At 42.2% G+C, this 144,179-nt stretch overlaps 5 protein-coding genes across 11 annotated transcripts; 2 read left to right on the top strand and 3 right to left on the bottom strand.

Moving 5' to 3' along the window:
- Positions 1–30,224: 30,224 nt before the first annotated feature.
- znfx1 (zinc finger, NFX1-type containing 1) lies at positions 30,225–46,745 on the bottom strand. Of its 2 annotated transcripts, none has more exons than XM_068712438.1 (19): positions 46,602–46,745; positions 45,305–45,365; positions 44,172–45,172; positions 43,628–43,850; positions 43,158–43,522; positions 42,864–43,043; positions 42,641–42,747; positions 41,509–41,747; positions 41,263–41,394; positions 40,899–41,047; positions 39,756–39,902; positions 39,549–39,666; positions 39,007–39,239; positions 38,380–38,519; positions 37,775–37,907; positions 37,043–37,210; positions 35,271–35,381; positions 33,345–33,440; positions 30,225–33,136 (listed from the first exon to the last, which is right to left on the bottom strand). In XM_068712438.1, exons 2-19 carry the CDS (start codon positions 45,327–45,329, stop codon positions 30,680–30,682), a joined length of 6,024 nt encoding a protein of 2,007 aa, XP_068568539.1. In that variant the 5' UTR covers positions 45,330–45,365; positions 46,602–46,745; the 3' UTR covers positions 30,225–30,679. The 2 variants fall into 2 exon arrangements, with proteins under 2 accessions (XP_068568539.1, XP_068568540.1); XM_068712439.1 differs by lacking the exon at positions 46,602–46,745 and adding an exon at positions 45,548–45,616.
- A 1,022-nt stretch (positions 46,746–47,767) lies between these two features.
- Positions 47,768–54,013, top strand: tbc1d20 (TBC1 domain family, member 20). 4 transcript variants are annotated; one of them, XM_068712435.1, is made up of 8 exons: positions 47,768–48,204; positions 48,496–48,681; positions 48,870–48,950; positions 49,683–49,869; positions 49,977–50,078; positions 50,697–50,838; positions 51,352–51,530; positions 51,669–54,013. In XM_068712435.1, exons 1-8 carry the CDS (start codon positions 48,153–48,155, stop codon positions 51,931–51,933), a joined length of 1,194 nt encoding a protein of 397 aa, XP_068568536.1. In that variant the 5' UTR covers positions 47,768–48,152; the 3' UTR covers positions 51,934–54,013. The 4 variants fall into 4 exon arrangements, with proteins under 4 accessions (XP_068568536.1, XP_068568534.1, XP_068568538.1 ...); XM_068712433.1 differs by having other exon boundaries at positions 47,768–48,210; XM_068712437.1 differs by having other exon boundaries at positions 47,768–48,210; positions 51,718–51,869.
- A 512-nt stretch (positions 54,014–54,525) lies between these two features.
- On the bottom strand, positions 54,526–62,750 carry rbck1 (RanBP-type and C3HC4-type zinc finger containing 1). Its single transcript, XM_068712432.1, has 13 exons — positions 62,604–62,750; positions 62,468–62,515; positions 61,344–61,488; positions 60,875–60,971; positions 60,536–60,734; positions 60,004–60,155; positions 59,225–59,398; positions 58,280–58,440; positions 58,023–58,119; positions 57,031–57,210; positions 56,818–56,916; positions 55,974–56,117; positions 54,526–55,866 (listed from the first exon to the last, which is right to left on the bottom strand). Exons 2-13 carry the CDS (start codon positions 62,508–62,510, stop codon positions 55,786–55,788), a joined length of 1,572 nt encoding a protein of 523 aa, XP_068568533.1. The 5' UTR covers positions 62,511–62,515; positions 62,604–62,750; the 3' UTR covers positions 54,526–55,785.
- Positions 62,751–63,608: 858 nt separating this feature from the next.
- On the top strand, positions 63,609–98,248 carry necab3 (N-terminal EF-hand calcium binding protein 3). Its single transcript, XM_068712431.1, has 13 exons — positions 63,609–63,907; positions 69,291–69,315; positions 77,675–77,783; positions 79,453–79,478; positions 80,905–81,002; positions 82,569–82,705; positions 85,921–86,042; positions 87,665–87,744; positions 89,774–89,827; positions 93,601–93,713; positions 94,614–94,691; positions 95,465–95,556; positions 98,087–98,248. Exons 1-13 carry the CDS (start codon positions 63,761–63,763, stop codon positions 98,113–98,115), a joined length of 1,110 nt encoding a protein of 369 aa, XP_068568532.1. The 5' UTR covers positions 63,609–63,760; the 3' UTR covers positions 98,116–98,248.
- A 9,982-nt stretch (positions 98,249–108,230) lies between these two features.
- On the bottom strand, positions 108,231–143,950 carry cbfa2t2 (CBFA2/RUNX1 partner transcriptional co-repressor 2). 3 transcript variants are annotated; one of them, XM_068712428.1, is made up of 11 exons: positions 143,612–143,950; positions 118,458–118,610; positions 118,020–118,261; positions 117,823–117,912; positions 115,486–115,670; positions 115,129–115,388; positions 113,063–113,148; positions 112,569–112,761; positions 110,972–111,040; positions 110,600–110,790; positions 108,231–110,051 (listed from the first exon to the last, which is right to left on the bottom strand). In XM_068712428.1, exons 1-11 carry the CDS (start codon positions 143,637–143,639, stop codon positions 109,686–109,688), a joined length of 1,863 nt encoding a protein of 620 aa, XP_068568529.1. In that variant the 5' UTR covers positions 143,640–143,950; the 3' UTR covers positions 108,231–109,685. The 3 variants fall into 3 exon arrangements, with proteins under 3 accessions (XP_068568529.1, XP_068568531.1, XP_068568530.1); XM_068712430.1 differs by lacking the exon at positions 143,612–143,950 and adding an exon at positions 139,103–139,179; XM_068712429.1 differs by lacking the exon at positions 143,612–143,950 and adding an exon at positions 129,861–130,285.
- Positions 143,951–144,179: the final 229 nt, after the last annotated feature.

Below are 144,179 nucleotides of genomic sequence, written 5' to 3'. Positions count from 1 at the left end.
TCCATGTCACTTCTTTTTTCTTTCCTTTCTCTCTTTTTTTCCCACACTTTCCCTCACCTCTTTCTAAAATGTCTGCCCTCAGACCTACATCTATTTAAGGACTTAGTAAACAAGCATACGTGATTTGGCATCTCTCACTGCAATATGTTACCTTCCCACTCCTCCCCCTCGTCTCTCTTTCTCTCTCTCTCTCTCTCTAATGCTGCTTGTCTAATTAAAAGGCATACAAAACATTACATCATGACTCAGGGACTTCAAGCTCATCTTCTCGCAGATCTACAGTTAAAGGGTCAATTATATGCAGCAGAGTGCCGAGAAAAATTAAACCCACCATTAGCTGCTCCGCACCATCTGCGTTATTGCAGAGTGCACATGCAGAGTAATGTCATAAATTTCAGCCTGTTTTTTCTTAGGAGGGCACGCATTGCTGAGTTTGCTCCTGTCATAGTAAAGCATAATTATTGTCAAGGAGGTCTGTCACAGTTAATCTAATTCACTGGCAAGATGGTAGACTTGCTAACAACTTGGGGACGTCGTGTTATCACAAGATAGCTGTTGGGACTATCAGATGTGTGTTTGTTTTTTGTTCTATGGGCCCAGCTTTTGAAATGACATGCAATGAACCAAAGCCTCCTCTGCCATCTCGAAAACCAGGCCATTACTCTGCTTATTGATATTCCATAAGAGTTCACATTCTAAGTCCTCTCCTCTCTTGCATCCCAGTTCTTTGCACGGATGTGGCAATCTTTACCTGCACAACGAGCAAAAAAAAAAAAAAAACACAACATAGCACAACACAACTCAACCCAGCGCAACAGTCCCACAAAGTAGCAGTCAAAGGGAAGGAGGTCGATCAGCCATTCCACATTTGCGTTTGTTCTCTACGCGGCAGACTTTCCTGTGGAGTCTGTGGCGGCTGAATACTAAAAAGAGAGCAAGGCTGTGATGTAGAGAAGGCGCACAGGCCTCAATCACCTCCCCAGAGACACCGGGTGCCTCAGCGAACGAGGGAAGAAACGGAGACTTGGACTTTATTCATTGACACCGCCCACCGAGGTAAAGAGTTTCAAATGGGTGGAATTACAGGATCAATAGTGTGATTAGCAGAGGCCTTGTAGCTATTGTGTGTTGTTGGCAATCCATTGCATCAAGCTAAACCCAGGGGACAGGGGGGCTGTTGCTCTTTCCAAGCATGGAGGCCTAAAGAGGAGGTGTGCATTAGAAAAAAAGGCTGAAACAAGTCTAACCCCAGACGTGTAGTAAGCCGCTAACATGGATAATAGATGTTTGACAAAGTTATGCCAAAAATAAATGTCACATATTTTCATCTCTGAGAGGGATTTTAAGCACTTGAAAATAGTGTATTGTTTTGTACAGTAATAAATCACAATAAATGCTGATATGCGTTTTTCTATTAAAAGTAAACGGCACCGGTGGAGCCTGAGATGTGCAAAGCTATTATAGTCAAATGAAAAATATCAGTACTGTACTGTAAAGACAGAAAGAAGAGCAAATCTGGAGGCAGAAATAGAAAATTGGGAGCTATTTGAATATCTATTTGTTCTCTTAGGGACCTGTCAGTTTTGTTCTACTTACAAATGCAGAAACAGCAATTCTCCAAATCAAATAAAGCACAGTGAGATGCACCTCTCATATGATATTAGGTACATCAAGAGGTTGTAAAGCGTCACTGTTTATTCAAGTATCACTGATAAATCACAACTGCACCGTCCTACAACCAAGACTGATCAAGTTAGTCTGAGTTCTGTATAAAATTGGTTTAGAAAATTGCCGATTAGTGCATATCATGACTACGTCATGCAAAAAATACTTAAAACTGCAAAAGCAACATGTTTTAGATTTAGAGATTACTACTCCAGTTGATACTGTCATTTATCCATTTGTGTATATTCATTGTTCCCGGAAATGTTCTCAGCTGTTGAGAAAAGCACCTGTCCTGATTGACAGTGTCAGAAAAGTCCTTCAAAACGGGGCCAGCACACATAAGAAATGCATTTCACGTCATTTTAGTATTTTATGAATGGAAAAAAAATAGATTGGGAGCAAAAACATGGTGGCCAATTAGGTGCCAATAATGCATGCTTATTAGTGACTTTTTCTGTGTACTAAAAGAATATCTTGATATGACCATTGATTAAAGTACTTGTTCGTTGGGGTTTTTCTCAGCTACTGCATACATATCTGGTCTGTCGTATGTTTTGGTTTACTCCCCCTGTTTTTGCATTAAACAGATTCCGGACGTTGTTTGTTCTCCTGCTATGTGCAGAGCTACACAGACAGATAGTTTCATTTTGAACTGTATTTGCATAAAGCAGTAATGTCACCGTTCTATCATAAGCAGGTGGTACACTAGCAGCCAGACAGCAGCTTGCCACACAAGAGACCCATAGACTTTAAACAACAACCCACATCATCTTTCAAGCTAATGCTTCCTTCTAACCTAACAAACAAGGACAAATGTCTTTTACTGCACTTTGTCTTGCTGAATGAGCAACCACACAAACACCCACCACTAATGTCAGGTTGCAGGCTAAGTAGCTAATTAGTTACTCAGCTATAGCACATTAGTTGAAATCGTACCTGCAGATTCCCAATTGGTCGCTTTAGATATTGGTGTGGTTCTAAAGCTGTCAGTAGGCTTCAGATCAGAAAAACGCTTCTACGTGTCTTTCTAGAGGACATCGACAATTATATATTTTTTTGTTTTATTCTCAGGACTTGTTGCTGCCTTCAGATGTGGCCCTTTGGAACAGCTTTTGATTCCCAACATGGATAAACAACACATCGTACATAGTAGCTCCTTTCTAGCTTAAACCAGCCCTTAGTCTCAGCTGAGAAAATACCGTCAATGCCAATGGCTTGTACGCAACACTTACCAATGCAATTTTGCTTATTTTGTCTCTCCATGCCCCTACCAAGCTGGCTCCTCTTTAAATAAATAAATCACCGGCAATAATGAATAACAATAACTTCTAAAATGTATTTTACAGTTTTGACTGCAATGCTGTCATGGTCTGGGCTGTGCTCCTCCCCCTAATTAACCGGTGCAGCTGAAAGTACTTCCCTAATCAAGCTCCAGGCTTCATATTCTCCAGTCCTGCACTCAGTCTTTGCCAGACCGTTCAGTTCGCAACCAGGAACTAATGTTACAGCTGGAACGCTTGTTAAGCCCTTTGTCTGCCTCAGCCTCAGGTTCGCTGCTCCTCCAGCCTGCCGACCGTTCCCCCAGCCTGCCGACCGTTCCTCCAGCCTGCCGACCGTTCCCCCAGCCTGCCGACCATTCCTCCAGCCTGCCGACCGTTCCCCCAGCCTGCCGACCATTCCCCCAGCCTGCCGACCATTCCTCCAGTCTGCCGACCGTTCCTCCAGCCTGCCGACCGTTCCTCCAGCCTGCTCCCAGCCTGACGACCGTTCCCCCAGCTTGCCGACCATTCCTCCAGTCTGCTGACTGTTCCTCCAGCCTGCCGACCATTCCTCCAGCCTGCTCCCAGCCTGCCGACCGTTCCTCCAGCCTGCCGACCGTTCCCCCAGCCTGCCGACCATTCCTCCAGCTTGCTCCCAGCCTGCCGACCGTTCCTCCAGCCTGCCGACCGTTCCCCCAGCCTGCCGACCATTCCTCCAGCTTGCTCCCAGCCTGCCGACCGTTCCTCCAGCTTGCTCCCAGCCTGCCGACCGTTCCTCCAGTCTGCTCCCAGCCTGCCGACCATTCCTCCAGTCTGCTCCCAGCCTGCCGACCGTTCCTCCAGCCTGCTCCCAGCCTGCCGACCATTCCTCCAGCCGGTTCACAACACTCCAGCACCTTGTGCTTTCAAATAAAAGACTGTTTAACCATTTCTGCTCTGCCTCTATTCTGCTCTTGGGTCCAGCATCACAATCAACATGACACTGGGAGGTCCAGATGAATTTGCTATTCTTCGGGGGGTCAAATGCAAAACAAAAAGCTACTGGATGGTTGCAGAGCAGCTAAATTGTTGTGCTTTTGTCAAGACTTAGTTTACATTCAGATTTGCGAGTATCTGTTGAAAAGTGTTATAACCATTGACTTTACATCCCACCACCATTTTGCACACATCATAACATTATGTGCAAAGACATGAGTGCTTTCATTCAGATGCTATTGGAAACACTGCAACTTTTTACACTGCACAAAATTGATGCCAGTGCATTCTCTGAGTTATTATGTCATATAGCCAGAGCTGTTGTTTCCAGTGTCACTGTAATTTTTGTCATTAGTAGTAATTCCAACATAGAATTCATCCAATTTCATTTTACACATATAGCATTTTGTAGCTGCAAAATAATTGTACTCAATCAAGATCTTTTTTAAATGAAGCATAGCTGCCAACATGTCGTTTCCATTGCAGCAATACAATTGAGTAGAAATCTGTACCATCGATCTTTATTTTAGTATCAGAGTATCAGTTTAATTTGTGTATCATGCTGATCCTATTTTTAAGTTACCACCTAAATGAGCCATAGACACTTCCAACATTTATCTAATTCCAAAAATGAAAAAAAAAAAAAAAAAATTGGCACCTATATATTTGAGCTAAGCACAAAGATTTGGCCTTGTAACCTCTTGTAATGGACTGCAAAGTGAATGGTCCAGCTGTTTTTTGTTTTTTTGGCTCCCAAATCATGCCTAAATGTGAAAGCCAAACAAAAATCCCTAACAAACGGCTCACTAAAACACAAGTTCATGACACTACATTAAAAAAAATATCACCCTTGGGTCCAAACACAGGGTGGTTTTTCCTCTCAGCGAATTTGGGCCATGGTGGGCCAGCATATATTTAGTGAGGTGAAGTGGTGATGCTGACCTCCACTAAATATGGTACACCAGCAGGCTCTATTTCCCCTGCCCTCACTGTGTGACTCTACAGTATTTACCTCAGTTCAGTCCAGTCTTTATGCATTTAGAGCCGCTGGCTCTGACAGACTGGCTGAATTTCATTACATTGTGCTATTACACGAGCAAGTTGCTGGGCTAGCCTCGGGATGAGAAGGCCAATCAATACAGTCAGTATCTGCCCCCTCTAATCTCTGTCGCCTGTGTCAACGCTGCTATCTGTAATAGATCTTAAGGATTAGGGGGGCCCTTCTTAAGATACTTCTTTTTGCTGAGGACTGGCCGGCCAGAAGGACCCATGAGGGTCAGGCCCAGTCATGCTGATCTAGTGTGAGCCCCTTCGGGAGTGCCAGCGGTATGGAGAGAGCGACACGCTCACGAAAAGAGAGAAGAAGCAGTGGCATGGTTAAAAACGAAGATATGGGCCGGAAAAATGGAAAAAAAGGGGGTATGTCACAGAGGAGCGAGGTGAAAAGGCAACAGAGTATAGCTATGACATCCAGAGATTGATAGAGACAGGCAAAGGAGAGGGAAAAGGACATTGGAGTGGGAAAGATGGTGGGTAAACAGAAAGAGCAAGGCGAAGAAGGTAGAGGAGCAACGGATGAAAAAAAAGACAGAGGGAGAGAGATGAGCAGAGAGGAGGATAAGCACCAGGCCAGGGAAGGCGAGAGCCCATGTAATTTCTCTAATCCTCCTGGCATTTATACTTGCACCAGACAGATAATGAAAATGAAAAATAAAATGGAAAACTTCCCCTCTCGGACTGGGCATTGGATTTTTTTTTTTTTTAATCTGTTGCACTGCTCAACTTTTTCTTTTTTTCTTTTTTTTCAATGCCTCAGTGGGTGTGTGCTGAGTCAGTAGAAATGTCTGTGTTAATACTTGGAATCGTGGTGGATGTGACTCAGTAGGGCCTTGTTTCCTCAACAGCAAGAGTGACAGACAGATAACTGCACTACGTTTATAACACTTAGTAGTAGCTTTAGAAGACTTTACATGCAACATCTATGATGTATATTTACAGATTAAACTGCCCAGCAGTGTAGAAAGAAGTCACATTTAGCTTCATTGTGATGAGCTATACCATGATCACTGCTCATCCCTTCATTTATCAGTAATTGTGTTATGCAGCAGCTTCACATGGACCCATTCTGCTGAGTACTTTTTCATCGGAATTCTAATATTTCTGGACTTAAAAGGGCAATATGTGACATTTAGAACAAACAACTATTTGCTCTGTAAAGATAAAGTGGAGTAATGTCTACCTGAGGAGAGAATGAACTCACTCTCCCTCTGTATGTTTTAATCTGAGCTTTACTGTATTTTGTTTACATGGCCGGTCCGACTGGCTAGCTAATGGCTGCTGCTCTTCTCTGTACTCATACGGCGTTTACAGCTGATTACGCTGTCCCAACTAATGGCGTCGCCACAGGCGTAGCGCCCTCCTCTGGTTCCCCTTCAAGCAAACCCAGTAAGCTCTGCCAGCACTGTTGCCGTTGTTAGCGCTGCTCACAACGTTAGCTGCAAGCTGCTGGCTCAGCCGTCATTTTGCTTTGCTTTGTTTTCAGAGCCGGGCCGGCGTGCTTTTAGTGCATGTTAGCGTGGCCCACTGGCTGTTGGCCAGGACATCGCTCTGCACTGCTTTCGATTCAATTCAATTCATTTCAATTTATTTTGTATAGCCCAAAATCCCAAATTTGCCTTAGAGGGCTTTAGAATCTGTACATATACGACATCCTCTGTCCTGGGACCCTCGCATCGGTACAGGAAAAACTCCCCCCAAAAAAACTTTAACGGGTAGAAAAAAGGAAGAATCCTTAGGGAGAGCAACAGAGGAGGGATTCCTCTCCCAGGATAGACAGAAGTGCAACACATTCAGAGCATATGATATGAATGATTCATGTAATGGGAGTAGTAAGCAGAATAATGATGGAAAAATTACGATGACTAATAATAACAGCAACAGTGGATATAATAAAGTAATAATGATAATAAAAGCAGTAATGGTATCGGTAATGCGAATAATATTTATTTTTAAAATAGTAGCAGTGAATGTCAGGCAGGACTACAGCAGAAGCCAGGACCACGGCCCAGATATAAACACAATCCATGGAACAATTATGAGGAGAGAATGCACAAAGACTCCGGAGAAGAAGCAATGTTAGTAATGTGCATTAATGGGACATTAATTCATACCGAAGGAGATGGAGAAAGGAGCTCAGTGTATCCTAGAAAGTCCCCCGGCAGTTTAAACCTATAGCAGCATATCTAGGGGCTGGTCCAAGGCAATCCTGCGCCAGCCCTACCTATAAGCGTTATCAAAGAGGAAAGTCTTAAGCCTACTAAATGTGGTGGGTGTGTCTGAAACTGGAAGCTGGTTCCACAGAAGAGCTTGAAAACTGAAGGCTCTGGCTCCTATCCTACTGAGTAGGACTCTAGAACCCTGAATTTTGGGAGCGCAGCTCTATAGAGGGGTAATATGGTACAATAAGCTCTTTAAGATATGATGGTGCCTGATCAATTGAGGCTTTGTAGGTGAGGAGAAGGATTTTAATGTAATGTTAAGTCCCCTTTTTTGTTACTCTTAGCCAGTGGCAGGCTGTGCATATTATACCTGGGCCTTCTGTGCTGTCCTACTTGAGCCATCTCCTAATAAGCTCATTATGACGCCACAGCTACGGTTATTTGTTTCTAGGAGTGTAATAATACACATATTCGTATTAAACCGTTCGGTACGAGGCTTAAGAACTGAACAATACGTTTGAATAATACTAGTGCATTTGGAAAATGCAGAAGCTTAAATTGTGGGAAATATAATGTTTTCGGTTTGTGACCTTTGAACCCGGAACAAAAAAAAAAAAAAAAACAGCTGAGGCACCGCACGTGTCTTCAGGGGGGCTAAGCTAACTAGCGTAGCAGCGAAATAACAGCCCGAATGGATTCTATTGACCAGACAATAACCCCGCGCATGACGGGATGCTTCGTAATTAACGGACAATGCATATAGTCCAAATCAATGTAATTAACTCAATGACAAGAAAAACTCACAAGAACCAGTCACATATATTTATACGACAACAAAGCAACAAATACATCCAGCAACACTGCAGCACTAGAGCACGAGCCATTCATATTATTCATAAAAACAACACGATAGACAAATGAACACTGTAGAAACGCTACTGCAGATGTAAAGACTCAAAATCAGTTAACTTACCACAGCTGCTCTTCACTTAAAAAGTTCACTCAGGTCTCTCCAAAAGTTTTCAAAAGCACGTGACTTGTACGTGTCCTGTTGTGTAGCTCCCTTGGTTAGCGTAGCGTAGCTCCAAACACCAAGAGCTCAGTTGCAAATGAAACACATTCTTAGCCATAAAATGTGCAACGCTTCTCCACCGCTGTCAGCCAGAAATACCGTTCGTACAAATCCTTTTCCATGCTGGGTCTGGGCTGCTAGCTGTGGGCTTGACCGACCCTTTGATATGATGTCCAGCTTTTCTGGAAATGTCCTTCTCCAGAAATCCATTTAAAAATGCTAAAAATGTCATGTCAATGTCATAACTTCTTACATATGTTTCAACTTGAACTCTTACTAAACACTAAGATCTGCTAGCTAGTTTTCTGTTTGACAAAAGTCACGCTGGCCCACTGACCAATCACGGCATACGTTAATGCTGACGTACTTAGCAGGCTACCAAGACAGTTCTGACACGTCAAAGAATACGCCCAACATGTCAAACTAAAGATCTGATTGGTTGAAGACGATGACAATCAACAATATCGTCCCCATATACTATAATTTGCAAGGTCTACCTAGCCGACCTTGGGCCTCTCTCCTTACATAGAGACATAGAGGCTGAATCTGATTGGATAAAAGTTCTTCTTAAAACAAGCTGCACTGGAAGCAGAGCAACTGAGGAAGACAGGAGCTGTGCGATGAGAAAATAAGCTAATGGGAAAAAAAATTATAATAATTGTAATGTATTTGTGAAAAAATATTAAATTATAAAATAGCTATAACTTTGTAATTCTGTTTAGGCCAGCAGAGAAGGCTTAGCTGGCCCTGACGTCCCACCACTGGTGTAAACTATTGATTTCATATTAAGAAACAGCTTTACATAGCACTCATATACTTTATTAAAGATGATGACATGGATGTGTTTTACCTGAATCCATATGAGACTCATTATGGACCATTCAGATGACGTACAGTAAGTAGTCTCGTTCAGAGATTATCAAATCCGTAGGTTCTTTTGAAGGTCTGTTCAACTTCTAGATGTTTCTGTCACTTCCTGACCGTAGCCAAGTTTTATAGGTCTAGCTTTTGTTTCATTGATAAACTGATTTTTTTCCTCAATGTATTTTGTAAAAGTATGCATATGTCACATTGTTTAGATAGCTTGTTCAAGCACAGACTTGTCATTAGCATGGTGCCAGTCCTTGACCATACTCACCAAAAGGTACGTCTTAAAATGTAATCTATGAATTAAAAAAGTACTCATTGCATTCACATCATGTTTATGACAACATATCTAGTTATTTGTGTCCCGTTTCATCGCATCTATAATTATGGCCAAAGTAGTATTCGTAACATCTTCAACTCCAAAAACCTACATCCAAATACTAATACCAGTTTGAATGGTTTTACAAATGCGCAGATCATAACATGATTAATATTAATATTTAATGTGCATATTTTTAACTTCAACTTCTCGGGTGTGAATAGAATACAGTCTAATCATTTTTTTTGTTTTAAGATTTGTATTACTTTTCAAATGAAATGGCCCAGCTACATTTAGGTGATAAGTAAACTAAACTTATCAGTGGACACTCATTAAGCAACAAGCTTAAGAAAAGGATTTTTCGAGATCTGCTTTTGAGGGATACAATATAAACCAATTCAGACTTTTTGGGGGGTATAGAGTGGTGTAGGGGTGACATACGTTTGTAGACCAACCAGGAATCTCTCCTGTTCCCTCAACAGAAAGCCAATGGGATTTATTGCATTGAAATTCAATTTATTGCAGAAAATAAGATATGTGGCAAACACAAAGTTTATGATACACATTTTATTCAGCAAGGTAATCTTCACAAATGAGCACCGCTTTAATGATTTTGAAGCATAAATACAGTAGCCAAAAGTAAAAAGCTGTCTCCACACTATCCCCGAAGCACACAAACAGCTGTTCAGTGTGTCTGATGGGGGCGTGCATTCAACGTAATATACCAACGCACAAACTGGGCAAAACAGGTGAAACTCTTCCTCCCTGTTCTCTCCATAATGTGAAATACAAAAAGCATCCAGCTGAATAAACCCTCATGAAAGAACTCCTTAAGTTCTTGGGAACACTTGGGCGATTTGGTCTGAGGGTAGCCCTGCTGTGGTCGCCACCGAGTAGCAAGCAATTTGAGTACGCTCGAAGGGACCCTTAACCAAAGGTTGAGGTGTTGCCTCCTGACCCATGGCAACAATTGCTTCACAAGACCCAACTGCCCATGACAGGGGATCTAGCCTCCTTTTCTCGCACCAGCGTGGGAACCTTGACCGCTTTGCCTCGAAACCGGCTATGGAGGATCCCGCTTTTGCCTCTTGGATGGTCTGCACAATCTGTAGAGACTGTCTAGCCCTCTTCAGCTTGTCCGTCTCAGGAGCTAACCCTGCAGAGGATGGTCCAGAGTGGGTAGCACGCCTATCGCACCCGCCTTGGAGTCCTTTCTGTATACAACGACCGCGACCGGGAGGTACTAAAATGACGAGGCAGAATGGCGTACAGCAGCTTTCCTGGTCATGGCAAAGGAGTGCAATCCCAGGAATGGATTGACCTGCTATGCTAGGGAGAAACAGAGGACAGTGGGTGTTGCATCGGTTGGCAAACAAACAAATCCCGCTTTCCCAAAATAGTTCTAAATCTGCTTGACCATCTCGGGGTGAAGCCTGTGCTCGTTAATAGTCGTCCAAGTCTCAACAGAATATCTCTGCTTGCGCGAGCAAGGGTCTTACCTGCTGCAGGTGGGTGCAGCTGGGTCGTTGTTTTTAACCCGCTTTCTCTCATGATGGTCATCGGAGTCGTCCCTATCAGCAGTCTTCCTCTTTAGACTTGGAGAACTGTAGCTGCTAGAGGTGGCCAGAGCAGCATCGCTTCTCCGGATCCTCTTTCTATCATCACTACGTTGATGACCCACATATTCGACATCAGGTGATTTCCTCTTCTTTCCTGACGGAGCCCGGCTCTCAGTCTGGGTTCTGCTTGAAGTGTGGTGGCGGTGATGCTCAGCAGGGACGCTCCTCTGATCCGGTCACACACGCCGATCGTCGGTATGATCTTGGCTGCTGCATGTGAGTGGAGCTGGGTCATTGTTTTTAACCCGCTTTCTTCCATGACGGTCGACAGAGTCATCCCTATCAGCAGTCTTCCTCTTTAGACTTGGAGAACTGTAGCTGCTAGAGGTGGCCGGAGCAGCATCGCTTCTCCAGATCCTCTTTCTATCATTACCACGATGATGACCCACAACAGCTTTCCTCTTTGTCACTGGCCTGATGCAACATTGCCTCTGCGTGTTGGATTGATGTGCCTGTGCCAGAGGGGTGCTCACAGCTGTGCTAGCCGGCCTAGAAGCAGAAGGAAGGTTCTGCTGGATGGGATGGGTGGTCCCAGAGGATGGCTGCTGCAGAGATCCACACACAGCTTTCCTACAGTCAGTAGTGAGGTTCATTAACTCACAACAGGACCGTACACTGCAAAAAATTAAGCATTACATGAATGAATTTCCTTTACCAAGTGTATGAACAAACACATTCAGATAAAGTAAGAAACAAAAAGTGTTCTCTTCTACACACATCAATGAAATCTTAACATTAACTTACTAGGAGCTGAGTTGGTACATCCAGACCATGTTCTGCATGCTGGTGAACTGATGCTTGAGCACCTGACGAGGTGTAATTCTCTTGACAGCATCAAGCTGAAGCGTCCCTGTGAGGAGGTCCACAAAGTCTAGCACGTCACTCGATTCTGCAGCTCTTATCAGCCATCGTTTCACTGTCGATGGCCCGGATCTGTAAAATGAAGAAAAACGATAACAACAGCGGTGAGGGATATCTTAAGTCACCTACAGAAGTGAATGCTTGAGAAATATTTGTTTTAAGTCAATAACAAACAAACAAACACCTACAAGCACGAGATCATACAGCGAGCTGAGCTTCATGACCCTAGTCTCCTTCGACTGAATTCCACTCTCCCTACAGAACTGTTCTGGTGTCTGAACAGACAGAGTTATTGTTAGTGTGACAATCTGAGTACAGTAAACTTGGACAAATAGGCAGACAGACCCTAATATTCTACAGTATGTTAGAAATGCAACATGGACAGAATTAAGCAGACACAAATTCTAGGTCAAAGAGCAACTCAGTTAGGTCAGAGTAGTGGGGAAGTGGTGGGTACCTTGAGTTTCCAGGAACTGTTCGTGGAGTTGTGGTCCTCCTGGAAATAACGGCCAGTTTTGTGTCCGAGGGTGAGCATGGTGTCCGGTGGCTGACCCTGAGTCGCCACTATGTACCTCATCTTAAAATACAACACAACGTCAAGTCAAAACGGGATAGAGGACTGTCATTAAGTTTTAACCGAGTCATTTCTATATACGCCAGAGCAATTGTTCCAATTAAAAAAAACTAACATTTAGCAACAAGAACAGGGGGGGAAATGAATAACTATGTCATAAAGAGGTTTAAGAGTGAAGAGAAAAACCCCTGACTGATCAAATGTGATTTCTGTCATTCACCTGTAGGGATGGGTCTGAAGGCAGAAGCCCAGTCTGGCGGCTGACACATCACAGGCCAGGCCAAAGCCGATGACTTTAACTCTGTAAGGCTCCTGTGCATGGTTCACCAACATTATATTTTCCAACTTGAGGTCTGCATGTATTATTCCAGCAACCCTCAAGTGGTCAAGTGCGTTGGCGAGCTGAAAGGTTATTAAAGTCAGTCATTTCATAATATGGGCAATGATATTTTATCAGTATGCTTTAGTGTGTTTACTAATGCAGGAAGAACTGCAGTAGAACGTACCTGCTGAACAATGGGTCTGATTTCCTTTGGATGGAGAGGTTTGCCACCTCTGTCCTCCATGAAGTCATGAAGACTTTTGTCCAGGTGCTCGAACTCTAGACAAATGTGTTCATTGCTGATGAAAGACTGGTACCATCGAACCAGGTTGCATTTATCAGAGTCCAGCAATTGAAGTTTTAACAGGACAGCCACCTGGGGATAGATAACAGGTCACAGATTTCATATTAGCTTGACCCGCAGTAACAAACCAATATATTGTATTTTGTATTGTAGATATTTCTTCAAATACAGCTGTACAAAAGCATTGTCACACAAATTTTACAAATCAAACTTTGAGGAGCATGTCCAGTTTCCTCTCCTACCTCAGCTTTTGCCTGCTGGTCCTGATTTTTCATCATTTTGATGGCTACAGTCTTCCTGTCGGCGATCCTCCTGCACTTAGCAACTGTGCCGAAGGTGCCCTGCCCCAGGACAGACTCCACCAGGTACTCAGAGAAACTAGAACAGAACAAGGCCCCAACAACTACCGAGTTACAATGGGATGTGACACCTGCTGCCAGGAACGCAAAGCTGAGAGGATTGCAGATGTGGAAACACTATAACAATAGCATTTTGATAAAAGAAATTTAAGTTATGATGTGAGAACAATTACTAAAGTAAAGATACTTACCAAGTGTGGCAGCTGATGTCCCTGGGATTTGTTTGGGATTTTCTCCGCAAAACGTTGGAAATAAGTTTGTAAATGACAAGTTCGGACAGATATGAGTCTGTGCACGAGTAGTTTAAAATTCAAAAGTAAAAGTTTCAAGGTTGGGATAACTCTTGTCTTGATGCTTCTCTCTCTGAATCTCTGAAGGTACTAATCACTGATACTGGTTGACCTTAGCATGAGCATTCTGCATGGGCATTCTAAGTTCTTCAACTTGACGAGTCTTTGACGGGTTGTGTTCTATGACACGTTTGTGTTCCGTTTCAGAGCATCACAATTGCATGCTCTGAATGAACCATAATGGTTAAATAAAGATTATTATGATATTATAAGCCAGACTGATGCAGTCAGTAAAGGGTCGTTGGTGGATGCAACTCTTTACTCGTACAGAACACGTAACAGCCGATTCAAACACATACTATAAATATCTTTAAATTTGATTGATTTTACAGGGAGCCAGTGCAGAGAAGCTAATACAGGAGTAATATGATCTCTTTTCTCAGTTTTTGTTAGTACACGTGCTGCAGCATTCTGGATCAACTGGAGAGATTTAAGAGACTTATTAGAGCTGCCTGATAATAAGGAATTGCAGTAATCGAGAAGTAACAAATGCATTAACAAATTTCCCTGCATCGCTTTGAGACAGGATGTGCGTGATTTTGGAAATGCTACGCATGTGAAAAAAAGGCAGTCCTTGAAGTTTGTTTTACCTGGGAGTTAAAGGACCTATCCTGATCAAAGTTAATTCTTTACGGTTCTTCTGGATGCCAGGGCAATGCCATCTCGAGAAGCTATATCATTAGATAATTGATGTCAGAGGTGTTCTGGGCCTAATAAAATAACTTCAGCTTTGTCTGAGTTTAACGTCAGGAAGTTGCAGGTCATCCAGGTTAAGACATGTTTGAAGTTTAGCAAACTGGTTGGTTTCGTCTGGCTTGATCGATAGCTATAATTGAATATCATCTGCAAACAATAAAAGTTGATGGAGTGTTTTCTGATAATATTGCCTAATGGAAGCATATATAAGGTACAAACTTTCGTGTGAATGGAGGATTCATCGTGGGATCGATCTGATGAACATGACTTAAACCAGCTTAGTGTGGTTCTTTTAATGCTTTAATCCTTTCATAAGGCGGTAGAGCTGATAAGGCCCTCCCGACCTTCATTGTCGCCATGGAAGTGTAGCACCCACCCTCTAGTTCCCCCTCAGGTTAACACTGTTAGCTCTACCAGGACTTTTGCCAGAGTTTGCAATTTTCGCACTGTTAGCACGGTAAGCTACGATCCGCCGGCTCAGGCGTCGCCATGTTAAAAGCCGTTGCAAGGCAATCAAATCTTGTATGAATCACCTTAAATACAATTATTAATACATGACTTTTATTCAGGGTATTTTAAAATCAATGTATTGTTAATTCTTCATGTTAAATATATCAATATTAATCCAACAACTAGATAGATGTGACACTATTTCTTTTTGTGCAACAGTGTGTGTCGAAATCCTCCGTCTCTCTCCCTCCCTCACACACATGCACACACTTGCAGATGACAGTCATTGACACCATCCATTCCTTACCCAAACCGTAACAATCACAACAAAATACTTGACCCCAACATTTACCCTAACCTTATTCTAACCTGAACCTTGAAACCGAGTCTGGACAATTAAATAGGCCGTTGTAAGGACGGGTCAAAACACTTTCCCAAAATGTCCACTGAAGGTTTAGAACTCAAGTTGGTTCTCACAAAGATAGCTGTACAAGTGTACACACACACACACACACACACACACACACACACACACACACACAAACTCACAGAGGCACACAGACAGGAGATTGAACTGAAGTAATTGTGAGCAAGCTGGAGGGCAAGAGCCATGTCCAATTGTTTATAATGTGCATGGCGTGAGAAAGGAGCTTCGATACACTTGTAAATCAGGACAGACAGCGGCGAGCCAATTAGAGAGACGTCACTGTTCATATTCTAAATACATGTTAGTATTGCTTATGCTTGTCAGGATGACAAGACTGCATGACAGGAACCAGTGGCCCAGTCATTCCGAGTCATTCGCTTAACATTGTTTTCTGCAGATGAAATCTGTTCTTTACATTTACAAGTACATTTTTTCCACATGAAAAAAATATTTTGACCCTTAAATGTCACGAATAATACTCCTAGTTATTGTCCTAGTAATAATGTGGTACTGTAGTTTACTTTTAACAGGCACTACTTTTTACAGGAGAGATTTATATTTAAAATTCTTGTGAGGATTTATATGCAGTTGTGTGCTGCACCAAATGATACAAAGGGGTTCCTCCCCCTTGAGTGAAAAATAAAGATGAAAGAAAATTGCAGTGCTTTCCAGGTACCCAAAGTACTTTACTCTCATCTGCAGCTCCTTCTGGACTCAAACAAACCTGTTCCTCATTTCTGAGCACATCACAATTAACCTCAAGTAAAACCAGGTCAGAACAAAGTCATTTCAGTCATTTCTACAACTCTGATGATGCCACTGCCCCTATTCTTCCTGAAAACCTACTCCATGATTGGTTCAGCCAAAAGCTAGATTAATGTGTGTTTATAGCCGTAGGCGAGCAAATGTAATTGCAAAAATAAATGTACAAAAGCAAATCACCACTACAGCCCAGTATAATGTCCCTCGCAAGGATGTGTGTGTTCAAGATGAAAAGGTGAAAACTAAGATTTTGTTCATCAGTGGTGTTTGCTTTGCACAAAAGTTCTTGACGCAGCACGTTTCTACAGCCTGTGTTAATTTTCAAGGCAGTTTAATTGAATTTCCCACACAGAATTATCTAAATGAACTACGCATGAGACAGCAAACGCATTTGGAGGATATATTATGCTTTACTGCATATTACGGTGGCCCTGTGAGCTCAACATACTGTAAGTTAAGAAAACAGATGCAGACAGACACAACAGAAGCAAATGAAGAAACATCCTCACCAACTTGACGACACAAGTGCAGCATTCAGAAAAAAGCGTTGCAAAACAGAGACACTTACAACACAACGGAAACTGTTTCCAGGGGAGAATAGAAAGTGATGATCTAAATGTGTCATCAAATTGATGAACAGGTAAAGATGTTTCTTCATTTGCTTGTGGGCCACATAATATGCAGTACGTTTCTAGGTGACTTCTTTGCATTCACCGCCAACATAACACTTTGACAAGAATCATTCCCTGTTACTTTGTGACTGTGCATGTTAGCTACATTGTGTCGTTATTTAAATCACAAACTTATAAGACATTCTGTATAACGTAGTTCAGCATACTCAGTGCCAGCTGGACAATAAATATCATACCAAGTAATGGTGGTACTCTCACTCTGCTGCATGAGAACTTAGCATTCAAAAGAAGTAAAACATTCTCAGGAAGTGAGAAAAAGAACAATTTCCTGACATCATATGCATACCATCAGTTGAGAAATGTTTTCCTGAGCTCTCTGGCTACAAAACGTACTCAGCACAAACAGGACAGAACATCTGTCACTGAAAGGTCTGACAGAGGGCTTTTCAATGGCCTCTCTCCTGGATCCAGTTTTGCTGTTGCCGCACAATGTGAGAATCTGTGCCTTTTTACAGCTGTCCAAATTCATTCTCACTGCTCACACAGTGCTCAAAGCGCAGAACATTTCCACTCAGTTTATCCAGGAAACAGAAAGAAAGAGACCATGGCAAGGCCTTCAAATAAAGGTCCATGGTTCAACTACTAGAAGTACATGGTACTAGAACCATGGACTTCAAATGGTTTACTGCTGTAGGCCTCTAAAGTAATAGCCACACCATTCTGCCACGGTATGAAATTAAAGAGAGACTTGAACAAATTTCAGGCACCATTTGAGGCTTTCCTCCTAATGTATTCAAATTGAATCAACCATTTACAAGTATTTCACTCCACTCAGTGTCTTCCCTATTAGATGCTTGCAGAATTAATTTTAGTTCACCTTGCATCACCTCCAAATTCTAAAGCTGATCTGAGGTGCAGCCATGTTACTCATGCTGCCCGATATTTGTCTAAAAATGTCAAAATGTGCAAAATGATCAAATAGTATAGACTCTAGCCTAGTATGGAGCCTCTTACACAACATACGATTTACAGATTAAATTAAAGACAAAAAAGGAATTAAGGAGAAGTCAATTAACCCTCCTGTTATGTTGCGGGTCAAATTGACCCGTTTCAAAGTTTGAAAATCTAGAAAAAATATTTTAAAGTACTTTTTCTGTATGAAACTTCTTCTGCTTGCCTTAATTAGTGTAATCAACATTTAAAAAAAAATGGTTGATATCATGTATTTGCAACAACCCCCTGCAGGTTTATATTACAGAGATGATGTTCGGGTCAATATGACCCAGCAATGAAAATGTAGGCTATAAGGGGTCAGAAGTGTCAAGTTTAGACTATTTCTTTCTTTGAAAATGTGAGACAAAGTATTTCTTACTCCCTTCCACCATGTTTCACCCCATTTCACACACACACACACACACACACACACACACACACACACACACACACACACTCTCTTTCTCACTACCCCACCTGTGCGAGAAATACAGATACTATTTTGACTTTGACGGGAACCTTTCATTTTCCTGCGGGAAAACTCCGCCCACACTTAGCAGGGGAGGGTTGCTTGAGAGGCCTACCAACATTACACTCTGCGGATGCATACAACACAGCAGAGTACACAGATACACAGACAAACGCATAAACAAACAAACACACACACACACACACACACACACACACACACCTCGTTCATTGAGCTCATCTCCTGTTAATTTTTGTAAAATGTTTCTTAACACTATAAATAAACATAAATCAAGTTTACTTTCAATGCAAATCCTTATGACTCATTTGGCTTGGTTTTTAGTGAGCGGGTTAATATGACCCTGAACAGCAGAGGTGTCTCATCTCTATTTATCTACATCACCCCATGAAAAAAAGAAAGTTTCAAAATGTACAAAAAATATTAGAAATAAATACATGTTATGGTAGAGTAATGCAATTTATATCTAGGTTTTTCCAAAGTACCAAAAAAATTGTTTGAACATGTATTTTTCATGAAAATGAGTGGGTTATCCTAATTGAACTATGATCTATGAAGGGGTGAATAACTCCATTCCACTAAATACTGATGGAATTGTTAGTAATGGAGTTGGTGATGAGGTACAAACTATATGTATTAGGATTTTTTTGGTTTCTGACCACTTTTGGATGATTAATCATCCAAAAATGTTCAAACATCATTGCTGTCTGTACCTAAGAAACAAACATAACAGGAGGGTTGATTAAAAAAACAAGGACAAGTGTACAATTGGACCAATGTAAAAGCCATTAAGAGTACAAAGTTATGAAATTGATTAAATGACATCCCCCAGTCAGAGCTGGCTGATGTGGCTCGGGAAAGGGAAGTTTGGGGTCTCCTGCTGGAGCTGTTGCCCCCGCGACCCGATCCCGGATAAGCGCTTGAAGATGAGATGAGATGAGATAAATGTCAAAGAAAACAAGAGCATTTTTAAGATGCCTTTAAAAAATGTTCGCTGATCTGCTTCTCTCAGCCTTTTCAGGAGGCTGTTCCAATGTCGAGGGTATGTTTCCTCAAACCCCACTGCCTGGCATGAATCCTAATGAACATGGCTCCCCACACAGAAAACAAATATTGCCTTTACAAGAAAAACACGTTAGTTGATGGTTTTCAGCATGGCATGTTCTTAAATCATCAGCACACCAGTACATTAACGTTTCTTGGTTTAAATTGTTCACACAAAGGGTTCTGGTTCTCATAAGTGACTAAAAAGACATTTAACTGCAGGCATTCTTTGTTTTTCCCACCTCGGTAGCTGGAACCCACACAGGGTGGGAATGACGCTTTTGCCAGTTTAAATTACCAACAAATGCAGCATTAACTTTTGTGCTGCAATTTTACCCGTAAATATCTTGTTTAATTAGGGAAACGCAACCTATAATTTGCATTGCGTTTGACATAATAAGCCAAAGGAATGAGGATGACCCAACAGTACAAACATTTCAACGTACCCAGCGGAGCATAAAAGTGTGAACAAGACAACGGTGTTTCCTCCCTGCTGGGAAAGGAGCAGTCAGGCAAGGTAAGGCTTACTGAACACTGACAGAAGTAATCATATCTGGATCTCTTGTCTCTCTAAGTGGTTCTACTTCACAGAAACTTCACTGAAGACTGCTCTCAAATAATTTTTTTCAAGCATGTCTTACATGCTTGGTAGTACCATGGAGAAAGTATGGACATAGTGTCCGGCCATCACCATCCTGGCAGTGACGACAGAGGAGCAGTGAGCACCCTGAGAGGAAGCCCACCTGTCACTTAAGAGACCCTAAATCAGGCAATCCATCAGAATAACAGCTACAATCTGCATTGGATGCCCCATTCTGTATAGGCTACTTGTTTCATCAGAGAGGAGAGTGGCTGAAACTCAACTGTGCCACCTCTTGATGTCGGTTGTAGAGTGGTGCAGCGATAACTTAATTGTGTAGGCCACCCTGGATGTTAGCATTGCCCTGGTTCCCTCTACAAAAAAAATGTTCAGAGGATTATTGCACAAAATAAACACGGTGGCAAAACACAAGTTTATGATACGTACTGTACATGTTTTGTTGAGAAAGATAATCTTCAAAAAAAATTATGATTTTTGAAGTGGGAATACAATCACCAGTAGTAAAAAGACAAACTACACCACGGTTGCATGAGCGTGAGTATGCACAACGAGGCAGTGAGGGCAGACGAGTCAAAGTGATCATTTAGCCACTTGTTAACAACCCCTTTCAAAGCTTTTAAGACACTTAAAAGCTTTGAAATTCATGAGAGCAGTATCTACTGATGTATTTTATATAGAACATATCTGAAGCTTGTGTTAACCATAGACTTTATTTCAGACAGCTAACCAAAAACCTATGAAAAAAAACCAAAACATTGACCTTGAGATGAGGGATCCGGAAGTGCAAAAAAAATACTAACTCTTTTGGGTTGCGACAGCCATAATACCGTGTTTCTGAACTGGAGTGGATCAATGAGTGTGCTGGTGCACAAATCATAGAGCCGCACAGGCTTACAAAAAGCTTGCCGAGGACAGAGTGTGTGCTGCTCTGAGCTAACACAAATACCCATTCAACTTCTCTGGCAGATTCAGCTGGTGCTGGGCGGGCGCCAGTGGGTGTGCATCTTTGCCTAATGCCGTTCCTCCATGGAGCACGTGCATAGTTTGTTTTGGGCCTGGCATGGCCTGTTGGTGCTTTGCTCGATGGTGAGATGTCCTAATATATATTGATAATCATACACTGATGGTAATGATAATAAACCACCTTTGTCACAGCACTCAGGCGTAGGATAGTAGGATGGATTAGCCCGGGTATTTTTTCCCCTTTCTTAGCCATATTTCACTGCTGCTCTAAAACACCAAGCCAAGTTCATTGCATATTTTTGCAAAGCACATATGGTGTTGTATTAACATTTGGAGGTAAATCCAGAGTTATGAAGCGGCAGGAGCAGCACTTGGAGGCCCAATGCGGCAAAACAACTTAATGTCAGTCACTAATCTAGTTGCAGGTGTTCAGAAGAGCAGAGCGCAATTAAATCAAATTGGCTTTCACACAGTTATTCAAATTAGTTTAGAATCAAACGCTCAAAAACTAAATATGCTTACCTGGGCAGAATCGCCCGCTTCCCTTCAACTCCCTCATTGCTCCCATACCAAGACGCTGTCAAGAGATGGGAGGAGCTGAAACAAAACTGAATTTACATTTAAATCAGCTTGGAAGCTGAACAAAAATGTGATCAGGGTCCGCGCTTTTCCCACTGCCTTAATCAAAGTTTTGATGCGATGACACACAACCCGTGAGAAGTTGCCTAGCTACTATCTCAAGAGAGGGCCATGGTAATAAGTTATTAAAGTACTGCCCACGCTGCAATTAAGCACCAATTAAAACCACAGGTTGCGTGTCTGACATACTACTAGAGTCTGTTAAACTTCCTCCTGGATTCCAGCGCAATACAACCTGAGTCTCATAAAGTACATGTCATGTCCTGGTTCAAAACGAGTGAAGGGTGCACGTGTGTTTAGGACTCCAAAAAAAACAATTAAAGGACACACAAAGTTTAGCTTTTTCTTCAATTATTTTGCTTCTAATATAGAGATGTCTGACTAAAATAAACCATACTTATTTAAAACATTTCATTTCAACAAGTCATTGCTTCTGTACAATCTAGCATCGGTACAATGGTGTTGCTATCCAGGACCATGTTTGTATCTGCTGTGTGTGTTGATCTAGATTGCAGGCTGCCTGACAGCGTTAAATAAATAGTTGTATTAGATTTAATGACCGTGTGGGGGCACGAGTTGTTTTGATTTGGGGCTATCGGTAAATTATCGTTATTATTGTTGTAAATTAGCTGTCACTTTTCCTGAATGGAATAATATAAAATTGGTAGAAAAGTCTTCATTACTGGTATGATTATTTATTCCCAGAGAAGAACTCATCAGTCTTCTCCTGTGGTTGACTATGCAAAATGCTGAGCAAGCCTCTGCATCGCAAACAACAGCAGCTGCTTTGTAAATCGTAATTGCAAGATTCATATATTTCTCTCGAACTGAAGAAAAATGTAACATGATTAAGTGGATGGGTTGGATTAATAACATCAGTTCAAAATAGTTGAGTCCAGATTTGTTGGCTGTTGTTCAAATCTCAATTAGAATGCGTTATTATCACTCACTTTCATTCAAAACACCACCGATCAGTAAGATACAGTAGTTTCTTTCAATAGATTCATGTGTAAGCCATCAAAGTATACAGCAAAAGTGTGTTACCATAGATGTTAAGAAGAATGATTTCCACTGTAAAGATGTTCTTGCTCAGGGGTGAGGATGACACAATAGGACGTTTGATAGCTGAGTCTGACAACCTGAATCTGAAATGTCAGCCTCCCTTTTACTGTTTTTTAGTTCCTCCTCAATTTTTAAACTCCCTTTAAATGTTCTCTCCCTTTCGCCATATGCCTTTGTTTTTATCTTTCTTTTTTTCTTCCTGTCTGTCTGTGTATCTCACTGGTCCAGTGGAGTGGAGGATCAGTCAAACTCCTCAATTCCCTTCATATGAATCCGGGTCTATTCTCCCTCCATATCATCTCTCTGTGTGTTGTCTTCCCTATATCAGCAGAGTCTCTGGTGGACTGAAAGCAGGTCAGTCAATCAGACGATTACATCTCATTCCCCATCCAATCTGACTATTTTTCTGACTGATGTTTTCTTTAACTCCGTCTTGTTTTGTCCATGTGATTGTGTGTGTATGTGTGTGTGTGTGTGTGTGTGTGTGTGTGTGTGTGTAAGTCTTTCTATCCTTCTCTTTGTGTGGCTTTCTCCGTTTCTCCGGTCCAGTAGATGGGGATCAGTCAAATCCAGTGGGAAGTGAACAGCATGTTAACAGAGCTCAAAGCATCCGTGGGAATCGCGGCCAGGGATGGAAGGCCAGTTGAGGCTAAGTGAGAGTGCCACTGAGGACTTGGGGGAGAAAAGGGCCGGTCATCCGCTCAGTCAGGAACTCACACCCGAGGGTCCTGACGAAATGTGAAAGGAAATAAGGGCCAGTGGGGCGGTTGAGACAAAAGAGATGTAACGTGCGTTAATAAGTAGTTCCTGAATAACTCCAAATCGATGACTATATAGCGAAAGGTGATTAAGATGGGCCCAGTGTAGACTATTATGACAGGGCCTAGTACACGTTATACCAGGCGATCATCATTCCATATATATGACAAAAATACTAAAGACACTTATTCATTTAATATAATTGTTTTTATATGTTTTCAGTGTTTATAGTTAGTGTAGAATAAGCACATCATGTTGTTATCTCTACTGACTATTAAAGCAAAACAACAACAAAAAACATGATGAGATAGGTTTTCCTTTTTTGCGGGCATATTTAACAAATGGCACCATTTTAAATTGAAGTTCTTTTTACAGGCCTATTTCTTGGGTAGCAATTTTGATTACCATAAGTGATGATCCATATGATCCAGCCCACGGGGCCCAAGTGCAACCGCACTGTCTACTACGCCCCTGACTATATATTAGATAATGATGAGTGAGGACAAACTGCAAGATACTATATTACTGTAATGAATCATTAGGTAATGATTAGTCCATAAAAATATGTAAATCGACTTTCTTCATGAGTCATTCCTGATTAACTATGAATGAGCCACTGAGCGGCACAAAACTATTAACAACTCATTAATTACTTATTACTTAAAGGTGCAAGATTCCAAATTCAAAGCATTTATACAGCAGCAAACAACTATTTGCCATATAAAGTAGTGGAGTAATGAGCAGAGTGTGTTCATGTTCAATCATCAATCTTCAATCATTAGTTACTTTTTTTGTGCCCCCTCAAGTAAAGTGATACATCATACTGACTAGTTACTAAATACACACTAAATGGATTCCACCAGTTCCTCCTTATTCTGATTGATGTTTTTTTTGGCGGTTGGCAAACAGGGAAAGGGTTCATTAGCGCCACCAACTGGTATTGTGGATCTGAACCCTAAGTGTGAGGCGCAAACACTAATAATGAATCAAATAAAAATAAAGTAAAAATAACCAACATTACAATATTATTGAATCCTGTCAATCACATTTATTCTCCTCAGATAATAAAACGAAATAGAAAATATTCATCTCCTGAAAATATCACGTAAATCAAAGTTTCATTCGATCTCCATATCTTTGATAATTAAATCATTACATATTCTTAAGTTTTTTTTTCTTACAGGAAGTCACATCTTCCTGTATTGTGTTAAAGAATGTGCTGTTTACCATATATTAATCAGGATATCATTGTCTCCTCTCCTGCTTCTTCCTGTGCTTCTCATTCCTCAGACAGAATTCTATAAACCATCCCTCCGTTCTCTCTTCCTCCCACCGCTTCTGGCACCTTATCTTCAATCTGGGCTTGATTATACTCTTCATTCATATAGTACTAAAGTCAACTATCACATTTTTTTTTCATTTGTGTTTTTTTATATTTATACTGCACTGCATAATGGCAGTGGCTGCTTTTAAAAATGTACCTGCTAATGCATGACCTTCTATTCCAGTATGTGCTGGTATCCATAGAAATAGCACAATAATTTCAATTCTGTATATCTGTTATCTAGAGATGAACATGAATTTGAACAAACAACTTCTCTCAGTGGTCTGAATGCAATTCTATCTGCACCCCGTTCTCTTCCATCCAGACATCTCAGTGCCTTAAGATGTGCAAAACTGACCAGAGAAAAAAAGCTTTGCATATTGAGAGAATTTGCAAGAAAGCAAAGGATTCTGGGTGAAAATTGACTGTCCCTGGAAGTGATTACAGGATAGCAGGATATGGAAAGACTAACATGGAGTATTCAAGTAGGAGAGGTAAGGAGGATATTGTTAAAAACAATAAATTGAGTACAAAGTCTGTCGCTGTTTCTGGAATCAACGAGCTTTTCAGTCAGGCCTTTTAATCCACCTCCTCTTCACTGTTATGGCACAAAATAATGTAGCAAGTGTGGAGGAGATCACAAATGTGAAGGTTATGAAGATGATGTGAAGGCTAAATTTTGTAACTGTGGAGGTCAGCACAATGTGACTATGAAGTCAGGAAAATCCAAGTGGAGGTTCAAGTGTGAGAACAGTAAGTAACAAAAGCAATGCAGAGGCAGTGAAGATTTTGCATCGACACAGAGAGTCATAGGACAGAGATCAACTGATGTAGTGTGGATAAATGGATTCATTGCTCGTGTATGTCATTCTACAGATCAAGTCAAACTCAAAACAGAGGAAACTGAAATAATTGTAAAAGGAGAACATTTTGAGATCGAATTTATTCTCTCCTAGGAGAAAAATCAGCAAAAGGCTTTAATCAGATAGGACACCTGGAGTCATGGGTGAAAGGAGCTACAGTAATGATTATTCTTCAGTGGAATCCAGGAGGTTTAAAAAGGGAAAAAAAAAAACTTTCATTCAAGAAATTGTACTTGAGCCCACATTAGAGTTTGTGATAAAAGGTTATTATAATAAATGATACACTTAGTAATTAAGAGAATGGGACAGGAGTTTCTCTTTTTGACTTTATTGTAAAGAAATTACAGGAAGCTGTTGAAAAAGTTGAGGGGTGTTCATTTAAGCGGGGGAACAATGTAAACGTTTTCGGGTTGTGGTTGAACAAAAGAATAGCATGGGCTGTTCACATCCAGAAAGTTAATGACAAATGTAAGAAAGTGATAAACCTGTTATCTGGTTGGGAGTAAATGGGAAAACATTGTATTGAGGGCCATCTATATCATATTCATCAATTCTGTACAACATTGTGGATGTGTGGTGTTGCTGCAAGTACGTCAAACCTTAACCCTCACTCCAACATTAGCATTACATTAGTTAAAATGGAAGAAATGCTGCTAGAAATAAGAAGCATTCACAAAGCTTCCACTCAATTGCACACTAAGCTGGGAAAAGGAGAGAGAAACAAAAAGATTTGGATGTGCAGAACGCAACAGAACTAGAATTATCTCAAATAAACATAAATCCAATTCCATTACCAGCAGTACAACCTGATCCTACTGTAGATTTGACAAATAATCAAAAAGAAGATAAGGAGTTTGTTTTGAATTCACAAACAGTAAAGACCAACACAGAAAGTCACTATAGTTATATTCAAATGCAAATGCTTCAAAGACTTCAGTCAATAGAATTGGAATTGCATTCTCTGTTCCAGAGTTTAACCTTAAGGTGGAGGAAAAAAGAAGCCGTGGTGGTTCATCAAGCGAAGAAACGCTTGCATTCTTGTTAGCGTTACAATGGTTTGAAGAGGCCATTGAGAGCAGTTGTTTGTTCAGATTCAAGTCAGGTTGGGATACAGACATTCAACAAGCAAACCAGACATTTTGAGAGAATTACATCTGACGTTGCACAGAATTCAAATGATGGCACTGAGCGTGCTATCTCTATGGAAGCCGGCACATGTTGGAATCAAAGGAAATGAATTAGCGGATACATTTGAAAAAGAAGCCACTGCAATTATGCAATGCAGTAAAAAAGTTTTTCAAAAAAAAAAAAAAAACTTCTTTGGAGCACAACTATGTAAACAACCTCTCATTTATAATTTAGCCCGGAGACATGGTTCATCACACATTTGGAGGCTTGGAGGTAACACACGATAGTGAAAGCTAATCTTTAAGTAACTTTGCTTCAGATCTTTTGCTAAAAGAGCAAGGCTGCTCTGTATTCCATACATGACACAAACAGTTTCTGTCTGGTAGCGCATCCCGTATTATGAAGAAACCTTGGACTTCAAGCAGCTTTGCTTATTAGTGTTCCCATGGTGGCTTTTCGTCAGCAATTTTCTATTAATACATCCCCGTTACCCTTACAGCCAACATAATACCAGTTTGTTCTGTGATTATAGACCTTGTTGCATTTTCTAAGGGACAAAGTATTACTGTCCTTTTTTTTCTTTGACTACATTTTAACTGCAAAGAGGTGGAAGTGATATCTGAACCAGATAACAAATAAAGGCATTTTAAAATTCAGATTGTATTGCTTCAAGACCATGTTTGCATGGTATAAACAAAATATACAATGTTAAAATGATCAGAAAACGGCATCTTCAATCACATATTGAATCTGTTTTAGTTTCAACCACCTGATGCCGTGTGAGCCAGAGATGAGACAAACCAGTGACGTGCGGTGAGGTTCGTGTCTGGTGAGGCTCTGACACTACATAAGTCAGGTTTACAAACGTATGAACCCAATAGAGAAGCTTAAATCACCATTCAACTGGCAGCTTGCACATTGACTACTGGTTGTTTTTCATATCAGCATTATTTACACACACATACACACATATATTTGATTCCACCGGGAGCGTGTGCGCCGCGATCTGCCCCACCGGGAGCGTTTCAGAAGCGGAGCGCTCGCGGACACGATGTTCGCACCCCCCGCGAACATCGTGAGATTCCGCGATAATCTGCGTAACAACCACGGATGTATAAAGAGAACAGCAAACACATAAAAAGTTACTTTACCTGTTCGACGTTGAACTGCTGTTGATTTGGTCATGTTTTCTTGTTTTTGAGACATTTTTAAGTTTGGATATATAATCTTACATTCTTGTGGTCAAAGCGAAATAGAAGAAGAGAAGTGTAGAAGAAGAGCAATGACAGAACAAGCATAAACCCGACCCGTGGGCTCTCTCACGCCCTCTTCTTTGAGGCAGAGTAGTGTTTGCCTCTCTGTGCTTTTTCACTGCGGTTTACAGTCAGATCAGCAACACTAAATATGTTCTACACAGACGTGAAATACATTACCTATTCTATGTAAAGAAAGGACATATAATAAAAGTGTCTACAGATATTACAGTGGTGACAAACAATGAGAAAGCAAAAGGCACGTGCTCAACCCAGTTAGTGAGGGATTCACAATCTGAGGTGAGGAACAGCTCGTCACTGCCTCACCTCACGTGCCTCCTCTGTTTGAACAGGACATGCGCTAATTCAGCGATTTTGATTATAAAAATGCTTGAAATGATTGGAATCATACATAAATTACATTCATATCACAGATCAGTAGAGACATATTAATATTTATTTTATTTTATCATTATTTGTTTTTTACTTGTCATGATGACAGGTGAGACTCTGCCTCCCCTGACCGCACGTCTCTGCAGTCAACACCCACCTTTCCTGAGTGCTTAAGACTGTGGAAGTTTGGTTAGTGAACCTCTAAGACTTACATTTGAGTGCCCTTACTCTACGAGTCAAAATGACAACCTGTAAGGTTTATGGGGAGCTGTGAAAATACCCAATATGTGATGCAGCCAAAAAGCTTTTGTGCAAGGATGCTGGAAAGTGAAGAACCTAAACTCAGTCGCATAACGTTTGACTATGTATGTATATCTCTGGGGTATATGTTTCATTACAGATCGTGCAGATTAAGATCCAAAAACTTCCGAACGTTTGCATATGAAGTAAGTTATTCTTTCGTTTTCATTTGATAGGATGAATATGTGCATTTCTCAGTCTACTCATGGTGAAATGGTTTTAAACGTCAACATTTCTTTCCCGTGCAGCAGCTTGTTTGGAACATGCCGTTCACTTCCACAATATGACGTTGAGCTTGTTAACAGTGGCTACCAACAGTTGAAAGACGATCATGGTACTGGTGTCAGTCAGGTTCCATTTAAACTTTGACCCTCTGGTCCAGTGTCTGAACTCACCGGTAGATATTATACTTTCTGACTGGAATAGCCAATGTTCTTTATTTACTAGGGAGCGAAGATAGCAGTGTTGAATTGTATCTTTTTTTTCTATAATTGGGACACCGTTTATACTCCGCTGTCAAGAAATGTTGATTGGTTTTGTCTTGCTGTGCCTGTCTGTTTGACAGTTCCACTGCCAGTGTCAGACCTCATCACTTCGTCTGTTAAGGACATGTTTACTGGCTACTGCCTTGAACGGCTTCACAGATACGGCTGCTCTGTCGGTCTTTGTTGTAGTTTTAAAACATGTGGCTGGCTTTGCTGCAAGCACGTTATCCTTCACATTCCCTGCAGTTATTTGTCCTCGCTGATCACTGCTGCGTGTGTCAGATCCTTCTCGTTTCAATGGTGTCTTTTCCATCCACAGTCTCATCAGTTCTGCTAGAGACAGTAAAGAAACCACATAATGTACAATGTGCGTGATTTAGGGGGGGGGGGCAACTTGGTAGTTCTATTGCAGGGTCTACACCAGCTGAAACTCTGACAGTAACACAAAGCCTCCTGACATGATAGATGAGACAGTCCACTCTGTAGGATATTACCATTTTTCTGCAATGCCTCCTTTTGTCCAGCTCTCTCTCAGCCGGGTGCTTGAATCCTATAAATACTGAGAGTGGCACCCTTTTAAAGTTTGCTCAATTTTAACACTTCGTCTTGACAGTGCATTTTTGGTGGTTATTTATTTTTTCTCCCTGCAGACAGCGCAGTTTGCATTGGAGCTGGTTTTATGACAGGGACACATTCATCATGTAATAAAGTGATGCAAGCGGTTACAAAATGCAAAAAAATGAAACTCAGCGACTGTACAGTAGTGAAGAGGAATTGTAGCTATTTCAGGGTTGTTTCTTTGGCTTCAATGCCAATGATGTCCTATTAGACTCTGACAAACTCATGTTGTCTGTGAGAAAGAGAGCGAGCAGGGTAGGAAAGACGCTATTTGTTGTAATAATGGTGAACTGGATTTCTTGTATAAAAAATTCCTACGGAACAGCAGCTCTAAAAATGGTATGTTCATTATTCCCATGAGCCTAATGCCAACATTAGCTTTTCTACAAATACGTCTTGTAGCAGCATTACAAGTTTACATGTTAATCATTTCTGCTAAGCTTAATGCGGTCAGCCTATGAAAGCCCACATGAAAAAATACAAACATACATTTTAACTCCGTGAATATTTGCAGAAACCTTTTATTGGAAGGATTTCTTACAATATGGTGTGTGTGTAAAATGAAGACAAGAATGGGCAAATACATTCAAACAAGTTTTATTCCGTTTAAACAAGCTGCAAAAATGATAAATATCATGTCATTTCTCTGTAAGTTCTTTAACAGTGTTTTACTGCCACCTATTGTTGAACAACAGGACAACTGTTACTTACACAAGGAATTTTGAACAAATCCAGCAAAGCAAGTTTTAAAACAAAACCACTACCCACTATGTCTGAAGCAGGAAATGTTGCAACTTCCATGAACAAAAAGTCAACACAAAGTGGCATCAAAATCAAATCTGGGATGTATATATAAAATGCAAAAGAACTAAAAAGTATTCATAAAACTCAAAGTAAAATAGACAACTGCATTATCTCAGTAACTTTTGCAGAGACCCTTCCCAGCCAAGCGTGAATTAAAAGTGATAACAGTTTAGGTACTGCAACCAACAGACCAGGACTGTGAAGGCAACAATGCACTTCTCTATGATGGCTTTCAGAAGTCACGATGACCAAAGTTTAGAAGGTTGTTGGTCTCGGACCAAGCAGGGTGCTGCGCCCCATCCATCTCTGAGGCGACTTGGTTGCCACCTGCCAGTCTGTGATTGGCCCCACCGATAGTAGCTTCACAATCGGTGCAGCGTCGGCTCACCGTAGCCCCCCCACACTCCGTTATAACGTAGACATGGCCGTTGGGACATTTGTACCAATGTCCAGGCTGCATTTTCAGAGCAGATACGATCATCTTCCTCTCCTCGTCACTGATCCCCAAGCCTGTGGGCGGAAACTTCTCGTCGAGTTCCTTCATGGCTTCGCTCACTCGGTGTTGATCTTGCTCTGTGAATTGGCCGCACTTTTCCAAAACCTCGGTTATCGCTTGTACCTCGGATTGTATTTTGTCACTTTGTCCTCTCATGTCTGCCTGATGGCAACGGGCGTTGATTTCAGTCAGGAGGGTGATTCTCTGCAGCTCTCTCTGCAAATCAAAGACCTGCTGGTCTGTGAATTTTTGGCACCGGTTATTGAGCCAGCGCACAAACTCCTCGACATTATCTCCCAATGTCAAGCTTTGAACTTCCGACAGTTTTTCCGTTTGGATCTTCTTCAGCTTTGCAACTCTTATTAGGAAATCCATCTTGTTTTCCAGGATCCACAGGTCCTTTGCTGTGAGCTGCTTTTTCCCCAGTTGGTTATTGATTTGGACATAGTCCCTTTCGCAATGAATTTCAAAGAGGAGAAGGTTGTCCACCCACTGTTTTTGAAGGGTCTCCCTATGCTCTTCAATATCTGCCTGACATCCATTCATCTTTACCTTTACCATCTCAATCTCAGCAAGACAGCGGTTGATGTGAGATCCGTAGCGCAGATTCTTGCGGATTGGAACCGTACACCTGGGACATTCCTTCAGTTTAATGGCCTCATCCTCGCCTTCATTTGCCTGCTGGTTGGCATCCATCCCCATGTAGTGGTCCATGGCTGTGTATTCAAAGATGTGTTCACAGTCCTCTAGCTGAATGAAGTAAGCCTCAGGCTCATCCTCGGTGCCAAAGAAGATCTCTGTGACCTCGTCGTGATTACAAACGCGACATTTGCTCGGACATTTGTCTCCACACAGACCTATGCATTGGTGGCCGCAATCCAGGGTCTTGGCACAGGGTCGGTTGCATGGCAGACGATCGCATGGCTCATGGCAGAGCTTGCTGCACCTTTGGTGAGGGCACTGCCAAGCGCAGGGCTCAATGCACAGAGCACAGGGCTGTCCGCAAGGCTTCGTACACTTGCTGTGCACGCAGCAATTCTCACACGGTCTCCGACAGGGGGGGCAATCACGAGTGCAGGGCTCCGAGCATATGTGAGAGCAAATCAGGAGACGCTTACATTGGTGAAAACATGGGGAATGGAACCGGCCCTGAGAACACCGGCCACAGGTACCACGACAGGCGTGGCCACATTTAAGCTGCTCCTCACAAGGGGTCCTACATTCAGGCTCCTGTGTGTGTGTTTTGTAAAAGCACGCATCTTGTTGGATGTGGCCACACTTCAGTTCTATGGGGACCTTCACATTGCACTGCCTGATGGTGCATGGTTCTCCACACCATGATTTACATGGGTGTCCGCAGTCAAGCAGCTTCTTGCATGGCACCTGGCATGTGAAGGTCTGCGGGTCCTGGTGGCAAGGAACCAACTGTGTGTGTCCACACTGGGGTATGACCTTCTCAAACATCACTGAACATTCCTCTGGGCATTCTTTGTAGCACACAAGTGGGCACCTGTGTCCCAGATCGCATAAGCTCTTCTGGCACTTCTTGAGACACTGGTACTCTTTGTGCTCAGGGTCGTAGGGGTGGCAGACACGAGAGCAAACGTGGCCACAATCCAAACGGAACTCGCAGGGCTTGGTGCAGCCTCCCTCGGGGGCTTGCTTGAAATCGTCGGCGCGAGCCGCTTTCACCCGACGATCTGGATGATTCTGACAGCACAGCGTCAGAGCATTTCCAATCTGGTCCTTCTCCCTCAAGGTGTGGAAGATGTTGCTCCACAGTTTGACTTTTCCCAGCATTGCACTATTGCCAATGCAGTAGAGACCTTTCTTGGCACGAGACAACGCTACACAGACGCGATTGGGAATGTTCAAAAAGCCAACTTTACCCTGCAGGTTGCTGCGGACCAGGGACAACAAAACAATGTCATTCTCTTCTCCCTGGTATTTGTCCACTACGTGCACTTTGACCCCTGTGAACTCTTTGGCAGGCATAAGGTTGCGCAGGCAGTAGAGCTGCCCGGTATAGGTTGTGAGGATGGTAATTTGCTCTGGTTTGTACCCCTGAAGGATAAGATAGCGGCAAAGAGAGACTACAAACATCGCCTCATGTTGGTTCTGATGGCTTTTCCCATCTTTGATCTGTTCTTCTAGGTTGTTGTGCTCCACGAAGAATAAATTGGTATCAAGGCCCTGTAAAACAGCATTTAATAAATTATATTCCATGTTATTCTTTGATATTTACAACATACTTTCATCATATTTTTCTAAATCTTGCCCAACAGTGACTCAAAATATCTATATGTATTCAACTAACGATGCAGATGCTTTTTATCCATGCAAGCGAGTAAACGGATATCCACTGCTGGCTACGCAGCAGGAGAGAAAATAAAATATGCACCTTGATGCTGTCGTAGTCCAACACAGACGGATGGTTTTCCAGCTCTGCGTAGATGTGTGGGGTCAGAAGACAGGCAATCTCTGGCCTCATACGATGCTGAAGAACAAACCAACACATAAACCCGTCATATACAGTTGTGGTCAAAAGTTTACATACACTTGTAAAGAACATAATGTCATGGCTCTCTTGAGTTTCCCCGTTATTTCTACAACTCTGATTTTTCTCTGATAGAGTGATTGGAACAGATACTTCTTTGTCACAAAAAACATTTATGAAGTTTGGTTCTTTCATGACTTTATTATGGGTTAACAGAAAAAGTGATCAAATCTGCTGGGTCAAAAATATACATACAGCAGTGCTAATATTTGGTTACATGTCCCTTGGCCATTTTCACTTCAATTAGGCGCTTTTGGTAGCCATCCACAAGCTTCTGGCAAGCTTCTCGTTGAATCTTTGACCACTCTTGACAGAATTGGTGCAGTTCAGTTAAATTTGATGGCTTTCTGACATGGACTTGTTTCTTCAGCATTGTCCACATGTTCTCAATGGGATTTTAAGTCAGGACTTTGGGAAGGCCATTCTAAAACCCTAATTTTAGCCTGATTTAGCCATTCCATTACCATTTTTGATGTGCGTTTGGGGTCATTGTCCTGTTGGAACACCCAACTGCGCCCAAGACCCAACCTTCGGGCTGATGATTTTAGGTTATCTTGAAGAATTTGAAGGTAATCCTCCTTCTTCATTATCCCATTTACTCTCTGTAAAGCACCAGTTCCATTGGCAGCAAACAGCCCCGCAGCATAATACTACCACCACCGTGCTTGACGGTAGGCATGGTGTTCTTGGGGTTAAAGGCCTCACCTTTTCTCTTCCAAACATATTGCTGGGCATTGTGGCCAAACAGCTCGATTTTTGTTTCGTCTGACCACAGAACTTTCCTCCAGAAGGTCTTATCTTTGTCCATGTGATCAGCAGCAAACTTCAGTCGAGCCTTAAGGTGCCGCTTTTGGAGCGAGGGCTTCCTTCTTGCACGGCAGCCTCTCAGTCCATGGAGATGCAAAACACGCTTGACTGTGGACACTGACACCTGTGTTCCAGCAGCTTCTAATTCTTGGCAGATCTGCTTTTTGGTGGTTCTCGGTTGACTCTTCACCCTCCTGACCAATTTTCTCTCAGCAGCAGGTGATAGCTTGCGTTTTCTTCCTGATCGTGGCAGTGACAAAACAGTGCCATGCACTTTATACTTACAAACAATTGTTTGCACTGTTGCTCTTGGGACCTGCAGCTGCTTTGAAATGGCTCCAAGTGACTTTCCTGACTTGTTCAAGTCAATGATTCGCTTTTTCAGATCCATGCTGAGCTCCTTTGACTTTCCCATTGTAGCGTTTGTGGGCGTTTGTATCCAATGAGCCCTATTTAAATGGCCTCAGAGAAGTCACCAGCTGTAGTCACTCATAATCACTCACAAGAAGTTAAGAGGCCATGCTATGAAGCTCATTTCATTGACACAACTTTCTAAGTCACCAAAATTGCTAATTCATGTTGCTGTATGTATATTTTTGACCCAGCAGATTTTGTCACTTTTTCTGTTAACCCATAATAAAGTCATGAAAGAACCAAACTTCATGAATGTTTTTTGTGACAAAGAAGTATCTGTTCCAATCACTCTATCAGAGAAAAATCAGAGTTGTAGAAATAACTGGAAACTCAAGAGAGCCATGACATTATGTTCTTTACAAGTGTATGTAAACTTTTGACCACAACTGTAGATACAGAGGCATAGACGAAACATACACTCAAACATACTAATTCAATTGGAATGATTTCAATTTGCTCTTTCACTGAATAATCTCAACATGTCTATCTTATTAAAGGATCTATCGATGAATAAAATGTAAACAAATGAATGGATGCAGAAACACTGACCTGGTAGTCGAGTCTGACGTAAGGAAGTTCCATCTTCACCAGCCGCTCAAACATGGACATCTCCAGGTTGAAGTTCTTAGCGAGGTCATACACGGTGGCACTGGGGCGCAGCTAAAGGAAAAATAAAATATCACATGTTTACCATATGCTTTAAACTTGAATTATTACGGAAAAGTTTAAAATAATGGCTTAGTTTTTTTTTGTACGAACTGAGAACATGTGGTCTTCTTGTAGCCTAATGAATAAATCTTGTTCCATCCAGTGGTGATTACGTTAATTTGGCAGGTTTATTGTCTTATATTAGCATATTTAAAGAGCTCTAGATCATAACCATAGAAGTGAGGGATGACTTTCATGGACACATGCCTATGGTGATCAGACCATTTACAGTTATGTAAATGCTAGTGAACACTTATTACACAGTTCCTAGACACAGGTGGAAGCAACCCATCTACACAGTGGTAAGCCTGGAAGGGATTAACAATATTCTGCTATGAGTTTCTGTTTCAGGGTGGCTGGATGGGAATATAGGATGTATGCAAATGCACTCCAACTTTCTTTTCCTCTCCTGTCGAGTTTTTTTATTTTTATTTTTTACGGTTTTGACTGTGCAGAAAATGTGAGTGTGTGTGTGCAAGTGTCCGTGTGTGTGTGCAAACCTAATTTAGCTAGAGGACAGAGTGTGATTGTGCATGTATGTGGGAGAGGTGTGGGGGAGGCAAGACAAATTCTAGCATAAATGTGATGCATTGTGTTCTGCTCGATGCAACACCAAACCTGTGATTAATGAACAGCACAACAATGCCAAAGCTTATTTTACTCAGAAAGTGTGATGCATCCACCTCCGTTACGTGCACGGATTCAAGTTTGGGTTCCGCAAAAACAAAGCGCTGAACACTTGGTCATAGAATCAAAACTAAATATTATCAAACGGCTTTCAACCCATGAAACAAACTAGTCATAATTGTGCCGTCAGAATACTTGGTTGCTTTGCTTACATTTGTTTAACCACACCTGTACTAATTTAACTGTTCTGTAGTTTAAATTGATAAATCAGATATACTTTAATATTAATTTATTCATTTTACACATTAAATTGCACTTTGTGTAGAACAGTGAAGGGAGCCTCAGGCACAGTGGTAAATTACTTTTATAATAATCTTATATACCTAAAAATGACTACGGATTTCCAAGCCTGGGTTACAATAAAAGCAATTTTCAAGTCAACCTCTATTTTGAATTCCATTCTTGTCCTTGCTAAACTTTCAGTGCAACTGTAAAGAAGTCAGGTTTGTTTGTATAGTCAAATGCCTTCATAAATTCATGCATAAACATAGCACAACAAGCAAATATTGGGGAAAGAGCAGACAGAAGTTACACAGCAAGAAGAGACCAGGACAGAATATTGAGATGTGCGATAGAATTGTGTGTAGCGCAGATTGCTAGACAGGCTGTCCGGCCATATGTCCTTGGCAGGCCTCGACAAGTTGTCGTAATAGTCTACTGATGTCCAGCATATCACTCCTCACTCTTCTCTATCTTTCGTAATGGCCGGCATGGCATGTTTTTTGTTCGCCATTTCCCTCAAGGCAACATGCACAAACATACTGACAACGACACAAAATCCCTCTGAACAGGTTGTCCTTTAAAATTTCAGTCAGAAGAAGATGGCTTAATAAAACACACCAGTGCACAAATTGTCCTGCAGAGCTTAATGAGATGACACCGAGAGCTTAGGAATAGTTGCCCTATTTGTCTGTGTGGGTTCATACCTGCTGGTGGTCTCCGATGAGGATGAGGTGCTGGCACGCTTTGCTCAGCGTCGTGATGGTGTGAGCCTCGAGAACCTCGGCAGCTTCTTCCACAATCACCACACGTGGACACACACTCTGCAGAACTCTACGGAACTTGGCTGCCCCTGTTGTAGTCATGCCAATAACCTGATGGGACGTACATTAAAAATGAAGCTGCAGCCAATAAATTTATCTTAGCACAAACACTGGGAACAGGAGGAAACGACTAATTTGGCTTCTCCAAAGGTAACAAAATCTGCCTAAAGCTTGTTAATTGCACACATTATATGTTTGTTTAATCAGCACAAAAACTCAAGTGCAGAAGTGACAGGTTGCAGTTTTATGGGGGAGGGGGTTCTGCGTCGGAGTATTTATTGGACGGGCGCAGTAGTCTCCCCTGACTGGCTGGCAACCTCACCTTAGTGTCATTAATATCATCGTCCATAGTGATCCACAGAGGCCTACTGAAATGTTTTTGCTACCGTCTACTAGTTTGCGCATTGCGTGCAGTAAACCCGAGTCCAGACTTATAAATAGTAAGTGGAAGTAAAGCACTATGCTTCATTATCCTCTCCGCATATTAAGCTGAAGACTACATAAAGCTGATAACCTGTAAATTCAAGAAGCGTTTTACTTAACAAAGTGTTGTCTAAACAAGGATCCACAAAAAGAAATACATTCATACTATATATTACTGCACTTATACCGTACCGTGGCTTTCTTGAGGAGACAGAGGTTCTGATGACATTTTACATCAGCCAATCGGTCCACTGCGTTCTGATAGTCCTCTTCAGACTGTTGGATTATGGTGCAAAGTTCTACTCTGTAGCGTGCCACCCACAACCTGCAGGCACAAATTATTAATAGCAAAACATTGTGAGAACTGACAATCTGGAGAGCATTGACTCATTAGTTGCTCAGCATCTTAAAAAAACAATGCTGTGGTACTTGTTACTAGTAGGTAAGCAATTACAGTAAGGCATATCATATCAGTCTTGGAAGGAAATTGCCCTATTAGTCAGTTTAAATAATAATTACGACTATATAAACAAGAGTCCTGATAGCCCTGCTAGGTTGTTATGTCTTGGCTCTCTGAGGTGAGAAGATCCTCTGGGAGACATTTTCCTGGTGATTAGTTGACTTAATTATACACACTGGGAATAGTCTACTTCTACCAGGCTGAGGTTGCTTGGGGGATGAGAGGAAGCAGGCAAGAGAAAGGAAGAGAAAGGATGGAAATGTAAGGAAAAAGGTACCAAGAGAAGTGATGGAGAAAAAGAAGGCACATCGTTAGTGAAACAAAGATGCAGACATACCGATAGAGTCTCCATCGGTCTGGCTGACTAAGGGTCCAAACATCCAAGACAGCATCTTCCTCCGCTTCAGTCATGGCCGAGCTCTTCCCCAGCTCTGCCCTGATTCGGTTCTTCAACTTTCTCTTCTGGGACCGTTGTATCTGCACAGATCAGAACCAAGTCAGCTTTGAACTTCAGAACCTCAATTTATTAGCGGTTTTCAATCCTCGCTAATCTGGTAACATTTTGTTGCTCTTTAATTGACTTAATTCAAATCAAAATGACCATTTAAGGGTAAGCTGTAGTTTAATGGACAGCATGACACAGAAGAAGTGTATTTAGCTATGTTGTAAAGAAACCGTTTGGCACTTAGTAAAGATATAGATCTGTGGTGGAGAAATGCACTCAGCGCAGTTGTTAGACCCCAAGGACACCCACACAGTGCATTTTTCTAAGAAATAGTGAATGTAAAACCACAGAGTAAGTATAGTGCAGCACCTGATACGGTTCCATTGGACAGCTCTTATACTGCATGTACTCCTCTTAAACCAGCTATAAATAATTGCATTCATAATCAAGTTGATTGAACAGGGATAGCAAAAATACTCTTGAAATGTTAAATCCATGAAAAATCTCCTTAATTTTTACCTCCCACTCTTCCTCGCTCTGCTCAGTCTGTATTTCGTCTGTCTCCAGGTTCATAGCCAGCATCAGCTCCCCTACTGCTCTGACAGCCTCATCCATGTTTTCGTTCTTTTTGCCTTCTCTGGGACCAACGCTGTCTTCAATAAACCGCTCTGCCAGGATCAGATCTGCTTCCTCTGCGATGGCAATGAGGTCGTCCCCGTCATCCGGCTCCCACGATTCCTCTGCTGCCGCATCTGGCACATTGGAGGAAGAATCATTCACCAGTACAATAAATATGCTGCATTTTAGCTTTCAAGTCTAAAATAAAAAAGAACAATATCATTTATCTGTGTAAATGTGATCAGTGCTATACTGGTTTTCACTTGTTTGAAGGGAAAATGTGACGGCCTCTGTAGAGGGAATCTTGTAATGTTAAAAGTATCAATTCACACCAACAAAGTTTTAGATCTGAGGAGCGGTTTACAAACTCAGTGAAAAGGAAGCAACTATCAGATCCTCTTGAATCGGTTTCAGTGGAGTGCTCATTACATTGAAAGCCTTACCGTCATTTCCATTTGCATTCTCTGTCGCCCTCTGCAGGAAGACGGTGGAACCCAAACCCAACCAATCCATTATCAGACTGGACTTCTTCTCACCCGAGGTCCAAAAATCTCCCCATGTCTACAAATGATTTCACAAACAGAAACTGATGAGTTTGCACAGTCTTCATCTACACATGTACATGAAATGCTTCTGTTTTATTTCCTCACAGGTGGTCGCTGGTGCAGACTGTCCCAGTGTCGGTCTATGATGACATTCTGTAAGAAGCTTTCCTGCAGGACGCCTTTCAGACAGCACTCCAGCTTCATGCTCTGGCTCTGGATGGCCCTCTCCTCCTCACACAGCTGCCTGTAAACCTGATTAACAGGTTATGGAGATATGTGATTAGGTGGCAACATCACAAAAGAAAGTGCGCCGTACTGTACAGTTTGTGAGTTTGTTTTTGTTCTCTCTCTCTCTCTCTCTCTCTCTCTCTCTCTCTCTAGTGGCATTCTTCTGTAGGAGTGGAGCACCTGAAATCAATGACTCATCAAAAAAAAAAAAAAAAAAAAAAAAAAAAAAAAAGGAGAAGGACCGGAGGAGCAAAGTGTGGCAGAGACACACAGGTCGGCGACAACGTTTTTGGAGACTTGTTTCTCCCTGAATGTTTTGCCCCAGCTTGACTTGGAGCGTCTCTAATTTGGGAGAATACAGGAAGTTCAGTTATTGGCTTTTGTTTGGTTGAGTGTTACTCTTTAGGTAGTTTGGGATATCTCTCCTTAAATCATTCCATAATTCAGAAAATAGTCAAACAGTTTGGTGTACGTTAGTGCTACTGAAGTGCAGATTTCTGGCTCAGAAAGAGACAAAAAACTGCCTTTAAAGATTGTAAAATTCCAAACATGTTTGCACAAGTTTTCTGAAATGTTGTTTAAATATGCAAATAAGGCATGCAAATAAGGATGTTTTCTTTCCACTATTCTAAAAGTGGACATGTTATGGAAACAAAATAGCCCAAATTGACCAGTGCATGAAAAAACAATGTTTTTGCCTCCCCTTAAACTTGGGATTATGGTTACTTTTCTTAACAATAAAGCTTGTTGTTTTTCTCCAAGTAACTTCCTTACGTTTTGGTCTCCATTAGAGCCTTTGTCAAACAAAGATGTAAAAAAATAAAAATAAAAACGAATGTGCATAACACAACAACATGATACACTCAAGACTTTTTACAGAATTTTAAAAAGGCAAAATGATTAGGAATTATTTAACACATATCCTTTCATATAGTCTCATATACCTGTTGCTATGCATGAGTGAAAGAAGTGTGGAGCGACTTGAAACATCAAGTTCACACTGCAGGTGAGGCGGCTCACCTGATTATATGCACGCTGCAGGTGAGGCGGCAGCGTTCGTTTGAAGTCAGGTGAGTGGGTCAGCTCCCTTAGATTGAAACGCTTCAGGATCTCACTGTTGCTGCGCCCTCCTACCCTCACTATTCCCTCTGGCAGAAATGTATGAATACCTTAGACGCAGAGGCAAAACAAGAGCTTATTAGTCTTACATTGCCCAGTCAAGGTCAGTTTGTAAAGATAATCAAATAAAACTTGAAACGGGTGGCGCATTAGGCGCAAAGGTTTCACCATTTTTTTTTTTTTACAAAAACAATCTTTGTTTTAAATCCAAAACCACTCAAACAACATGAAAACTAGATCTGATTATATTGGCACCACTGCTTACCCTCAAGGAACTGATCCAGGGCATGGTTAGTGTAACACACTACCAGCATTGGAGCAGTGTCCCGTCCAGCTCTCCAAAGATCCTGATTGGTCAACAGAGCCTGAGCAATCTTAAGGCCAACGTAGGTTTTTCCTGAGAAAATGGAAGATGCCCGATTTTTGGGCGTTAATGGATTATTGAAAATACATTTCACACTTTTTTTTCCATTTACACATCAGTGAAGTCATCCTTCCAACAATGTCTCACCAGTGCCAGGAGGTCCCTGTATGATGGTCAGCTCCTTTGTGAGGGCCAGCTGGAAGGCTCTCATCTGAGACTCATCCAGCCCCAGCTTCTCCTTCATCGGCCAGGCCTGTGCCACCAGGCTGTGAAAGGGCTGTACGTTGTGCTTATGGTCGGAGTGAGCAACAGATGACAGGTCATAGTCATCTCTTCTTCGCAGATAAGCTGGGGGTTCCACATCTGTGCTGCACTCCACGATGTACCTGGACACAGTATGGATAGGAGGGTTACTTTTTGCATCTACTATCTGTGTGAAAGAAGGATGTAGAGACTTCTGGGTAATAGACACCGGAACCACAACAAATAGAACCCCTGGCCCTCAGAGGCTTATCCGTCGTCAGACTGATAGCCGATGTGTTCTGAGATTGATTAATATTAGTTACACATCATAAGCTACCAGTCATACCAGACCAAGAAAGGCCGAATTCAACAAAAAGTGCATTTTGTTGGCTATGAATTCAACTTCTCATTTGTAAGAGGAAGAATATGCCATTCTACATAGTCTTTAAATACAAGCGCAAAAGCAGCATGTGTTTAGTTTCGACGGGTGAAGGAAAACAGTGGGAGAGCTGCAGAAGTGATGCCTCCAGCTGAAGTAGGGGGTGTTTGAGGATTCACCAGGAAAAGCTGGAGATGGCACCGCTTACACCACAACACCGACACAAATTAGCATCCAACATTAGGCAAAAAAAAGAAGAGGAAAATGTTAGAAAGAAGAGCTGGTTTTAATATATATACCTATGTTACTGATAACTCCCATGGTGCACCTCTGAAGGAAAAACAGCTGTTTCAGATGGTCACAAAAGAGAGTCTAGGGCACAGACAGTCAACAATGTCTCATATCGTACATTACTTTGTGGTAACTGTGGAGGGAGTGGAGACAAAAAACGAACTTTTGAACTTATTTATGCATGATCGCTTTTTGGAAAACCGTGGCAATATAATTAACTCATAATTACCCCCCCCCAGCTTCTATTTGAAAAAACAACTTTGAACTTGTTTTTTGAAGTGCTGTGGGATTACATCATAACTATGACCTTGGCGGTAGAATGTAAAACTTCAACACAAACAAAACACACACACACGCTCCTAGTACCTCTGAAAGGGCAGGTTGTCCTCCTTCTGCTCCTTTAGACCCTCTAGAACATACCGATAAGCCTCAAAGTAGGCAGTGGTCTCAATCATCAGGAAAGATTGATCCTTCTGTGAGAAAAAATAAGTTTAGTTTCTTGTATATATCCATTTCATAAAATAGGCATAAATCTGATATTAGACCGTAACTACATGCATTCTGCTCACACACACACTTCACTGCCCACCTCAATTCTGGCCAACTGGTATCTGCTCTCTTCAGTAAAGGCAATCTGGACCAGTCCCTGCGCTAAGGTTTTGGGGTCCCGATCTGACACTGTGGCAAACAGGAAGTTCTCAAAATTATCACACGACAAGCACACCAGGGAACCGTAGATCAGCCTCTTGGAGTTCTGCCAGCGCACAAACTGTACGACAGATGGAGGAAAGATTTATATACGTGTTAATATATGCATTTTTCATTTGCCATAAATAAGCAAAATAGCACTGTATCTCTTAAAATATGTGCGAGAGAGACAAACCTTGAGTGGCTTAGCGTCAAACTGCACTACGTAGGCAATGCCAGTCGACGTGCACCTGGGCACCACCAGTTTTGTGTCACAATATACTCTGATGTCATCAAATTGCTTTGTCTTCAGATGATTTTGGCTCCCATCATCACCCCCTCCCTTTTCCTTTTGGCTCCGAAGCAGTTGCTGGATCCCCTCACGGAGTGGCCGCACAAAGTCCTCTCTCAGCAGCCGGAAGTGCGTGTCGAGATAGAGGTGGGTGTTCGTGTAGCGCTGAGAGGTGAGGTTGGCTCTGAGGAAGGGCCTCTGCTCCTGCTGGAGCTCCTCGGGCGTTGGGTAGATGGGTATGGTCCTGAAATCCGGTTGCATTTCTTCACCTGGGTTACATAAATCACATGAATATGACATTGAGCGGCAATCGTTAAACTAACATATTTTCCGCAGTGTTCTGATCTATAGGAGGCCCTTATCTGGCTTATCACCTGCTGTGGGTAGAAGGGCATAAGTGTCCTTGTCCGAGCGCAGGGTTCTCTCCCTGGATCTCTCCTGGAGGTGCTTGATCAGGGCCTCAATGTTCTCCACGCTCTCCTCTGTTTGAGGCTGGATGTCCACCCCTAAGGCCCTCAGTTTGGCGATGGAGTCTTTAAGCATCGTCAGTATCAGGCTCCCAGCCTGGGCCGAGCTGGCAGGGAAGGTGCTGAGGACCTAGTGAGCATAACATTGAGGATGAATAGTTTAAGTATATTCAACTACAAGTGTTTAATTTACTAATTCAACAATTGTTAATAGAATGAAAAAAAAGCATAATCAGGCAAAAACAAGGACCACAACATATTTTGTGAAAATGAAAAACATTGTTTGCTGGACTTTGTTTGCGTCCCACATTGAAGGCAGTTCTTCTAGGTCTATTTAATTAGTTTAATACAAACTCAAACTCACTGAATGTTTTTCATGCATTACTTAATTTATCCTTTAGCTGAATTAACTAACCGATTGGTTCGTCCATTAATTCTTTCCACTATTTACCTGTGACAGAATAGTCAAGATGTTTTCCATGTGCCGAGGGTAGTCCGCCCTGCGGGTGGGGTTGAACTCTGACACCATGCCCCCCAGATAGTAGGGCAGGACGGTGCGGAAGAACCCCGAGTCTTTTATGATGCCGGCCAGGTGCTGCAGGGTGGACCTGTCTGCCTGAGATTTGAAGGCTTTACTCAGCACCAGGCAGAGGATTTCGATAAGCTCCTGCCTCATAACGGTCTCATGCAGGACCTCTTTCAGGGCAGGGTGAGCGGACAGGGTGATGGCCACTACAGATGGGTCTTTTCCAGAGAGTTCTTTCAGTGTTTTATAGCCCAGCCAGCCACCCTGTGGTGCCCCGACTCTGCCTGTAGAATTTGATCTGCCTTCATTCCTCTCCTGTCTGTCTCCAACACCAACTCTTTTCTCACCCCAATGTCCTCCTCTTCCATCCAAACTATGTCCTCCTCTCCATACACTTTCAGTCATGCCCCTGACTGTTCCTCTGCCTGCTGCTCCTCCTCCTCCTCCTCTTCCTCTGCCTGCTGCTGCTCCTCCTCCTCTTCCTCCTCTGCCTGCCGCTCCTCTTCCTCTGCCTGCTGTTGCTCCTCTTCCTCTGCCTGCTGTTGCTCCTCCTCCTCTGCCTGCTGCACCTGCTCCTCCTCCCCTGCCTGCTGCTCCCTCTGCTTCTCTTCCTCGCACCCCTTCACCTCCCCCACCTGTCTTCTTCTTTCCTCCTTTCCTCGCACCACTTTCACTCCCTTTTCCTTGGTCTCCACCTCCTCCTCTGCCTGCTGCTGCTGCTGCTGCTGCTGCTCCTCCCCTACCCGTCTTCTCCTTTCCTTCTGTCCTCGCACCTTTTTCACCCCCTTTTCTTGGGTCTGCTGCTCCTCCTCGTCCTCCTCCTTTCCCACACATCCCTGTATCTCCTCCACCTGTGTCCTGCCTTTCAGCTTGGCTACTTCCAGGTTTTTTTTTACCACTACTTTTTCCTTTCTCTCCACTAGCACCTGGGGGGGTGGATAAGAAGACAGTAAGATACTTACACCTTGAAAATAAACAGCATGGCTGAATTTGTACTCAAGAGTTTTGCTTGATTGCCTCTACTGTAGCCTATATTTACCAGTTAGGTCTTCACCTACCAGTTATTAAAGTTGGCCTTTCCATGGTTGCTGGAATTTAGGTTGGCAACACTGATGTTTTCTGTGTGGCAAGAACGTAAATACATCACATTTGAGCATGAACATGCAAACAAATTAGGATGCGTAATATATACAAGCAGTAACGTTAGGTACTAGTGGAAGAAGTCATAATACAAGAGCTCGCGGCTAACGATGCTAACAGCGCTAACTGGGAGAAGTGCTGGGAGGGCAAACTGTGTTTACCTGGTGGGTGCTACCACGACACGACGAGGCCGCCGGTCTGGGCGGCCTTATCAACTGTCACCGCCGTTTGAGAGCAGTGCAGAAGGGCCCTCGTGAGCTCGCTAGTGGGGCACGCTCACGTGCACGCACAAGCACCAATAGCACGCGTGTCCGACTCGACTGTCCGGGGGGGGGGGGGACGACAATATTACACCTTTATATAGCAAATAGTTGTTTGCTGCTATATTTATGCTCTGGATGTCGAATAAGAGTAGTAATGCCAAAGGCTTGCATTTTAGTCGTACTTATTCAACATGTCACCATGTACTAATCTATATTTTGTGTTAATGATCTGAATCTAAATTAACTAGTAAAGCTGTGAAATAAATATGGTTAAGTAAAATGTAAAGGAGTAGAAGTATAATGGAAATGGAAATAGAGTACAAGTACCTCAGAAGTGTACTTAAGTAGCCTACAGTACTTGTATGTACTTAGTCACTTCCCACCACAGCATAAACATCCACTAGTATGCACTCTGTTCTATCCATTTTTACAGCCTTTATCAATAGGATTTGCCAGGTCAGATAAGAAGGGTTGATTTCAATATAGCTTCTGAGGAGATCGAAGCAACAAGTCCGTGTGTGCTTGCCTGTCTCTTCATTATCATGAAAAACAGGATATTTTGTGTGGTATTGACTTTAATTGTTATTTGTGACATTTTTAATTCGAAAGCATATTGTACACCAATGCTTTTTGAAAGTGCACTTTGCTTACAAGTGCAATGACTTAAAGTAAAAGTGTGCCCTCTGCTGGATCTTATAAGATAGGTTTCTTTTCTCCAGAAATCTGATGAGAGGTTTGAAAACCACATCACAGGTCTTTCTTTCACGGGTCGGCGTAACAAGTATTTACCTTCTCTACACCTTCTGTTGACTGAGTTTTTTTAAATTTCACCCCGGATCTCCATTTATTCTCAGTCCTATAATATATTCACATTTCCTAATACTTTGGCCAGCTGTATCTACCTTCCGCCCCTCGTAACAAACGCAACATAACGAATAAAAAGAGAACTCACCTAGACTATCCACTTGACATGAATACTTCCACATACATCAAGGTTTACAAGGTAATCAAGCCCATTTGCTAGCATCACAGAACCTAGCCTTGTCAGTCGAAAGTCTCCTCTGTCTCAGCTGCGTCTGCTGCTCACACTGCTCAGTTTAGGAAGCTGCTATTTAAATGCCCTGTCATTTTCGTTTTCGTTTCATCGGAACAAACACACCCCACCTAGAAGTCAATATGTAACACACACATACGAGCAAGAGGCACGTGTTTTACATAAACACATACACAAAATTATGCCCAACAGATTATTTTGCAATTTAGCATGTAACTGCAGGATAGACTCAGGTGTAATTAATCAAATGAATTATGGCCCTGTTCCGTTTAGGTCTGCCAGGGATCTGGTATTGAGAATGCATGCTCACTGAAAGGGGTGCGACACGTTAAATAGAATGAGGCCATAATTAATTGTATCACTACCAGTGTTTGCTCTGCAATGGCATGTCAACATGGCTGTTGTGAAAAGTCCCTATTGGAATATTTTTGTTGTATAGCTATTCACTAGCAGTCTACAATGCCATGTGGCTGACTGAGTTTAGTAAGGCATTGCTAGTGGAGTAAGTAGCCCATGGAAGTATTACCTATAACGTAGGCCTATTGGCTCCTTACTGTTATCATCAATACTGATGCATTAACGTGTAAGCAGCATTGTGATGGTGTAGCTGGTTTATAAAGTGTTGTCTGTAAAACATGAATCTGCAAATTACTGTTAAATACACCAAATGTAGTACAAAGTGCAATGTTTACCTCTGGAATGTAGAAGAGTGGAAGTAGTCCAATTAAGTAGGGAGAAAATGTAAATGCTAAATTAAGGTAAATTAATCAGTCAATCAATCAATCAACAACTAACAAGCAAACTATATATTTAACCCTTTCATGCATGAATTATGAAATATGTCTTTGATTCAACAATCAAAGACATGGTTGAATAATACAAAATATGAATATAAATTATTATAACATTAGCACTATAATTACATTTGTATTATTGTCTTTTTTTTAATCGTCATCATTATTTGATAAACTCAGCCGGTGGACTCCTCCTCCTCGTCGCCTCCACTGATGTTTGGTCACATCACGTCATCTTGTCCCTACGTCATCATTCAGTGTGAGCGCGGAGGCTAGCTCAAGCTATCCCATTGGTCGCTTCCGTCAATGTAAACATGTAGCCGGTTCACCAGTCTAAGGTGTAACCGCACTGCTGTTAAGCCGCGTTTCCTAATGCTCAACACGTTTGTCAGTAACAGGGATAATGATGGATGTGTCGCTGAAAATAGCAGTTTCGGAACCGGGGCAATGTAGTGTTAGCTCGATAACTAGCTAACACTGAATAGCTAGCGTTAGTTAGCTAACTATCGGGCCGTGTTTGAATTGGCTGGCCTTGCTAATTAGACAGCTAGCTCCCAGTTGGCAGCCATGAAGGGCTAAATTGAGGGTAGCCAAGCAAAGGAGGATGGCAAGTAATGTAATCTAACAAGGACACATCAAGAAGCGGAGACAAAAAATGAGTAAATCCAGAGGTGCTGGAGCCTCGTCACCGATGAACGGAAAACAAGGTAACGGTAAGTTTGACATGTCGCTAAGGTTGTTAACCGCTAGCGTTAGCTGTCTTCGTGTTGGGGCAATCATATGTTTTAGGGCATTTCAGAAGCAAAACCAGTCCCCAAATACGCTTGAATGTCATAAACGTGCTCACGTCGCTGAAGTTGGCTCACCATTCCCTCTACAACCTCCGCAAATGCGTTGAGTTAACGTACGTTAACCGTTAGCTGCACGTACACGTAACGTAAACTTTCCCAAGATAAAAGTTAGCACTTGCTTGAACACTGTGTTTATCTGTGTCTCAGACTGGGACACCAGACGGAAGAGGAAAATTGCGGACATCGCACATGCCCTCAGTGTGAGTCCAGTGGACGTGGCTGCTTTGAGGAGGATGGCCATCAGTGAAGGTGGTCTGCTTACTGATGAAATACGCTGTCAAGTGTGGCCTCGGCTCCTCAACGTCCCTCCTCACGTCTTGGAACAAGAGCCAGGTATCACGTGGGAATAGCTGCATAAGCTCAAGCCAAGCAATATAGGCTACATATCTATACGCCATCACACATACCTTTCCCACTACATGCATGACAAATGTGAACAGAGTTCACGCAGGTGCAAAATGTCCCACAGCCAGTATTTGATTAGCGTGTGGTAATGCTGACTTTTGACATGTCTTGTCCAGAAACGGTAGAACGGGAGTTTAACAAGGACTACAACCAGGTGCTACTGGATGTCCAGCGCTCGCTGCGGAGGTTCCCGCCTGGTGAGCAGAACTCCTACCAGTTTAGAGAGCGGATTCATGACGCCCTGCTGTGTGTATTTGTACAGAACAACTGACCCACCTATAGATAAACACACTGCCAGGCTGTGCACTAATCCTGAGCATTAAATCTCGAGATTTAGACTCATGAGTTCATGTTAGAAATGCACTGTAATGCAACTTACATTTTGTAAATCATAGGGTTTCGAACCAGACGGAAAGCAACATATTTGCTCAGGGGTTTGTTTTCCTTTGGAACTTGTTGATAATCAATGTTTACATTTACATGTAAATAAAGTAATTTCAGCTCTTTCATGAAGCCAGTTCATCAACAAAAATCTACATGTGTTATCCTACTGACCAATGCAATGTCAAAGCTTTGTCGTTACTGCTTTTCTACTAGACACATGTCTGATCTAACTGTGATGTCTGTCAGTGATCAGGTGGAAGTCAAGGGGTTCTGCCTTCAAAACAAAACTGTAAAATGTATTATTGTTACTTTTGGAGGGGACAAAAAAAAAACTTGATGTTCTGTAGTTTTCAATCAGTACCCTTTAAAAAAATTTGAATGTTCAATTTTATTCAGATCACAGCAGAATTTGTACTTTTAGGCTTCATCCCGGGATTACAGAAATGTATTATTTGTTTGTTGCTCATCTTTCTGCTGGGTTTGACTGGTAGGTGAAAGCCTAAATAAACTAACAGCTGCATGTTACTCTGGGTGGTCTTGTACAGGTATGCCAGATGAGCAGAGGGAGGGTCTCCAGGAAGAACTAATTGACATCATCCTTCTAGTTCTGAAACGCAATCCCCAGCTGCACTACTACCAAGGATACCATGACATTGTTGTCACCTTCTTATTGGTCCTGGGAGAGCGCCTTGCAACTGCTCTTGTGGAAAAGCTCTCCACGCACCACCTCAGGTACTTACCACATATGTAATCCTCAACACCACCACCACCACTTCTTCCCCTCTTCATCAATGGTCTGTTGTGCGCTCTAAAACGGCTCTCTGTTTTGTCTTTTTCAGGGACTTCATGGATCCTACCATGGATAACACGAAACACATTCTTAACTATTTGATGCCCATCATTGAGAGGGTCAACCCTGAAGTGCATGACTTCATGCAACAGTAAGACTCTCTGTTTTAGTGAGAACACGACAAACCAAATCATTTTCTGTCTCATTAGAGGTTACTTGAGAAATCCATCCTCGCTCTATATGCAGTTTTAATATTTCTTTCCGTTCTGCCTTAATTATAGCTAAATTATCTTCAAAGGCCTCATACTCTACATGACATTCCTTATGGCTATGAAATGTAATACCATTCATATCTACTCTATAAATAGTATAAGCAGTTTTGTTCTATATGAATCTTGCCATCACTGTCAATATCTTGTCCCAGGTGTTTTTAAAACGGTAAAGGTTAATGTTAAACATCAGCGCGCTCAAATATAAAGATGACGTTATTGTTGTAAGTGAAGGAGAGGTGTGACTGCACTTTCAGCGTACTTGATCCTATTATGACAACTCGTGTTAAGTCTGTAAAGATTTAACACGACAGGTTATTAAGTCTTCTGCACAGAGGGCTAACATCACGGCTGCCCTCTCTGTCTTTCAGTTCCAGATAACTCTCATTTTTCATAACGAATGCTTAGTATACAGGGTCCCTGAAGTGCAGCGTCGGCACACGTCACAGTTTTGTGCGCTAATGTAAGCTGATCTCTGCCATTCATTGATCGATCCTCAGGGCTGAGGTGGGGACAGTCTTCGCTCTCAGTTGGCTGATCACCTGGTTTGGTCACGTCCTGTCAGACTTCCGTCATGTGGTCCGGTTGTATGACTTTTTCCTGGCCTGCCATCCGTTGATGCCCATCTACTTTGCTGCTGTGGTAAGTTTATGACCTATAATCAGCTCTCCTAGTTTGCCATTTAAAGTTACTGATTTAGAAACCCAGCTTTCATTTTATGGTGCATGAACCGAGTCTGCTGAGTCAGCTATATGCAAGAACATTTGTGTGAACTACATTTATTGATGTGGGATTCAGAGGCCAAAAGCTACATTTTAGGGAGGTGGTGTTCTTTGCATCCCTCACTAGGTAACATTAGAGGCCTCAGTGTCCTTCACACAAAACACACTTTGTGTGAGGAGGCTCTGGGTGTCCCTGAAGATGTCCCAGCTCCAGTGATAAGCAAGCATGGGAACCGGTCACATGACTTTTTTGGTATGACTGTGTCCATGCATACAAGCTGTACCAAGATCTTCTCTGACATCAGATTATCAGTTTATTCTGGTATTCATCAAAGTGAAGATTGACCTAAAGCACAGGTTTCTTTCTCTCCATGGGTAAATGACCTGTTCAGTTATCAGTGTGTCAATAACTAACGTAGTTGTTGTGTTGCAGATTGTGCTGTACAGAGAAGAGGAGGTGTTGGAGTGTGAGTGCGATATGGCCATGGTTCATCACCTGCTGTCTCAGATCCCCCAGGATCTGCCGTATGAGACGCTCATCAGCCGAGCGGGAGACCTCTTTGTCCAGTTCCCTCCCTCTGAAATGGCCAGAGAGGCTGCCGCACATGACAGGTACTGAACTCCCTCTGGTTTCCACCTTGCCTTTACAGACGCTTACCACTTTCTTCTACTTCTCAACTCAAGTTGCTCACTGTTCTTGCATTAACACTTTCCTTTTCTGTCTGTCTCGATCTCTCTTTTCCTCCTAAGCATGGCCGCCTCTACCTTTAAGGACTTTGACCTTGCGTCCACTCAACAGCGACCAGACTCTGTTCTCCGTCGTCGACGCAGACAGAGACAGGCTGCACTGGAGAGCTCGGCGGCCAACGCGGTAGTGGCGGTGGCCCAGCCTTCGACGGCGCGCCGATTGGTCCGACTGGCCGTCATGGGTCTCACGGTGGCTTTAGGGGCAGCAGCTCTCGCTGTGGTCAACTCGGCCCTGGAGTGGGCCCCCAAACTGGACTTGTTTCCTTGAACTGCTCCTCTTTTACTCCCACGCTCCAGCAGATCTGTCCTTGAATGCTGGTGGGTCTGCTTCCAAGAACCCTTTTTAAGGTGTGGTGAAACCACAAACCATGCAGTCTAACACTGTCTGGAGTGCTCTCTCTATAGTGAACCAGTTAACGCTCCTCTTCTCATCTTCTAGGATGTGTGTTAACGTCCTATGTGTGGCCTCTAAGGCTCCACCTGGAGGTCCTTCCTCCTGAAGAGCGGGCACCACAAAAACAGCTGCAACGGCTGGTGTTGTGAAATGAAGGGCCCATCCTGTTATAATGAAGAGCCTGTTTTTATAAGAACTATTACCGATGCTGTCATTATTAAAGTTTATTTATATTTGGATATAATCTGATATTGAGTTATGCTCGCAGACATTTATGCTGAAAGCTTGGTGGACTCATTACACTTGAAACTGCTGCCAATTGTGTGTGTGTGTGTGTGTGTGTGTGTGTGTGTGTGTGTGTGTGTGTGTGTGTGTGTGTGTGTGTGTGTGTGTGTGTGTGTGTGTGTGTGTGGTCGCAACCCATTTGATACCTGGACTAAGACCAAATAGAGGATTGTTGTAAGGAGTCCTTTGTATTATCTACTGTTTCTTAATTTATAGGTATATAAGCAGATGTAAAGAGAGATGTTCATGACACAGGCACCTTGTTAAGGTCACCATTTTATTTTGTTATAGGTCATTTTGTCCATTTTAATGTCTTCAAAAAGTTTTTTTGTTCAAGAAAGTAGCTTCCTTTCTGGGACGGAGTATCTTTAAAACATGTCAATGGTTGCATTTTAATTCTGGCTCATGGTTGGGGTCAGCTTAACATATCTGTGAGAAGTTAAAAACAAATTCTTATTGGTATTATCCAAGTAGATGCGTTGTAGCCTGCTTCAAATGTACTGTTGTATCTCAAAACTTCTAAAGGATTAGGCCCCAGATTGGAGTACAGCTTTCACGGTACAAGAAGTAAAAAGATAATCAACCACGTTGAACTAGTTTCACTTGAGGTTTCCTGTTTAGTCACGCACTTAACTGTTCGGTTGCACGACCTTAAAAGTGTGTCTGTGTTTCATGGCCTCTAATAAATAGGGGTTGCTTTCTGCATCACTTTCTCTGGAGTAGATGATTCAATCTCTCCTTCTAGTTTAGTAACACGCTCACTCACTGGGTAACAGAACATATCAGTGCTGAGATTAAAATGAAGTGGATATTCTGTAGTCTTTGGGCTGACACAGTGGGGGACCCTCTTCACACTGACTGCGAGTTTTGTAAAATCACTTTAATATTGGTTTGATGGGTGCTTTTCTCACTCCTCGAAGGGTGGTCCTCTCAGAAGCAAAAAAAGCACACAAGCCTTCATATTAATGCGATCCAGGTTTTTGTTTGAATTTAGCTTTAACACATAACATCAACTAAGTTAGATTGCTTTGAGTGTAGCATTTGCATTTCAGAGGCAGTCGAGCTCATTCCAATGTTCCAGTCATTCAGTCACATATTTAGGTTCAGAGGGTGTCGCTTAGGTTTTAAGTGGTGTGGCACTTGCCTGTATTGCTGAGTCTCATCAGAAAATACATTGCAAATAGTTTGTCAGAGCACTTCATTCTAAGATGGTGAGTTTGGCTTGTCTGTAATCGTTTGCTTAACAGAAAAATGTCTGAATTATTAACTTCAGGTCACCTACAACATCCAGTCAACTGAAGGTATAGTTGAAGGTATTGAAGTGACATGAAGAGAGAAGTTGTTTTTGCTGTATTAGGAACTGAATACTTCCCCATCTCCATCCCTGTATTATGGTTGAGTGGTGCACTGCCTTTGTAGCGACCCACTGATTCAGCTGTAACAGGATCTACAGACTGAAGGTGACCTGGAACATGTCCCAGGATGCACGGAGGTGCCTGAGAGCTCAGCTGTGTTGTAACACACCATGTATCTGCACTCGGTGGCTGTCGTTAATTATCATTGCACTAAATAATGGATCTGCCTTTTGTTTATTTTGTTGTAATGAAACTGTCATACTAATGTAAAGTTGTTCAACAGAATGCTAATAAACTAGAGTGAAAATGTTCAATGTTGTGTCAATTTATGTTAATGCAGCATGTGGGAGAAATGCTTTTGATAAATGTTTTTCTCTATGAGCACTCAGAGATCATTTTTCCGGAGGCCTTTTGCATGTCCACAGTCTAACAGGATTTGTTTTTTTCTTCACCTCGCCTTCAACTCTCATATCAGACACCTGCTAGTCCTCCTCCTGACTTTGTTCCTGAGAAGAAAGCATCCCTACTCCCTTTCCTTACTGTCTTCACACCAACAGACATGCTGCAGAGAAGGGGGGGGGGGCACCTATGGTCCTACCTAGTAACCATTTGTATTTTCTCTCTGAAACTTCTTTGATTCTGCATACACAATCAGCAATTTTAGGACATCTCAGACTTAGAACTTGTACTTTGAGGCTCATCGCTACGTTGGCAAATCTTTTCAGGCTCATCTCAACAGCTTCAGCTGTCAGCTTTGTTTTTGTCCTTCCTTTAGGGTTAACGTTAACACATTTCATTGTGTTACAAGAATGCGTACACACTACTGTATGCTTGCAGTTCCAGTTTATTAGAGTCGAGGCCTGTCACTTTACAAAACTTGGAGGTGGAGCCAAACAAACTTCATGGATACAAGACATAAACAAAACATTTAAGTACTCCAGTTAAAGTCCCAAATGCCTGACAAAAATACAGCATCATTATTTGTCCACAGCACCGTGTTTCAAACTGATACTTCAATGTCAACGGCGGCTGTAGCTCATTCGGTACAGCGGGTATTGATTTAACCACAAGGTTGACAGTTTGATCTCTGGCCCCTGTCTGTGTGTCCAAGTGTCCTTGAGCGAGACACTGAACCCCGAGTTGATCCTCGAGCGCTTTACAGCAGCCTATTGCTGCTCAATACTTAGGATGGGATAAATGCACAGGATTAAATTTCTTATCAAGTGCGTCAGAGTAGCTTGGACACATCCGTTTAATGTAAACAACATCCTTCTCAATAGTCGGCAAAGTAAATCTATTGCTCTTATAGTGCAGATAACACATTCATATGATAGTCACTTTTGGAAGAAAAAACAGCAAATATACCCGGGTTACAACTTAAAAAAACCCCCCATTTTTGGTCAGTTTACTTCGGAAGGTACTTTGGTATCCAGCAATCATAACACTCTGGTCTGTAGATCTGGTATAGACTAAACGATGAGTGGCAAATAATAGTCAAATTATTCATGAGTTGTAGTTAATTAGTTGTAACCATACTTCACACAGGAAAAAATGACGTGAATTAATTATTTATGGATTTTTAAGTTGTTGGATGACATTTTTTCTTTTTTTATGAAGTATGAGTATTAGCCTTTTTGTTTTACATATTTCTCTAAAGAGATACAAAAAATAATGTCACTTTCAGAGCTTTATCCTATCAAAGTTTAGAATTAAACTGGTAGCAATAGGATTGCTGGCTCATCAAACGTTTTCCTATGAAAGCAGTAGCCAGAGGTCAACATGTCCATTAAGCATTCATAAATCACAACAACAAAGTATTATTATATCAGAAGATCCCACTAATCTCACACTGACAATTAGAATCCTCAGCGGCGGAGATGTAGAAGATATAGCTTAAAGTTTGCATAGCTTGTATGAAGCATTTACATTGCATATGTTTTACAGCGCAACAAAGAAAGTTGTGCCTCAATGACAAGACAACTCCGGTACAGCGTCTTGAACACATTCACGTAGCCAGCATTAAGTTAACAGCCGAAGCATCAGCTGAAATCTGCTTTTCCTCTGCGTCTTCATTAGTGTGCTTCCCTCAGTGGCAATTTTGGCAGTTGGGATGGCAAGGCTGATTATTGACTCGGCATCTACAGCCCCCAGATTTGTCGCCATTACCCTGTAAGAGACAACAAAAAGAAAAGTCATATTTTCTTGAATACTAAACCAACACTGAAAAAGTGGTGTTCTACTTTGCGTGTGAGTGAATATTTTTTTTTTTTTTACATTTGGTCCCCAGCGAGCTTGTTTGGTGACCCAGCAGATTTCTGTCTTGCACATCAAACAGCAGATCCAATCACAGCCATCTTTCTTCTGGATGACGATGTCACACCGTGGACATTTCATGGCCTCCCCATTCTGTAGCAGGCTCTATATTGAAATACGGTGGAATAAAATCAATCAAAATGCAGGGTAGCCATAGGGTGAGAAATGCACAATAAAACGCTGAATTATACAAGTATCCAATTCAAGATGGTGATTAAAAAAAAAAAAAGAATACACAAAACAGCGCCAATTAACAGCCACAGAATACACCCAACAATCAAAAAAACATGTTGATGTTAGATTACGAGGACAACCCCTTGGCGCTGGGAAAGCATGGACCAAACTGAAGGAATCAGTCAGAGTTCAGAACAAGGAGCCTGAGGTGTTGCTCGAGCCACACAAATATAAAATTGCATATTACAATATAAAGTGTACAGTTAACTAAGTCAGGGTCAGTGCAGAACTTGTAAAACAAATGAGTTGGGCATTTGAAGTCGAGTGCAGACAGAAAGCCTTTTCTTTATCCATGATTCATCATAGAATCATTTCATACCATTAGATTTGATTAAATCATTTAACGTTCTATGTGATGGGTTTTAGTAGGCTCCTGCAGGATATAATGAAGCTACATTTAAGACCCCTCAGAGCTTCCAGTACTGGTTTATGGCTGACTGAGTAGTACACTGGTGTAAAACCACAGGAGGGGATGTGTTTCTCGATCCAAACTGATCTACATGCGCCAAGGAGCATACAAGTGTGAACTGCCAAACGGTGCAACAGACTGCAGCTTTAAGGTTGACCCTACCTCCAGCATCTTCTTAGTTTGCTGAGCCGCCAGGTCGTTCTCTGCTCGGCTGCGCAAGTCATCCTGGTAGTCCTTGCAGTTCATGTCATTATGGATGGCCTGCAAAAACACACACACACACACAAAACTTCATTTATGTCTGGTGCTTCTGCTGTTACTACACAGCGAGAAAATCCCGGGTCAGTTAACATAGTGAATGTCCAAAAAACCTACCCTGCAGAGAATGCAGTTGGTCTCATCGCAGAGTTCACAGTGGAACTCATTGACTTCATCCTCGTAGATGCACCACCCTCGACAGTTGGGAGTCTGACAGTGGAAGCTGTGCTCCGAGCGGCTTTCTGCGATGCTCAGACGCAACTCCAGAAAGCGCTGGTGCTCCTCTTCTGTGAGCAGCTGTATCCAGGATCATACAGTGGTGACAGGGAGAGAGAGAGAGAGAGGGTAAGAGTGTGCATACTGTAGGGTTGTCATCATAGAGAACTTGAGTTTTCTTCTCCCAGGAAGAATTTTGAATAATGGATTTACTACCACTATAACCAACCAGTGCAGACCCACATAAACAGTGAAATATTACATTAGGTTTACAAAGCTAATGGGCTCATTTTAATTACATACATTGATTTTCTTCATCATTGACCAGATTGTCATTTCACTTGTTTAAGGAGACAGACACAGTCACGAAACCGTTTGAATTATTATTGTTTTTCACATGTTAGTGTTTGCCATCAACTTTGAGATGGGACTGGTGTTTTAGATTTTGTGCACACGGATTTAAGGCAACTAACCTTATTAGAGGACTAACTTTTCAACGCCTTCATCAGAGTCTAACAGCACAGAAGTTCTCATTCTCGAACCTCCTCTAATCAGGAGCCGATTCAGCACAGGCTAGAAAAATGGGGAATCAACCTGTGCTGAATCAGTTCCTAATTACGGGAGGTTATTTAAGAGAATGAACATCTCTGTACTGTTTCACTCTGATGAAGGTGCACTTGGCATTGAAACGTTAGTCCTCTGATAAAGTTTGTTGCCTCATGTCTGTGCGCTACAGCTCTGGCCATGCACTTTGAACCAAACCTTTGAAGCATCACTCGATACAACATTGCCCTCCCCTGAGAGCACTAGAGAGGCGTGCTGTTCCTAGTGAGGCAGTTCTACCTCCTCCAGAAACCTTCAGAAAGTTTCTCGTTCTCCAGTCTGACACTCACCGCTTTGATCTCTCGGTCCAGCAGCTTGCTGTCACATTCCTCTGGACAGGGCACCTCAGCATCATGACTGTTCACTATTGTCTGTTTTAGACAATCCCTAAACAAGGAAAAAATAAATACGAATGAATAAACGCTTAAAATACTAACATTTGCCCATTTTTTGCAGATAATGGCATGTGTGTGGCATGAAACTGGAGAAATCAGCTTTTTTTTTTAGGACATATGACTAAGCGACAAAATCATTCAGTGTGTCAGACCTGCAGAAGGTGTGTAGACACTCTCTGAGCACGACGCCCTCCTCTGCTGCCAGGGGAGAGAAGCAGATCGGACAGTCTGCCTCTGTGGCGTTGGGCATAAGGTTCTTGTCTTCTGTTGCCAACAAATACTGGAAGTTCCTCTGTCGCTCCTCCTGCTGAGCCTTCGTCACCCAGAAAAGGGAGGGAAGCGATAACAACAGAGAGATTCAGTACAAATTACAAAACCCCATTATCCTCTGTTTCCAGGAAAGGGAAAGTGAAACCGCTGAAGACTTGTTGAAACAACAAGCTCTTGGCATCAGCTTTAAAAGTTTCAATGAGCATCACCAACGTTTTTCTGGACTTCCCCTTTTATCTATTTGGCTCTGTAAGTGCACAAGGGCCATCTATTGGTTCTGCATTTATCATACATATAAAGAATGTTGGTTCAAAATTCGATAAAAATGTGTCACAGAACAAAATATATAAATCTTTTAAGTTGGCTGACCATGTGATCAAAGCTGAAAAAAAACGAAAACACTTACTACACACTCAGAGGCTACTTTTTCTGTGTACATCAGTACAATCTAGAGCACACCAATACGACTGTTCAGCCATTAAATTGACTTGGGCGGTGCCTATAATGTTCAGTTTTGTTCGACACTGTCACAGTTATTAATTCAATTGTATGTTCTAGCATTGAGGCCATAGTGACGGTGCTGTTCTAGACTGCATTATATGGAGAGGTGTTTCTGATATTTGTCTAAGTTTTACAACTACAAAGGCAACTCCTGCTAAAACGCCAGCTGCACTGTGCTGCAGGTCTATTGCCGACTGGTCCCCACACAACACCCTTATCTTGTGAAGAGTCTCGGTGTTTCCCAGTTTCGTCAAATTTAGATAAGATAGGCTGAACAGATTTCAGAAAATACCAGTTGCCTGATTTTTCATAAACAGCGCGGTTACCTGTTCGTACTGCAACATGGCCAGGCTTTCCTGCTGAATTCGAAGAACCTCCTGCTGGTCCGGCTGGTAGATGTCAGGCACCTGGTAACCCTCCGGCCGATCTTCTCCACATATCTCACAGCCGGGACGCGTTGGTTTGTTCAAGAACGTACATGAAGGGCAGGGCCAGCCAAACTACATACAAACACAGATATACTTAACTATGGTGGAAATTAAAGTATTTCCCTGTGAGAGATCTAAAAAGTATCTCAAGCCTTCTGTCTTTTAAGGATTTATTACAGGATAAGATATAGAAAAATTCTAAAAGAATAGTGAACAGATTAATTAACAGATTAATCTAACAGAGTCATAGATTACAATACAGCTGTATAGCAGAGAGCGTTCCTTCACCCATGGTAGAACAAAGGAAGACTCTGCCTTCTCCGTAAAGAAGGCCCTTCTTAAATGTTTGTCTGAGCGGAGTATCATCCTCCTCAGCAGAAACTACGTATCAATCAAAGTCCAGCTGTCCAGTTCCATGTGGCCTAGGGATGTTTACATAAATCAGGTAACCATCTGTTCTCTATAAGGCCCTATCAAATGGAAGTTGCCCCCCTTTGTTCCCATGAGCCTGTTTATCCAAAGGCCAAAGTTCAAACTAGATAGAAAACACATGATCAACGAATCTAAGTAAGAAATAATCATTAGAAGTTACATGAAACCAATTTCCCCCCGATATTAACTACAGTTATGGAGTCACAATGCAGACATGATGTCTAATGCACAGGTTGTATTCTGACCTGAGGTTTAGCCGCCACCGCTGGTTTAGGTTTAGGTTTAGGTTTAGGAGGAGGAGGAATCTCAGTCTTGGGAGGAGCAGCTGTCTTCTCACCACCACCACCACCACCTCTGCCCAGCCCTCTGGGTAAAAGTTGCATGGACTCCATGATGCCTAAGAATAAATAATAATGTCATTGAACTTAAATATAACCTGTAAGTTCCCTTGTAAATTCCAACTGTAATCAAGGCGTGTATTGAACCTATTTCAATGTGTCTGCATCAAATCAAAAACACATTGTTTGGATCATTAATTAATTAGGCATTGTTTGATCAATTAAAGTCAAAGGGTATTAAATTGGCCACTGTTCATAGGAAAGACGGTAATTAATTAGTGCATTCCTCATTTTGCACTCCGGTTGGTAAGAGTCAGGATTCAATAGTCAATATTTTTGACTGACTAATTGATAAAAAGTTAATTGAACCGATTAACTGACAAAGAAAAGAACTGTTATAAGCAGCTTTTATCTCTTTGCGCGCGTGTTTGTTACTGACCCTCTATGCGTTGTTGCTCCTGGTCCTGCTTGTGCTGATGCAGTGTGAGTTGAGCAGTATTGGCAGACAGGATGAACAGGAAGACCTGGTCTCCGTCCTGACGGACACCGTGGTTGTACAACGTCTCCCGGTCTTGAGCCAACCGCTTCCCGATCACCCAGCGCTGCAGCGAGGGGTGGAACCCAAAGTCATTGCTTATCTGTGAACACAAAACGAGGGACAGACAGGTCATTCACTGACATTTGGATTTGAAAATTTGTTACAGAAAGCGTGTGCGCAATGTGCAGTATTTGCGCGCATCGAAAATAAAGCTGGAAGCGTTTGCTGTCACGTTAGTACCTTTTCTTTAAGTTGTGCAATTGTCATGTCGGTAGAAACCACAGCAGTCACTGGGATGAAGGTATCTGACTGAGCATCCTCCACTCCAACCCGCAACCTATGGAATAGAAAATAATGGAACCAGCTTTTCCTTGATTTTTCTATTAAATATGCATCCAGACCCCACTTAGTTTCACATTTCTAACAAGCCTTAACCACACACAGACACATACGGTACATGCGCTCACACACTTTGGTTGTTAAGTTGCTGTCGCCACTCTTTACCTTCTTTCTCGTATACTTAGCAATTATGTAATCCCAATTCAAAACAGAATCCACTCTAACAAATAAACACTGCCATTGGAAATATGCAAATTATTTCCCATGGGCAACAAGGTTCATGTTTTCCTTTTTTTAGTTTTGGAAACTATGGGCAAAATAAGGAAGTCACGCACACAGACACATGCACATACACACAGTTGTGTCCCACCTTATGGAGTCCTGAGGGTAGGCTTCACTTTTGACGCTGACGGACACTGGGACAGAGAGTTGGGACAGTTTCTGGCAAAGTTGGACCGCTTCCTGTCCGTCTCCACTGTTGAGGGCTTCACTCAGAGAGAGGGCCAGTTCTTCCGCTGCACAGGGAGCAAGCGAAGAGTTCTTATCTTCAAGTGGCTTATTGTCAACACACTACATTTCTCCTCAGTGACGGATGTTACTATTGGATTGCACTGGCTGGTGCACTGTGTGGTGCATTGTCTATAGTTTCCTCTCTGTCACATATTATAGCCTTTATACATGTTGAGTGTTTCAGCTGTAAAAACATTACATTGTTACATTTGATTGTAGGGGAGGCTTGGGGCCATTGTACCACACTCAATTCCTCCAATCAGAAACAATCAGAAAACCTTGGCAAAAGTATATATATAAAAATAAATAAATACATGATTTTGAGGTATTAAAGTTACTCTTTGGATGTACAGTATTTTTCTTCTGCAAACTAATTAAATTAATTGTATCTCTGATTTTGGTTACAAATTTAACACCCACAACCGATGAAGATAAAGGTGTTGCTAGCATAGAGATGGTATCATGGCTGCAAGATGTATGGCCTAATGTAAGCACCTGTGCCCATAAGCACCATTTGCATGTGTTGTCATATTTTTCTGTAAAAAAAAATAAATATATATATATATATATATTTCCCTTATTCTAAATGTATTACAAATTTTAAAAAGGTGTATCAAAATGAATGTGTTATTTACTTGTGATAATATATAAGTCATATTATTAATTAGTGCACATATATGTTTCTTATATCAAAAGATGACTGGTGTATGTTATGAAGGAAAATTTGGACAAATGTTACATTCGCTCCCTGTCTCCCCTACTTTTATGTATTCGTACTTATATAATTAGACTAAAGAATGTAAGTTCATGACTAATCAGAACAATTTCACACTTTCACTTCCGTCTACAACACGTAGCATAGTTATGAAACATGTATTTCACTGGGACATGAGTTATAAATACATGCCATATATTGGGAATAGGATGTTGTGACATTAGGTCAGAAACCTCAGAACACAATCGAAACCAAGTTGAGCCGCTCACCCTCTTTCAAATCGACTGTCGGTGTAACTTCAGAGGCCATCATTACACCTGAAACGAGGAGTGGAACAACATGTATGGCGTAAACATCGCAGTTATGACAAACAGAGCTATCGTTACAGACAAGTTTATGTCCAACCTTATCTGGTCGTGTCGCCGCTGCACTGTCCGCATCAGACACTCACTTCCTCAGGTGGACTTACAGGTGACACGCGTAGTTTGGAGCTCCAGCCAGATGAAGACTAAACTGCTTGCTGACGGTGACCAGCTCTGACTTCTCAGAAGGGACAAAGTGAAACTTACTGAAGATCAGGAAGAGGAAATGACAACGGGTTGCTCTGGAATCGCTGTGCTCCGCCCCCTGACTCTTGCTCCTGTAACTTTTAAAGTTTATGATGATGATGATGATATTTAACTCTGTAAAAAAAAAAGAAAACCAATGAAATAGTCCCTATGTGTAGGCCATCTGGATGTTCACACTATAGCGTTTTATTATCGCCCCACGGCAGACCACTACACCAACTAGGCATTCAGCTCTTCAGTTTAAAGGCGACGACTACAATTACATTAATAATAACATTCTTAAAAAGGAATAAACCTGAATGCAATAACACATCAAATGTAATGGAGTATAATCATAATGGGTTATGGGTTAGAAAAAAGTTCAAAACACTGACTCCCAGCCTCCAGCAGATGGCAGTGTCTGATAGAAGTGAGTCTAGTGGAATTTTACAGCTCAAAGTTGTTTTGACATGAATGTATCAAACATTTCACAACGCTAAACTTACATTGTTATTATACGTACACATTCCTGCACTATAAAGCGTACGTCATAATATAATAAACTACATCTTCATTGGTGTTAATAGCTCTAAAATTGCAAAATGGCCCCTCCGTCACATTACTCTTTACATAGTGGGTTATAGATATACAGTTTGTGTAGCATTGAAAGAAGTGTTTGCAACAGAAAACATCAGATGCTACGGATAATTTGGTCCTGATGAAGTTAACGCTCTGATCCAGATGCCCGGCGCAGATAAACGAGCCAATCACAGCGGCTCCAGCAGGAGGGGTGGGCTGTGATTGGCTGGCAGCTCCGCTCGGGCAGCGCAGCACAAAGTTGCAGAGCATCTCCGAGTCCCCGCCCGCTCTTTGCCTTCACTTGGTATCTGTCTCACCTGCAGCCTGCCTGACTCTCCTCTAGACTACCGCCGCTACTTTACGTCCGCCTTCCCCCCGTCAACAGTTTAGAGCGATCCGCCCGATCGAGGTGTGTGTCTCTAACGCGTTTCCAAGATGCTGGCTTGTACGGAGATGATCACTATGTGCCTGCAGTCGGCCAAACAGAAGCATCTCCTGGCTCAGCAGCAGCAGCAGCAGCAGCAGCAACAGCAACAGCAGCCGCAGCACAGCGCCGGACAAGGGCTAACTATCTTTCATGATGTGAGTGCATCTCCTCTCTTACTCTGTTGCCTGCATCACCGCACAAAGTGGTGTTTGTCCATCCAATTATTACATCTGTCAGCTATTTACTGTTATCAATGTTGTTGTCATGACTTTTTTTTCTTTCTTTTTTTTTTATTCCATGAAAGTGAAAAATTTAATGTTTTATCAATCGTTTTTTTCGTGTGTGTGTGTGTGTGTGTGTGTGCGTGCGTGCGTGCGTGCGTGCGTGTGTGTGTGCGTGCGTGCGTGCCAGAGGAAGAGCTGCAGCTGCTCCCTCTGCATGATAAATTAAGCTCTCACAGTCGGACAGGTTTAGGGACTGCTGGGGGTTCTCCTCTCTTTGTTGCACACAGACATGCTGCACAAACACTTCTCAAATGTGTTATGCAACAACAGAAAGCACACTCACACACACACACTCACACACACACACACATACATACACGCACACAGACAGAAACAATCTTTTTTTGTTTCATCAAAAGAAAAACATTAATATTTCTCACAAGGCAGGGCTTGGCAGTATATCAATATGATATATATCGTGATATGAATATCGTCTTAGATTTGGGATATCGTAACATCACACGTGTTGTATTTTCCTGGTTTTCCAGGCTGCAGCATCATTGGCCATTTGAGGAGCCGCAGTTTTTGTCACTTCCTCGTTAGCATCACCTTTCAGCAACTTAAGGTTGTCGCTTGGCTGCATTCCAGTAAAGTGATGTAATTCTCTGAACTTACCAGACTGCTCTAGCTACTCTATCAGTTGCCTTTTCCCACTTCGTCATTATATCCACATTACTGATGCTTTTTAAAAAAAAATCTAAAACCTCCTTGTGGAAATATTTAGCAAAAGCACCAACTCCATATAATATCGATATCAAGAATTTCTGTCATAAATATTGTGATATTTAATGTTTCCCATATTGCCCAGCCCTATCCCGAGGTACACACTCACACAGACGCACCTATCCTAATTGGAGTTTAAAAGAACAACACCCACTGCCTGATTCACCTGCAGCACTGCAGCAGAAACTTTCCATCACCACAGTAATTATCCATCCATCACATACTGTCATGTTCTGGGTTAGTAGGCCAAATGATGTGTCCAAATCAGAGCTCTTACTAACTGACATCTCTCTGTCACTAACGCTGCAGTACGCAGACAGCCTAAGCGACGACACATCGCGTTTGGCAGAATTGTCCGTGAAAACTGTCATTTAGTCTTCAACCTTGAGCTGTTTTTGTTGTTGTTGATTTTAGCTTGAGAATATGGCATTTGTATGGTATTTCCAGTCCCCCACAGTGTGAGGTAAACTCAATGAATCAGCTGACAGCTGATACACCTAAAATGAATATGTTGTGTGCCTGGAGCAAAAGGTGTGAAGCAGATCAATGGTGATTGATTTTCACAGATAATGCCACTGGATGAACTTCATTATTGCAGTGCACACATTGATTTTCAATAGTCTATTGGAGATTACCTTTTAAAAAACGACACGCAATTACTGAGTAGATGGGGATAGCAGTTCATGTAAAAAATATTGTAATTGTTAGAAATCATCAGACCAACTAATTATACTATAAAACATGCATGCAAGAGAGAGAGAGAGAGAGAGAGAGAGAGAGAGAGATCAATACATCGACAGGGGGTTGATATTGAGTGCTTTACACATGATAATGAGCCAGTCAGTAATGTTAGAGATGCAGAGATTCACAGTGTTTGACTAACATCTCCCAGAGTGTCAAAGCAATGCCTTAAAAAAATATCCTGTTCAAAGCAGGACAGGGACCATTAATGATGCCGGTCGTTGGAGGTGGTTTCATCATCCGCATTGTTGCTGCTTTTTTCTTCTTCTAATGTGTCTGCTTTGTGCATCCAGTGGCTCTGCATTTCTGAGGCTTGCTCCATCACCAGCACTCTCTCAGATTTTCTCTCACTCACTCACTCATTCACTCTTGCGTCGCTGTCCTCCCGCTCATTTTGTCCCTCTGCTCTTGCTTTGAAAAAAAACATGGCATGTGAGGAAACAGAAGGAACGATTCATCTCAGTAAATCACTTAGAATCTTTAGAGAAAAATGGCGCGTAGAACATACTCTAAATAAATATGATCATCGAGCTCCTGTTTCAAACGCTCTGCACAAAACAGTGTGTCAGCAGAGCCAGAGAGAACCCACTGTCTTAACACCTGCCACCACCACATCAGAACAGCAGCACTCTGGGAAGCGCGGTGTGACCTTTTTTCGGGGCTCACTGTAAATGATGATGTATCGTAAAGTCTCCACTGAATCAAGCAGGAGAGGGGGGAAATGCAGCTTAGATGTGTTACAGTGCCGAGGAGGAGAAAGAAAAAGACTGCTGCTAGATTCATGCAGGGAACATGGTGGGTCAGAATGTTCTGCCCTCATGCTTTTAAAAGCAGCATTTCACTTTATTACAAAACACCGACAGTAATTTGCAGCTTTAAAGTCACCTTGGAGTCTAGACAGACGATTCAAAAACAGAGCAATGAGTGTGTTGTGAAGTGGTTTTCCAAATGACCTGGCTCTGGTTGTTAGTCAGGACTGAAGCTGTGGAGAGACAGACATTGACAGACAGAGGGCAGAAGTGCCCACCGTGAGCTTGTTGACCTATGAGAAATGAAAGTGAGGGGCAGGTTCTGCTGTTATTAATAACCCGTAGGTCAAAGCTGACAAGCATGTCAGTCCTGACCGCTACCTAACACTGGAAATAGAATCGATAGGATGGAACAGATCACACTTCTTCATTTTAATGGCAAAGCTTCCTTGCAAAAAGCTATGATGAAGTTAGCTTTATTTATGCAGGAATTGTATTTTGTGCCGCTGATTGATAAGTGTTTGCTGAACTAATAAAAAATAAGTATAAATGAATAGGTTGAAACTAAACATAGTGGTTTGAAATTCTAGTTTTAGATTCTTTCTTTTTTTCGCATGTTAACTTTGTTTTTGTAATTGAAATGTTAACCTTTTAAAAAGACATCTCTGCACACTGTGGACTTTGGAAAATTTAAGTTTTTTTCTCCTTCTCTTTATTTTTCATAATTTTAGCCATCAACAACAATGGAGTCACCAGCTGCATTGTTGCCACATTGGGTCACAGGGACTCCAGTTGACAGTGATTCATAATGGAGCAGGTTTCCTCGGTTTAGTCCAATTATCTAACCCACTTATTGAGCATGAAAACAAAGCTGGCTGTTAAAACTGTCCCCCAAACTGTCAACCGTAAACATCTATTTGGTTTTCAAGAGCTACTCCAACTTTGATCCACCGTACTTTAGTTGCCTGTGTGTGCAGTTTAACAATCCAGTGGATGATTATAATAGGCCTTTCAGGTGCACTGACTGTTTTTATTATCCGTCTAAATAAATGGTTTAGTGATTATGGTTACACTGGGTGTCACATTTTCTGGAATTGGAAACTGGAACTTTCTGCTGTTGACCAGGAGGCGGCCCGTTTTAAAAGGCTGGCTAACACCCCCTCATAGGGTCAGCAATAAGCCCTATTGTACGGCTTTGTGTCTTTTTCACGTCAGCCAACAAATTGCTCTACCTGTGTTAGTCACTCGCCCATACTGAAGTCATTCTGTTGTTGATCTCAGCCAATCTGTGTCAAAGTTTATTTTCATCTGCCTTGAAGCAAGGCCGTGTTGTTCATTTGCTGTCATTTGTGGTTGTGAATGTTTAAACCATTTTTTAAAAAATAGGCTTTTTATCATCCGACACATCGTAAATCTCCATGGAAATTCATACAATAATCCCTGCCGACTCCAGACCAGTCATAAAATCAGAGTAGCAATGATTACACTGTCAGTTTGTCATCAGCGACCGATCCTCCAAAGAGTGTTTTGGCTTTGCTCAAAAGTCAACCAGTCCTTGTCATAGTCCTCTTTCTTCAGGCGTCCAGGTCATGCACCTTTTACATTAAGCGTAACACACAACCTGACTTTAAAGTATTACAGTATATGTATGTGTGCTGTATCAAAGGAGCTTTGTGAAGCATATAACAGATGTTTTCCTTTCATTGCAATTTAATCTTGTTTTTGAGGTGGTAGTAGTATGTCTAAGCGTCCATTTATCATTCAGAAACATCCTCATCATAGTTGTTATTATCACAAATGTCAACCGTCTTCAGTGTTGCAGCCTCCCCTGCTAATCATCTCAGAAACCCCGGTGAGAATAGAAGGACAGGAGCCGGACCTAATAGTGATTATACATATGTCAATAAATTGAACAGCACACAAACAACACATTGATGTCATTACAAGTTTAGCTAACAGTTCATGTATCGGCGTATATCAAACAACAGCAGGTTGCCGCAGCAGTAGTTTGAATAGGCCTTTTTAACTGCACATTTTCAGAGTTGTCAAAGCAGGAAATGCACACGTGTAAATAATTGCACTCACGATGCCTCTGTTTAATTTAAGTGTGCCACTAAATGAGCCAGCATGCATGGTAGCACCGCACGTAACTGTAATTCCCCCATCGTTAATGTTATCACGTGCACCTGTGCGATGTCATGTGAACATGTCTTGGTCTGTTGAGTCCCATGTGGGTGAAGCCTGGAGAGGTGGGGTTTCAGCTTGCAGTTGTAGCCGCTGGCCAGCGAATACAGTTAGCTGTAACAGGAGCCCAAAGGAGCAGCTCTAGCAGGGACTGATGCTTGGAGTCAAGCTTTTAAATAGACTGCTCTGCTGGGAGGTGGTTAGCGCTCGGAGAGACCAGCTGGCCTCGTGTTCCTGCCTGAATCCATACTCTGGGCATTATCGATGACTCAGCTGGTGGCCATTGCTCCTCTGTTAATTGTTTATTTTGATCCCCATCCCAATTACTGCTCTTCCATATTCAAATACACACCATAATTGACAAATGTTTACACCTACAGTATGTTCAGTAAATTAAACTTAATACGACACAATACAAACAATATCACCATGACGCCCAGCTCAATAGAATGAAATCAAACCAAACATCTTAATTCCAAATATCTCAGTTTGTTTTGCTTTTTCTCTTTCATGACTGAGGCCCCTGCAAGATACTGACCATGAAGCCTCTTTGCTATTCGACAGCAAATTGCTGTTCACTCCAGAGGTGATCATTAAACCTGTTTTACAGCTGACACGTACTATAAACTGGCATTCAGCCTTGCGTGACATCCAGAGTATTTGTGAATGCCCTTGTTCACATGTTTCTGTTTGGTGCAGCAGAATAATTTACCTTCATCAGCAGACGTCAAACATCCGTAATGTTTTTGTTTATTTCATCAGCTTAATAACCCGTACCAAGTTATTGCAAGAAGCTCTTTAGTGATGCTTGGCTAGAGGTAATAACCATCTCCGCCCTCCTCTTTTTTTTTTTTCAGATTTTCCGCCGAGCAGACAAAAACGGTGAGTAAACACATTATTTTTGTTGATGAATAATTTCGGTGACAAAACATGCTTGTTGTTTCCCCACATTCTTCTGCTTGTTATTATGCCTCAGATAATCTGGGCGGAGAAATAAAGGATTTGCATGAATGACTCATCAAGTGAAGCTCCTTTCCAACTCACGCACCAAAGAGTTTCTCCGCCCAATTAAAAATGATGCTAAGATGCTGGATTGTAGCCATGACTGGAAGAATGTGTCACACAAATAAAGCACCTCTCTGTCAGCGTCAACACAGATGACTGGCTGCTGTTCACAAATGAATATGAGTCACGTTAAAGCAGGATGAGCCAAGTTATCTTTTTAGCTGTGAATCACTAATAATATCGCTTTATTAGCGAGTGCAAATAAGGTAGACATTTATAAACATGCATCTTGCTGGAAAGTATGTACTTTGAGTAATTCTAACACATTTCTCTTAAATCCATGCTTATCTTTAGTACCTTAAAGCAGGTTAAGTGGGAGGATTGGTATTTATGGACCTTGCAATTTTTGGTTGTCGGATCAAAACAGGGTCATTATTGAAAACAAAAATTAAACTGAAATGATATTGCTTAGTTACGAATCTAATAAAAACAACAAACATACTGTAAAACTAATCATTAATATATGAAAACTAAAACAAATGCGCTCTGAAAACTAAATATAACTAAACGTAAATGACACTGAAAATAAAAACTAAGAGAAAATTCTAAACAAGTATACCCTATTCCTTTTCACATGCCCATTCCCTACATGTCCAGCAATCACTGTCGTCTGGTGAGTCAGGCCACCTGCGTCTAGTGAGGCAGCGGGTGGAGCCGTCAATTATTTGATTTATTTCTAAAGTTAATCACAAAGACATACAATGAGATAAGCTTTCCCTCACCAGGTTTATGTGTTGGTGCAGTGTGTGTTAACCTCTGTGATGTTTGCTGTTAGGATCAGGTTTCAGTGGGATTTTGTTTTAACTCCTCACATTGCAGTGTTTCAGTCACAGGGTGGGGCCAGGAGGGGGATATAAAGCCACTTAGGCATAAACTGTGGGAGAGTTGTTTTAGTTGGCAGCTTGCTGCTTTATTTCAGTTTTATTTTCACTCTGTTTGCTGTTTGTTCATTTCCCTGGGACTGTGGTTCTTCTCCTCTGTTTCATTGTGATGTTTGGTTTCTAAAACTATCACCTTCTTTGGAGGACTGCTGCCTTCTGAGCCTTTCTTCAATCCAACATCTTTTTTTTCTCCTCACCTCCAGTGCCACAGCCACTCTTAAATCCCTTTTGTATGTAGACTTACCAGTAATGCTACAATTGCTACAGTTTTGAATACCAAAACAGTAAAGAAGTATTTCGACTTTTCACTTAACTAAAATAATCAATACCACGATGTAGAAATACTCTTCTACAATTGAAAGTCCTGCATTCAAAATCTTATTTAGTAAAAGTATTAGCATCAAAATATAATTAAAGTTAAGTAAGTAAATGGCTTGATAAATGTAGTGCAGTAAAAAGTACATTTCTAGAAGTATAGAGTAGCATACAATGAAAATACTCATGTAATTTCAAGTATTTTAAAATTGTACTTATGGACAGTATTTGAGTAAATGTAGCTGCATTCCACCACCGCCTATATGCACTAAAAGCCACGTCCAATTTAGAGTTTTTTGCAAACAAAGACTAAATTCTAACCATGTGCTGTTATGATTGTGTCTACAAACCAATCAATCAGAATATGGCATGAAATGACACACAATACACTGGCAAACTCCAACATTATAAGCATCCACATGCTTGTACTGTAGATATCACAGTGGCACTGTATACATATATAATATATACATTTATTTGTGATACAATGTCCAGGCAATACAGGCATAAATTGAAATGTCTTTACTCCAAGTTTATAGCAACCAGGATTTCATCAGTCTTGTAAAATGACTTTTATTGCACAGCTTCAAGGGGCCTTAAGGGTACTGCAGGTTTGTTAGTTATGGCGATCAAACCGTAGAAGCATCACAGGGGATCAAAGGGAGTGTGCTGTAGTTACAATTTGTCTCAATACTACCTGGATCCTCTTACACTGCGATGTATTATCAGTCTACAGTGTAAAAAACATTCTGGGAATGTGATTTAATTGGGGTTTTTTTGTACCCACCTTTCCTCAAGCTGTCTCATTTTATTTTACTTGGCTCATTGTCTTGCCTTTGCAGATTTAAACAAGTCCCAGGAAATGTGACTAAACTTGATTATGCAGTGTGGGCTGTTCTGATCTCAAAAAAGGTTTTCTTCAATTGAAGAGCCAGTACTCTTTGAGTGTGTGTTTGTTGGTCATTGACTCCTTTTTTTTCTGTTGAGACTATCCTGCTGTGATGATGGCACAAAATGATCCCATGTTGGACTCATGCTAGACTGTGCTGCTGACTTTTTCATTGAATTTAGAATCATACCAAGGCGGCACACACACCTAAACCCCTCCCTTAGCTGCCAGTAGCTCCTTACAGGATGCTGATTGGTCCGGACCACTGTGGTACGGACACAATCGAATCCACTGTCAGATTTTTATTATAATGAGCTCAGTTCAGACGTCATCACTGCACCAGTCGTGGAGAAAGGATGGTGGGGAGAGGAGGAGGAGCGTTGATATGAAAGAAAAACACAAAGAAGATATATGCTGCGCTACATTCACTGCTCTTCATCTTTTATCAATGAACACCACTGAGATTATAGACTGAGTAATGTAATACCAAGGTCCATAGCACTACAATGTGTCATCAGGATTTTATAAGATGTACTTTTACAAAGCCATTTTCCATTGATTTTTTTTGTCACAATTTGTCAGTGTTGAGTTAAGTTTAACCTCAATTGACCAAATCAAATGAATTATTACCTGCATAAAACTTCATTCTTGACCAACCAATCGAGATTGATTTTTGTTCTAATCTGGTCAGTAAACCCCTGAACTACTTCACATTCACCAGCCTTTTGAGATGTGCGATTTGGGCAGCATAAGTCAAATTGACTTAACTTACGGAGCTTGCATGTCTACAAAACCATCTCCATATCAACTGAGCAAACTCCATCCACTGACAAAGACAGATAGAGTTGAAAGCTGTGGAAGAAGCTCGTGAGGAGACATTGACTTTCTCTAAGATAAGAGCCGATTGTAAAGAACTGTGAAGAATTCAATTCAACACAGTTCATGTTCATCTGCGTTTTGTGGTCCAAGCGTATGCTTTTAATGGTTTAAGACCGAATATTACCCATATGCTTGAAATCTTGAGGATAATCAGCCACCCTACATAACCGTCACAATCTAATTGGCAAAATGGTCACAGATCAGCAATCCTGTTTGAAATTGTTATGCAGATTCAAAGTTTAGTTTTAAAAAGCAGGTCAATACAAAAATAAACTTCAAATTTAGTGGGGGGTTGATATTCTTTATTGTGATATTCATATTTCTCATAAATATAGAACACACTTTCCAGTGTGATAGCTGAAGAGATCATGTCCTCTTTTTCTCCTCAGCTTTTAATGAACCTCGCTTCTCGCCTGACAGCAGCTCCAACGTGGAGGAAAAGACCAGCGAGCTTCAGACCATTAGTGAGGTGGAGAATCGAGAAGCAGTATGATATGCAATCTAAAAGCAGCGTCGAGGCTTACATCAGGATATGGATATGCAAAGGCAGCTTATATCACAGATTTCCTCACAGATGGCCTGCTGGAACACATCTTAAGTAGAGCATCAGTAATAAGAATACCAGAATCTGCAACGGTCTGGGTGTACAGTAGTAGAAAGAAACAAGATCCAACTGTCTTAGCAATGCTAGTTGCTTTTGAAGCTGTGATGCCTTTATGGGATTTTATAAACCACTTAGGAGAGGCAGCAATGGGACTAACCTTTGGAGAGATAAGAGCGCAGCCTACTTTGTGCCCTACTTTACAGGACTTCCTCACTTACTCATTTGGTTTGTGTTTACTCTGGTCTTGTGAGCACTTTGTTTAGAGTATTCTTCAATTTTTTTTTAAGGAGAAAAGGCCACATAAGAGCTGTCTCTGTCCTGCTGTGTTGTAGAATAAGCACATTTCACCAGCCTAAGTCTGTCTATGGAAACATATTTCTCACCTTGACATTCTTCAGTAATTTTTTTCTGCCTGAGCATAAAAAAGCAATTTATGGACATTGCTTTTGGCTCAAGTATGATTTTAGAGCCTTTATTTTGCTGTATTAATATAATTGCCTGTGAAGCAATTTGTTGTATGAAGCTTTGACTACTTAGATTTTGGTTCCATTTAAAGGAGGATATCACACAGTTAGAAGATGCCTTTCTTTCTCACATATTCTCTTCCACATCTGTGCTCTATGTACTGGCGGTTTGTTGTTTTTTAGATAAAACAACTGCTCAGACAAACTGCTTCAGTGATAAATGGTTGTGGTTGGGTTTTAAGTCAAATTTTTCCTTAATGCTTTGGATTCTACCCCGTCGTCAAGGTGTGATGTTTGAAATATTTCTTTATCCTATAAATCACTAAACATGCAAAATGATTTATTGTTAGCCTTTGAGCTTTTCTGTTGTTGTTTTTTTAGCATTTTCCATCAGAAACATTACATTTAAAAAAAAAAAAAACATGCTAGATAACATGAACAATTAACAGTAGATAAAATTAATAGTTTTAGGTCTAATTTTCAATGAACAAGACATAGAACAAAGGCATTTTGTTTGTTCAAGTAGCTCCTGTTTCCTTTCAAACCAGGTCAATGTCAATGATATGATTCATTTGCGGACTATGATTGAGTTATTTACAAGGAAACTTGTTTTTTTCCCTGAAAATGTTCCAGGAATAGCTTCACATTAACTGGGAACACGACGGGAGCAATGTGTCAAAGGTTATGTTCATAATATACATAATGTGTATATTAGGAGTGTTATTGGAAACTGTGATCTACTTAGAGAACCCATGTGTGTTCCTTTTTGTTGGGCCATGCATGAATGATTTATCAATCTCGAGGCATCAGCTGGCATTTGGGTTGGGATTCTGTTTAGTAACTGATTACTGTGGCTGCTCTGATAGGACTGTCGCAGGATGAATACATGTAGTGATACGTTTGAGACAAATACAGTTTCAAATGCAACGCTTACATGACATTTTCTGAGTGTATGCAAGCTGTGAGGGAGAGAGAGAGAGAGCCTATGAACTGTTTAATTTTGGCAGGTTTTGCTTCAAGAAATGTTGAAGTATATCAAAATATCAATTCTAGAGATCTCCCTTGACTCTTTCTGCTTATCAAGTGACCTCATATGGGGTCCTGACCCCAAAACATGAGAAATGATTCTGTGAAAGACAACAAATCTGTGCAGAACAGTACACCCAATACAGGCCTGGTGATACATAATACAGCTGCTTAAGGTGTCATAAATGATAAACATCACTTCAAAATGATGCTTGACTGAACAACGATGTCCCATTTGGCAAATAAGCACTGCATCAATTCCTTCATCCTCCCATCCTCCCTTTTGTCATCAAAAGAGATGCGTGTGATTGAAGCGAGGATGCATACACTGGGATTGAGAGGAGGCCAACAGGTATGAGTCTTGATGTAGCAAACACATAATCCCCTCATCTGACTGTGGATCTTTTTGTTTCTGATGCTTTTAATGCCGTCCACCCGACACCATCATCCCTGGAGGATCTGGGTGAGATTAAAAGCAGGATTGCTGTTTGACATTTAAAGGACCAGCGTGTCGGATTTAGTGGCGTCTTGCTGTGAGGTTGCAGATTGCAACCGACTGAATACCCCTTTGATGGAAGGGACAAACAAACCCGGGACTTTTACTCAGGGGACCTGCGTTGGTGTCCAGTGTGAAACCAAAAAATTGAGTGACTTTTACTGACGCCGTTAAGTCAGAAGTTTAGGTTACGTTACAAACGCACTTATTTTAAGCCAAACCATGATGGGTTTTTTTATACTCAAGTGGTTTTGTTGCCTAAACCCAACCGCCATCATTTCACAACGTTAACCACGTGCAAATCCGGAGCGTTGAATACTGCGCAAAAAGGCTTCCCCTGGTGACAAGGCCCCCTTAGAGTGACAAGTAGGGATCATAGAACTTTCTAATAATAGAAGAAGTAAGACACATAGATGCCCAGGGCAGGCTTGTGTATTTGTTGCGGCCATCCCCTGTCATGAGGAAGACATTTGACCCAGAACTGTCAAAGTGAATATCGAAGAGACTGCTGGTAGTCATCAGTCATCCATCAAACTGATTATCAAGACTGTCACTTCTGAGCATAACTGCTGCCTTGGCACCCCAAATATAGGAATACTTCCAAATACAACACTCTGAGAAAGAACAAATATGCGGAGGAGCTTTTAGTCTCAGATCCACAAACTAACTACAGATGGCATCCAAATTAAACTGCATTAACTAAGTATAAAAGGCATAAAAAAGTATGAATATAGCTTTCCCAAAAAATCTTGTTATAAAATATACTGATAGGATGCGTTAGAGCCATTTATATGATAGAGAAATATTTGTTAATAATGTATAGTTTGCTAAGGATGCTTATAGGTTCATTGCAGTATGCTGAATTAGGACGACTAATGACTGCGGTCAGCTTCGATCTTCTGACTGGTTAAAATGTAAAGCAAGTTGCCTGATCTTGTAAGTTAATTATAGTTTTATTTGCTCACCGTGCTTATAGTGCCTAATATTGCTTATTGGGTTTTGCTACCATTTCAGTAAACGATTGAAGCAAAGAACATGGACTAAAGAGTTTCAACACGTGTTAACCATTGTACTCTCTGGCTTAAGTGGGCATTTTCAAGAAAAAGAACATAATGTTCTCCTTGTGCCCCAGGACAGTTCAGTCTGCGTCCAGCATGCGCAATAGAAATGACCCTTCATGGCTCTAAAATATAAATCATTCACTGTGAACTTTGCAGTCTGTGAACATGTTTTTATATTTGTTATTTTAAAGGACGGGCATTGGAAATTAGCAGTAACTATTAAATGCTACACTTTATTGGACAATTGTTGTGCAATTATCTATGTTTATTGCATTCGTCCCTTTCAAATAAACAATAAATTAAATTAGAAAAGACGATCTGAAAAAGAGAGAACATAAGCCAAAGTGCCGGCACTTTACACATTCAGAGGTCAGAGGTGATGCTGAGCGGCGTCACAGAGGCTCCAGCTGAACAGATGGTCTTCAAGCTTGCCCTTGAATTTTCAGCTCTGCTGAGTCAGCCAAATGGCACTCCATGGCATGTTAAACTGCTCTCATTTTACCTCGTCTTTGTGTAGACAGGGTCATTATTTGGGTAGATTGCTCAAGCCAACAGTGAAGTGTGAAGCCTGCACTCAGAGGGCAGAACACGAGCGGTGATAGTTCCTTAATGGGTGCAGCAATGACAAGGCTGGAGGACTTTTCCTGTCTTAGAGACAGCTACTGAGACCCTCTGTGTTTGTCTGATTCAGTACAGTCCTACTCATTTTGTCTGTGTGTCATCTTGACTCCACTTTATCACTCTGAGCATTCACACATTGACTGACTGAGTGTCCAACTCCCTACTTCTGATTGCTTGAGTGTCTGTCGTGGCTCAGGAAATATCCACAGACTCCAATCTATCGGTTGGTGTGGACTCTCTTATGAGGACTGAAACATCTAGCAGTTTCTCTCTGCCAGACTAACTGCTGACTGATCTATAATCTTTGCCAGTAGACAGACTTCTTCACAGATGACAACCGAGCTATTCATCTTCTGCTGCTGATTTTTCTGTGCTATGTCTGTCACAACAAGCTGTGCTCACAGCTAACTAGTTTGAATAGAGGGAGAAAAAACCCAATCTGCTGACAATATGTGGCCCCTTCCATTTTAAAGTTATAGTTTGTGGAATGTTTCTGCACAGTTGTTGTAGTAATACAATTTCAGTGATACGATATGTGATTATTTTATTCATCCAGCATAACATTGAGATAACGTTTGACTTTTAAATTAAAGGGCATGCCACTAATTAGTGCTGTAGAAATTAATGATAAAATAACAATGAATTTTGTACTTTGTACTTTGAATGTTGATGGGTTAATTGTTATAACCAAGACATAAATGTCAAACTTGTTCTGGTTCCAGTGCCTCAATATGGGATAATTTACTGGTTTTGTGTCTTTTTATGTGATTGTAAATTGAAAACATGATTCCCATGAGAATGTTTTTTAAAGATCAAGGGCCGATTATTAGGACTTTACGATCTAGAGGCCACACACGTATGTTACACCCCCTTATAATTAGTATTATTTATATATTTCTGTACTGATGTGCCTGTTCTTGTGTTGTATTCCGTGTTTCAGATGACGGCAAGCTGTCATTTGAGGAGTTCAATGCTTACTTTGCGGATGGAATCCTGACTACTGAGGAGCTGCAGGAGCTTTTCTTCTCCATAGATGGCCGACAAAATAAGTATGTTTTTGTTATTCAAAATGAGCTCTGATTTCAATCCCTCATGGTGAAAAATGACTAACAGTTTTTTATTTTATTTTTATTTCTACAAATGCTATATTAAATGTGTGCCTTTCACAGTTAGAAAGAAGCAGACAAAAAGACTGAACAGCAAGTGTCTGAGGCTCAAACCACAGTTAATGTGTTCCTTTCAAGTCATCTGTTACAGGCTAAATGTCTCACAGCTGGAGGGAGTTTTCAGTAAAAAATGAGCCCTGCAGCCAAACTCAAGCAGGCTGAATTAATGTTTACCTCCTTCCTTTGGACATAAAATACTGTGGACTGTACCAGCCACTTCAAAACCTACTCGCCCGCAATTGCAATCAGAGAAATGCGCCTGAGGGTTGCTGCTGAAGTCACTGGTCTGCAGAGACTGTTTAACTCAGTGCAGCCACAGAGGAAAAGACCATTTCTCCCCTGTTGTGGTATATGTGATGCTTTCTATCCTTCCTTTAAAGCCAGTTCTCTGTCATCTTTGGGAGATTTCAAGATTTGTATTCATGAGACATTTGCAACCTTTTTTTTCATCATATGCTTCTTTACAGACCAATGCTGAAATACTAAGCCAGACTTTGTAACTCGGCTGTCTAACCCTTTGTATCAGCTCAGGTGAAATAATAAATTCACTGTGATTGTCAAGTCTCTGTGTTAGTCTCACACGACGGCACTTGCCAGCATAAACAAACCCACACCAGCACATTGAGACACATCGATTAGCTTACTTTGTATGTTTTTCTTTTGTACACCTAACCAATTAGAGTGAGAATAGTGTCTGGCTACAATAACAACTCTGCTTTTATGTTTTGTTGTGGCGCCAGTTCTTCCATCACTGTGTGATAAATTGCTTTTGGACATGCTGGTACGCTGGGACCGATGGGACACACCAGCCATCAGACCTATGTGACCACGCTCCAAGCGTTGAGGCAATTGGCATGAACAGAGCTCTGATGCCTAATTAAAGGACACTCTTGTGCTGAATAACAGTACTTTTAATTATATAATATGACTTCTGAGACAAAAAACCCCCCAAAAGTCATATTAGCACAGACAATATACCCCTCTCCATTGAAAAAATATTGTCTTTGCTCATTGTAATGATAGCCTGCAACAGAGATGTGTTACTATTGCTATCAAAACAAATCTCCATTGTAGACATGGTAGACAAAGTATGTGTCTACCATGGATCTCAATGTTTTTATGACAGTGGAGTGAGTTCAAAAGAAAATGCAATTCGTTGATATATGGCCTTCAAGTTTTCAGAATTGTGTTTGAAGTTCCATTTTTTGTTTTTATAAAATGGAGACAAATCTCTAGGCCACAGACACCAAGTTCAAAATACTGCAAATGAGACTTAACAGATATTTATTTCAATAACAATCTTTGAGATTGCTTTAACATGCAGTCTTTCTATCAAGAAAACTATATTCCAAGCTGTTCATATTACACACTTAACTTTTACTGATTTGCATGGTTTTAGCACTGGAGTCTTTTCTGTGCTTTTCTTGGGCTAATATTGTAACATTCACACAGTTTGGAGCCACACAGTTTATCTAGCAGAAATAAAGAGCAGCATGACTTTGAATTTCCCTAATTAATTTTCTTAATACCTTTATCTCCTCTTGTGTTACAGCAATCTGGATACTGACAAGCTATCAGGTTGGTGGGAAGTGCTTTGTCTGATTAATAAGTTGTTGTTGTACTTTAGTTTCTGTAAAACTGCTCTCTTTCAAATTCGCCAACATCAGTGATTTTTGTCTTATTGTGGGTTCATATTTTTAAGTGAGCATGGAAACACTTTAAAGCAATACTTTCACATTTTGTGAAATGCGCTTATTATTCTTGCTAAGAGCTTGATGAGAAAATCAACTGTAGAACGTTAGATTATCTTAGCATAAATGCTGGAAACAGATGGAGAGGGCTCAACAGTGCAACGCATTGCCTAACCCAACTTCATGTGAAAACAGGAGTTAATTTTGGAAAGACAGTTTTCGTGTCACAAGCATATATTGACGGTAGACGGGTACATAGAGCATAATAGTTTGAAGCTGAGGGCCACTGACACAGCTGCAGTATTTGATGCATTGGGGTGAGAATGTGTTGCACAGACACAAGAGTGGTATCGCTTGTGTCATTCAACTCCTCTTTTTGGGAGTTGAAAAAGTACTATAATATACTGCAACCAACACCACCATCCACAACTCTGAAAAAAAAAAATGGCACAGATCTATTGACCTATTTTTATGGCCTGAATGAACTGAAGAAATGGGCCAGAGACCCGTTAATACCAATAGTACCCAGAATAAAACCTCTGCATAATTTATTGAATGGAAATGGCATTTTTTCCATCTGACGTCAATAGAAGTTGACTGTTTTCCATGACAGAATGTTCTGCTCGTCTCAGATTTAGTTCACTAAAGTCGTGGCGTGGTCTTCTTTTTTGACCGAGTGTTTCTGAGGGGTGTTAAATTCAGGTGGATAGCTTGAGTCTGAGTGAGAGCAGTGTAAAAGGTGCTGCTGGTCCATTAACCTTGGCTATGTGTGTCATATTGAGTGCACTCTTTGGTTGTACTAAAATTAGGTTTTTAATTAAGAACTAAGATCTAAGTCGTTCTCTGCTTTACTGGTTTGGTTTTAAGCACTTTCACCACACAATTACCTTGATTCATTTAATTACATATTAATATTAATGGCATGTGGAGGAGTTTCTTTATCAGTTGTTTATTTTTGGTATCAAATTAATCCTTAAAGCTCCTCTCACCAACTGTACGTGGCCGAGCTAGTTATAACACTAGGTGATTAATATGATGGTTAATCAACACAGTATCCACTTCATGGGGAGCATTGAGTGTTATTGACTTGTGAACATCAAATGCTTCCAACTCGACTTGTTAATAAAACTAAAGATGTCTATTTTTACCCATGTCTACGGCATCCTCACTGCATTTGTCATGGACTTCTATTAATTGGAACCCGTCATGGCAACATATAAGAGTTTGTTTCCAATCTGTCATGAGTCAAAAGGAACTTTTGACTCTTCCAACATGACAATGACACTGACAGCTTGTTTTCTGTCTCCTATTAGATTATTTCTCTGAGCACCTGGGGGAGTATCTCAACGTGCTTTCATCTCTGGAGAGCCTGAATGTTGCCATTTTGAAGGCAATGGATAAAACTAAAGAGGTACGTTTTTAGTTTTAAATCAAGCTTCTGTAGTACAAAAGCACACATGCACAAAGTCGGGGGTCTGTGCTACAAATATGCTTAGTTTTGTGCTGAGAGGAAACACTGACACGCACAGATGGAGCCAATGCTGCGCCAAGTTTCCCAAAAGTGATGAGTTAACAAAAGAGGAATAAAAAACACTTCAGTCACACACACACTTCCATTACATTACCAGTGTGTTATGCTTGATTTTACAGGAATAGTCCAACATTGAGGGAAATCTGAAAAAGCAATTTCTTGCCAAGAGTTACAGGAGATTCCACAGCTGGCCTCGCTCTGTCCAATGGTAAAGAAATCTGCCTATCTATTACCTATCTTGTTTGTTTACATACGAGACATAACGTGTTAATAAGTAGCTAAATTGGACAAAGCCAGGCTAGCTGTCTCCCACTGTTTGCAGTCGTTGTGCTAAGCTAAGCTAACAGGCTGTTAGTGGTAGTCTCATATTTGCTGAACAGTGTAGAGAGTGGTATCAATCTTCTCATCTAACTCTCGGCGAGAAGGTAAATAGGCATATTTCCCAAAAAGTAGGACTATTCCTATAAGAGTCATTGGATAAGTCTTAGTAGGATAAAGATAAAGAACATGTGTCACAGTTGGTCCAAAAAGTGAGGTATTCTTTGAAATGTTATCTCTCTGATTTTTGCTAATGTAGCTGTATTTTGACATTATATTAATTTGAATCATGTTGCTACTGCAGAAAACTATTCACTTGATATTCCAGTGTGGTTAAAACTCCAAAGAAGCCTAACATCTTGCTTCCCAGTAAATACATCATTTAGTTTTTTTAATCGCCTCAGGACTTTTTTTAAGGTAACTGCTTTGAATCAGGGATTTGAATCGTAATACCACAGGAAAAAAAGCAATGCTTGTTAAACGAGAAGATGAGAAGAGATGTGTGCTGAATAATGATGCATCCTGTCTTAATTAGATCACCTTGTTCCTCTGTTCTGGCTCTTTTTTAAAGCTGTCAGATTGGGGAAATCCACAGAGCATTGTGCAAACGCTAGTTAGCAGCTGTGGTCTGGATCATAATCACATGATGCATTTTCAGTTGAGGCTGCTTGTCATTATAAGTTTGAACAAAGAGCTGCAATGTTACTTCATCGGCACATTGCATGAATAAGACTCCTTTGAGAGTGCGTAATCACGTTTGTGTTTGGGGAATCGAGCAGCAATTATGCTGAAATTCCTCCACCTTGGAATTTGGATGTGCGGTACTGAATAATTTATGCATTCAGATAAATAATTAGTCCATTTAAATGCCGCTGTCACACATTTCACAAGTAGGTCTACCTGTTGTTGTTTTGGAGAAGCTATCAAATTCTCTCTCTCTCTCTCTCTCTCTCTCTCTCTCTCTCTCTCTCTCTCTCTCTCTCTTTCTCTCTCTCTCTCTCTCTCTCTCTCTCTCTCTCTCTCTCTCTCCATCTCTGCGGTCTGTTTCGTCTCTGACATGCTTTTACATTCTTGTTGCTTCTGTTTGAGCATCATGTGCTTTAACCTCTCCTTCTGTGTGTCTCTCAGGAGTACCAGGGTTCCAGTGTGTTGGGCCAGTTTGTCACCAGGTTCATGCTAAGAGAGACGTCCAGTCAGCTACAGTCCCTACAGAGGTCCCTGCAGTGTGCCATGGAGGCTGTGGAAGAGCAGAGCAGCCCTGCCCCGTTAGTACTGTAATATGACACGTCTGTACTGTGCGTTACATATACAGATTACAAGATACTGTCTATACTACACTATGGTCTTCAACGATACTCACCCTAATGAAGGCCTTAACAAAGAGGACTGACATAAAGAGGATTTTTCAAGTTAGCTGACAAGATTCTGATTGTCAGGTCTCTAGGTTACAATAATGAACCAGGACAAAATAAGACCTGTGTGTACATTCAATGCCAAAGCAGGAAGTAATGTGATGTTCTTATGCTGGAAAAAAACAGCTAATTGTGTTTTCCTGTAACCAGGAAGGTGCTTCAACTTCAACAAACCTCAACAAAAGACCACGGCCCTTCTCATAAACCCAATAATATGACCTTTATAATACCCCTTGGGGATTAAGTAGACCAGAAAACGTTTAAGTGTGGCAACTACACAATAAAACCTTTTGTTTTGTTGTTGTTTTTTTTATTATCATTTATTTAACAAGATTCAACATCCCTTCTGCCAGGGAATCCTGGTCAAGATGGGCAGCAAGAAAAATTATTTGGTAAAAAACAATTTAAAAATATTTCTAAACATGAAAGGAGAGGGTAAAGATTTACCCAGCTCTGTTTAAATGATTGGGACGGCGAGGAGAATTTTCTCTCTGTTACCTAATGTGGTAGCGCCTGGAATAATGTGTTTTAAAACAGGATATATATTCAATATTCATTTTTCGTTGCTTTCTATACAGTATAAACGTCTACATACGTCAAGTAACACTGTAAGCAGTCAGACACAACACGGTGTCCACATACACAAAAACGATGGAGGTGAAGAACGCCAAAGGTTCCTGCTGATGTCTGAGGACGGATGGAGAAAATAGTCAATTAGTTTGAATTACTTGTGGAGATCATCCATAGCTTTGCCAGACCACTATCAGCAAAGCAAAACACTTTGTTAAATGTACTGTACTTTGTTCCTCTACTACACCGTTCTATCAAAATCATTGCAGGAAAGCAGCCCTATAAAGCATAGCAGCACGACTACTATGCTGTTAAAAATGAAAATGTTGTCAGTGAAGTCAGCCTTGGTCTAAGCAGAAAGGAAATCCAACTAATCAGTGCTCCCAGAAGCCTTTTTTTTTTTTACATTCTCACAATAATTCAAACAGTCGCCTCACTAATAGGCAGACTGCTTGATATTCAATATTTCTGTCAGAGAGTCTCACTTTCATTAAATGTAAATGGAGCGCATGGAATAAAAACAGATCTAAATTGTTGTCACTAATTTGGGATTTGGTAAACCACTGTGCGAAGGGACACAGTCACTGTGGGAAATGAAAAAACCTGCGCTTTATACTTTTCTCTATACGTTGTGGTTCATCAAAGACCTCGGCATTGGCCCCCGCATTTCTTTGATGCATCACCTATTAAAGAAATTCAATGCAGAAGATGCTCAGAGGAACAATTCATCAAGGACCTTTTGATGAGTAGAAATCTATCTCACCACAGGTCAATACCATGACCAGTGGCTTTCACACACTTTCAACTGACTGTTGACTATTTTGAAAAACAAAGATACTTCCTCCACTTTCCGTGGCCACCCAATTTGTTTAACTTGCAGCTGAGGTTGTCTGTTCCGCTGCGTGTGTCTCTCTCCCCTCTGGGTGCCACACTGGTATTATTATTGGAAATAATGGAGTGAATATAGCCAAGGTGAATTATTGAGATGGGACTGGGGGAGGCAGACGGGGAGCAGAATGTGAAAGGATGATACAGAACAAGTGAGTCATAGAGAAAGAGAAAGCAAAAGAAAGATGAATACAAAAATTAAATGAATGTCTGATATAAAAGGGAAAAAAGGAAAGAGAGAGAGAGAGAGAGAGAGAGGGGTGTACACAAGGACACGATGAGGATCTTTTTGTCCACAAATAACTCTTTTAGGATTGTATAAACAGGTAGATGTTGGAAAGAGAAAGGGGGAGTGTTGCAGGCCAGGAGGGGCTGAATTAGAGACATATTCAGTTGGCAACAAACAGCTTATTTCTCTCCCCTCTGCTTCCCTGCAGTGGATGTATAGGGCTGTTGCAGTGGCCTTTGGGCTCCAGGCTGTTCTCAGCATGAAAACCTCCTAGCAATGCGCTCCCTCTGCGCTGTCAGCATGACGCTGCACACACACACACACACACACACACACACACACACACACACACACACACACACACACACACACACACACACACACAGAGGCACACACTAACAAGAAAAAACAAATGTGTGGGGGCCTTTCGAGACATTGAGACACACACGAGTGAAATCACAGTGTGTGCACACACACACACACACACACACACACATGCATGCACACACACATGGTGTGAGTGTGTCTCAAGGGTCACACTCTCATATCTGCCCTTGACACTATGCATTTACAGGCAGCAAACACCTTCCATGTACGACAGAGCTGTTTGTGTGTGTATGTGTGTGTGGGGGAGGGTTTTACCTAGTCTTGAGGGGACATTAATCTGATTACATAGTCACATTGTGGGGACTCGCTTTTATTATTTTTTGGGGACAAAATGGGGACAATTGCATGTACCCGTAACATTAATCATAACATTTTAGGGAGAAGACTTGGTTTAACGTTAGGGTAAGGGTTAGCATTAGGCTAGTGGTTAAAGCTATAAGTCTCCAGGAAATAATTGTAAGTCAATGTAATGCCCCCAAAATGAATGAAAACAAGTCTGTATGTAGGTGTGTATGTGTCTGTGTGTGAATATTCGAGTGGGTAAGTGCAAGGGCTCATCCTCCTTAACACCTAGCCTGTGGGTTAATAAGCAGCGGTGTGTATCTGGCCTTTCTCTAAATGTTTTCACCTCTATTCAGCACACTTCCTCTCTGGGTCTTGTGTCTCTACACCATTGACCGCACCCTCTGTCTCTATCTCTGTCTCTCTCGCTCTCTCTCTCCCTCTCTCAGATATTAACCTATCTCCGTTTCTGATTTGAATCAATTATTAATATGTCCTTCCTTACCTCTCTCTGCTTTTCTCTTGCACCCTCTCTCCCTACCTCGTCTGTTTCCTCCTTAGTTTCCTCTTCTTTATTCCCTTGTGTGGCTACCTCTGTCTGCCCTATCTTCAATTTCTGTTTATTTTTTATTTTTTACCACACACCCGTCTGACAGCTGCTGTCTTTCTCTCTGATGTTTCTCTCCCTGGGTCTCCGCCGCTGTCATTGCAGAAGAGAGGTAAAGGCACCGGAGCTGACAGCAGTACAGAAGAATGGCAGGCGGTGTGGTCGCAGGATCCATAATAACCTGTGCATGTCCCCATCAGATCCCTGCTCTGGCATCCTGACCACAGGTAGACTATCATATAATATAAAAACTTTTTTTTCAGCATTTTAATTATCCTCAACAAATCCCATAAAACCAAAAGCCAACTTAGCCCCTTACATATTACTACTACACATGGTGATGAATTGATTGATGCATTGTCAATACTCACTCATTTCCCTACTCTGTTTGAGTCTTTCAACCCCAGGTTCCTACCGAAGACATAATCTTTAAAAACGAGTGAGGAGTATCAGTGATGTTGCTAGGTACATGTGCCGCGTCGTATTAAAATCCCAAAGGAGGAAGTGAACTCACCATAGACATTTGATATACCGACATTAACAGCTTAAAATCTAATTTAGGATCAAATAAACCCTCGTCTTAGAAAATAGTTCACGTGTTCATTTAATTGTATTGTATGTCAGAACTAGTTTTTCATAAGCTGCCAAATTTAAAGCCTTTTGACAGTATCCAACTTTTGTTATAGTAGAATGTGGATAAATCTGAAAGCCATGAAGTATTATGTTTGCAAGTGCAGTAGCTAACTACAGTAGCATGCTAACACATGCTAATATTAGCTCACCAACAGCTCACCTTTCCCATCCCATCATGCTTTTAGTTATCAACTGCACCCCTGGTAGACATAGGGTGCTAAAATAATCCTTTGACATGTAGAAATCTGATATCTTTAGTTAGATACTTAAGACTTTTCAGTCCTTGGTTGCGTATTGTGGAGGCGATTGTTTTTCCCTCTGGCGGCCATGGTTTCCACCGTGTGACGGGGTTTCGCTGTAACCGTATTGTGTCAATTTCTGCCTACTTGGACAAATGACACCATTCTATAAATCGACATTTCAAACATCATGAGGACATTCCCACCAAAGCATATCAATAATGAAATGTACTTATTGTCATCCCTTGGGGAAACGTGTTCAGTGGTGTACATGAATCATTCTCATAACTGTCATTACAAGTAATGGGCATAATTAGAAGCGTCTGTAAGCTCTCTCTCAGGGCTTTTTTCCCTTACTAAGATCATATTGACATTTTCTAGAGACAAATATTTCATGTTGAGCCTCATTTATTTTCTTCTTCACTGACATTGAAAGACTAAACATCAGATATTGAGCCTGCAAGGAAAAGGAGTAAACCTTCACCGTAAAAAAAAAAGTAATTTTCACTAAACTGTATCAGGAGTTGGATGTCTTTTTCTATACATGATAACAAGTCAGCAATTGTACAGTAATTGTCATATAGGTGAATGATTTTAGTTTCTTTCACAATAATTGTTTCCCCTAAATCCTTCAAACTATTTTATTTCTAAATGGGAATTTATTTTTACAAGAAGGCATTTTCACACACACAAAATCATGTCTGAAATGCCTTCTGTGTTTTTTGTCCTTGAGCTGATGGAAGCCATCTGTTTTGACAGGACTGAATGGGGTCATTTGACATCACTCAAATGATGAACACAGAAAGGAAACTCTCAGCGCTGTCATCTTACTCCAAAGTATATATCAGTCGTAAAAAGCATACTGTTTTATGTACTACTCCTCAACTCCAGTCAGTTGTAGTATGCAGAATGGAACTGGGTTGACAGTTTTAATTGTTGTTGGACTTTCTGATGATTAAGTGTTGTGGTGTCTGCAGGTGTCTGCATGGAAGATGGAGAGAACTGGTGCTCTCAAATCAACAGGCTGCAGCAACTGCTGGATAAACTGGAGTGCCAGGTATTAGGCGGTTCCTTCTGTATATTTTACAAGGTCAAAAGGTTAATTTATTGTCATTATACGACACGGTTGAGCTACAATATTCAGTTTGTAGTCCCTACATAAGAAAACCACACAAACAAACAAAACTATATCACATGGTGATATAGAGTCTCTCTATATCATAATACATTTAGGAGTCTCGCAGCCTGAGGAAAGAAGCTGCTCAGGAATTGTGCAGGTATGGCAGCAGGGTGAACAGGCTTTGGCTGGGGGGGGGGGTTTGTCTTTTAATGTCCTTTGGGCTCTTCGCAGGCACCTCTTGTCACCAATATCACTGATGCTTGGTAGATGGGTAGCAATGATGTTCTGGGCAGTTTTAGGCACCCACTATAGAGCCCTCCTGTGCTGGGCCGTGCACCTCCCCTGCCAGTTTGTAATGTCTCCAGTGAGGATGCTTTCTATTTAAAGCAGAATACAGATTTAATCTGAAAGGTTTTGCAAATATGAGCACAAAGTTTTCATATTTTGACCCTCTGGTCCCCCATAGCTTTAAGGCATAAATGAACCATGAATACAAATACAGTGTGTAGCAGCCATCAACATTAACATTATTAAGTTTGTTGAACAGGTCATGGAATCAATGTAATAGGAAATAACAAAAGCGTAGTTTAAAAAAAAACTGTTTTAAAAATATGTGACAAATTATGGAAAGAATATGCAAAACAATAACGCCAAATGCATTAGCAGAATTATTATATATGTTTAGAAGAATGAGAAGTACACGGTTGTGCACATCTCTACATGTAAGCCTGCCTGCAAGGCTACAAGATTACTTTGGATTCCACTTGAACGCTTCATGTTCTGTTTTCATTATAATGTCTGGGACAAGGTGTCAGCTCAGTGCTTGATTGGTTTCAGCCTTGATGTGGAAAACGACAAGCCTGCAACAGACCTACTGTGTTTTCAGTTGTTTAGGTCTTTAGTGTCTATTATGTCAATTATTCTTTTGGAATAAAGAATATTCTTTTGGAATTCTTTTGGCACTGGAAGCATGTTGAAACTGCGCTTTTTCGAAGAGGAGTTCAGCAGATCTGTGTGTCAAGCGCAGAGCACTGTCACCTCTCTACCTCTCATTTCTCATTCTGTATCCTGTGACACATTCTTGCTACTATGACTCAAAACCTCTTCACTCTCCTGCCACATCTTCTGCTCCATCTCATTCTCTCTCTGCCAGTTGTTTTCTTGATTAACTCCCATCTTTTGATGTTCATTCTTCCTCTCCTTTCAGTCGCTCTCAAAGCAATTTTCTCTCTCTAGCCCCCCGTTCCACCGACCCAGAGGGACTCAGAGTGCAATATCGAAAGCAATTCATAACCTGCAGCATGATCTGAGTGCAATATCCATCCCCACACTGCAACCCCAGCAGCATCACACACACACCTTCTGTCCACTTTCTCTGCTCTCTCAAATGCTTGAGAATGAGTTTTCAGCCTCAAAGGTTATGTTCTCTGTGTAAAAACACACACACACAAGAACCATAACCTTTAAGATGGAAAGCTCGATCTGTTTTATCACATTTGCTGTATTTCATTATTCAGAACATCATACATTTATAGACTACGTGCTGTATATAGCCTACAGGTATGGCTGAAAGAAAGAAATCATGTGGGGTGAATTACATGTTTCTACTTGTTTTTTCGTCTCTGTAGTGTTGCAATGGCTGACTTCATCCCATCATCCCGCTACTTTCATATTGCATAACACAATGGCATTATTGAATGAATGGAAGTAACCTTTATAGCCCTGTAGGGAATGTGTCGTACACAACGACCGTTGACAAATGCCAAATCACGTCCAATGCAAGTTAAGTGAAATATGTATAAAGGAAAAATCTGGTGTTTGCTAAATTGTTTTTGTCATGACTTTCAAAAGTATACTGATTCAATCCGAAAATATGAACTGTGATATAGAAAGAAAACGATGCCCATACCTCTTGCATCACCAGAGCCAAAAAGTTCTTCTCATATTTGTTACCTTCTTGTTTCAGGGTCCCAAGTTGGAGCCGCTGAAAGAGGACACACTGGCCAGCACATACAAGTCTGTAAGTCAGCACTGATATAAGAATTTGACCTGGAATACTGACCGAAGTAAATAAAGCAATGACTAAACATTTTATTTTGTGGCAGGTAGTATTTATTGAGCATTGAGCTTTTCGTCATTAAAGTAGAATTTGTAAAAAGTAAGTGATTGCTTAAGTGCGAGGATTAGATCTTAGGCTGCCACATACAGGGTATTATTAAAGCGAGGTGTGAAAGGTTGCTAATTACACAGAATTTAAATAGCCACACACATGCTCACAGAAGAAAAAAACATTATCCAAACTAACATTTTACCAACAGCATTTTAGAGCAATCAAACACAGCAATCAAACACAGTGAGGTAATGTTAAAATGTGACACTTATCTCTCTGTGTTATGATATAGAACAATGCTCTCTTTATCGGACTAAACAGTGGCTTGATTACAATGATTGTGAATCACTCTGCAAAATAAGTAGAATACACTGACACTGCTGAGACAAATTTATTTTTGTATTAATTATTTTTCATTGCATAATTCCCCTTTAGCTGCATATTCTACTCCATTAACACCAGTTACTCCACTTTTGGCTCTTTCTGACTGTGTACACCTCCAGCAGTTACAGTATGTTCCAAAAAGCTGACAATATATAGATCAAAACTCCTTTTCAGCCGCACTCAGAAATGATTCTCTCTAGAAACTGGATTTTGCTCATTCAGTTTGTTCACTGTCCCCATTCTAAATGTCAAGCAGCACATCTGTTTCCTTCTCAAACCAAATGATACCATAACAGCTGTTTTTCAGTCACATTTGTACACGATCTAGCTCATTCCAGCTATGAAAATCAATATATGACCATCCTCAAGATGAAATGGTGTTCCACATGAAGCAAGCAAGGGCCACTTTTTGACAAGGCTCATCTTGAGACAAGAAAAAGGATTATTGTTCTGAATGTGTCTTTGACATGTTCACACTCGGACAAAAGAAGTTAGACAGGTGAGAGTGCCAGTAACCTATATTGTTCGGGGGAATTATGGTGACACTTATGCCAAAGTATTCATGTATTCATAACAACAATAGCAAAGTGAAGTCTGTTTTCACAAGTTTCAGTATACTGAAAAGGAAAATGACGGAAAGAGCAATGATTGTGTTTCTGTTTCTTCTAGGATTTTAGAATAAGCCTTCCAAAATGAAACCCAGTGAAAAGCAAACAACATTTGAATAAGGGCTTGTGACAAAATACGCACGCGACCCATGCATAAACCGCTGTCCTTTTTCACTGTGTATTCCCACGCACAGTAAAATCCACAAGATCCAATGGTAGATTTTTTACATAGATTACAAAACCACATTTGTTGTCACTCACCTTTAGCGGAGTCATTTTTTTAATGTGCTGAGGTTTTCCTTAAGGATGTCCTTATAAAGGTTCTGCCACTGCAATACAATTGAGCTGAATGTAATTTAGTTTGCTCCTCTGAACACTGGCAAATTGCGCTTTTTGTAGGTACTATTTTCAAAGAAGTTCAATGACATCTCGTTAAAGATAGGTCCGTGGGTAACGCCGTTCATGAATGTAATTTTGAAATGCCATTAGCGTCATCAATTAAATTCCATCCTCCTCCGTCGTATTGGAGTGGTGACAAAAATCTGAGGGTATCTCAACACTAAACTTGGCAGATACAGGCAAAAATATCTTTTTGTAATGAAGACCTTTGTGGAAACACAGCTTACATGTTTCCCTTTATACTGGTTTCAGTGGTGACTCACTCCTGCATTGAATTGTAAAGAAAGTAAAAGAGGGCAGCAGGTTGACGTTGTGCATCGGGGAATTTAGTTGAAGCCCAGTTTCCCAGAGTACGCTGAATCACGGCCTGCTGCGAGGATGTTGCTCGTTAGCTGGGTACATCAATCGATAAAGCAACACATTTCAAAGTGTCTTCTCTTTTCTTTCTGTCTGGATTGGTGGACAGCAGGTGTTTGCGTTAGTTGATACGTTGAGTGTGCTGTCACTACTTCACCAGTGAACTTCAAGGAACAACTGCAGGAAAGAAAACAATTTGCGACACGGACTGTCAGTTCACATTTAATTTAGACGGAAAAGCCGACCAGCTGTTGTCGTCAATATATTTGATGAAGAAGTAGTGACGAACGGCGCTGGTGTCATGGCAACAGTTATTATAGTGCCGGTATTGTTTCAGCATTCTGTTATGCAATGTGGTTTTCATATAATTGACAAGTAGTCCTTGAATTTCACTTAGATTACTTTATTGTAGTTTCTCCATCTTACCTTGTGCAGCTGTTTCCACACAGGCTTTCAGATGTATTGACGAAAAAGTGCCTCAAGTAGAAACAATATACTAAGTGACTCAACAGTTGTTTATTTATATCTCGTCTGTTGTTAGTGATAGTGAGATTTGTACCGTAGGGTATGATCAGTTCCTCATCAAACACACACACACACACACACACACACACACATTACATTACATTACATTACAGTCATTTAGCAGACGCTTTTATCCAAAGCGACTTACAATAAGTGCATTCAACATTGGTAATCAAAAGAACTACTAGTCACCAGAAGTCATAAGTACATTTCCTTTTCCAAACAAGCATCTAAGAGCATGAAGCAGAGCATAACTCAGAGCCAAAGTGCAGAAACAAGAAAAACAGTTAGTGCTATAAGTAATATGAATACAATAAGTGCAACAAGCTAGTATGAAAACAATAAGCGCTAAGTTGAAGGCTCAGGGTAGCACTTCCTGAAGAGGTGGGTTTTCAGCCTGTGCCGAAAGATGGGCAGCGACTCCGCTGTCCTGACGTCAGTGGGAAGTTCATTCCACTACTGTGGGGCCAGGACAGAAAACAGCCGTGACCGGGTCGATTGGCCGCCAGGACCTCTGAGCGACGGGGCAACCAATCGCCCCGAGGCAGCAGAGCGAAGTGGTCGGGCGGGGATGTAAGGCTTGACCATGGCCTGGAGATAGGAAGGAGCTGTTCCTTTCACTGCCCTGTAGGCTAGCACCAGAGTCTTAAACTGGATGCGAGCTCTTACAGGTAGCCAGTGTAGAGAACGGAGAAAGGAAGTTGTGTGGGAGAACTTGGGGCAATTGAACACCAGGCGAGCTGCGGCTTTCTGGACAAGCTCCAGAGGTCTGATGGCCGACGCCGGGGCTCCGGCAAGTAGAGAGTTGCAGTAGTCCAGGCGGGAGATGACAAGAGCCTGGATGAGAACCTGCGCCATCTCGTCAGTCAGGAAGGGACGAATCCTCCTGATGTTGTAGAGCAGGAATCTGCAGGAGCGTGTAATGGATGAAATGTTTGCCGAGAATGACAGTTGGTCATCCAGGGTCACACCCAGGTTCCTCGCAGTCCGAGTTGGCGTCACCACGGTATCATCAATGGTGATGGACAGGTCCCGGTGCGGGCAACCCTTCCCCGGGAGGAACAGTAGCTCAGTTTTGTCTAGGTTGAGCTTGAGGTGGTGTGTCGTCATCCACTTCGAGATGTCAGCCAAACATGCAGCGATGCGCGTCTCCACTTGGGTGTCACCGGGAGGAAATGACAAGACCAGCTGGGTGTCATCGGCATAACAATGGTAGGAGAAGTCATGCGAGCGAATAACAGAACCCAGAGATGTTGTGTAGAGCGAGAAGAGAAGGGGGCCCAGGACTGACCCTTGCGGAACCCCCGTAGTCCCCCGTACACACACACACACAGAGCCGCATGTTCTTCTTCTGAGCAGCCAATGTGTCATCTCTTCATATCCCCCTCTCTGTCTCTGTCTTGTTATCAGAACATCCTGTTGGTTCAGAGGCAGATGTCGGTGACCGATGAAGATCTGGACAACTTCCGGAAAGTTCTGAAGAGCTACGTCGATGCCACCGCAGCCCACTCTGACAACCTGCAGTGAGTGTTTTGCTTGTAATATGTCTTTTAAACACTGTGTCAGGCTCTGCTGCTGACGTAGCTTCTTGAAAGTTCAGGCCATGGTGAATCAGGGTTTTAAAGTGTCGACTGTGCCAAAAACTAATAAGTAAACTCAGTGGAAAGGATGGAAACTACTGTTAATGAAAAGTTCCCAACAGCATATTATCATCCATCATCCTTATAGCTTATATATATATATATATATATATATATATATATATATATATATATATATATATATATATATATATATATATATATATATATATATATTATAGCAGCTTTTATGTGACCCCAAACTGTGAGCAGATTGATTGAAAATGAAAATTGTTGAAATAACAATCTAATATTTTCACAAATACGAAGGCTAATCTTTTAATGCTGTTCGTTATCTTGCAACAAGCTTTGCTCTAGCTTAGTCTAGTTGTAACCAGTGGTGGAAGAAGTATTCAGATTCTTTCATTAAGTAAAGCTACAATTGGTAACTATAATGAAAATAACTTTTTATCATATTTACTCAAACTGTCCCTATATCATGACAGTACATGAGACAGATAATCTGTGAACAAATCCAGTTCCTCTGCCTCCGTTTAGTGCTCCCAATGGCATTACAGCTGGTTTCATAGTTTATTTAGCTCAGGACAATTTTCTCAACATATAAGCATTACATCCTTACATACATGGTTTTCACTTGACAGGAACGGGTCAACAAAATGTATTCTGAAAAGTAACGAAAGGTGTCAGACAATTGTGGTGGAGTAAAAAGTACAATATTTGCCTCTGAGATGAAGTGGAGGGGAAGTATAAAGTTGCATAAAAGAGAAGTACAAGAACCTGTACAAGTACTATTTCCTCTTCTTCTTCTTCTCCTGCTGTCAGTGTGTCCGTTCAGAAGCTCCCGGGAAAGTTGTGTTACATAATGTATGAGTTCTGGCAAGACCGCATCTCCTGGATGAGGTCAGTATAGTGTGTGTGTGTGTGTGTGTGTGTGTGTGTGTGTGTGTGTGTGTGTGTGTGTGTGTGTGTGTGTGTGTGTGTGTGTTGTTGTGTGTCAGATATTGGCAGACAGTTTGGCAATCTTAACTTTTTGATGGAAATGTTCCCCACTAGGGAAGATGAGCAGATGGCCCATCTCTCAGTTCACACACACTCGCACACACACACACACACACACACACACACACACACACACACACACACACACACACACATGGATGTAGCTTAAATGGTTTTAGATAGCATGTATATACATATCTGTGAATAAATTAATCTGCACAGAATTGATTTAAAAAAAAAAAAACAATTAAGGTTTTCAATTACAAGTTATGAACATTTACAATTTTGATTGAGTAATTAAAGGTCCAGTGTGTAGGATTTAGTGACATCTAGTGATGTGGTTGTAGATTGCAACCAGAGGGTGACCCCCCCCCCCGGTCTGAAAAGTGAAGCCAATGTGGAAGTGCTTTAAAATTAGGCAGTTACCAGCCTAATTGTATAGAAGTCTATGAGAAAATGACTCTACTTTACACTTGATTTAACACCTCAGTAAACATTGTGAACATGAGTTCATGGTTTCATTCAAGTCTAGTTTCAAGTCGTCTTCAAAACAGCATGATGTTCATTTCATAATTTATGGTTCCATTTAGAGTAAAATAGATCGTAAAGCACAGTGAAATTATCTACAGTTGATGCTCAACTCAACTTACCTCTTTTTTGCTCCTTCTCTACAGCTACCTGCAGTCCAACAGCAGTAAAGATTTCCAGCGCTGCGCCATTGACATGTTGGAGGATGCTGAACTAGTTTCTACCATGTTGCTGCCAGGTATGTATATGTGAATATAGTATTAATGAACGTTTCATAATTTGAATATTATTAAATGAACATTAAAACCAGTTCGGCAAACCCTGCTTAGAGTGAGGTCAAAACATGTAGTATTTGGACAAACCTCCAGAATTCTTCAAGTAATTTACTAAACTTGCCAAATAACTTGCTATCAGTCTATCTTAGGCCATGCTGCAAAATCAATGATTGGTTGAACACCCAGTGGCTTGTGCCTGAATGCTCTCACTTTTTGTTAGATATTGTTCGAACATTAGACAATTTATGAGTGAACGTTTGTCACTTTTCATGTGAGAACACACTGCTTAGTCACAATGTCCACAGTATGTAATATGGAATTGGGACACAGGTGTAGATCGTTGGCCTAACAACCTTTTTTTCATATTGGCCAAGATTAGTGAATGTGGTAATCGTTCCATGTGTCACATTCAGCTGTTGCATTAGTACATTGGGCCTGGATGTGTTATGATATGTTCAGATGTACTAAAACCTCCCATCTGTGGAAACCGGGGGTGCGTCCAGAACTTCTGGGCCTCCTGACAATAAATCGCTTTAAGAATTTGGTTTAAGGTATAAATGTTTTCAAATCGGGGATTTACAGTGAAAATATTGAATGTTTCTGAATAAACAAAGATCCAAGTGGGGATATTCTCTCCAAACACCCTGGGCTATGTTCGCGCTGCCTGTTTGAAGTGAGCCGGTTCTTATGTTTTGCTCACATGGCACAGATCCGATATGTGTGTATTGTAAAGGTGTAAACAGGGCAAAAACACAGAATAACAAATATTTTCTTGCGTTCTTCCGGACACATTTGCATGTGGAAAATGTTTTCCAGAAGGCAGACTTATACTTGGCATTGCTAATTCCATCTGACGCACATTTCTTATTTTCTCGTCACAACGTCGTCAACTCCTCAGCAAGCTCAACACATGGCAGAGTAGCACTAATCACTGCCACCCCAGTCCATTCATGACTCTCCTCTTGACATTTGAGTCATTTGTTGCAGGCCTCAAAATACGCTTTAGAAAGCAATAGGATTCATTATTATTTCTGCCTCTTGGCGTCCATTGCAGAGGGTTAGTTATTTATTGTGGGCTGCACGGGTTGTGCTCGTTGCTAGGTTACTGTATGCGGTTGTTTACTTCCACATCTGTGACTCGCACGTATGCATGCTGACTGTTTCAGACATAAATAAACAGTTGTGGCGTAAACACAGGAACTAGATAAGAGTCACTTTTAAAACAGAAGAAAAACAACCAGAACGTAACTACAGTGTGTGTGTGTGTGTGTGTGTGTGTGTGTGTGTGTGTGTGTGTGTGTGTGTGTGTGTGTGTGCGTGTGTGTGTGTGTGTGTGTGTGTGTGTGTGATAAATCCACAATAAACCTGAAATAGATTTCCAGAACGAAGCACTTTTAAGCACACTTAAGCACTTTATATATATATATATATATATATATATATATATATATATATATATATATATATATATATATATATATATATATATATATATTAGACTGACTGAACTGAAAATAAAATGAAATCATAAACACAAAGATAAACTTGAAAATGTGACACAAAAAGAATCATATTTACTTTTTCGTAGTATTAATTGAGGGTTTGTCTTGTCAATTCTCTGGGGGAAAAGTCAATACGTTTTAAAAGGTTAAACATTTTATTAAATTGTACTGAGATTGCACTTTGGCATTGAGAGGGCTTTCATGCTGTGCAGCATTTCCAATAAAATAGCTGTCAAGCTGCTTCTTATAGAACACCATGTTATGTGTTTGCATTGAGAGACGTTGCCTGTTGTTTCTCAAAGACAGATATCATTAGTGGGTTACTTTGTTCTGAGTCTCAGATGAGTTTGGCTGCTGGGGGACACAATGCTCTGATTGGGAGAAGAAGAAGAGGGAGGGCAGTTTATGAGGCGCACGTCAGAAGCGCAGGAAGGAGTCGACTCTGGAATCAATAATAGAAAAAATAAATAAAACACGACACTCGGCTGCTCCTAGCAGAGGCTATTATTGTCTGTGTCAGCAACAGTCACACTCCTTTCTCATTTTTTTTTCCAGGAGGAGTTTTGCACACGGTTACTTTCTTTGAATACGTGCATCTCTTTGACTGAAAAAGACACCACGTTAAACATAGTGTAAAATCATTAGCTTTGTATCTGGCCTGTGTTTGCTGGACATTGACAAATGTCACATTTAAAAAAAGGTGTAAACAGTTTGAAAACAGCACAACAAATGTGCACACAATGACCCTGTCCTGTATCTATAAAGCTGAGAATTCCAAATGAATTGTTTGAATTGGCGCCATCTTCAAATTATGTAAATCATTTACACAATTGTTATTTTGCTGATGGAAATGGTCAGCTGAAAATATGTGAAAAATGAGAGCTTAATCAAGTGTAAACTAGATCAATGGTGGTTTCTAAATGTACCCTGATGTGTCCCTCCCTGAGTTATATTGGTGTGTGGTGACCCAACTCTGTGTGTGTTCCCTCAGCTTCCTGGTGGATTATGACTAACAACTAGCAACTGAATCCAGAATGTCACATCTACTGCCTACACTATCACACGGACAAAGACACACTCGCGCATCACCCACACACATAAACACGCACACACACACACACACACACACACACACACACACACACATACACACACGAGAATTCAGAAGGCATCCATGTGTTTGAAAGCAACAGGAGGCAGAGACAATGGCGTCATCCAGCGCTCTCCAGCAGCATTTTTCAAATGTTCCTCTGTCTTCGACTGCTCATTATCGTGCCGCTTATATCAAAAGGGATAGTTGCCTCCCTATAGCCAATCTAATGACTTGAACATGTTTGATTCTCTGCAATGCAAAAGCCTTTTTTTTCTCATAGCCGTGTCTCTCACTTGGCCTCCTCTCTCTTGCGGTGTTTGTCTGATAGTATGCCAGTGGAGAACAACCAAAAAAAGACGCTAGAATAGGCTACTAGAACAAATCCAATTGAATGAAATTCCCCATGCCAGTATAGTTATTGTGCTTTTGATGAGTTGTTTACAGTTGAATCCATTTAAATAGGAGATGAAGGGTTTCTCCAGCCTAAACATGCATGCTGACTACTGTGGCCAAGGGCTTTTAGTCATATAGTTCCTTTAAATCCTGGCTGTATCTGCTGTATGATATTGTAGCACTGTTCTTTCATTTAGCTATTCTACTGTCGTGTGCACAGAATGCTAAAAAGCTAGCCCTGCCCTGACAGCTATCTATTGATATACTACTTATTTATGTTAGTTACATCTCCTCTGAGACACTCTCTTTGTTTCTCCAAAAGTGTGATTATCTAACAGAAGTAACACTTTGTGAGAAGATTTCATTGTATCACTAAGTTATGAAGAGAAAATATATTTAATGTGTGATGTATTTATTTTGATAATGGTAGAGTTTATTCCATCTGTACATATGTAACTCAGATATATTTATGTTGTGTTTTGGTTGTGTAATCTACACCACAAAATGTAAACAAACTGACACTCGACTTCAACACAAATAAGATTAAAGCTATTCATTGTTTTGACAAGTGAAAATGAATCTTCAGTTTTCTACAGAAATGTTTCTTCTGATAGTGTAACTTTTAATTAATTTGAACTCAAATCTCAATCGTTTCCGTTTCCATTGATTCCAAGATTCCCTTCTCACAGAACAATTTAAAGCTGCATTAATCAAGTTTTGGACGACCGAGGAGTAGAATAATTACCAACAATTACAACAAAGGCTGACAGATGCGCAGCACTCAGTGGCAGATTGTCAATTTATGAAGTCGTTATGGCCAATATTTGATAAACGTCGACATTCAGCAGACACAAAGTAACAACGCAAGGGTAGCACTGGTTTCAACTAATAAATATTTCAAGATCCACAGATTGTTTGGTTTTCATAACCAGGAAGTTGCTAACTTGTCTCTCTGCCATTAGGTATTAGGAGGTAATTTACAAATATGGTTTATTAGAGTGTTTTTGTTCTCAGACTCAACCTTGAAATAAAGATTTAAACACCAAAAATATTAACTGATGGTGCTTTAAGTGCAAAGCATCATATCCAAATTGATACCAGATACCAGATAAGTCTGAATTTAATTGGTGTAAGGTGTAGAAATCCAAATAATCCAATGAGCAATCTGAAAGAAAAATTTGCCTGAAGTCTGGTTCACATTTAGGCATCATAGAAATAAAAATCAGTTTTCTGTGAGCTATAATTTCCCCACATTGCCTTGAAATAATGACAGTTTCCGTGGATCACACCAGACACTTTCTTGACTAAGATTATTCAAGTGTGGGAGCAGAATGCAGAAGAATTAATGGAGGGTCCGTGTCTCAACCCGTGTTGGTACACAAAAGCTCAAAAGAAGAAGTCCTTGTGCATCTTTTTCATTTTGCCTTAGCAATCAAATGTTTTACAAGTTCTGAATAGCAATGAAATGTCCAGAACCCTTCTTGCTTCTTGCACAGAAACATAATGATGAGATTCTTTGTGCCATAAGTGCGTGCACAGCCACAGAGGCTGGCACATCATTGCACTGATTGCTGGGGCTGTAATATTTGATTGCTTGATTACTGGCAAATTGAAGCCCTCTCATCTTCAGCCTCTTGGCAAGACAGAATGAACAACAGTGATCAGGGCAGCCTTGAAGCTGTGAAGATTTGTTCTCACCTCCTGTTCCTCACCTGTTCCTCGGATCACTGAGGGACAAGTGTCACCATTTCACCTTTTACCAACGTTGGAGAAGAGAGTCTAATTTACGGTGAATTATAGGCAACAAAGAAATGAAGGCTGTCGCTGTTTGAAGAGGAATATTTCCGGCAGATGTCACAGACCGATGAAGTAAGAAGATGAATATCTCGACTTGGACAGTACATTTTTTACATCATTGTGTACATCATTTGTTCCTGTTTCCAACTCCCAAAAGCAACACATGTAACATTTGGAAAATACTTTTCTCGATGAGAAGATCAAAACTCAATGAGGCTCCCTTAATCCCTCGTGCGTAGGTAGGTAATTTGAATCTGGCACAGGGATGGCGGACCCCGCCACAACAATGACAAAACACTATTCACAAATTGGGTTTGATTTGATGAAAATCTTAAGGATTATAAATTAAAAGACATTAGAAGCTTGGTTCTAAAAAATAAACTCCACCTCAGAGTCTCTAACAAAATGTATCCAGCTCCTAGTCAACTCCGGCTATACATATGATAGAAATTCATCCCCTGCTATAACTGATGTTCTCCAAGCCAAACACTAAAGAAACAGTGTTCTCCCTGTTTTATTATATATCTTGGAGGTACACCAGGGATTTACTTGCTGCTTTCTCCTGCTGCCGCTGCTGGATGAGATAACTGCGTATACTGAAACCACTGCGGAATGTATTATTCTCTCAAAATACAACCCAGAAGTCTCAGGAGATTTTCTTATTGCACTTATTCCAACGAGACACTGAAACAACATAAGCACCGGCTGGCTTCTTTGACTCTATTGAGTTTTAATTGGATAGCTGTCTGATGTGAGCTATAGTTTAATACATTGGTTTCAAAAGAAAGAAAAAATAGCCACCTGCACATTTCCGTACTCATTCATTCTTTATTAAAGGATATTTTCCTGTGATTAATTTCCTGGTCTTGAAACATGCTGTTCTGTGTGGTGAAAGAGATGTTGTACACCGATGAATTGCCAAAGTTAAATCATTTGACTACCACTCTGCAGCTCTCCTTCAGCAGCAGCTTTACATATTCAGGTAGGTGCCCTTGGCTCTGATGTGTGCGAGCACAGCTCATCACCAAGGGCCGGGGCTAAGGTGACCAAACAACATCTGTTGTCCTGTTTCATTTCTCCCCATTGTTTATTTCCTTCACCGTGGTTACTTTATTGTGCAGAAGGCAACGCAGAAGACATCCAAAGTCAAAGCCTGTGTTTGTTGTTTCTGTTGGAAGAATACAAGCTGTAATTGAGATTGAAGCATTGAAACACAAAAGCACTAAGATACTTTAAAATCTGATCTGTCAGTGTGTTGCAGACACAATTATACGAGAGTATACGAGGTCAAAGCAGCAAAATAAAAACGCAAATAAAAAGAGAAAATTCATCAGAATTAATAAGGACACAAGATGATTAATTATTTGTGCGTGTCTGACGCGTTCAAGTGCAACTTATCTTCACAGAAACCCAAAGGCTGGGGGCCCAAAGGTTACAAAGCAACAGCTGTTGTCCTATTTCATGCCTCAGTATCTTCATTTCTTTCACCCTGGAAACTTGACTGCGTGGGAGGAAACATGTTCAGAAGGTGTCTCGCCTCTGAAAGTCTCACTCACTCATTCGCTTTGACTTAGAGACTTCTCACACGGACTTGTTGTTTGCCATAAACAACAATTTCGTATCCCATTTCAGTCACCAATCCACTTTGCTAGGTTTAGGAAAAGAGCGTGGTTGACGTTTGCTTGACCAACTAGCGACTCACATAACTAGCAAGTGCCAAACGAGTCAAGTGACTGACGACACTAATGACTCACGTGACTAACGAATGAAAATATCAACTGTTACTTCTGGTTTGGCATGGAACACGAACTGCGGTTTCCCGTGTGAACTATCCCTTCACTTTAAGTCAGTTGCTCTGAGCGTGTGATAAGGATGCATGTGTGTTTACAGACAAGCACTGAGTAAGTTGCGCTGTAACTTGATGTGTTGGGAGTGAGAACGGGTGGTTCCTAGAGTAACCCAGAGCGGACGAACCAAACATTGGCTCTAGATTGGGCCTTTTGCGATTTCGCTCCAGCCACCATAATTCTTCTACACACTTGGCACACTGGAGAAGTTTCAGTTGGTTGCAGTCTGCAACGTCACCACTAGATGCCGCTAAATCCTACACACTGCACCTTTAATAGAAGTGTTCGAGCTGTGCCGTACATACAAAAGCAACATTTCATGCAGCGTCTTTGTTACCATATAGGTCCAGCACAGCAGTAGTAATGTACAAAACACAGTCTCAAAATCAATTGCTGCGTCACTCCTGTCCTTGAAGAACATCAAGTGGTCATAGTAACGTTCTGTCAAAGAACATTTTCAAATTGGAGCAGACAAGGTGAGAGAGAGAAGGGAAAGAAAAATGTCTGTAAAAGAGATGTAAAGATGTGAAAAAGACAGATGGGGACAGAAAGTTCCATCATATTGATTTTTTTTTGTGTGTCATTTGAGGTCCAGCATGGCAGTAAGATCAACTCCAATGTCCTCTTGGCCTCCCTGGGATGATGAACTGTGACAGACTTCCAATGCCATTATGTAATTTAAGGATCAGGCTGAGCAGAGGTGACAGACACAATGTTAGCTTCCTGTGCATTGCTAACTTTTATTGAGTGTAATTTGTGTAATTTAGACTGTAAAGTTGTGAACTTGATAATCTTACTTTGCTGTGCTGTCATCGCTCGGGCTCTGGTATTACTTTTTTATCCTTGTGTGGTAATGGTGTTTATCTCTTGTTCAAATAATCACCAATGTATTAAGCTACCTTTTTTTTAGCCACGCTAGAGTTGGTTGGTCGGTCGGTCAGTCCACCACTTTAGTCCAGACTACAAATCTCAGAAATTCATGCTCCCCAGATGATGAATCCTACTGATTTGGGTAATGAGTTTTCCTCTAGCTCCACTATGAGGTTGACATTTTTACTACATCTATTGTCATGAAATTTGGTGCAGATATCAATGTTCCCCTGAATTGTAAAAATGTTAGTGATCCCTTGACTTTTTATCTACTTTACCTTCAGATCTATGTTTTAAATTGTTCAGTACTTTGGTTTATGACCAAACCAGCAAAACTAATGACATTCCCATCAGCCTCAGCTGTACTTCACAGATAATTAGTCAGCATTGCCATTGGAAGCACGTTAGCATGGTAATGTTAACATTTAGCTCAAAGTACAGTAATGCCTTAGTACAGCCTCAAAGCGCTGCTAGCTTGTCTGTAGACTTGTAACCTTGTTTCTGTTGTGTATGTTTCTCATCTTATCTCCTCATGACGCACAGAGCTTATCTGGGTTTTCCATGAAACCCTTTGAACACTCAGCCTTATAACTGCTATACATTTAGACCGACATTGAATGTATTATTCACAAGTAATCCACTGGGTACTAATAGTGTATTCCTGTGCAGCTATACCATCGGGCTCTGCACTTATTCCAGTTCCCATCGCTCTACTGCTACCTACTTATCTGTATCTCATTAAGTATCTACAACAAATTCTGTTTTCTGATAGGTAGATTTAAATTACATTTAAAAAATGGTTTGCACTTTGGTTGTCAAGCTTTAGTGAATAATCCAAACTGAAGATGTTCATTTAATGCTGTAGGACACAGGAACATATACACACATGAAATAATGCTTGCTTGTATATATATATATATATATATATATATATATATATATATATCCATCAAAGGCCATGTAAAACATTCATGTTTCTATCCATCATGCCAGATTAACATATGGACCAGATAGTGCCAAGTACAACAAGGAGTTGAACATTTCTTTAGATAACATTGACATGCAGGAGTAATTAACTTGCTAAAGGTCCGGTGTACTTTTGTTGTTGTGACATAACTGCCACATATTTAGGTCATTGCAGAAATTGTTAGATGTAGGCCATTTTCTATGTGGCAGAATAAGGATTAATTCAGAAAATAAAACCAACACTGGTGAACATGCAAAGCTGGTGGAGAGAAACCATAAAGCTTTCAGTGTTTGACACTGGTATTAATCATTCTCTTGGAGTTGTTATTAGAGTAGATGATATAAGAAACTACAGAAATGAGAAAATAGTGAGGAAACAGGAAGGGTAGGAAATGAAAGGAGAGAAATATGTTCCACTGCTTTGCAGACTGTAGCTTGTGTTAGAGGCGTCATGAGAGGAGCTTTGAAAACAAGGACAGAATCCATTATTCTGGCTCCCGCATTAAGTTGGGACAGAAACTATTGGCACATAACATATGAATAAAAAAATAAAAGAAACTGAAATAGCAGTGTAATAGATTTTCTTAAGCAATATTTATTATAACAGGATCCCCTCGTTGACCATCTCCATTTTTCTTATTTCACCATGAATCTGTTAGAATAAATTGTTAAAGCTGTGGGAGAGCTACACCATGCAGCATCTCATAGAGTTTACAAACATTGATCACAAACTAAAAGATGCAAAATTGCAATAGTGTACAGTGAATGTGGCGTGGGCGTGGCTTCTGCACTCTCCTGGCCCGTAGTTCCCTGATTGCTGCCCAAACTGTTTCACCTGCTCCAAGCCACACACCTGAAATACATCAGCTCGTCAGCCCTGCAGTATATCAACCCTGACTTTCCACTCAGTCCTCCCCAGATCTTTTCCTCAGCTACAGTATATTACTCCACAAGCTGGAATCTCTCCCCCCTTGATCCATTATGCAACCAGTCAAAAACACCTTCCTTATCGCTTCACCTACGTCTTGTTAGTGTCCTATATGTTTTGGTAAAAGTCTCCCAATTCTCTTGATTGTCTTTGAGATGTTTCTAAACCTTGATCTGAGTCCACGTGTGATCACTTCAACTGATTGGTCATGGGAAGGCACACACGTGCTGTCCATATAAGGTTTCACAGTTGACAACCAAGCCATGAGGTTGAAGCAGCATGTTCCTTACAATATTTTGGGAAGATGGAGTTTTCCCTGGTGACTTATGAGCAAACTCGTTGGCGTTATCTTTGGAGTGAAGTCATGTTAGATCGTTCCGTTGTGCCCTCCCAGAGGCTACATAAGACCTAGCATGCTAGCATTTGATCGGTTGAAAGGGAGGGACAATCTGAAATCTCACGTCACGCGCAAATATCTTACTTACTGGCGAGAACTCATCAGTGTGCTTTAATTATTTGGACTTGTAAAAAGTTGAATTGACTGGTTGCTCTGTGTCTCTGTGTGCCTCCTCACTTAGAGACAGCTTGGGACTGTTTCCCAACTCCAGGATGCTTCCCACTGAAAAGCTCGGGAAAGCGGCTGTGAACTTCACTTTATCAGAGGTGATAAAGAAGTTACATTTGAGGAGACAATAAGCCAAACATTGGAGAGATTTCAGCCTCTGAACATTGTGTCACTGTTATGTGTCTGTCGGAAGGTCTGAATAACATAGGCCGAATGAACAGCACACTATAGAGCAGGTGGATTTTTATTTATTTTTAATATTCCTACTTTATTCTCATTAAATTACAGCTTTATTCTTGTTATATGAGGACACTTTTTCTCAAAATACTACAAGTTCTCAAAGAACACAGATATCAAGGATATATTTTGAATGTGCAGAAAGTTTTGAACATGAGCAGAAATCTATAGTGAAACACAAATAAGCTATTAAATTCCAGAGGTTTTATGAATTAAAATGCATTCTTGTATCATTGAGGTAAATTGCTGTCATGGAGGTTACTTCCCCCAAGTAAAATACTATATATGTGTGTATATATTGTGAAAAAAACCATCACATCCATGTTAAATAATCAGATAGGAACCTACAAGCTAACTTGGCTAACATCCGAGCAACACAATTCAATTTCTTATTTTCAGCACAAAGCAGACGTCATGATCCTGCTACTAAACAACGCTGATTTTGGCCCACATGCGGACACACACAAATCTCTCCAGACAACAGATGAGTCTTATTTCATCTTTAGCCCAAAGAATGATCAGGAAATACACATTATAATCACGTTTTTTGTAGATCTGTGCTAAAAAAAAAAAAAGCTGAAACAAAGACAAACAACAGCAGCTGCTTTTGTTAAGATATATTATCTGGAATTATAAACTATATGTTGTACCTGAGGTGGAATGTAAGTACATTTACTCATATACTGAACTTAAGTACACATTTTAGATGCTTTTAGTTTTAAATTGTACGCTGTTAATACTCCAACTACACATTTTAGAGGGAAACATTGTACTTTTTATCCACTATTTATTTGATGGCTGCAGATACTAGATACTTTGCAGAATAAGAATATTATTACTTTTGATTCATTGTTATACCAAAAAAACATCCAACAGCTATATAAAGTTGTTATACTTAAATTTAACTTGTAAATTGCTACTTAGACTTTTATGTATCAATAGCAAAAATGTATTAATATATTATATAATTGTACAACACTCTCAAAGGAGCATTTTTCTGCCTTATGTACTTTTATTTTTGTTAGTAATACTAATTAACTTTAACTTAAGTAATATTTTCACCGCAGGACTTTTACTTAAAATGCTTTTTGTCTTTTTGTGACACAAAACCCTCCTCAGACTACAAAAGTCATTCTTTTAGATTATTCTGTGTGATTTGTTATTCCATAGATGCGTAATTGTGGACTGTGATCACCTTCTGCTTTTCATCACAGACCTTTTCCATCAGGTCACCAACAGGATCTTCTAACTTTTAGAAGCAAAGACATTTCTTAAAATATATCTTATACTGCCACCTTGTGGTTAAATACAATATTACATATTTTACATTTTTGGCCTCTTTTTTTGGCCTCTTTTTGGCCTCTTTTTGAATTATTATTTAGCTTCTTTTGATGTAAAACACAATGATGACTAAAGTCACTGTTGAAGCGACCATGGTTCCTTTTTTAATACAGAGCTTCAGTATGAACTGACTTGGTGGAAACATTATACATTATACATGACAGAATTTCCAAACACTTCAGTATAATTCAATCTCTAGAGGCGCCTCCCCATTACTTCATACCTGAATTCAAAGATGCCACTTGCATATTTTATCAGGAATCACTGAATATTTCACAACATTAAGGAGACAAAGAGGATCCAAAAATTAAAGGCTTTTTTTAGATGAACCTTTGTGCAGTGAAATAAGTTTATTTAGGAAGCAATTGTCTATAATTCTTAAGGTATTGATAAGATATTTTATGTTTAATGAAGTTATACAGAAATAGAATTAAAGAATATGACAAAAAGTGTTTTGAAGCTCTTTTATATCAACTTTTTTTGGAAGAAACATTTTGTGGTTCAATATAACGCTGGTTTGTAATGAAAATGAGTGTCATTTGTTCTGCTCTGCACAAAACACAAACCTAATATCTGAAATATTAAATACACTGTTGAAAGTATCCCACAATGAAAGCAACAGTGCTCTTCATATTAAAGACTAGACTATAATAATACAGAATAGAACATGTAATTATATCTAGTTTTTAAATGTTGTATAAATGATATGTAGCCTTTTAAGTTTCTGATACACAGACTATATAAAGCAGATGATTATATGTTGTAATATTTAATGAGTACGTTAACTCTGACTGTGGCAGTTTATAAGACATTTTAATTCCATGTCAACGATGAGGATAATCTATAGTCATGGACAGATGTTTTATTTCACACGTCTCCTAATACTGTGATTAATGATCATATAGTTAACCTTTATTTCATCATATGTTCCTAATATTACGGTCAATCAGAAAAGACAAAAAAAACTATTGTGAGGTAATTCTATTTCTTTATTTCATACTTCATGTCAAGATATCTTTTTTTCATATGAAGTTATGCCTCATAACAAAAGAATGTGTTAAAAGAACGAAGAAAATCGTGGCTCACAAAATAAAGGCATTCTCTCATAATATTCTTTACAAAGTAATCTTACAACAAATGGAAAAAGAAGAACAAGAACAATATCTCAGTTGTAACAGCAGAGTATGATAAATCAAAGTTACTCACTAAACTTTTGACTTGAACCTAACTGCGACAAAAAAAGAAGAAAAAAAAAAAAAAAGAACAGAATGATCTGTACATACAAATACAGTTTAGCTGCCTCCTGAGATTCTCCGTGGGACGGAGTCGCTGCTCTAAACCTGCACCACGGCAACGTGAGCACCAGTGAGGATTCCCTCCCTTTTTGATTATCTCAAATTAAGTAAAATGGATTTCACCGTCATCCCTTTTATTTTCCTTTTGTGGAAAACTGTACTTGAAAAGCTGTAGTACAACACCCCCCGATGCAAACATTGCAATGGTGAAAGCTTTGGAGCAACGTCCGAGCCCGCCATACACACCTGGTGACGCCAACAAGTGCCAAAATGAAACTGCAACCGGAGTGAAAAATCTTTTAACTTCGCCTTCCTGCGCTTACTTGAACCAATCACCATCACCGTTCTCTGTTCTTTGAAGACGCCCAATGATCAGAAATTAAAGACAGTCACCGGCATTCCTAGTTAAGCTCTTTATAAAAGTAGATATGATGTGGGGTTAGTGTATAATTATCTCTCGTTCACAACACATTTACAGGCGATGACAACGACTCCCTCTCTCTAGCGACCGAAAACTTTGGTGATGCAGAAAAACGGCTTGAGATACCTGAACACTTCACTTTTAATATTGCTTTGACAAAAGTTATCATATGCTGTACAATATTCACTGACTGCACGACCGTTTGACACGTACGCATTCACACACATGAAAACCTGACAAGAAGTTGGCGAGCAAATATTTCTGTATACAGGAGGAGCTTATGTGGTCTCCTGTCAGATTTTCCGACAGGAAGAAGACAGATGCTTTATGGCTGGTAATATTACACTCCGTTTCCATTTTCCACCGCCTCGCTATCTTAAATCTATACACAAACAAGTGAGAATATTGGTGTGTGTGTGTGTGTGTGTGTGTGTGTGTGTGTGTGTGTGTGTGCCTTTATATCTCTTTTTTTTAAATCTCCTCTGTCTTTTCTCATATGCCTTTTTTCATAACTTCCAGAGATAAACGCAGTTTTTTTTTTCGCCCCTTGCAGATCCAAGATTTGGGGGTTTTGGACGAAGACAAACACGTTTCCATCTGTTCATTCAATAGATGCATTCGAGACGTTCCCTTCTGTTCTTTGCCAAAGCCAAAGTCCCAGTTGACATATCACTCAAACAGTCATCCATAATCTGTTATTTTTTTCTGCCAAAGAGTGTGATGAAAAATCTGTTATCCTAACTTAACCCGCAAATAGTTCCCTCTTGCTGCTGATTCACTTCTTCCCCAGTAAGGAAGAGGATAGGTGACGCGTTCGCCGCTGATGTCCTTCGCCTCCTAGTGTCCGTTGGTTTCAGGGACCGAGGCGGGGGTGGAAGGGGTGGAGGAGCGAGAAGCGACCGAAGCCTTGTCTCCACCAGGACTGGACACTGAAGGGACGCTGTCGGGGCCCTTGACCCCGGCCAGACCTACAGGAGACACCCCGGCTGCTGCTGCCGCCGCCGCCGCCGCCGCCGCTGTGGCCGCAGCAGCTGCCCTGCTTGCAGTGATGGCAGAAACGGGTTTGGGTTGCGCCTGAAGCCCTGGGCTGCAGATGAGGTGATGCCTCTCCCAGTCTTTGTGCTGGCAGAAGGAGCCGCAGTAGCGTGCGGCGTTGCAGCCGCTGCACGTCTCGCTGGCTTTGCGGCCACAGTTCCAGCAACACTGAAGGGGAAAAAAAAAAAAAAGAGACGAGGCGACTGTAAGTCTTCACAGGAATGTCTCTCGTGCAGATTTGAGCCTCTATTTGAGTATGCAGAAATTCAACATTGACATATTGTCCTCATGATAATCGTGCTGCTGGCAAATTCAAGTCCTCACTCTTCTTTAACCTCTTTTCTTCTCTCCACCAGCCCCTGAGGGAAATATCTAGCCTTTTAAGCTGCTAAACGCTCCACTATGTCTTTGTTTCGTTGACAGAAACAAAGACGGTGCTGTACAAATAGCAAACCATGGAGATTTAGATCTTTTTTTCACTGAAAACAACTACCTGCATCACGATACTGAGAGAGAAATAACAGTGAGCTAAAAGATGCTAGTTGTGTGTGGATTTAACCCCAGTCACTTAGCTGTAGTCTTTTTAAACCATTTTTATGACTGTGTACATCTAAATTGAATGTCTAAATAAAGTGAATTTGATGTGCTTGTGTGCAGAAACACTTATTTTCAACGCAGGACTTCATAGAATCTCCTCAACCTAGATTTCTGCTCACCTCGCTGGAGTCCTCCTGTTCATTGATGACCATGACGGCATCCTCTTTAGCCTTCTTCTTGGCATCAACCAGAGTCTTTTCCATCTTAGCCCTCTCGGAAGCGATCATCTCGAAAGCCTTCTGCTCGGCCTCCGCTACGGCCTTCTGAACCTCATCCATGGCCTGACGCTTGACCTCATTCACCGCTTCTTCTATACATCAGGGGAGACATTAACCAATCATTAATTCATTTATACTGCGCTTCTTTCTCTGGGATCTTGATTATCGCTTGAATAAAATGCTGGATTACCTTTTGTATCCAACTACATATATTAAATCCTTTTTTTTTTTTTGAAATAACTCATCAGTAATTAAATTTGATTGTGTTCTCACCAGCTTTCCTCCAGATCTCATCTGTAACGTATGCTGAGCCTGGCCGTGGAGCAAAGTCGCGCTGGGAGTCTGCGGGGAAGCAGAGACAGAAGGGATTAGCACCTGCCAAGGCTTATAAAGATATTAAGATGATTAATTGTTGAAATAATGGCTGACTTTATGACTGACGGCTCAATCAAGGTAAAAGGGCGCTTACAAAGAAAGGCCACAGAGGCAGACAGCGATACTATCTCTGTCATCTGGTCTTTTAATTTGTCCGCATATCTTTCTAGGCCACACAACCAACGTAATTGTTGTTTATCAGAGTCTTGGACTGATCTGAGATCTGACAGCTTTGGAAAGGAATGTGTTTGGCTTGGAGGGAATTGCAGACCAACAAGCTGTGTCAACATTCTGTCCGTTCCCTCACATCTCTCTCTCTCTCTCTCTCTCTCTCTCTCTCTCTCTCTCTCTCTCTCTCTCTCTCTCTCTCTCTCTCTCTCTCTCTCTCTCTCTCTCTCTGCATCTCAATTCATTTCTGTGTTGCTACTGGGCTCTGCCTCTCCAACACTGCCACCTGGCTCATCTCCTCTTTCCCCATATTCTGCATCCTCCGTCTTACCATCGCCTTCTCTCTTTTCCTTCATTTACATCCACTCTCCTCAACCACGCCTGCATTCACCCTCCCTGTCGCCATTTCCACCCCCACTACAGTCTTCCTCAGCTCGAGCCCGGGCAGGCAGGCAGGCTTCCCGGCTGGGGGCCCAGATGGCGCTCAGGCGAGTCAGCCAGCTCTGCGTCTCTGAGCCTGCAGGACGGCAGGACGGCCCTTCTGTGGCCGATATGGCTGAGGCCAGTCCTGGCACCTGTCTGTGACGATGGACCAGCAGGGGGGGAAGCAAGGCTGGCACTTGGAAAGAACTGTGCCAGTACACAGCAGAATGGGGGACTAACTGTGGAGGGACCCAATAACACTGTGACTTAGCTGCAATTCTATAATTGACCACTAGACGGCAGAAATGGAAGAGAGGCTGTCCTGTTGGGTGTTCAGACCTTTCAGTATCTGATATTGGGCTATATAAAAAAACTGAGTTGACCAACAACCACTTGATGTAAAGTAAGCTTAGGATGTTCAAATCATTATATCTTATTAAGAATACAATTGGCATTTAAATTTAGGTTTTGTTACCGACTTGTATGTATAATCTCCGTTTACACTTTCCTGCTAAGACATATCGGTTCCTACAGGATCTGAGACTTGACGCTCATCTATGATGCTTATTGCAATTTAACAAAGGATCAGTTCAGTCAAATGAACATCCAAAACTCATATCATGGGGCACTCATACAAAAATCTCTGCTCTGCTGCAGAAATTGGGCAAATAAAACTATCTGCACAGTAGATAATTCTATCTGGCATAATATTTGTTTTTGTAATTTGGGTGAACTGGTCTTTTAAGCTGAACAACAAACTTTCCCAAAAATCTCCATTGGTTTGGCTTCATCCAATTGTTCATGAGGCAATCGTGTCTTGTAGAAAAACAATAGGCTCCAATCACAGAAATGACTGGGTTCTGCATCACACTGACGTAATTGAATTGGAAATAGCGGTACCCACCTGACTCTGCAGAGTGGGGGCTGTGTGTCTTCGAGAAGGGAGCGGAGCCTGAGCCTCCTTTGCGTGGGTCCTCCTGCTCGCTCGAACGCCGTCTCCAGTAGTTGAGCTCCTCGCGATCCGACTCCTGGCATCGTCTGAGCACGCTCACTGACCTCCGTGTCTTTTCCACCATGTCCACTATGCAGTTCAACACCTACAGGGTGAAGAAGGACACACACAATTGATTGTTTGCTTTAGCTATTTATAGATAATTTTATCTAAATCTTATCTGCTACTTAAACGCAATATAATTTGCCAGTATGTTAGGGGGTGATGGTTCCAATTAGTAGCAAGACACTAATTCCCCATTTCAATGTATAACATCCAGATGTGCTATAGATGCTGTGAGCATTTTTAAAAGATCCTTAGCGTAGGACCCTATAAGACAAATTACATTTTACATTCTTTGTATATCACAAGCCATTAGCAGCAGTGGTGCCTGTCTGCAGACTTACATGGTCCAGATGCCTCCATTCATCAGCCCACTCTCTGTCTGTCAGTCTGTGGTCCACCGGCTCCTCTCGGTAGCCCCCGTTAGTGCCTGATTAAAACACACACAAGACAGACCACAGGCCAATGTGATTAACATTCTTTTTAACTGTAAGAGAAGCCACAAGTGACAGTAAGTGAGGGAAAGGTAGGTGTGTGTGTGTGTGTGTGTGTGTGTGTAATCTCTGCTTTTTTTTCTTTCTTTTTTTAAGATGAAAAAAAAAAGAAAACACTTGACCTGACCTTGAAATTTGAGCTACAGTACCACAAGATATCTCGTGATGATCATACATCGTGATTAAATATTTTCCACATACAGCAGCAGAGACAAGACTCACAGTCAGCATGCAGAATACAGAGTGATGGCAAATAAATGGGGAGCAAAAAAATAAGAAAGAAAAGATGCAAGATGTACCGGGAGGAGGCGGGGGGGAGGGTTATGTGAGCGAGAAAGGTGGGGTGAAAGAGAAGAGGAGAAGCCTGTGATGCAGAACAGACTTCCAGCACCCAGAGCCTGCACACATCTGGAAGTCAGCTGTCAACCACACACACACACACACACACACACACACTGGAGCTCACAGCATTCCAGTAGGGAGACACTCAGGCTGAGTGGAGTGGCTCCACCTCTAAACACAACCAGCCGGTCTGACACTCACTGTGGACCATTACGACCATGAAAACACACACACACACACACACACACACACACACACACACACACACACACACACACACACACACACACACACACACACACACACACACACACACACACACACACACACACACACACACACACAAAGAACTATCTGATTCCAATTCAGTCGTTACGCAACACTACGAATTAAACAATATCTAACTGTGCATTTAACAGCAATAACAGTTTGCACACACAAAGCTTGTGCTCATCCAGAGCCCAAAAAAACGTCTTGATACATATCCATGTAAAGAGACACAAACTGACTACAAAGTCATAGCAAACCACAATCTCTTCAAATTGAGTAACAAACAGCCAGCGAGAGGCCACATGCACACTAGGCCTGCTGAGAAGGATAACTATTCCCTCATGTGTACACACACACACACACACACACACACACACACACACACACACACACACACACACACACACACACACACACACACACACACACACACACACACACACACACACACACACACACACACACACACACACACACACACACTCTCTAGCCTTCCCCTCGACCTCTTCTCTACTCCTGGTTCCCATCAGCGTTCATCAGTTCAAAGCCACGAGTGTGCGGACTGATGTGTTTATGCGTGTGTGTGTGTGTGTGTGTGTGTGTGCGTTTGTGTGCCTTTGAGTTAAGTGGCGGCAGGCGGGCGGGAGGCTGTCAGACAAGGGACTAAGGCCTCGTAAACACAGCACCTCTACCATGAACATAACCAGGTATGTTTCTGTACGAGTGTGTGTGTGTGTGTGTGTCTATGAGCTACTGCCGTTTCCACTGCATGCTGACAAGCCCCAAATGGAGTGTAGATATACACCAGAGTAGATCCGACCCTCCCAGCCTGGACAGTATGGCTCTGTTTATACACACATGGACTCCAGAGATATATACGGGGGCGGCTACACAAACACACGGACCACCCGTTATCTGCGGCAGATTTTATGTGCGTGTCTGCTTTTATGCAAAATGTGTTCATTTTATATTTATCAGCTACTTGCATTCACTCTGCTGTGAAGAACAAGAATGAAGTAAAAGTTTTTAGCATTTAAGTATTTAGCAGGAACTCAGAGTTTACATGATTTGATGACTAGTTTAACGTCCACAAGGATGTACGGTAGCCGTTAATCATTTACTGAAATTAGAGGAACTAATGTCTGATGCCGTTTGTTCAATGAACTGAACTTTTCCAGTACGAGCAGCCGTTCAGACTGAACATCTCTTGAGTAATAAATGAAATGTCAGTAGAATGTCTCGAGATGCAAAAGGACTCTCTGAAACCTGTACCAAAAAAAAATGAGCTAAAGAGCATCACGTACCAGGGAGTCTGGGCCGGTCTTTGAGCTCGCGGATCTCCAACATGCGTTGGCTGTGCTCGCGGTGTAGGATGTGCGGTGCTGCGATGTCATCCAGGGCGTAGTGCTGCAAGGGCGGAGGGGTCGGGTGAAGCTGGACGCTGAGGGGCAGCGGGTGGGCGGGGCTGTGTCGGGGAGCAGGGCTGATGGTGCAAATTCGTTTAGCGGCGGGCTCCATGGCTGGGGGTGGACGCTCGCGGTCGTGGAAACCGTTCTCTTTAGCTCTGAAGGAGAGAAGGGAAAGTGGACAATTAAATTAAAATAAAATGAAGTATGAAGGCTGTGTATGTACACGTCCACTAAGGTGTACTTTCAGCTCACCTGTTGGGGCTGTGTCTCTTGGTGACAGCTTCTGGAGGCTCCATCAGCAGCTCTGAGGAGTCTGGAGACGAGGCCATGGTGGTGCTTAGCAGGAGGTGCTCATGCTGGGACAAGTACTGGGCTGGGGTCTGCTTGGCTGCCCGTGCACAGTGGAGCAGCTCTCTCTGCAGAAGGGGCAGGTTTGCCTGGCAAGACAGAACGAATTTGGTGAGGTTGCATTCTGATTTGCAGAGTAGTCTAAAAACTGGGAAGACGTCAATTTTGAAATCTCTTTTTTTTTGATCTGATTGAGCATTGTTATATCGGGTTAAATGTCAGCCACATGTCAAGTCATACATCACATACTCATTCAGAGGCATCGAGAGACCAACAGAAATTAAGAAGTCACAAGTCAGCTTGTCATTAAAGTAGTGGAGGAGAGATCTGAAGCAAGCAGAGCAGAAGTGTCCTAGGAGAGACCACCAGCACACAGAGCTAAGAGACACACTGTTCGTATGTCTCCAGGGGAGGACATCGTAGTGGGAGGAAGGGGGTTGTAAATCGGGGGGTGGGGGGGGGGTGGGGTGGGGGGGACTGACTCCTTGAGGTCTGGCTGGAAGGCTCAATTTGGGCCTGGGTGTTGTTCTGTGGCTGCCTCCATGGTGGCTGCGGCTTTCCTCGCTCAAATGAAAATGTTTTCTAAGCTGCTGCTGGAGTTGGTTGCTAAGCACGATACTCTTTTGGTCACAGTATCCATATGCACGATGTTTCAGGGGCTTATGAACATAGAAACATTTCATAACAAATGATACACAGACCCCACGTCTGCCTCATTCCTCACCTTCCCTCTGTTCCTGAATATTTATCTGTGACTGTCTCTGTCCTATCTTCCATCTCGCTTTTTCGTTTCCCAGCATTTCCCTAATTGGGAACAGACTCCGGTGTGTTTGCAATTACACCGCTTCCTCACTCCCTCATTCCCCCTTCGTCTTGAGCAACAAACTAAATAACCATGCCGTTCTCGTTTTGTGGTTCTGACCTCTTCCTATCACGCAGCTCTTTCGGCCATTGCCGAGCAGATTCTAGTAAAGCTTCTTCCACGAATCTGACCTTTTGTCTCCACTGGCTTACCCTTCCTAGCATCTCTCCCTGTTGGTGTACCTTCTTCACAAAGATGATACCTCTGCTTTGCGGTCTACTCTCTGTAACACCCCTGTGCTCTCTCGTTTTTTTTGTGCACGTCTCCCATGCTCCTCTGCCCCCCTTATTTCCCTGGGGGCCCCGAGCTAGCGGACACATGTGCTGTGTGTCGGTACAGAAGAGGGCTCTCTGGGGTTCAGCGGGGCGGATGCTAGATTGGCGGCGCCTTGGCAGCTGAATGCTCTTTTAACGGCACAGCGGCTCCATATGGCACATGGAAGCCCATAAAAAAGGGAAGGCAACACTTTATAGGCATGTTTCACACTTCCCAGTTCCCACTTGTCCCTCTCTCCTCCTCACTTCTCTCTCTTTTCCACTTCCTCACTCCCTGACTTTGTCTGTTTCTGCCACACTCTCTCTCTCTCTCTTTCTTGAGACGGGCTAGTCTCAAGGAGTTGGAATTAAGTCGTGGGGACCCCACCCCCTCGTAATAAATTAGTAGAGGGAGGGGGAACAGAGCTTTCTTGTCTCAGCGCTCTCAGGCAGACAGACGGAGGGGCTCCAAAGGTGAGTAAGAGGTAAGTGTGGAAAAAAGAGCACATTTCGACCACTTGAAGTTACAGTGGCACAACTGACTGAAGATTTATGGGCTGCTTTACCGAGGGGAGCTCTTAAAAAGTATACTCTTGCAGACTCCACTGGTTACAAAGGGGCTCGAGAGGCACACACACACACACACACACACACACACACACACACACACACACACACACACACACACACACACACACACACACACACACACACACACACACACACACACACACACTTATTCAATTAGAAAACCTACAGAGTTGCCTATTTATAGACTACTGCATTGTATCCTGGATACACTAATAAATTGCAATGAATGTATTACAATCATGAATCACAGGCTGCGATGTGATTGGCTATAGATTATTCAGATCATCCTGAATGAGGGTTAGGTGGATGTCAAGGACTTTCTCTTAATCACTTGTTAATCTGCGATTAATCAGGTTTCCAGCGGGACTAGATGATTCTGACGGGCAAACAGGCTGACCATATTGTGTCAGGTTTCAAATTTAAACTGAGGGGGGGGGGGGGAGAAAAATACTGCTGCAGAGGAAAAAAAGGAAGTAGTCCAACAGAATAATGCAAAGCAAATATGGATGGAGGGGAAGTTGGAGATGTGTTTACCTTGAGAAAGGGAATAACAAAGGGCCGTAAAGGGAAGTTTGTGGCCTCCTGAAGCCGCGAATGGAACTCCTCAATGGTGACTGTCGAATTCTAGGAGAGAGGGCAAAGTGACGTTCAAGAAGCCAGTCAATCCAACTCACAATTAGAGGATAAAATGCCGGATATATCTTTTACAAGACATTATCTTTCACACTTACCACGAGGGCCAGAACGAGGCTTCGGACGCTGTCTCCGATCTCAGGAGAGATGTCGTTGCCAAACTGCTGCAGCGTGGTCAGGAAACGTTTCAGCTTGCTCAGCTGGCGAGCCCCGCACGTGGCCGGCAGCTGCTGATTGGCCAGCGATGAGGAAGAGGAAGAGGACGGTCCGTTGCTGTAACGCTGCGGTGGAGATGGCACTGCATTCAGGGTTGGCGGGGAATGATGATTCCCATTGGTCACTGAGGATTTAAAGGTGAAGGGGGCGCGGAATTAAGATAAGAGTGGACCCATGCTTTCAAGCCGCTTATAAGACAAATATACCAAATGAACACAAAGTTTGAGGAGGAAACGTTAGGAGAAGTAACGCCACAGGCTTGCCGGAGAATAGAATTAAAGTAACTCTGCGGAAGAAAATCATTTGAGAATGACCCTTACATGCTGTGGTGGAAAAGGAGGCCGGGCGAGGGCCGCTGTGGTTGACTGAAGGCAGGGGTGGCATACTGGAGCTGCTGCTGGGGGCTGATCTAGAATGAGTCTTAGCATCCACAGGAGAACCGGGCATGGCAGGGCTCTTCTTCTCTCTACTGTCTGGAGAGAGAGAGAGAGAGAGAGAGAGAGAGAGAGAGAGAGAGAGAGAGAGAGAGAGAGAGAGAGAGAGAGAGAGAGAGAGAGAGAGAGAGAGAGAGAGAGAGAGAGAGAGAGAGAGATCAGCAGTCGGTCCAAAACCAGAACACTTTTTATAATGTTATTTTCACATTGTACCATCTTCTCTTTATTAAATTGACAGCACACACACACACAAGTCAAAAAAAGGGTTTAAAAAGATAATCATGTTATTGAAAACCATAAAAATAAATTTAATTCATTAAAGCGGCCACATGACAAATAAACAAGCAAACAAAAAGAGCACTTATTCTTACACTTTCCCTATGAGCTCAGTAGTTTAAATCAATTCAAAAGCTTCAGGTCCATAGCCACAAAAGAAAACCAAAATACCCCCCCACCCCACCAACCCACTTCACATCATACAACACTTACTGCCAGGACATCAACCGCCCTGCCTCCCCTCCATCAAAGAGCCAGATGTCTAAAGTTTAGCCCCTCACTCCCAACCATTCAGATCAATAACAGAAGAAATGCTGAAGAAGTCCATTGTGTGGGAGAAGAATGCCCCGTTATTGAGCTCCCCGGCAAATGGGGTGGAGACGGGGAGAGAAAAGGGACGGGGTTATTTCACGCTTTACTAACAAGATCGGCAGAGCTTTTGAATGTTAAACGCAACTTCTCAATATGCTATTGAATGAGACCACCAGATAAGGAGTATTGAGAAAGTGAAATGGGGGGCATGGCGGTGGGGAGATGTGGGATCAGAAGGCGTCTTTGTCTCCCGGAGATCCATGAAGGCCGGGTCCCGTCTCCATTTAGAGTGGATCAGACTTTTCTAACTGCTTCAAGAATGGACGATTAATAGACAAGCACGGCCTCACAGGTCATGGGTCGGCAGAGAGCAGCTTTTTAAATGTGGTTTCATGGTTTTAGGACTTTGGCTTCAATGGCACCCATTATATATTTTTCACAGCTATGAACTCTGCATGGCCTTGAGCCACAGGGACCCAGTTTATAAAGGAAGGTTTAAGCCGTCAGTAGGTAACTCATGAGAACCCATTGAATGAATAGAAGGCATTTTGGATTTTGTGAGTGCGAAACAAATATGTAAAAACATAGAGAAATCAATGCCTTAACAATTTAGAGAAAAGTTAAATTACACAAGCATGCACACATAAAAGAAACTTTGGCAACGAATCTCTCAGCCTTGCTTGCCTTTCCTAGAGTCAATCTATCTGCACACGTTCTCAATCTGCCCTGTGAAACTCATCTGTCATGTCTGCAGCTCATTATACAGCTTTGACTGCTCTTCCTTCTGTTTTGCAGTCCACTTCAACCCTCTCTCTCGTTCTTTCTCAGCCCTGTGGCCTGCCTGCCATCGCTCCACCTGTTCACCAACACAGGGGGGCAGGAAGGAGGGATCAACGCAGACATTTGGACTGTTGTACCCACCACACACGCGGCCTGCCAGTGCACCGCAGGAAGCAGCCTGCAGCAGGCACACACACACACACACACACACACACACACACACACACACACACAGGTTCCAAAGCTCTGCACACTCCATCCGTATGGCCAGGAAATTAGACTGACATCTCAATAACAGAACCAATGGGGCATATGGCCTTTGTGTCAAGACTGTTACCACGTAAACAACTTCATATAATGTTGCATGGGGATGTATGCACATGTTGACACACTATCAACAGCTCTCCATTGGCACCGAACAGCCGTGTCCAAATTGACTGTCATCCTCGTAAAGCTTCTTGTAGGCCTGTTGTGTTTGACTGACAGATCCACATGATGCCACAGAACACAAACATGCGCAACAGATACAAACATATGTCTCGATAACGCACCCCATGTCCGCATAGAACTGACAAATTAGGTCACAGCCATGTTGGTGCAATCTTGAGATGCGGCAAAGTGCGTCGACTCGTTGCCAGAGGTGACCCATGCCAGAGGTAATGGCCAATATGGGAGACATCAGGTGTGTGTGTGTGTGTGTGTGTGTGTGTGTGTGTGTGTGTGTGTGTGTGTGTGTGTGTGTGTGTGTGTGTGTGTGTGTGTGTGTGTGTGTGTGTAGTGTGCTGACAGCCCACAGAGAATTGCCTCTGCTTGTCAGCGTATAGCTGGATGACTTTATCTGGCTGACGAGCACCTGAGTCCATCCAATGTAGTCACACGACTGTCAAGGGAGGCAGCTGTTACAGCAGCCACACACACACACACACACACACACACACACACACACACACACACACACACACACACACACACACACACACACACACACACAGAGTGTAAAAAGTGGTCTAATGTCAACTCAGGTGAATGTTGGCTCAGAGGAGGATATGGGGTGTGGGGTGTTTTTGGTCTGAATGCCACCTGTCATCTTTGCTCAAATGAAACAAAGGCTTGTCACTACACATCAACAGGACTACATGGAAATGCCACGATGCATAGACAACACTTTGAAGGAGAGCTGGAAAGACCGACGCATACTGAATATTAAGCTGAAAACCAGAAGTCTTCATCTACTCTTTTTAAATAAAACAACCAAAAATAAGTCTAAACTCTGCTCACCGTTTCATGCTGCAGCTCTTCCTGTTGTCTTCTCAAAAAATGTGAAATGCACCTAAATAACAACGTCTATTCTTGAGCTTTCTGAGTTGCTTTTTACAACAGTTGTTACTGCACGGATGGGAAAGTAGTGTGCATCTGTGGCGATGACTGCCGTTGCTAGCCAGGTGTTCCTTGTTTGTTCAGCTTCAGGTGACGCTCGTCTGCATTAAAACATTTAATCGGCTTTAATTGCCTCTGCAGGTGATGATTTAGAATGAGGCTCATGACGACATAGAGATAGATCAGAAATAGAGAAATAGAAGAGGGATATTCCCACCGTGCTACAACTGTGACTGAAGGCAATCTATTAAAAAATCATATCTGAAACAAGACATTCATTTACCAACCTTCCAGGACGTGAAGATGGATAACCTACTTTCAATCAGTGCAAATAAGTAACTCTTAGTGTTGTATAAATAAATGTGTTCAGTGTTAGGGTTTATTAAGCTCCTGGTTTAACTCTGAAGTTGAAACTCTCCGGCGGCTGTGAGTCACGAGGCAAGTGTGTGTGGCGGTGTAGGCTTGTGCGTGCTGCTATCTCTCTCCTGTCACTGTAGAGGAGGTGAGAGAAGACGTAACACAGGCCTGACTAATTTATCAGGGAGCAAAAAGACAATTGGGAGCAATGTGCAACGCTACAACTATGTGGGCCCCGTTAACACCCACAGACACACACAGCTAAGTCGAACCTTAAAACGGCTTGTTTAAAGGAATACCGCTGAATAGAAGACCGGGCATGTTTAGTCATAGGTTAGCACAAACACTGGAACAAGAAGGAACACCAAACTAAGTTATTAATCTAGCTTTGTAAAAATAAAAAAATGGTACACAGAAACTCCAAAGCTCTCATAAAAAGCTTGCGTTTTAAAAATATTATTAAAGAAAACTAAACTTGTGGGTTTAGTGAGTTTGCTTTCAGACTAACGTCAGTACAAACGCAGCAACTCAGACGTAATGTCCTCACTTTTCCAACTACTGAACAAAACCATGGGTGTTTTGGTGGGTAGCTTGACGGCTACCGAGCCAACACATGTAAATGATTTAGCTTTGCTGCAGGCTTGTTTCCCCTTCTTTTAATGGTTGGTTAGTTAGCTTCATCCGATTCTACTCTGTGTCAAGCTAGGCTAAATATACGGGACCATGAGTGCACAGAAATTCAAATGAATCAACTTTGTAACTCTCTGTAAAACAGCAAGCATCAACAAATGTTGGTGTATTCCTTGGACGTATGAAAGAATGATCCATAAACCCCAAACTCACACCATTTGAAACAAAGAAAACAAGAATCCCTCATTTTAAACAGAACCCTCAAATTATCAGAAAAGAAAACACCATCTCAACTAAAACAGCAGAGAGCAGACCAACAGCAATAGATCTCAAAATGAACTCGGGGGAACAACATTAACACTCTAGAGTAAACAGAAAATAATGGTGAGACATGGAGTGAAAAAAATTATTAAGTGTAAAAGCTTGAAAAAAAATAAAAACATATGAGGATTGTTTTGAAGCTAAGGGCAAAAAAAGAACAAGCTAGCAGCTCCCTTAGCACCCATGCAACTGATGGGCACTTCTCTCTCCTCCTCCTCTTCCTCCTCCTCCTCCTCCTCCTCCTCCTGTACCATATGGATCTAATCGGCCAAGAGCTGGCCAGCTGGGACCTCCAACAGTCACCTGTGAGGGAGGAGGAGGGGGGTGCAGAAGGGACGGCTGGAGCCTCCTCCGCTAAGCCAAGGCGGCCCCTCCTCCACACACACACACACTCACACACACACACACACACACACACACACACACACACACACACACACACACACACACACACACACACACACACAGACACACATTTCTGCCTTCCCTCCAAGGAGTGGAGGAGGACGTGGAGGGGAGGGGTGGGGAGGCACGAGGCGGCTGAATGCAAGCGAGTGGACTTAAATGCCAGGGAGACAAAGGCTGCACCTGGTCCCCGTCCGTCCACGCACACCACCACAATACAGCACACATCTGTTCCTCGATCATGCGCTCCCTCCTGACCTCCACCCACCCACACACACACACACACACACACACACACACACACACACAAACACACACACACAACCACACAAACACACTGCGAAGACTAGGGTGCATGCACCAACACTCACACAACATCCACTTATAAAACAGATTATTCAACAGCGCATGGTGTCTCTCAAGTGTCAGGTTGTCGTTATAACCTCATAACGAAACGACAGGTTCAAGGACTTTTAGTATTTTAGAGACTTTTCGGTGTGCGCATGGGGTCAAATGTCTGAAAATCAGGACACATGTGTCCCGTCTGCTTATTTCAATCAACTTAATTTATACTATTGCTCTCTTGGGACTGACGCCTCCTCAACTGTTGCCACAACACAGTTGACTCACTTCTACGTAAGCATCACCAGATACTTTTTTACAATATAATGACAAGATACATGTTACAAATCTGTGTTTACGGGTTATTTAAAAACTTGCATTATTTTTTTATTTACTTCTTAATTAAATCTAATTGAAGACAAAATTTGCCGATATCATTGCAACACTTTTACTGACCATGTAAGAGTGTTAAACAAGCTCTGACTCTAAAAAGAAATTAGTCTGAGGCGCCAGAGGCTGAGAAGGAGGGATGCACGCAGAGGGAGAGGGATGGGAGGGAGGGAGGGAATAACAAGGAGAGAAAATACTGTTTTCATTTGGTTTCATCAGAAAGACAAGGCTGGTTGTCAGACTCGGAGCTGGGCTGTTTTTCTTGGCTCTCATTACCACCGTCCAGCCTCGTAGACATATTTGGACAAAACCCAATGTCAACACTCTGCTCCTCACTCTGCTAGGGAGGGGAGAGATGGGGAGGTGGTAAGGGTTGACAGTAAAAGGGGGGTTGGAAGCAAGAGAAAGACGTATACATAGAACTGGAGAAGATGGAGGGAGAGAAATGTGTCGGTGAAGGAACATGTGAGGAGACACACACACATGTTCCTGAAATGAACTCACCACATTTCCCTGTGACAGCAAGAGACGAAATTACTTTGTCACTCACTGAGATAAGTACAATAACATGCCGTGAAAAAGGGACCTAGGGATGGAAATGTACTTAGTGGCCGAGCAAGAGAGAGAGAGAGAGAGAGAAAAAAAAGAGGACAGCAAGGCGGGCAGACGTCTTCCATAAAAACTAAGAATGAGCAGTAAAAGAGGCGCAGTGATGTGATGCTGGAAGCAGAGGGGGGAGAAAAGTTTTGGCAGACGCTGGACAGCCAGAAGGGAACAGTGTCCACGTGTGCATGAGGTCAGACCGCAGGGAGAATATGCTGGATGTGATTTTTAAGTTAGTGACTTTATTCTCCAAAACACAAAAGTCAAAGATAAGTCATCTCACCATGTGTCGTTGCTGCTGCTGTTATTGTAAGAATTGTAACCATAACATAGAGCTACATTGTAAAGGATTAGAGAAAATAAATAGCAACCAACAGCAGCACATCCAAGTTGTCAACTTGTATTACTTCTAGATCCAGTCTATGTCCCAGCGTAACATTACAAGTAGGCAAGGAGGCCCGTATGTAGAGTAAAATCAAAGAAAAGTCAAATTGCATGTATTTGACAAAGACTCACACTTGTCGAGCTGTAGCCGGCCTCTGTTACAGGCTCCACCGTCACCGGGTCAAACGGATGTGTGTTATTCAGAGTGGCACAAACTTTAAATCCAGACACACGCCTGCGTCACACACAGCTGAGCCACGAGGGATAGAGCTGGAAGTGGATGTGTGTCATCGTGTGTGTGTGTGTGTGTGTGCTGGCCTTGTGTACCAGGTGTTGGGTTTGTCATCGGCTTAGTGGAGAGAGGTCTGAAGTGACACACACACCTGTGTGAAATGGCCAGCCTAAGGCACGTGTACACACACCCACCCAAATAACAACTGTGGCAAAACGGAGACAATTCAAATCTGTCAATCATGACCTCGACTCACAAAAGCTGAGACGCATATATACACACACACACACACACACACACACACACACACACACACACACACACACACACACACACACACTTAAGCAGACTCTCCCACACCCCCTTCACCGAGGGGCAGTAGATTATGTGCCTATCTGGTTACAACCCTTCTCACCTCTCCGTAACTAATTGGTTAGCCTGCCCATCAATCATCCTGAGCCTGCTGAGTCTTTAAACCTAAGACTGCAAAGAGAAAAACAGTCAGCTATTTGAGAACATGACAGCATTAAAACTAAGTTATGTTGCCCTTGTTCTCTCCCCCCCAGCATGTGTATTCTCAGGGTGAAACAGAATTATATGATGACAGAACAGACTTATAGAGCTCCCCTGACAAGCAGTGAAGATGTAGATCCTCATGTGTGTCTGGAGGATTAAGACTGGATAGCTCCTATCCATTATAAACCCAGACAATCAACTTAACCTGCAGCCAGGCCAAACACCGTTGCTCCTCGGCTCCGTACTTCGGCGTCATACATATACGCAGGCACACACTCTGAACCAGTAAGTTACGGTAGTCCATAAAACTAAATACGTGCTCTTGACATGACAAAACAAAGCAAGCATTAAGAACGGCCTGTTTCAGACCAGGTGTCAGAGGCTTCGACAGCCAAATGGCCTGGGCTCAGGTCCAACCAGATGTTGCTATCACCACGGGCCATGCTGAAGACATTTACACAGCCTTGCTTGACCCACACTGTGTTTGCGTTGGTGCAAAAGACTTCAAATGAACATGTGGGCAGAGAGTCGAGGTTTCTAGACATGAAGCATGGCGGTTCATGGACATACACAAGTTGTTTTGGAGATACACTTTCTGTCATGTCACGAGGTATATCACTGTGTGAAATGTCGGCATTTCTCTGATCAGGCTTTCCCGGTTGTCACACTGAGCACAAGCTCGAACTACAAGCCTTACTGTATTGTAAGTTATAATCCTTTACCCGCGCATGGACTTAGGTTTTGGGGATGGAGTGAATGAAAGCTGAGCAGTAGATACAGTATGGTCCACGGAGTCCATTAAACAGAGCTGTGTGTAAGCTAAGCCCAAGCTGCATGACAGACCCAGAACTCAGCAACCGCTGATAGGGACAGATAAGTAAAACAAAGAGGCCAGCTGTGCACAAAACAATGAGGAGAGTGAGACGGAGATAGCTGTGTGTGAGGATGAGTGTATGTTTGTGAACGTGTGGGCAGAGGCCTGTTGTGCACATTGTGTGGTTTTGAGCATATGTGTTTAAGAACACAGAGTTTATTATTAGACGGTCATGTCTTGATAACATACACAATTCTTCTTGATAGCAAAGTAGGATTATAATGTTGGTGCAACATAAAACTGTCGACAAGAAAGTATCAATGAGTGTGTGTGGGTGTGAGTTTTTAGTCTCTTTTTTTTGTAATAAACAAAAACATTTTTATCCACGCTTTCTCAGAAGGAGAAAGAGGGAAAGGAAGAGAGAAATAATGACTATGACAGACAGTTCATGCAGAGAGGCTGCAACACCCATTTCGTGTTCGCCCACACACTTAACAGCACAAGCGTATACAATTTTTTGTTGCTCTTGCACGTCTTCTGAAGTATCAACTGTTGCCTTTTGGGTTTTTCCAATTGGAAAATAACAGTCTTTCCAGGAAAGTCTAAATGCCTCCTGTTGCCTCGGTTTTTCGCAGATGCTCACAAAAACGCCAATGTCCCTTCTGTTTATCTGTGTCTCCTTGGTTAAATATTGGAAAATTCAAGGTAACGACATCCTGACATAATATTTGTGATATTAACATTCAAATAACTCTGTGTAATGTCTAGTACTGCTGAACAAACTTAGAAACAACACAATGTGATACCTCTGTGCAGACTGCAAGTTACATCTAACCCCTTTATTTTTCACAATTTCAAGCCAACAAGTCTAGACAAACCAAATATATGCTACAAATAAATGAAGAAAGTTGTACTGGCTCACAAGCTGAAGACACAGATGGTTTTTTTTCTCGGGAATCGGTGCACTAAACATTAGCTAAAAGGCTAACATTCGGTAGCCAGTGGGGCGCTCATGTTGATCCATGTCTGCTGGATGAGTGAGTAAGCTAACGTGTTAGCAGCTGTGATTTTGTGAGATTGTTATTTTTGAAAAGAAAAAAAAAGGTTCATGCAGCTTTAAGAACAAGTTAAACTTTAAAATGTTCCCATATTTTTTTATTTGCTGTATTATTCGGGCATTTACGCAGAACTTAAGACCTTGAATCAATTTGTTTGAAGAATTCGACTGAGGTCATTTTAGAGCCTTTTAACAATGCGCTGGTACTCTTCCCCTCTCAGACCACACAAGCCCAGCAAAAAAGAGTTCTTGTCTTGGGTCACTGAGCGGGTCTCCCAGGCCAGTAGAGAGTCACTAGACCCCGGAAAGAGACCTTTACTCATGCACTTAGCACAAGGAGAGGGGATTCCACAGTGTCAATGGGGTTACAATAGGAGAGATGGGGGGGGGGCGCAGGTGGTTAGATGCTCATTGACACAGATACGCGTCTGCACACACACACACACACACACACACACACACACACACACACACACACACACACACACACACACACACACACACACACACAGCAATTTATACTGTCAGGAGATGCTCCTCGTGATGAAATAATCTTTCATTACGCTACTTGTAGTGACTGAGCTGTTTCTGTTGACTAAATGACCCAACCCATTGATGTCCACACACACACACACACACACACACACACACACACACACACACACACACGCACATAAGCGAGCGCACACATTCAAAACACACAACCTCTCATTGAACCCCTGGGGCCAGATATCACAGTCCTCACCACTGGAACTAATAGAGCACTTCCTGCATCTTGACGCAGCTGCTCTATTCTGTGTGCATGTGTGTGTTGAAAAAAAAAATAGGGGGGGGGGGGCTATTTTGTGCATGAATTCTTAAGATAATAGCATGGCGAGCAAGGGTCACGGTGGTCTGTTTCTCCCATTTATTACTAAACTTTGAGTTGATAAACCCACAGCTGAGAGGGAGGTCAGAAAGAAAAGGGGGAAAGCAACCTTGTACTTCGGCAGACACAACGTCTACAAGACACCTGGCACACACATGCACACGCTTTCTTAGACTCAACCACGCACATATCAAGTGCGCTATCAAAAACTTCAAAGCTACAAGAGTCCACGACAAACACAGCCACTGCCTGACAGGAACGAGTGGAGGCGAAATACAATTTCGGAGCAATATAAATGTCACATCCTCGGTCGTCGCACAATCGCACAAGACTTGCACACGGATGCAGAACAGCGGCTGCTGTCAGGAGCGTGACAGTGTCCAGCAGACCAGACAGGGGTCTCTGGTTTGAGACTGTGCAGCCAATAGTTAGTCGCTCCTATCTCCCCGATGGACTGGTCTGGACCGGCGAAACACTAGCCAGGTCTCTCTGCCTTTTCTCTGTCTGCTGCTCCCTCACACACCTCCTCCCTCCGCGCACAAAAAAACAAGATTTTTCTCCTGAAAGGTACATGGTCAAAATAATTAAAAAAAAAAGAAAGTTACCTATATTATAACAATGTGGTGTTTGCACTGTTAGGATCCACATTCCCACTGATGTCTGTCTTGTGTAACATGTAGGCACAGCGTGAAAGGCAGAGACAGCACTTCCCCATCCTCTTCCCATATGTCTGGGCTACTGTACGACAGATGCACACGTCTTCTTTACCTATTTTCTTCTGCTCTGGAAAAAAACGTATTACTATCTGAGCAAATGGACAGCTGAACAAGATGACATATATTACATATAAGTATTACGTTTGGGAGAAGAAAGAAAAAAGAGGTCTGTTCCCTCATATAATCATTCCAGGTGGATTTGACATTTCTTCTGCTTGCCACACATGGAAGCAAATGGGGGGGGGGGGATTAGGGGCAAGATGAAAAATAAAGGAACAACAGATGGCTCCATGTTTTGGCTGCTAAACCTGGGAATGTATCTGCTTTAGTGTTCACTAAAAGGTGAAAAGTTAAAAAAAAAATATGGAAAATAATGAAACCTCAGATGGCCACAGCATCCTTTAAAAAGAAAATCTGCTAAGGATGTTACCACATTATGCCAAACCCTGAAATTCCGCAGAGTTGATTTAGAAACAGAAAAAGGAAGTGGAACATTTAGACTACCTCCATGCAGAGACATTTCATCTCAAAGGAAATGACCATATAAAAGCACCCACAACAAGAGCAATCAGTATTTTGTCCATATGGCAACAGAAGTTTAAGTCCACTGGTAAAGAAAGCAGGCAGACAAATGCATCCCTTCCACCTCAGTAGATAAGGATGAAGAGATAAGAGGAAAGGATGAGGCACCATCTGTGCAGCAGTACAGAACAGCTCTGGGAATTAGGCTGGAACACACACACACACACACTTAAATGCAGTGTTTGCAAAAGCAGACACACTCACTCACTCACTCACTCACTCACTCACTCACTCACTCACTCACTCACAAATAGAAATAAAGGAAAATACACACAGGAAAAATGCTGACACAAATTCCACGTTGAGATCCCCTCTCCTCTCTCCTACCTCCACTCTAGTAGAGTCCACTCCTCAGTCCTTGGAGAAAGTCAGCTGCTTTCTTATCCTTTCCTTTTTGTCTCTGTCTGTGACTCCACGCCTTCATATGTCAGGCATGTGTTTGCATTCCCACATATGTGAGCTCCAGTGTGGCGAAGGCCAGAGCCAGAGACACAGATGGCACCCAGATGGAGACGGATCACCGAGTAGACCAGCGCAAACGCTGCCACTACTCTCTCTTACTTTCTGTCTGTGTCTTTGTCGTTTCTCCTTCTCTCGGGTGAAAGCTCTCTCTGTCTCACTCTCTCTGTCTCACTCTCTCCTGCCCTCAATCTGCCTTCTGCTGCTGTGTTTGTTTTCTTCAAATCTCTTCTCTCTCGGTATATTTGCGTCCGCCCTTGCGCTCTCTCTCTCAAGCTCTGAGCCTCCCACCCTCTCATTCTCTCTCTCTCTCTCTCTCTCTCTCTCTCTTTCCGCTCTAGCTCCTCCCCCGTTTTTCCCCACACACTGTCCTCTCCTCTGTTTTCATGGGCGACGTCACAAACCCCCACCCCCTATCTCCCCTCCCCTCCCCTCTCCTCCCGTCCCATTCCCCCCCGCCCCCCGTGGATCCTGGCCAATCATCCGCTGCTGACAGGCTCTATTCAAGCTGCATTCACCGGCAATGGCCCCTGCAATTAACATAACTAATTGCTTTGGCACCTAAAGGCTAAACAAGAGTCTGTGCCAAGAGAGACAAAAATGTGTGTGCGTGCATGTGTGTGCGTGTGTGTGTGTGTGAGAAATGGGGGGGGGGGTCCTCTGCAACCCCACTCCCTATCAACCTCCCCTCTACCCCTTGAAGAGAAGAGAGGGATCTCCTTTTAAAATGTTTTCATAATATCTACCCCCCCCCCCCCCCCCCCCCCTCCTTCCCGGCTTTTTCATTGATGCCCTCTTTTGTCTCAGCTCCTTAATGCGCCGCTCAGCGCTGCCTCGCCAGCCAGCCCTTTGGGGGGGGGGGGGGGACACTTGAGGAGCCTGAATGAGTTATTCTTCTCTCCTCTTCTTCTACTCTCTCGTCCCCTCGCGCTCCGTCCTCACTGAGTTAAACTTAAATCACTGCCTGATTTATGCCTCACCGCTCAAGTGCTCCTGCAGACACAATGCGGGTTGAGACAATGGGGCCCTGGCTGAAATCGCGGCAGCCTGCATGCTTTCTTCACTCCGCCACTTTACTTCCGGAAAGTAAAGAGGATGCTGCTCAGTTCGGTGTACGCCTGAGGTAAATAAGGCATTAATCTGTTTTTAATTAGACAACCGACAATTGAGAAAACATGATCAACGTGTGACAATCCACAGGCACTTCACTGTGCAAACAAACGAGCAAATGGTGTCGGATGAATACAAACAGTTCATTAGGAGAAGGTGCTGCCCCTTATCTTTGCCCTTTACACGTATGAACAGCACTGGATGACTTAAAGGCTTATTTCTTTTTTCGTTCTGCCCTTAAGGAACACAGGTAAAAGCTGCAATAATGTGATATCTAATTGTTTGTGAGCACACAGAAAATTTCTATGGGTTGAAATCTAGATATAGACTGAGTAATCACCCATAATAACCTCTAGTTCCCCTCCTCTCTCCTTGCAGGCCTGCTTTATTCAGGGTGCATCTGGTCAGCCAGCAGGCTCAGAGGCAGGGCCAGGTGGCTGTGAGTGAGGGAGGGAGGGAGGGAGGGAGGAAAGATGGAGAAATGAGGAAGGCCTCGCTCATATTGTAACCCACATGCTATTGTAGCACATGAGCTGCAACTGACACTACTGATGGACAAAGGCTACTAGCAGATTTAGTTTAAAACCCAGGTGTGATTTCAGGTGGCAGATCAGTGAGCACGCTCAGTACAATCCTTTCACAGGCTGAAAGCTAAGTTAAATCCTGTCTGATTTGACCTTTTTCCTTTCTACACAAAGACATATGGGACAAGGGTTCAATGTATCATTCAATAGCTTTAGAAGATGAGCAATGTCATTGCTGATAGACCACAGAACTCATTCACCAACAGTCTTCCCTTTAAGTACCGCAATTTCATCGAATTTTGCACCCCCCAGCTGTCACGTGTTAGTTTCTAATCATCTTATTTTGAAACAAAAGCAAATCGGCCATATGATCAACGACACCGAGGGCGCAACTATGAGAAATAGTTTTCAGTTTGCGGCAATCAACTACTCTCTATTCATTGTTTAGTCTAAATGCTGTCAAAACGTGTTTAAAGGCTTAGCAGGCGTCCGCTAAGCCTTTAAACGCATTAATCTGTTACTTCAACTGCACTTCCTGGATCGTATTTCACATGTCTCACCGCCGGTACCTGAGGCAACACGCCCCTCAGCAGTGCAGCCCCGTGCACTGGTTTAGCAGTGTTCTGAGTCTCTGCTCACACTAAAAGGAAATGCGAGCAGCTGGTTGTCATTAGCCAAGTTTCAATTCAATCGGCATAAGAATTCTAACTTTTAAATGTTGCAAAAAAAAAATGAGGCACGTTTCTATCAACTGGTTTGTGGCGAACGAACTCTGGTCACAAGTTGGCGGTATCGTCTGCGCATGGCTTGAATTTTCCGGTAAACAGAATAGAAGAAGTAGAGGCTGCGTACCAGAAAACAAATCGCTTTGGCCAATCTGCGAGAGAAAAATGGGGATGTCTTAAGGAATTTGCTTCAATTGGTCGGAGTTTTAATTGCCCTAAGCAAACTTTCTTTCTTTCCCAAATGTGATCACCAGAAAGGTCACTTTCACATATTCAAGGGTCTCTTGCAGCACTTTGAAGCATATTGGCCTTAATGTCTGAGCTGCTTCTGTCGAGACGGTTCCCAAACAAGGAGACTAAACAATAACATGCATACAATACTATGTATGCATAGTGTATGGATTCCTTTTTACTGTAGCTGCTGAAGCCTCACGCAGCTGTTTGCCATTGTGTGTATGTGAGCGAGATAAAGAGCGGGAGAGAGAGAGAGAGAGAGCGACAGAGCAAGAGAGTCTGCAGCATCTGGTTCTGTTCACACGCTCCCTCGCCAAACTTCCACTTTTAGAAAAAGTAAACAGCATTTTTTAGAGAGGACAGAAAAGAAAAAAAAAACGAGAGAAGGACAAGAAGGAATAGGGGATTTTAAGACTTGGGGATTGAGTAAAGGAGATAGGAATCACCAAAGTCAGTTTTCTAGGTTTCTAGGCCCAGTCTATTATGTGTGGATGTCCTCATTTAAAAGCATTTGCATTGATTTTTCAATCATGTAATTTGTGTAAAATGTGAGCACTTTTTTAGTTTCTTCATACCGGTAAGTAAAAAGTATAGTGGCTTCAGCCTAATGATATCTCACAAGAAAACTAAATTTGAATTGACAACAAACTTACCACTGTCTTTACACTCCTGAATCCTTGGATGCACATGTGCCTCTAGTTAAATCTGTGTTTTCTAAGGGGCCATTATCATCACAATGGACCCTGCCCATGGCTGCATGGACGGCACACAGGAGTGTTGCATGTGCTGAGAATGGGAGTTGCCTCTGTAAAAGGGGGTGTCATTAACTCTGGGTAGCTTGGGCTTTCACACCAACGACAGCGACACAGCAAACCAACAACAAGGGGCTCTACTGACGTGGGCGTCTTGCAACAGGTAAAGAGGCTAAATTAGCAACAAGTAATTTACCAACGCAAAATGAATCACCAGAGCCAAGGGAAGCAGCAAATCATCGCAATAAAAGAAGGTACACGTTTCAAGGGTTTATGGTATACTTTGTATGCATGCAAATATTAGATTGGGTAACATGATGCATTCGCGGATGACTGCAAAACCACGGAGTTTCTACTCTGCCAACTGGTCCACTGAAAACGAACCCTGAGTTTATGGCCACCGACAACAAGACTGTCGGGTTTTCACAATCTGCCCCTGACCCGATGAGCCTGGTACCGCCCGGACCAGGATATTTGTGAGATATCCTCTGATGAAACTAGGTCTCCTTGGCAAAAGGCCACATCGGCGCCGCTGGGTGTTGAAGAAAAGAGAAACTCTGCCTCCAACACAAACTGTGCAACTGGAATCATAGAAGGACATAGATGTTCATATGGCAATATAACGCACACATGGCGAGAGAGAGAGTTTCAGTGTAAAACGATGTTTATAAAACATCCTGTGCTGCTGCTTTTGTATTCTTTACCCAGCCACAGCTTTTCTACGGTCAGAAGCTTTCCCACTTCACACAGTTGAGTCAATCTTTGTGACATTTTGTGAATGCGGCCTTATCAGCTATCAAGCTTCTCTATGGTCTTACAGTGTTGAAAGAGAGCCAGAACAGCTAATTCTGGTCCAACTCCCTCCGACCTCGATTTCACTGGCCACAGATCTCTGGAGGATCCGCCGAGCTCAGAGAACTAGCACACACAAAGACAGACTTGGCTTTGCATTGCCTCACGATGACCTATGTTTTATGATTAAGTTGAAACCACCACAAAGACAAATGATGGACAGACTGTTGCCACATGTATGCATGGAGAAAATGTAGAGCCGAAAAATAAGAAGAAACCACACCAAATGGGTTGAATCAGTTTTGCTGGGTTTAACGACCAATAAAATTGCTGAATAGGATAAATGGCTGCCAATAACTGCAGACTGGAGTCAACAGTGGCGGACGCACAGCAATAAATATTGCTTTCGATGCCTGGAAATGCCGAAAAATGGCAAAACAACATTGGTTTAGTATGTCAGGGCCCTTTATTATATTATCACATACCCGGACGCCTCTCCCTCTCTCTTTCTGACCATCGAATACGAAGTTCTCGTTTGGTTAATTATCCACGTTTTTGCTATTATTCCCACCAAGGCGCATCATTATTCCCCCCCCTCCCCCCGTCTCTGTAACCATCTTACCAGCATGGCTCCCCTCCCTCTCCTTCCCCGCTTTCCCTGCATCGCTGTTCAGACTCCTGATGTTCCCTAATCTGATGCAGCCATAGATCTCCCTGTCTGATCACGCATGGCCACATTTTCCATTACATCTTCTACAGCATATTTATCTAATAGGGACACGTCATATTCCAGGTCCATGTCTGTCTGGAGGACCGTTTACTGTAAAAAAAAAAAAAGAAAAACCTACATAAAATTGGTCAAATGAGATGCTTCTCGGTAGCGATGAGGGCTATTTTCTCTCCGCAGGGTCAGATAAATGATAGGCCATATAGGCCAAAAGCGGATTTACTGTATGTGTTGCTTCTGGACAGAGGACTTTAAAAAGCATTACTGGCGGATGGCGAGGGGAAACATGAGGTTTCCTAGAACATGACCCACCCACACACACGCTTTTGCTTCTTCTTCATCGTTCTGAAATACCGATGGAAAAATAACATTAAAATCTATTTTTCTTATTCAACTTTTATTCAAAGCGGCCTTGTGGAGTTCGCTTGTAAACAAATTGGGAACCACTCGTCAAAAAAAACCAGCTCCATAGAGCTACTGGAGGTCTAAAACTCCACAGGGAACCTTTTAAAAGCAGTCGGCAAACCACAAAATGGTTCTGGTAAGCAATGTGGCTGAATGGATAAACAATCTCACAAACATGCCTGGCGACACAGGCTTAGTTTTCAGGGCGAAGCCTCTAATTCTGTGACTCTTTCTGTCGTCGCTTAGTCTGTGGTTCAAAGAAACCAATCATGGGTGTGTTGAGAGATACGGCAAGATGCATCTATGACTCTGCATTAAATACATATGCATGCCCTTGTGTAATCCTGTGACGTAAAAACAAACACAGACATGGACGGAGACGTCAGGAAGTTGGCTTCTTAAGGGCAATCCACACCGCCAGCGTTCTTGTTATGACGTTGGTCTCTAGAAAGAATTATGGAGAAAACACACCTGAGCGGCGGCTGTGCGGCGGCCTGCGGTGAGCTGCCGTGCAATGTTTATGGAAAGCTGCGGCAGCCGCTCCGTGCTCAGCGAGCTGCGGCAGTTTTGACTTGATCCGTAAACACGGCACGGTCCTGTGACATTGAAGCAAGCCACACTTGGGCCGCTGCCTGTTGTGTATCAGTGTTACGCTTCCATTTCTGGCATTAGCTGATGTTCTAGCCAGTTATGTTGATGATGTTGAACAAATTGATGCTCATGCACCACTGATGGCTCACGTAGTGTGTGAGTTTTGGGGTAAAACATTTGCTATACCATTCTTCTTGCCATTCCACATTTATTGGCACATCAAAGCCACCAACTGTACAAATTATGCCATGATTCCCTTTTTATGGCACATCCTACATATGTTTTTGTTGCTCAACAACGCTTACGTAGTTAAGATGGAGGTGCATAAAGCAGGAAAAAACATTTAATTCATCTGCATAAGTTTGGACATGGCCTCAGTTCAAATCCTTTACTAATTTCTTCAAGACTCCTTCACAACTCATTCTAAGGACATTAAAAACAAATGGGTGGCTGGCCAGAGGGGGGTCCCCACGGTGCTCTGACACAAAACAACCACTGACTGGTACTTTACCCCCCTCCTGACATCCCACTAGCCCAAACACGCCTCTCCCCTCCCCTCTTTCCCCACAGTCCACCGACCCGCCCTTGCCCCCCTCCGTCCATCAATTCCACGACTATTGTGCCCTCCTTTTCAGGCATCCTCATATCACCCAAAACAAATGGGTCCCGTATTTTCCCTTCTCTCCTCCTCCTCCTCCTCCTCCTCCTCCTCCTTTCGCTCTCGTATTTACTCCCTCTCTTTCTCTCCCTCACTCTGTGCCGATGAAAGGCAGGCATTGAGCCGGCGGTGGCATTCCAAAACCTCAGGCCTCGGCTCCAGTGTGTCTGGCTATTCAACACTGCTGGGAGCCATTAGTTTAAGCAAGGTCTGACCCGCCTACTCACCCACGGAAAACCCTCAGATCTCCTGTTACACTCGGCGCACAGAGGGGAGACACACGGCTGCTCTCGGGCGCAGCGAGTGTGTGTATGTGTGTAAACACAAGACAGGGACAAATAGAGACAAGTAAATATAAGAAGGAGAGGGCGAGAGAGAGAGAGAGGGAGAGAGAGATGCATGTGTGAGTGTGTGTTTATGAGCGAGAGGGAAAGTAAGTGTTAGTGTGTTGGTATGAGAGAGAGAGAGAGAGAGAGAGAGAGAGAGAGAGAGAGAGAGAGAGAGAGAGAGAGAGAGAGAGTGAGCGAGTGGCTGCATGTGTGCTTAAAATTTATGAGCGGTGGGTCTCATGCTCACTTGGCTGCATCTTCCTAAAGTTTCCACACAGGGAGGCCAAGTGCGTAGCCAGACGCCAAACCCTCCTCACCAATAACTCCCCTTAAACGATATTCAACAACCAACGCACTTTTCAAAGTCCCTCCAGCCGCTCTCTCTTGTTTAACTTATGTACCAGATACGCTGTCAGGGATATCCATCTGTGGCACTCACAGTTTAAACCTTAAATGCTGCAATTTCACTAATTGGAAAATGGTACCGCGGATCAAAAGTTGCCAGCCTCACCCGGTTGTTGGCACATAAAAAGTGGATAGTGCTCATAAACAACTCTATGTTTGGGAGAAGTTGTGTGTTAAAAGAGAGCGTGCTCGCTAAGATGTGGACAAGCCCACACGCATACAGTGAGTAACTATGCACTGGACATTCCTCTCAGTACAACAGGCTTTAATTTAATGACAGTAGGCCTACTGTGTATTGTTCCCAGCTGGCCAGTAAAAGAGTTGTGACTTTGCCACCTTTGTTATAGGGAATTAATCATAGTCCAAAACATGACATTTTAATTACATCACTTATATGTTATTCAAGTCTTGTTAGAGGGTGTCACCTTATGAAGACAAGCCATAGACATAACAAGTGGACGTTGTCATCCATTGGTTAGTTGACTACGGTTTTGAATTCGTCATTTTAGCCATCATCCTCTTGGTTTTTGGCCATCACCATATTGTTTTTTTTTGCAACCTGAAGTGAGATGAGAGGGTGGAGCTAAGTAGAATTAGACATTTTTAGGTGATCAAAATGTTACAATTAACTTTCATGAACTGATATGAAAGGGTAAACGTTCTATGTTGAAAACACGGAGAAAACCCAAACCGGACAACTCTGTGATACCGACCTGTCAATCACCTGGTAGCCACGCCCCAGGGCATATCTTGCTGAATTGTCTATTTAATGAAAATCATTCTATATTGAAGAAGACTTGAAACAAGCGATTGAGACCATAAACTCATGTTTACAATGTTTATTAAGGTAATAAATTAATTGAGAAAAATAATTCTCTCATAGACTTTTATACAATCAGACTTCTTTTTGCAACCTTAGGAGTCGCCCCCTGATGGCTATTTGAAAGAATGCAACTTTAAAGCACATTCGCATTGGCTTCACTTTTCATAACCAGAGAAGCGCTCAATTTTAGCAGCTTGACTTCATATGTCTTGCACTTATGGACAAAGTTGTCCATAAGTGCAAAAAAAGTTGAGCCTTAAAAGAGTGGACCCACAAAAATAAACCATAGAACACAATAGCATGGATGTCTTTCTAATTTCAATTTGACTATAATCACATGCTGTGTCAAGGTTCACAACAAAGCCCACTCTTGTCGAAGCCATCACGCCGAGCTGCTTCAATTAAAAGCACATGGCCTGCAGGCTAAGAGAGGGAAAGTTGTCTGCAGGCTAAGAGAGGGAAAGTTGTCTTTACTGAACGGCAGGCGATGACAACACCACCTACGATATAATGTAACTTTATACTTTGTACTTTTGCCTGTTGAGTGTGTGAGGCTTCATGCTACCAGCGGTTGGTTCTATATAAACCTTCCAAATCTCTTTTTTTCTCTCTCCCTGAGGCTGTAGGAGCAGCTGTGTTGTTCTCTTCCCTGACGATAGCCACACCTGTGATCTGCAGGTGGTTCATCTGGCAGCGGAGCCGGGAACACCTGGCCCGGCACAGATAGAGCCTCCAGGCTTTACTTGCTGTGTGTGTTTATGTGTGCGTGTAATACTTTCTGAGGTTTCTGAAGGGCACAATTAAAGCTGAACGAAGATAACGGGCTGGATCTGCTCTCACACACACACACACACACACACACACACACACACACACACACACACACACAATCAGAGGCATGTGTTGGCATTTCCCAAGGTGAAGCCTCAGGGATGTTTGGGCTTGTCAATGTTGCAATACAATCCTCAAGCTGTGTGTGATGTATTCACAATTTTACTTGTTCTGGTTCTTTTTCCATTTCAAGACATAACAAACCTCCTCCTTTCTTCAAAATGGTCTCTGTCTGGTTTTTGCGGAGCGAATCGTACAAAACATCTCCAACCAGAACAACAGGAGACAGTGGCAGCACCTGCTTTGTTGTTGCTCTGCAGACCCACCACGGGCATGACATGTCGCTGCAGTGCTCTCCTGGAACAAACCAGCAAAGACAACAAGCAGAGCCACCAGCTGAGGACAAGACACATAAACAACAGCACACAGAACACATTCCACCCTGGGAGCAAGAGCAGACGCGAGTGCAACGCGAGTTTATGTGCATAGCAAGAGAGCAGGTCCCGTTCTGTGACAGCACGAGGCCCAGCAGGAGGGAAATCAGAGACGGGACAGATGAGGTGAACTTGACAAGAGTCATAAAAATCATAAAACTGACTCTTGAGAGCTCGGGACTGATATTGGCTAAGGCTACGATCGTCTGTCACAGTCACTGTGTGTTTGTGTGTCTGATAAAGCGAGACTAGACCAAGGCCACACATAATCTTCATTGTTATCTGTCAGGATGTGAAGCAGTCATTATCTGGGTCCAGACTTTGCTGCTTGTTACATGTGCTTCACACAAACATTACATGTGTTTCGGCTCATAATTAGAGAAATATTACTGGCGAATGACATCTATTGCACCGATCCGACCGGATTTAGTCCAGATAGCAAAACCTGAGCTTTGGGTGTTGGCCAATACCGAGTACCAATCCGATACCATTGTTTAATCAATAAGCTTGTATGTGTGGTAGTGACTGGTATCATTATTTTATGTGTGAGGCAACGCCAGGCTTGACTTAAACATTGACTCTTTCCTCTGCGCAGTGACCGGCCAGCTGCAGTTGGACTCTCCGCGTGGCGGCCGAGACGAGGTGAGCGGGGATGGAGAGAAGGATCGGGGCGGATGAATGGAGACGGAAAAGGAACGAGGACAGAGAGGTGGGGGACAAAGAGGGATGGGCGGAGGGAGGCCGGACGTCAGACAGAAACAGGAGGCGAGAAAGACGCGCTTGAGAAACCGAAGGCGTGGAGAAAAGGGGGAACCAATGCTAACTCCTCTTTGTCTGAGCCAAGTGGGAAATGATGGAAGGGGGGGGGTGAAAGGCCTTTTTTTTTTTTTTTTGCCTGGTCATTCTGATTCACTCTGAAGTGACTGGGCCCTTTTGTTCCCAGCCAATAACTCCTCCACTTAGAGTAGAAGACCGAATAAATGCCTGCACACAATCCTGGGACCTGCTTGCCCCCATCCGGATAAAGGATACATGATTTTTTATTTTTTTTTTCCTCCGTGATGATTTAAATGAAACACAGAAGAACACACAAAAGAGGCTTTTATCCCATTTGGCTGAATTTTTTCAAAAGCCATGTGACAAATATGCAAAACCACTCTCAAAACCGTGCGAGACGTCTTTTTGGAATAGTCAAATGTGTCAAAGCAATGTTTACGCTACCAACTGACACCTGAATACAGGGGCCATGGCGGTGGCTGGCAGTGGGACAAAATGACAGTGTTAACAGCGCTGGGGAGCCGAGCCGAGACCTGTAATCACGAGCGAAAAGCGCCGAGCTGGGTTTATCTTTCAGAGGCGGAGAAGTGATGTTTTGTCAGGGGGTGGGCGAGCGCGGACGCTCTAATAGCCCTCGTCTCCTGTGCGGCTGGTATTTCTGAGGATTGCTTATTGGCGGGCGATCCTCGGCGCAAGATCACATCTGGATCCCATCCTCACAGCCGCTCCGTGCAGTGCCGCACGGCAACAAGAAACAGCTGTGCAAAACTGGCTTCAATTAGCCTCACATTCTCCCTGACAGTTAATCCCTTTCTACTCCCCTTCTCTCACTGCCCCCCCCCTCCCTCCTTGAACTGTTCGGTCACTCATCTCTTTTTTTTAAAGCTTTGCTTCAGGTTGCCACACTGTCTGAAGTAACAGACAGGGGAACACTGTGTGCTAAATTGGAAACAGACAATGGGACAGAAAGCTCAGATGTCTCACGAAACACGGAACATGACAAATCCTATCTGTTTGAAACGACTGATGATGCTGTTTGCAGTGGTTTGGGCTTCAACACAAGGGAGCTTGATAATAGGATGCCGAGATAATATATTTCCTCTTCCTGTCATTGGGTAGTAAACGTTTCATTACAATTAGGGGTTCGTTTAAATCTCAGACTTTCACAGCATGCAATCCTTAACAGTAGATGTGCGGCACATGCATGTTTAAATAGCCACTTGGGTCACATATAATTATTACTCGAACAGAAGATGGCGGATTCTTTGTTGTGGTTCTCACATGTGGAGCACTGGGCAACAAAGTGACCCCGTAAATTTGGTCTTAAAAGATCTCCTTTCCCACTAAGACCACATTTTGCAAACACTAAAGTGCTATCCATGCCATGCAATAAAAAATGTTGTCGCTCCTGAGTCATAAATCAAACTCAGCTCAAACAAATTCATCGGCACACCGTCTTGACTCAGCTAAACTGCAGAGTGCAGGGAGATCGGTCCCTTGCGATGGGAAATGGGAGCCTGGATTGAGGTAACGGGAGCCGATCTGATGAGCAAATCTGGAAGGCTCTGCAGTCATTGTGGCCCTTGGGCCCCGAGTAAAACACTAACAGGTGGTAGTGCTGGTGGAAAAGACCCACGCAGAGACCAGAGGGAGTGAGAAGGATACTGGGCTTGCAGCCTGACGCACACAAAATACACACGAGCGCTCACATATTACAAAAACACAGCCAAGCGCATGAAAAAAACCATGCAGCATTTGAGTACATTTTCAACAAACGTACCTGAAATGACACTTAACATGCATACACACATCCATGCACGCACCCACACACACACACACACACACACACACACACACACTCACGCATCCAAACAGCCCACAAAGACAAGAAACTGTGCCGGGATGACTCAGAGAAGATCTGTGGGCTCCTCTCCTATCTACCTCCAGCACGGGCAAATTCTCCCACATGGCAAAACACAAAGGGCCCACGTCTGGCAATGCTAACAGCACACTCAAGCCAAAACCAATTAGGTCTCTAATGCGAACCTGCAGGGCCCTTTTGTCGTTTATTTCCCCTTTTAATGTCAGAGGATTGGAATCTGACTCCATAACCCACCCCAAAGAAGACGGGAAAAGGCAAAAGGGAAAATGATCGGGGCTTCCAAATTATCCACATGTTTTTGAGTGGGGCTAATTGAATCAGTGGTGAATGGAAATGATTGACTAGTGTGAGTAATGTTGAGCCGACATGCTCTTCAACACATTTTCTCCCAGTGTGTACACACAGCATCTCAGCTTCCCAGAGGGCTATTTAGCTTTCTGCAAAAGCATCAAATTACCCCCGACTAAACAACGATTACGGTAAAAACAGAGGAGCACACATATTCTTTTTGCGGGTTGAAGTCGGAACCAACTTTCCCAAAACAGGAATCGCTTTCAAAACCCAGAATCCATCGTGTTTACAGTTTCATATTACAGTAACACACTCTGCTGCTCCCTGGTGGCAACTGCAGCCCAATCATCATCACCACTATCATCATCATCATCATCATCACCATCAGCATTACAGTCTTTTGTCATGCGATTATTTATTTCTCTGTGGGGAATTGGGGACCAATTGGAGTCCCGATGGGAGTCGCAGGGACACAAGGGGAGCTTACAGTCATGCACCCGGGCCCTGCTGACCCCACTTGTATTGCAGGACTGTACTATTGAACCCTGATGTAAAGCAGGCAACAAAAAACGCAGACAAAAAGGGGAAAAAAACCTCCTCCTGGCATCAAGCAGCAGCTCCAGCCTGGTTTCACACCGCCTGGTGTTTTTGTCTTAAAAAAAGTCCAGATGGTGGAAATAGAGAGAGAGAGAGAGAGAGAGAAGAGAGAGAGAGAGAGAGAGAGAGAGAGAGAGAGAGAGAGAGAGAGCGAGAGAGAGAGAGAGAGAGAGAGAGAGAGAGAGAGAGAGAGAAAAAACTTTGCCTGGTGGATTAAGGGCTCCAAATCCTCTACTGAATAGACACACAAACCCGAAAGCTACTTTTCAATCAAATGGGAGCATAATAGCTGTCTTGTGGGGGCTATATAAGGGATAATGCGTCCAATAGAGTGTGTGTTATGCATAGTTTATTCTCACTCTTCAATGGGTCCTAATGAGCGTAGGATCTCAGCGGACAAAGGGATGGCTGAGTTTTTGTTTGGTCATTATAATGATTGGATATGATCTGAAGTAACACATTCAAAAGGTCTTCTCTGGGAGAGGAACCTGACAATAATAGGGTCCATAATGTGTAGCCTAGATATATATATAGGCTCATTATGAGCGCTTAACATTTAAAATAAATGAGATCAAGCGCATATGGTTTGCGTTGACTCAGCATGGTGCGTCGCTGCGTACAGGTGCTACACAGCCCACCTGTGCGCACATGACGTCAGGAAAAAGCAACTCAAGTCGCTGTGATGCTTCATTTAACATAGCGTGTAAAAGGCTTAATTTAAAGTCTACTTACAATTTAAAGCACTGGGCATTCCGACCATTCTCCTCGTATTTATGAGTTGTCGTCCCTCTCTGCAGAATAATGGCTGACACGATCAGTCTGTTTAATAACTCCTACAGTTTCTCTCCGACGTTGTGGTTTGCAAAAAAACAAAACAAAGAACTTGTTAAAAACTCTTTAGAAATGAATAAGGTGGAACGGAATCTGCCCGAGACGATCGATCCGGTTCACCGTAATGCATCAGGTAATCTATTCTCTTTAGCGCGAGCGTGAATATTTGAGTGGGCGGTACTAATTGTCAGCATTTAAAGCAGAAAGCCAATAACGCTCCGTGTACAGCAGGGAGACTGTGTCTCTGCGATGATTAACTCCGAGCGGCAACAATAGGACACCAGAGCTCAGCTCGCATAATCCTCACAGCAGACGCACTTCCATTGCCTTGAGCAAAGTCGTTTATGACCTCGACTTGTTGTCACCGTATTGATTTAGTTTCCCCCCCTATAGCCTCAGTCTGAGCGCCTCCTCCAATTGTCATTGCGACAAAGCAAAGCCGGGGAGAGCCCGTGCAACACAACAAAAA

This window comes from Cebidichthys violaceus, unplaced genomic scaffold (genome assembly GCF_023349555.1).
Source record: "Cebidichthys violaceus isolate CVI_PGR_0920_01 unplaced genomic scaffold, fCebVio1.0.p SCAF_17, whole genome shotgun sequence".
NCBI classification, from domain to species: Eukaryota; Metazoa; Chordata; class Actinopteri; order Perciformes; family Stichaeidae; genus Cebidichthys; species Cebidichthys violaceus.
Note: the sequence above shows the minus strand (reverse complement) of the source record. Positions and strands in the feature narration are given on the sequence as shown.

What these genes read in the sequence shown, in the direction of transcription:
- znfx1 (XM_068712438.1), bottom strand. Translation starts at nt 45,329, where the DNA reads ATGGAAAGGCCAACTTTAATAACTG. An exon ending in GAATGCAAATGGAAATGACG is followed by an intron (nt 39,240 to 39,548) that starts GTAAGGCTTTCA and finishes CCAATGTGCCAG; the next exon opens with ATGCGGCAGCAGAGGAATCG. An exon ending in ACGTCAGACTCGACTACCAG is followed by an intron (nt 33,441 to 35,270) that starts GTCAGTGTTTCT and finishes TTTGTTCTTCAG; the next exon opens with CATCGTATGAGGCCAGAGAT.
- tbc1d20 (XM_068712433.1), top strand. Translation starts at nt 48,153, where the DNA reads ATGAGTAAATCCAGAGGTGCTGGAGCCTCGTCACCGATGAACGGAAAA. An exon ending in GCTGCGGAGGTTCCCGCCTG is followed by an intron (nt 48,951 to 49,682) that starts GTGAGCAGAACT and finishes GGTCTTGTACAG; the next exon opens with GTATGCCAGATGAGCAGAGG. An exon ending in GTGCATGACTTCATGCAACA is followed by an intron (nt 50,079 to 50,696) that starts GTAAGACTCTCT and finishes ATCGATCCTCAG; the next exon opens with GGCTGAGGTGGGGACAGTCT.
- rbck1 (XM_068712432.1), bottom strand. Translation starts at nt 62,510, where the DNA reads ATGATGGCCTCTGAAGTTACACCGACAGTCGATTTGAAAGAGG. An exon ending in TACCCTCAGGACTCCATAAG is followed by an intron (nt 60,972 to 61,343) that starts GTGGGACACAAC and finishes TCTATTCCATAG; the next exon opens with GTTGCGGGTTGGAGTGGAGG. An exon ending in CGGTGGCGGCTAAACCTCAG is followed by an intron (nt 59,399 to 60,003) that starts GTCAGAATACAA and finishes GTTTGTATGTAG; the next exon opens with TTTGGCTGGCCCTGCCCTTC.
- necab3 (XM_068712431.1), top strand. Translation starts at nt 63,761, where the DNA reads ATGCTGGCTTGTACGGAGATGATCACTATGTGCCTGCAGTCGGCCAAA. An exon ending in GGATACTGACAAGCTATCAG is followed by an intron (nt 79,479 to 80,904) that starts GTTGGTGGGAAG and finishes GTCTCCTATTAG; the next exon opens with ATTATTTCTCTGAGCACCTG. An exon ending in CTCTGGCATCCTGACCACAG is followed by an intron (nt 86,043 to 87,664) that starts GTAGACTATCAT and finishes TGGTGTCTGCAG; the next exon opens with GTGTCTGCATGGAAGATGGA.
- cbfa2t2 (XM_068712428.1), bottom strand. Translation starts at nt 143,639, where the DNA reads ATGGTCGGAATGCCCAGTGCTTTAAATT. An exon ending in AATGGAGGCATCTGGACCAT is followed by an intron (nt 112,762 to 113,062) that starts GTAAGTCTGCAG and finishes TTCACCCTGTAG; the next exon opens with GTGTTGAACTGCATAGTGGA. An exon ending in CCCCCACTCTGCAGAGTCAG is followed by an intron (nt 111,041 to 112,568) that starts GTGGGTACCGCT and finishes GCTTCCCCGCAG; the next exon opens with ACTCCCAGCGCGACTTTGCT.